Source organism: Monodelphis domestica, chromosome 5 (genome assembly GCF_027887165.1).
Source record: "Monodelphis domestica isolate mMonDom1 chromosome 5, mMonDom1.pri, whole genome shotgun sequence".
Classification (NCBI taxonomy): Eukaryota; Metazoa; Chordata; class Mammalia; order Didelphimorphia; family Didelphidae; genus Monodelphis; species Monodelphis domestica.
This window is the reverse complement of record NC_077231.1, coordinates 100274910-100418445: the sequence shown is the minus strand read 5'-3', so window position 1 is coordinate 100418445 and position 143536 is coordinate 100274910. Positions and strand designations below refer to the sequence as shown.

Sequence of the window (143536 nt, the reverse complement as noted above, 5' to 3'; positions counted from 1 at the left end):
TCAAGCCCCCTGACTGGCAACAAGGTGGGGGGAGGGGGGGAGGCAAGTGAGGAAGTAGGTAGTTCGAGGAACATAGTGACACCCTGTGGAATGAGGTAGGGTTACAGGTTGGTCAGTTTAAACCCTGCTTGCCTACTGTGCCCACGTGACTGGAGGGTTGGTGGTGGTAGTAAGTCCCGCCTCAATTTACCTATCTCTGAAATGGGGAGAATATTTCCTAATGAATGCTCTCGGGCTTTTTTGGGAAAAGAAACCGGGAAAGCCTGCAACTATAGAGGGCCAGGCATCACCAGCCTCTTCTCAGAGCTCTTTGAGGGAAAGTACTTTATTAACTGAGAAGGGCCAGAGAAATGGGTGATATCTTTAGAGACTTTTCTTGAGGGTAATCCCTCTTTGTGTCTCCTTAAAGAGGTGTTAATCCCTTGATGAGATTAGCTCTTGGATAAAAAGTGAATTGGTCTGGCCTCTGGGTATTCCTTTACTCTTTTAATACTCAAAGAAGGGTAATTAGTTGACTCACTGCCAATTCAGGCACCTGGGCTTGGCCTTTTTGTGAAGGGTTGGGAGGAGAGCTGACAGGTGCAAAGGGGAAAGGAGGTACTTACAAATACTTGGACTCTGTTCTCCAGAGGGGCAGTCTGTGTATCTGTCAATCAACACAAATTTATTAAGCAGCTACAGTGTGCCAGGGACTGGGTCAGGCAAAAACTCGACCCTTTTAGTGAACCAGGGAATCCCAGAGAAGACAGTGGTTAAAAGAGACCTGAGGAGTTCCAGACAAATCAGGAGTTACCAAATCTATGAACCAATCAACAAACATTCATTGAATGCTTATCATGTGCTAGGCACTGTGCTAATTGCTGGGGATACAAGAAAAATGAAAGCCTCTGCCCTCAAGGAGCATAGACTATTGAGAGAAACTATAAATATTGATATAGATAAAGATATAGCCTATTAATCTATACCATCTGTCTACCCATTTTTCTGTCCATCTATCTACCAATTTATCTACCTGTCTACCCATTATTTGTCTGTCTACCTATCCATCTGTCTGTCTATTCTATCTATCTATCTATCTATCTATCTATCTATCTATCTATCTATCTATCTATCTATCTGTCTGTCTGTCTGTCTGTCTGTCTGTCTGTCTGTCTGTCTGTCTGTCTGTCTATCTATCTATCTATCTATCTATCTATCTATCTATCTATCTGTCTGTCTGTCTGTCTGTCTGTCTTTCCCCCCTGTTGTTTTATATCAGCCCTGTAATTTCTTTGGTGTTGGGAACTCTTGAATAGAAATCAGCCCTTCTATAAAGACAGGTAGGCACATTATTTGCAGGTTATATTACTAGAGAGCTGCTTGGAGAATTGATTGCTTAAGTGCCCAGGGTCACACAGCCAGAATGTGGCTGAGGCAAGATTGGAATCCAGATCTTTTGGACTCTAATCTCAAATATATAAATGTAGACAATATAAAGACAAGGTCATTTTCAGGAGTGGAGAGATAATAGGGGATTAGTTGAGCAGCTTTTGAACTGTACCAAATAGGTGATGGAGCCACAGGAGCAGTGAAGGTTGGAGGCATGATGTGGAGGAGTCAACTTGGACCTTGCCCTTCTTTCTCTGCTATGTGGGCTATGTAGATTGTGCAATTGAGTAGGTAGATGGAAAAAGGTTAACACAACTTTAGTGAATGCTTTCTCCTAATTGGAAAGTAGGGTGGGTGAATTCCTTTAACTCTAAGATAATTCAGGATAGATTGATAGGTCCTCAGGGATAGACAGGCTCAATGGAATAGAACAGTGATGGCAAACCTATGGCACACATATTAAAGATGGCATACAGAGTGCTCTCTGTGGGTACTCGTGCCATTCCCCTCCCCCTGGAATTTCTTACTAGAAAGGTAAAGGGACTTGGATGGAGTTGTTCCCTTCCCCCTCTCCACCATGCCTGATGATTCCCCCCACCCCACATCATCCGACCTTCTTCCCAGCAGCCCAGTGAGAATGCTTTCTCTCTCCACTGTGTGGGGTAAGGGGGTGGTAGTGTGGCATGACATGTGGTATCTAAAGGGTTCACCATCACTAGAGTCCCAAGTCTTTCTTGAAGTCCCAAGTCTTTTTTCTCTTGTGAGGAGGTTTGGGGAGCTCACTCAAGTTGGTACTATGGGTTTGAAAGACTATATAGATCTCTGGAGAGGTAGAGGCCCATTGGAGAAGGAAGAAGAGTTGTCTTGGGCCGAAGAGTCCTTTACATTACATTGCATTACATTTGTTTCTTAGGCTAAATAATGGTTTGTTAGCATGAGTGCTTGCATAAATGAGGGTCCTTTTCCTTTTGTTGTAGAGACCTACTTACAACAAAATGCTGTTGTTCCCAGGGAAACCCTGGGTGTTGGGGTGCATTCATCAAATGAGTATACTTATGTGAGAAAACTCCAGAGCTGAATTTGATTTTTTAAATCCAGAGCTTTGGCTCTGGGGCAAGGGGACCAAGAGGGGAGAGAGAAAAAAGAGAAAATTTTCTGTTAATTTTCAGATGTCTCTGTCCATCACTCTCCAGCTGCTAGGGAGGAAAGGAAGGAGGGAGAATAAAACCCCCAATGAAAACAACAAAAGCTGTTCCACCCTTCATTCCTTACCACCTCCCTCAGCAGCAAAAGGAAGAAATCACAGGAAAGAAAATTAAGAAGAGCCAAGGCCAGAGAAAGCTGATTCATCCCTTGCCCAGGGCCAGCAGCAGGCTTTGAGAGGAGCTGTAAAATCAACCTGTCACTGTCCTCAGCATGGAGATTGCTACTACAGCTCCCTGCTCTAATCAGCCTCTCCCTAGCCCATGGCCTTGGGCTTTGGAGGGCAGCCTGTGGGGTCTTTGTTGGGGTGGGCAAGAGTGAAGGAAATCCCTCTCTGCCTGGGTTAAGCTGGGCTCTCTGGATCCTACTCCTGCCTTCTTTTCTACTCTCTGGCTAATGTTTCTTGGTGTCCAGAATCTCTCCCATGCTCCCTCTTCACTGCTTGTTTCTTGCTCACCCTTTATTACCAACTCAAATGCCACTTCCTCAGGCAATATCCCTGATCTCCCATGTCAGTAACCTTTCCCTTCCCATCTCCCACAGCAATCTTTGCTTCTTCCTCTGTAGTGTCTATATAATTTGGTATATACCCTAAGGTGCTCTGGGGTCTTTCTATTAGAGGTTTAGTGAAATCTGCTAAATGCGCTATCTTTCCTATTGGATTCTAACCTCTCTGAGGGCAAGAATTAGTGTATTTTTTGAATTTGTATCCCCAATGCCTAATAGATTCTCTCTCCCTCCCTCCCTTCCTCCCTCCTTTCCTTCCTTCCTTTTCATATTTGTTCAGATCCCTTCTCCCATTAATATGGAAGCTCCTTGAAGCCAGGGACAATTAAATTTTTGTCTTGGTATCACCAGAGCTTAGCATAGAACTTGGCATGCAGTAGGTGATTAATAAATGCTTGCTGATTACTTGATCTATATTGTATAATATTTGTATCTGTGCCAGAGCCTCCTGCAGGACAGATCATGTACTGCTTGATGGGGAGTGAAGGTCTTAGTGAAAGTTTTGCACCTCTTCCAGTGCCAGGAGTCTGCCCACAGCAAATGATTAATAAAAATGTGTTGAATTGCCTTCTTAGCTTTTTCTCTTGGACTGTCAATCTCCCCTTTCCAATTCTGCCATTTAATCGGGTGCTTGTGGGGGAGGAGAGCTCCTCTCCACACACCCCTCCCATGGTGAAAGCAGGAGGGAGGAATGCTTGAGAGATGTTAGCTTCAGGCAAGACAGGGTCCATTTCTGTAAGGAGGTGCCAAAACGTCAGGAAAACATCTGTGTGTCCAGCTGGAGTGTGGGTGTGTGGATAAGGTGGGAGGAGGAGGGGGGCATAGATTCTTTTTCTTTGAGCTTTCAGTGAGTCAGTGGGGCATAAGATGTTTCCTGTTTCTTTGGGGAGTGATTTCAGGTGTGAAACTGGGAGGGCAGGACGTTCAAGACCTTCATCAACTCACTTCTGGTGTCGGGGCCTCAGTTTCTTCATCTAGAAAATGAGGATAATAGACTGAGCCTTCCCAGGGGTGAATTCAAGGAATGAGGTGGGGGGTTATCAAATAGTGGGAAAAGTGTTTGGAAAGAGGCAGCTAGGTGGCTCAGTGGATAAAGTGCCAGACCTAGAGATGGGAGGTCCTGGGTTCAAATGTAACCTCAGACACTTTGACACCGAGACACAATGAGCAAGTCATTTATCTCCCATTGCCTAGCCCTTACTGCTCTTCTACCTTGGAACTGACTCTAAAACAGAAGGTAAGGGCTTTAAGAACTGTTTGGAAAGGACAATTCTGAAGACTTAGGCCAAAGAATGCTCTCCACCTTCAGAGAAAGAACTGTTGGAGTAGAAATGCAGATGAAAACATGATTTATCACTTGTTTATTTGGGTATGTGTTTTGGGGTTTTGGTTCTGTAAGATTAAAAAAATGAACACCATGGAAATACATTTTGCGTGATAATACAAGTATAAAACAGATTGAATTGTTGGTCAGCTCTGGGGGGGGGAGGGAGGAAAGGAGGGAGATGACATGGATCATATGACTTTGGAAAATTTATATGGAAATTTGTTATTAAAATAAAAAATCCAAATTAAAAAAAAGTTTGGAAAGCATACTGCTATGCAGTTGAGTGATGACCCCAGGAGTGTACGTTTATCAGAGGGGATAGAGAACCTTTCTCAGAAATCTAGCCTTTGACTCTTACTAGTTATGTGACCATGGGCAAGTCACTTAAACGGTTTATCTCAGTTTCCTTATCTGTAAATGAGGATAATAACAGCTCCTTTTCCTTTCCAAGGCTGCCATGAGAATCAAATGAGATAATATACAAAAGGCACTTTGCCAACTCTAAAGAACTATAGAAATGCTTGTTACTACTAACTAGCTCAAACAATGAGTTATACACAGGTAGGATGGTATTATTGTATTCCTTCATGAGTGTTAGTCTCTGTTTATATATTAGTGTCTTATAGAGCAGTGATCTCTGAGTCAGGAAGACCTGAGTTCAAATTTGACTTCACACATTTACTAGCTTTGTGACCCTGGGAAAGTCACCTAACCTCAGTCTACTTAAGTTTCCTTCTATGTAAAAGGGGGATTATAACAGTATCTACTCCACAGGGTTGGTTGTTGTGAGGGTTAAATAGGAATATTTATAAAGCTCTTTGCAAACCCCAAAGCAATAGCTATTGTTAAGGAGTAGGGATGTTTTAGTCACTTCCCCCCTTCCCAACAACTCCATTTTGTTTTCCAGAAGTGTTGAATCAATTCACAGTTCTACCAACAGTTTATCAATGTGCTGTCTTCCCACAGCCCTGCCAACACTTACCAATTTTGTCTTTCATCATCTCTGTGGATCCACTCCCTTTCCCAGTCTGTTCTCTCTGCCAGGGATGCCTCAGAGACCCTCTGGATGAGCTGATCTTCCACTTCTGAGATTCTAAGAGTGTATGATTAACTTTTTTCCAATAAATCAGATCTTCCCTTTCCCTCAAGACCAGCTCCCATCTTTCCATTTCCAGAAAGTCTTCCTCACTCTTCCAGGACTGAGAAATTGCTATGCTTTCTCCCTCCTCTCTTTCCACCTCTTTTTCTCTTCCTTTTCATTTTCTTCCTTCTTCCTCTCCCTCTTTCATCTTCTTCTCCCCTCTCTTCTCTCCCTCTCTTCCTTTCTTTCCTTTCCCCTTCTCCATCCTTGCTTACCTCTCCCTTCTTTTCTTTCCCTCCCTCTATTTTATCTCTCATTAATCTCCCTAGCTCCCTCTTCTTGTCTCCCTCTTTTCCTCCTTCTCCCTCTCCCCCCTATCATCACCCTTTCTCTATATCACCTTCTCCTTCACTTCCTCCCCTTTCTTTTCATGCCATGCTCTTTTCCTTTGTCATCTTCCTTCTGCCTTCCTCTCCTTTCTCCCTTTTTTCTCTCTTTCTTCCACTTTTTTAAAAACCCTTACCTTCCATCTTAGAATCAATACTGTGCATTGGTTCCAAGGCAAAAGAGTGGTAAGGACTGGGTAATGGGGGTCAAGTGACTTGCCCAATGTCATCCAACTAGGAAGTGTCTGAGGTCACATTTGAACCTAGGACCTCCCATCTCTAGGCCTGGCTCTCAATCCACTGAGCCATCCAACTGCCCCCTCTTCCTCCCACCCCTCCCTCCCTCCCTCTCTCTCTCCCTCCCTCCCTCTCTCTCTCTCTCTCTCTCTCTCTCTCTCTCTCTCTCTCTCTCCCTCTCTCCCTCCTTCCCTCCCTCCCTCCTTTCCATTTTCACTCTTTTGTTTCCTTTTCTCATCAACCCCCCTTTTCTTTTCTCGATTCTGAGTTGTGCCGGTTCTGACTGTCAGTACAACACATCTATGGATTAATCCTGTGTCTCCTTATGATTCTTTCATTCTTCAAGGTCCTGTGATTGGATTGATGCTGTCCCTTCCTCCTTTCACCAAAGCAGGTTATTGTGAAGGTCCAATAAGATAACATTTGTAAAGTGCTTTGTTAACCTTAAAGTGCTATGTAAATATAATTATCATTTATTATAATATTTTGATTAAAGGGGCAATGTACTGGAAGAGATGGATGGGAATGGAATTAAGGACTCAACTGGAAGTTCTGACTTTGCCTTCATTTGTTTGAAACTTGGTTTTATTTCTGTGAATCTTTGATGATAGAATTCTGTTACTGTTAGATTGTATCTTTGGTAGTCACTGTTTCTCAGAGTAGAGAGTTATTCAGAATCTCAGCTCTTACTTCAGGGCTTTGAGGAGAATTAAATTGGTATCAATGATGTCATCAAAGCCAAGCTGCCTTGTGTAGGTTGGGTTGGATTTGGGAGAAGTTGGAGTTAGGAAGGTTGGGGAAGAGGCTCCAGGAATTTCACTGAGTCTGGACTGGGACTGGAGACTGTAGCTATGGGGATGGAGAAAAGGGGAAAAAGGTCAGGGAGGAAGACAGCTGGCTTTTTGCTGGTAGACTGACACTGGATATAGCAAAGAGAAAGCGATCAGAGTTGTTGGCTCCAAGGAAATGAATGCGTTTGGGACCTAGTGGCAGTGGTTTGGGGGGGGGGGGAGGAACAGGAAATGATGAGAAGGGTAATGAGATGAACTTGGAAGATGTTGTTTTTGAGGGTGTAAGACTATGTAAGACTAGAAAGCAGTGTGGGTACAGTGAACAGAATTCTCTAGGCCTCAGATTTCTCTTGTATAAAATGGATAGGATTAATGATTTCTTAGAAGGCAGTGAGGGGGCACTGAAAGGAAAGCATTTTGGAAATCCTTTAAGCAATAAGAAAAATGTGAGCTGAAACTATTATTACTAAAACTAAGGGAATATTTTTTATGTTATTAACTAATACTTTCATAAGCAATGATCATTTATCAATAAACAATTATTTGACAAAGTGGAACACAAGCTTTGGCAGATCCTTTTTGAGTGGATTTAGTAAGATAAGAATACTTTTCTATATTTATACTAATAGTGATAGAACAATAATATATTAATTATATTAGTATTAGTTAATAATATTTGCAATGGTTGCGGGTGAATCAATACTGAGGGAACCAGGGACCATTTGAAGAGCTGAAGCAAGACTTCTCAATTATTAGCATGCTATAGGCAAGTATGATGCCTCAGGTTCTTGTTGACTTAATCACCCCTCTGTTGACTCTGACTTTGGCTTCTAGCCTTCATCTCAACAGGGATGGGAGGCCATTCAAACAAAAGTGCTAGGTGACCTCCACAGTCCCCAGGGAAGGTATGAGTCAAAAAATAGCAAGATGAGAAATTGGGGGGGGGGAAGGAGACAGAGGAGAGGAGAGATGAGGAGAGGAGGAAGAGAAGAGAAAGTGAGACAGAGACACAGAGACAGAGAGAAGAATTGTATCATCTTGTTTAGGAGCCTTGCTGATTCCATGGCTTGAGAAGGAATATGGTTCTCAGCTTGATTCATCTCAGGATGCCCTGTTTTCTAGCCTTCTCCCCCTCTTCCTGGCTCCATAGCATGACCATCTTGAGATCAGTGGTCTTGCAACCCCTTATTTTCTATCTTCTCATAATCCAGCCCACTGACAGTACCCAGTATAGTGCCAAACATCCACCTCTTATTCTGTTCCTCAAACCCAAGCCATTCTGCTTCTTCAGCAAGGATATTTATTTAGCAGGAAAAGGATAACAGTAACTAATGAAGACTATTTACTGTGTTATAAAGGGGTTGTAACCTACATCACTAGAGAGATCAGAACTGTTGAAGACCTGAGGTCTGTTTATTTACAGGGAGAATGATAAATGAATACATTGCAGAGAAGAAATAAGAACTATGGAGAATTAGTTAAACTGTCCTGGATATGATTGAATGAACAAATCAATAAGTATTTCTCACAAGCCTACTATGTGCTAGATGCCATATTAGGCCATGAAGATACAAAGAATGAAACAGTCCTTGCCCTTGAGGAGCTTACAATTCATTTGGAGGATACAACATTTACATATACAGGAAGATACAAAATATATACAAGGCATTAGGGTCATAGCTCTAGAAGGAGCCTTGGAGGCATTCTAAGCTAGTCCTCCCATTTTACAGATGAGGAAACAAGATCCAGAGAATGGAAGTGAATTTCCCCAGGTCACATGGATTGTAAATGGTAGATCCCAGAGCTGAACCTCAGTCCTTTCCTTGCAAATGTTGTGGCACCCTCCACTTGTGCCACATGGCTTGGGCACTTTTGGCAGAGCCACAGTCTCATCCCCAGGGGTTCCCCATTCACTTCTATAGGCCACACCCTTCCATGTCCTTTCATCTCATAGAATTCTTGGTCACTTTTTCCCATAGAACCTTCATAGATTAGTGGTTCCTTATCTTTTATGGTTCTGCGGTACAATAGTCATCAGACTTCTTCAAGTGAAGTTCAGATTCTGTCTCTCCCTTTTACTACTTGCATACCCTTGAGCAAGTTACTAACAAGCAGCTCTGGAACTCAGTTTTCCCTTCGGTACAATAAGGGACTTGAACATGACAAACTCCAAGTTCTAGTCTATGGTCCTTTTTGAATATAAGGACCCCCCTTATTTATAGAAACAACAAAAGTTGTCATGGATGGTCCCCTGATGCCTCTAATATTTGCATCTGCTTATTAAGCAAAGACATGCCTGGAAAAGGACCTGTTTTGGTAGAGGGAGCTTTCTCAGCCAGGAGGTGTCAAGAGTACCAAACCAATGAAATCACAGGTTTAGTCCCTATCACTATCTCTTTGTTTAACCCTCACCTTCCATCTTAGATCAATTCTATGTGTTAGTTTCCAGGCAGAAGAATGGTAAGGGCTGGACAATGGGGGTTAAGTGATTTGCTCAGGGTCACACAGCTAGGAAGTATCTGAGACCACATTTGAACCCAGGACCTTTTGTCTTCAGGCCTGACTCTCTATCCACCAAACTGCTTAGCTTCTCCTTCTCCCTTTGCTTTTTATAGTACATAATTGTCTAAGAGAGGAAGTATGAAGCAGTGCACAAAACTGGAAGAGACTTGAGTTCAAGTTCTGCCTTTATGATTCTTTTTTTTTAACCCTTACCTTCCGTCTTGGAGTCAATACTGTGTATTGGTTCCAAGGGAGAAGAGTGGTAAGGACTAGGCAATGGGGATCAAGTGACTTGCCCAAGGTCACACAGTGAGAAAGTAGCTGAGGCCAGATTTGAACCTAGGACCTCCCGTCTCTAGGTCTAGCTCTCAATCCACTGATCCACCTATCTGCCCCCTGCCTTTATGATTCTGGGCACTGTTATATCTCCCATTGCTATCGACAACTCTCTACAACTCTAAATTGCAGGATTACTGACCTGCATTGGAAGATGGAGTTCTCTCATCTAGGAAATTTTCAACCAGTGAAATGACAGGATCCTGTTCCTATCCCTGTTAATTTCCAAGGCTATCCCTTCACCACCCCCTCCCTTGTAAGAAAAATCACATATGCTTGAAGCATGTGGCCAGCAATATTGGGGCAGCACTTTGTAATCAAATTTTGAAAGAAAAGGGGGGAAACCACTTCAAACCAACCAACACATTGCTAGGTACCAAATGTTCTGCTTTTGTCTTTGTGTCTCTGGGACCTAGCACAGTGCCTGGTTTATAGTGGGCACTTCTGAATTGTTTGCTGATTAATTGATTATATCAGGCAATCTAGGCACTATTCTGTACCCTGGGATGATCCCCTGTTTCCACATGAAAGGAGGTGGTACATTTTAGGAACTTACTTTCTATTGAAAGGAAACAGGTGAGACACAGGTAAATAGATGCAAATATTCAGACACACAAATCTAGAAACAGAATGATGCACAGATAGAGGTACAAATTCATACAAAGTAAATGCAAAACATATATGTATATATATATATATATATATGTATATTTGGTATGGCTTAGGAAAAGGAGCATGAACATCTGGAAGGATCAGGAAAAGCAGGAGAGAGTGGGGCCTGGGCTAAATTTTCAAGAAGTTAGGTATTTCCGGAGATAGAGATCAGGAGGGAGAGCATTCCAGGAATGTCATCTTGGCAAAGGTATTATAGAGGTGGGTACCGAGAAGCCCAAATAAATCAATTTGGTTAGATGCAGAGAAGCTAATCACTAGAAGGATAGCCTCTAGGGATGAATTATTTTAACCATAATAACTGATAAAGACTTGCTTTTATAGCATGGAGTAATTTGTGTTACATGACAGGAAAAACATAGATGGCACCTTTAGTTTTATGCAGTTGGGGACAAAGACACTGGGTAGGACATGGATTATGGATCGAGAGATCCTTGAAGTATATGCCAAAACTAGGCACTGGGGATTACAAAGATACAATGATAATGGTAGTTAGGTAGCACAGTTTATAAAGCTTATCAGCGCTGGAGAAAAGAAGGTGTGGGTTTGGCCTCAACCACTTCCTAGATGTGTGACCCTGGGCAAGTCACTTAACCCTAATTGCCTAAGCCTTGTCACTTTTCTGTCTTAGAAATAATACTATGAAAGAAGGTAAGGGTATTGAAACAAACAAATAAAAAAAGATACGGTATATACACTGCTCTCAAGGCTTCTTATTGTCTAATGAATGGTATATAGATAAATGTAATTAAGGCACAGTTGGATATAAAGGGGGAAAGTACCTCCTTCTGGAAGCCTATCTTGATCTCCTCTTCAAGGATTTTGTTTATAATTTGTGTTTGATTTTCTGTATAAGTTTTTCCTGGTAGAATGTAAGCTCTTTAGGACAAAGGACTTTTTCTTTTTTTGTCTTTGTATTCCCCAAATCCAGAAATTGCTGGACATAAAGGGATAAAGACTGGACCTGTGATTCCCTCAGTTTCCCCATCTATAAAATGGGGATAATAAGGGCACCTATCTCTAAGGGTTATTGTGAGGACCAAACGAGATAATAACCATCATCATCACCATCATTATCATTGTCATCTTCATCTTTAATGGGATATCATGAGAGTGAAATCTCCTAGAGGATTGGAGCTGTCTTTCTGGTTGTTCCCTGTATTTGTATCCTTAGCCCTTAGCACATCGACCCATGCGTTGTTGTTGGGTTGTTTTCAGTCATATTTGACTCTTCATGACCTCATATAGGGTTTTCTTGGCAAAGCTACTGGTGTGGTTTGACATTTCCTTCTTCAGATCATTTAACAGATGAGGAAACTGAGGCAAACAGGGGTAAATTGCTTGTCCAGAGTCACAAAGTCAGGAAGTGTCTGGGGCCAGATTTAAACTCAGGAAGATGGGTTTTCCTGACTCCAAGCTCAGTGCTGTGTGAACTATGGCACCACTTAGCTATCTAATCCTACATAGTGGATGTCTAACAAATACTTGTTTCTTGCCTTCCAGAGAGGAACTTCCTTTACCACTGTAACTCTGGTCCTTGTCTATGACTTCCAGCCTTTGAGAATTGCCCAGAGCCCTGAGAAATTAGAGTGATCCCTTATCTAGGATAGCCAATTTGTGTCAGAGGTGGGACTTGAATTCAGGTCTTTTCTGAGTCCAAATCTGTCTCTTTATCTAGTACCCCATTCTGCCTGGCTCATATGGATGTCCAGTGGATGCTTGTTGTATGGTTGAAGGAAGAAAGGAAAATTGGAGTGAGAGATCAGGACACTTAATGGAATGGAAGGAGGGAGAGTCCTTTCGGTACAGAGCAGGGAAGAGAGCAGGAAATATAGTTTTGGGGCTCTTCCTTGAGCATGAGTTGTCATGGAAAATGGGCTTCAGCCTGCCTCAGTCCACCATACATCTTCCCACTGCCTTGGGGTTATGAATCTCTTAAGATGAGGTGGATAGAGCTGTGAGATTCACAGCAGCATCAGTGGGAGATTATTGGCGTTAAAGAGATGGGTGTTTGCAGCAGGAAGCAGGTTTGGAAGAGGCCTCCAAGGATTCAGATGCTTCCAGGCCATTAGGCACATTCAAACCAGGGACCTGGAATCTGACTCCTGCTCACTCTTTCCCGGGTAGAGCCTCTGTTATTGAAATGAGAGTTCTCCTTTTGAGGACACTTTCCTTCCCTCCCTTCCCTCCCTTCCCTCCCTCCCCTCCCTCCCTCCCTCCCTCCCTCCCTTCTCTCCCTCCCTCTTTCTCTCTCTCTCTCTCTCTCTCTCTCTCTCTCTCTCTCTCTCTCTCTCTTTCTCTTTCTTTCTTTCTTTCTTTCTTTCTTTCTTTCTTTCTTTCTTTCTTTCTTTCTTTCTTTCTTTCTTTCTTTCTTTCTTTCTTTCTTTCTTTCTTTCTTTCTTTCTTTCTTTCTTTCTTTCTTTCTTTCTTTCTTTCTTTCTTTCTTTCTTTCTTTCTTTCTTTCTTTCTTTCTTTCTTTCTTTCTTTCTTTCTTTCTTTCTTTCTTTCTTTCTTTCTTTCTTTCTTTCTTTCTTTCTTTCTTTCTTTCTTTCTTTCTTTCCCTTACCTTTTGTCTTAGAGTCAATACTGTGTATTGGTTCCAAGGCAGGAATTGTAAAAGCTAGGCAATGGAAGTTACACAGCTGGGAAGTGTCTGAGGTCAGATATGAATCCAGGACCTCCCATCTCTGGGCCTGGTCCTGGCTCTCCATCCACTGAGCCACCCAGCTGCCCCCTGCCTAGCCCTTTCTGTTCTTCTGTCTTAGAACTTATACTAAAACAGAAGGTAAAGGTTAACAAATAGAGAGCTGCTATTGGCTTCTCCATCACTTGGGAGGCATCTTGCAGAGAAGCAGCTGGATCTCATTTAGAGCACCCTAAAAGTCTATAGCTCTCACTGACTGAAATTTGACTTTGGCCCAGTGTCTTTTAGGTTGTTCTGCTTGGGCTGGTGCCTCAAAGCAGTTTTAAGAGGTGATGAGATTGGATGGTGACTCTGCTTAGGATGGCACCTTGTTCCAATCTGAGGGGGCAGATGATGACTGAGAATGTTCTCCTTGGGCTGGTGCTTTGTATTCTAGTAATAAGTCCCACCAGACTATTTTTTTTTAATTCCGGCATTTTTATTTATTTAAAAAAGTTTTTTTGATACTGTTGTTTTTGTCATCTTTATTTCCAGATACAAAATACATCTATCCACCCACCCCTATATACCCTTTTCCTCTGCAGGGCCTTCTCTCAGTGGCAATGCAGAGCACTTTTCCAAGATGGCCTCATTCTATTGGCATGACACCTACCTGGGAGGTAGGTGCTTCCATTTTGCTGGAGAAGAAACAGAGGTAGACAGAGGTGACATGGTGGGCTTAGGGTCCCACAGCTAGCAAGTGTCTGAGGCTGGATTTATACTCAGGTTTCCCTGACGTCAGGCCCAGTGCCCCCGACACTGTGCCACCTAGCTGCCTCCATCCCCATGACTTCCTCTGCTGACTGGGACCTCCCTTTGAAGAAGCACCCTTGCCAACCAAGCTCACTTCATGCTTACTGGCTCAGGCCATGGCTCAGAGGACTAATTCTCTATGTTGGTCCATCCCCTTTTCCAGTTTCCTTTATCTGCTGGCTTAGAACGTAAAGTTCTTCCGGGCAGGAACTTCCTTTCTATACTGATGCTTGAAGCACTTAGCCCAGTGCTTGGCACGTAATAGATGCTTAATAAATGTTTCATGTATTTCTCTTTATCTCTTTCTCTCTCCAGGCCAGGGAGCCAATCCTTTGAACAAGGGACAAAAAAAAGAAAGAAAGAAAACAAAACTCAGATCTGTGAAAACCAGCTAGCATACCAGCCAACTCTGCCAGTGTGTGTGTGTGTGTGACATTGCAAAGCCTTCATCCCCTGCCTCAGAGAAGAAGAGCTAGACGGCCATTTTCTCATCGCTATTCAGCACCGAGCTTGGTGACCTTACTTCAAACAGACAGACAGACAGACTGCAAAAATACCACATGAAGCCAATGAGCACTGAAGGAAAAATCCAATCTCTTAAGTACAGAGTGTACTTTATCAAAGTCTCAACACAGGTAAAGCACAATGTGGACTTGTTTATATTCTCCCCAGCTACAGGCTCCCCAGATCATTCTCATGGATGTGCCCCCAAATATTCCAGCATGTTCTGGCTTTTTAATCTTTTTAAAAATCTTTTTTAAACCACTTTCTCTACCTATGAGAAGTCTCCAGGAGTTCTTTTGTGTTTTTCTGAATTTAGGGATCTCTTCTTTTTGGTTTTGTTTTGTTTTTAAACCCTTACTTTTGTTCCTAGAGATGAATACTGAGTATTGATTCCAAGGCAGAAGAATGGTGAGGGATAGGCAGTGGCAGTAAAGTGACTTGCCCAGGGTCACATAGGTAGGGAGTGTTTGAGGCCAAATTTGAACCCAGGACCTCCCATTTCCAGGCCTGGCTCTTTATTCACTGAGCCTCCTAGCTGCCCCTCTTTCCATTATTCAAACAACACCCATTTAAGAGATTTTTCTTTTGTCTCTACCTTCTTCCCACACCCTGCCCTCTTTAAGATGTTAGCTATTCTCTTTTTGAAAAGAGTTTCTGGATTGCCTCAAATAAAATCTTAGAACTGGAAGTGTCTTGAGAAAAAGTCATATAGTCCTAATTTTCTGTGATGTAGAAATTCTGTTTATAATGTTCTCAACAAATGGTTATCCATTTTCTGCTTGAATAACTCTAGGGACAAGAAACTCACTACCTAACAGGAAAACCCATGACTATTGCATTATTAGACATTTTTTTCTTATATAGAGATCAAATTGACCTTCCTGTAACTTCTACTCATTAGCCTGTTTTGCCTTTTGGAATTCTGCAGGGCAAGTCTAACTCCTTTTGCACACAGAGCTCAGAGTGCACTAAAACCTTCAGATAATTTTTAGAGGAACTTGTGTCTCACGCCCAATCTGTATCTGTCATTGTTTTTTTGTACCTAAGAGCAGAACTTTGCATTTCTCCATGCCACATTTTATTTTGTTCTGTCAGGTCCATTATTTTAGCCTATCAAGAACTGATTCTGTCATTTAGTGTTGTTGATGTTTTCCCCTAGCTTCACGTCATCAGTATATTTAATAAATGGGTCACCTATGCCTTTATTCAAGTCACTGCTAGAAATGGGAAACCAGGCCATCTACAGATTCTGGGGCAGTCCTCTTGAAACCACAACCCAGGTTTTTGACATAGAATATTGATGACTGTGGCACTCAATCACTTAATCAATGAGCATTTATTAATCTCTTACTGCACACCAGGTGATGTACTAAGCTAGCACTGGGAAATTGCAGAATCTCCCAGATGGATGGGATCTGAGAGGTAACTAGGATATCAGCAGATGGTCCTCCAGCCAGACCTCTCATGAAGGGGAACCTGCTACTTCCCAAGGTGGTGTCTCATCACACTGTTTGATATCTCCCTTGGGAAGTTTTTTCCCTTATGTCAAAATCAAATTTGCTTCTTTGCTGGAATGTCCATTGCTTATGGCTCTGTCTGATAGGGCTGAGCAAAACAACCCTAATGCCTCCTCCAATTCCAACAATCCAATTCTCCTGAGTCTTTTCTTATCCCTTCTAAATGTGGCCATTCTCTTTCGCTGAAGTCCTGTGGCATGAACTTAAGTAGCAGGTTCCCCTTCATGAGAGGTCTGACTGGAGGACCATCCATTGCTATATCCTGTTAGTCTAACCCTTATTCTTGTTGTTACTAAGACTTTAAAGAAATATGTGGCTTGCAAGGATCCTTAGGTGTGGTTTAGTGACCATCACTTCTATCTAAACTTGGCACCATTATTTTATAACTATTCCCTCCCTCCACCCCCCCCACACTTCTTTAAACCCCTTCCCTCGCATCTTAGAATCAATACTAAGTATTCAAGGCAGAAGAGTGGTAAGGACTAGGCAATGGGGGTCAAGTGACTTGTCCAGGGTCCTACAGCTAAGATTTGAACTCAGGACTTCCTATCTCTAGACCTAGCTCTCAATCCACTGAGCCACCTAGATGTCCCCAACATAATCTCTTATTTTAAAATTATGAATTTAAGAAGTGCCAAATGATTTCTTTGTTGCCCCATAACTTCTTAAAGGATCCAGATACTGATATTACTCTAATTAGGTTGTGATTTCAATGCTATAGAGAGCATCCAGGTGAAGAAACTCCCTCTGAGTGCAAGCAGGCATCTTTGCAACTTACAGAGAGTTGTCTGGATCCCTGGGAGGTTAAGTGATTCACCTTAGGTCACACAATCAGGTAGGACTGGAACTCAGGTCATTTTGGTTTGGATGCCAGTGCTCTATCTACCAGACAGAATTTGCTGCCTTTCAAATGTGAGTACTCTTAACTAATAATTTTTATGTCTGGAGAAAGGACTGTGAAAAATATCCTTCTACACAGCTGGGGAGGAGGCTGCAGGCGGGCTGCCCAGGGAAAAGCTCACCTGAGATGGTATGGTGGCTACATACCATCTGTTAGCTTCCTATTTTAACTAATTATTATTGCTATTTAAATGCTAGGCTCAGTTGTTTCTAGCTGCTAAAGGACCATGAAGGCTGTCAGTGTTCCCTAAATTTCAGTGTCTTAGACTGATGGATTAGAAAAAAATTAAAAACCCTCCTCTTATCTTAGAATCAACATCGTGTATTATTTCCAAGGAAGAAGCATGGTAAGGGTTAGGCAATGAGAGTTAAGTGACTTGACATTTTGACTGCCATGTCCTAGTTATAACTTCATCAAATCCCACAATAGACTAAAAGGAATCTCAGCATAGTTTAAAGAAAGATAAATCACCCAACTCTGCTAAGTTCAATTCATTTGAATTCCATAAACACTTAGTGATTAGTAGCAAGGTGCAGTAGATTTGTGATCAGATGATCTATTGTCTATATAACCTTGGTCAAGTTACTTAGCCTGCTTATTCTTCAGTTTCCTAATCTGTAAAATGAAGGAGCTGGATCAGACTTTTGAGGTCTTTTCAAGCTCGAAACCCTATGATTTTATAATTTATGCTAAATGAAAGTCCTCATACTCACTCAGAATAGACATGGGAGATGCCAAGATGAGGCATCCAGTCTAATTAGGGATAAAACATAGGCACAAATTATTGTGGTGTGTATGAAAAATTTCTTTATGTGGTCATCTTCTTCATCTGACTCATTCAAATTGGAATGCCTTCATGTCAGGGAATAACTCTAATAGAAAGTGAGGAGGGATGGTGGTCCTAGCCCCACCACTTTCAAGTAGTAGCTGTCTAGTACTCCATTTCCTATTCCATAAAATAAAGCATTTTGAGAGGTAATCTCTATGGTCCTTTCTAGCTCTGACATTTCTTGTTCTAATGTCCCTCCTAGTTCTGACATTTTATTATCTTAGGACTATGTGTTGTTAGTATGGATTGAAAGCATCCCATTGACACAGATCAACCAGACTGCTTGGGGAATGGAGTGTTGAGGTCCATTTAATTCAAGAAACTAGCCAATAATATGTGCTGGGTGCCTGTGTGTGTAGCAGAGGAATAAATGCTGGAGAATAAGGGCTGGACTTCACTCAATCACCCAATTAATTATATATTCATGAAGTGCCTCCTATGTGCCAGGCACTGTGCTAAGTGCTGGGGCTACAAAGAAAGTCAAGGATACTGTTCCAGCCCCCAAGGAATTCAGGGGGAAGTCTCATGGGGAAGACAATATGCAAACAACTATGTACAAACAAGTTATAGTGTAGAAGGAAAATAATGCCTGAGAATGCAATAGCAATTGGGACTAGGAAAAGCTTCATACAGAGGGTAAGATTTGAGCTTAGTATTGAAGGTAGCCAAGGAAACTAAGAGGTGGAGGGAGGGAAGGAGGGAGGTAGGACATTCCAGGAATTCGGGATGACCAGTGAAGAGGGATGGAAATAGGATTTGGGAGGGTAATGTTTGAAGAACATCAAGGAAGACATTGTAGCTGGAGTGAATGAAAAGGTAAAAATACTTGAAAGGAAGGAAAGGACCAGATTATGAAGAGCCAGCCAGAAGCATTAAATGCCATTGGAAATTAGTGAGGGGGAGGGGGACACAATCAGATATGTGTTCAGTTGTTTTTCAGACTCCATTTGGGGTTTTCTTGGCAAAGGAATGATTTGACATGCCTTCCTCCAGTTCATTTTATAGATGAGAAAACTGAGGCAATAGGGTAGGAGCCAGTAGAGACTGAAAATTAGAAAATGGGGATGAAAATCGGGACAATCTGCTGGCTTAGATGGGAGGGAATGCCAAATGACTTGCCTAGGGTTACAAAATTAGTGTCTGAGACCAGATTTGAATTCAGGAAGATAAGTAAGCCTTCCTGACTCTAGGTCCAGCATTCTATCCACTAAAACCATCTAGCTGCTTTTGACTCCCTGTTAAAGAATTAAACTCTGGCCTTATGTGTGACAGGCAGAGATGCTGCCTGACACTATAAGGCCAGAAAATATTTTAGAAAAATCACTTTGGTAACTGTGTGGAGGATGGATTGGAGTGAAGAGAGAGATTTGAGTCAGAGAGAACAATCAAGAGATTATTGTAATGGACCCGGTAAGAGGTGATGAGAGGTTGAACTAGAGTCAGGGCATAAGTGGAGAGAAGGGCACATATATGGGAAATGTTGTGAAGGTAGAAATGACAAGATTAGACAATGGACTGAGTATATGTGGTGAGAGTAAGGAGTTTAGGAAGACTGAGGTTTCAAACTTGGGTGACTATAAAGATGGTGATGTCCTCTATAATACTGTGGAAACTGGGAAGAAGGGAGGATTGGGAGGGCAGATATAAATTCTATTTTGGATTTGTTGGGTTTGGATGCCTATGGGGCATTGTAGAAATGTCTGATAGACAATTGGTGTTTTGAGATTGGCACTAAGGAAGGTGCTTGGGGGGGGATACACAAATTTAGGAATCATCTAAATGGAGATGATAATTTAACCTATGGGAACTGGTGAGATAACAAAATGAATTAATTGAGGGGGAAAAGAAAAGAGCACCAGGACAGAAATTTGAGAAATATCTATGGTTAGTAAATATGATCTGGATAAAGATTCAGCAGAGAAGAGGACAGAAAGATAGAAGAACCAGCAGAATAGTGTCACAAACACACACACACACACACACACACACACACACACACACAAGCTAAAGAGGTGGGCAGCTGGGTGGCTCAGTGGATTGAAAGTCAGGCCCAGAGAGGGGAGGTCCTGGGTTCAAAACTGGCCTCAGATACTTCCTAGCTGTGTGACTTTTGGCAAGTCACTTGACCCCCATTGCCTAGCCCTTACCACTCTTCTGCCTGAGATCCAATACCTAGTGTTGATTCTAAAATGGAAGGTAAGGGTTTAAAAAAAACCTAAAGAGATAAGATGGTGAACAACAGTGTCAAAGCTTCAGAGAGGCCAAAAAGAATGTGAGTTGAGAAAAGACCATTAGATTTTGGCAATTGATAACCCAATGGGAACTTTGGAGAGAGCAATTCTAGTTGAAACATGAGGTCAGAAACCAGATTGCAGAGAGTTTAGAAAAAAGTGATGGAAGAGAAAGAGGTAGTATTGATTGTAGGCAGCTCAAGGAGTATAGCTGAGAAGGGAAGTAGAGATAAGAAACAATACGAAGTGAGATGGTCAAATCAAGAGAACATTTATCAAAGATGGGAGAAAACAACATGGGCAGACAAGGTAGGAGCTAGTAGATAGGGCAAGACTGAAGATTAGAAACTGGGGACTATGACTGGAGCAATCTGCTGAAGTAGACAAGAAGAGATGGGGTCAGGGGTCCCTGTAGAAGGTTTGACTTTGGTAAGAATGGCTACATTTCCTTGGAGGGGAAAAATGAGGGAGACATTGGAGTGAGATATGTGAGTGATGTGAAATGAGAGGGAAAGGGAAAGAGGGAGCTCTTGGAATAGTCTCCATTTGGGAGGTGAACTATAAGATGAGGTCCTTGGCTGAGAAAGTCAGGGGAGGCAGGGAAGCTAGAAGAGAGACATGAATGCTTGGAACATTTGTTGAGGAGAGTGGGATAGTCAATCAATTAGGAAGGAATTGAGTTTGAGCCTGGGCTCTGATGGTTACTTAGCCATGGGACTCTAAGCACATTGCTTCCACTGTCAGAGTCCCATTTTCCTCTTAAACTTTACAACTCTGTGCAGGTATGATTATACCTATTTTACAGATGAACAAACTGAGGATAAGAAAAGTTAAATGAGTTTCCTAGAGTCACACAACTAGTAAGTATCTAAGGCAGGATTTGAACCTAGGTCTGTGATTCCATGTCTAGCACTCCATAACTAGCCCAATGTTGGCACTTGAATTACTGGTTGGCTGGACTAGCAAACCCAAACATTTTTATGAGGAACCAAAATTAGGCTGTCAGAGGTTCCCTGACTAGTGAAACCATGAATCTGGAGGAGAAGCACAACCCAGTGTCTTGTCTTTGGTACCAATGCCTAGTTTCTTTGAATCAATTGGTTCTTGGTATGATTTTCATGGGGTTTTGAAGACAGAGGTCTTGGGTCCCAATCCCGTCATTTTCTTTTTGTGACATTAGGTAACCAGTTATCTACTCTTGGCCCCCAGTAAGTAAAATCAGTTTGGACTCAATAACCACCAAGGACTCTTCCAGCTCTTAAGCTATGATTGTGTACAATAAAATAGTCCTCACATTTTTGGGAGACTTTACAACCTTCAGAACACTTTCCTGGGGACAGCCCTGTGACGTAGGGACTCTATTATTGTCTCCATGTTACAGAGAGAGAGGCTCTCTTCACATCTCTTCACTCCATCCCACCCCAATTCAACACATTTGCAAGATACCAGTCTCTCCTCTTGGAGGACCAAAGGATTTAGAACTGGACAGAAACTTTAGGGATAATTTAATACTATCTCCTATTTTTTTTTACAATTGGAAGCAAGTTTAGAGAGATAACTTGCCCAAGATCACCCAGCATGTAAGTGCAGGAGTTAATCTTAGGCATAGAATTTAGACCATATCTTTTGATTCTGTATTCCCTGATCTTTCCACTACAGCACACTTGCCTTTCTGAAGGGGTGGACAGGGAGAGTTTTTCTCTAGCTCTTACAAGTGCACTACCAAAGGTATGTAGGGATGGGGAGGTGTGAAGGAGCTTTTCTTCTTTGGGTCAGAGTGGGTGAATGACAGGGGCCAGGGTTGGAAGGGGGCAGGTGTTTGAAACAGATTGGGAGGCAACAAACAGGTAGAGCTTTCCCCAAAGATGATCTGTCTGAATGTGCATTCCCCAAGCCAACCCTAGACTACTTTTCTGAAGTTTGACTGATAGGAGTAATGCCTACATCTGAGAAACTAGGATGCCACCAATAGCTTATTGTTTTTTGGAATGTAGCTATAAAGAGGAAATTCTCTTTGTTGGGTGTTGTTTGAGGCTGGATTGGAGCATAGTGGCATCTTTGAAAGACTGGACTGGGGATTCACATTCCTGGTCTGGGAGGTGGGAGAAATGGGTCCCTGTCTTGGGTTTATGTGATGACATTAGGCCAGCCACTTCCTTTTTTGAGGTTGGCTGTGTGTGTGTGTGTGTGATCCAGTGATTTGTTTGGATGGAAACAATAATAATTGGGCTCCATGTCTCACAGGGTGTTCCCAAAAAAGTGTTCTAAAGTCCACCTAATGACTCTTTTAGTTTGTTTTTTTCTCTGTTCTATCTATCTATCACATATATAGGCTTTTTAAAGCTCTTTTACATCCACTATTTTAAAGTCCCTCCCAGCTTGGGAATTCTCTGGTCTAAGGGATCGACACTCCATGTTCTGACTTTTTTTGTTCTAACATCTCTTCCAGCTTGAACAGTCTATGCTCTAACATACTATATTCTAATGTTCTGTGTTCTAAGGTCTTTTAGTTCGGATATTCTCTATTTTAAGGCATTGGACTAAATTACCCCTAGGTCTTTTCCAGTTTTGATGTAGCTTGGTAATGAAGCGGATAGAACTCTGAGCCTGAAATGGGGGAGACCTCAGCTCAGATCTGCCCTCAGACAGTCACTATAAGCTGGGTGATGCTGGACAAGTCACTTAACCTGTGTCTGTCTATAAAACTATAAAATAAGAATGATCATAACACATCTTCTAGAGTTATTCTGAGGAACAAATAAAATATTTGTAAAGCAGAGTATGATTCCTGGCACATAGTAGGTGCTAAATAACTGCTCAAATTTCCTTCCTTCCTTCCTTCCTTCCTTCCTTCCTTCCTTCCTTCCTTCCTTCCTTCCTTCCTTCCTTCCTTCCTTCCTTCCTTCCTTCCTTCCCACACTTCTAGTTCTGATATTCTTCAAACTCGGACATTCTATATTTGAGTAGTCCTGGTTTTAGGTATTAACATTCTATATTCTAACATTCTTTGTTCCAAGGTCCCTCTCAGTTCTGACATTCTGCTTTCAGGCCCTTCTTGCTCTAATACCACCTGTTCTGTTATTCTCTGTTCCAAGACCTCTCTTGACAGTTGAGGCTCTGACAGTCTCAGCCAACTCTAACACTGGATGGTGGAAGAGTCTCTGTTCTGAGGTCCTTTCAGCCCTGACATTCCCGGGTTCTGTGATTCTATGAATAGTTCTTCTCTCCATCTGTTGCATCTGTGAGAGACAGCTGCTGCCTCCTCAACAGAGCTGGCTTTTCTCCTTCAGGTGTTGCAGGTACCAGGGGATGGGTGTGTGTGCGTGTGTGTGAGCTTGTGTATGTTGGGGGCTTGGACAGGTGGGTAGGCTCTGGGGAGACCTCTCAGGCATTTGTGCCACTGGGCCCACGATTCTTCACATTCTCCGCCTCTGCTTGGTGCTGGTGGTGGGGCAGGAAGTTCTCTAGATGAGGTGTGGGGGGAATTTCCTAGTGGAGAGGCAGGGAATGGGGGTGGAGGTGGGGGGAAGGTAATTCCCAGCTGTACCTAGATCTGCCTGTGGGTCACGAGGAGAGCCAAGGTGGGTGGGTGGGGGGAACCCAGCTGTTAGGGGCTGGATCCCAGGATCCCGCAGCTGAGGAGCTGTCCAGCTGTAGCGGGGAGGGGGTGGGTAGGTTCTCTCTCTCTCGTGTGGGGCGGGTACGCGCGCGTGGGCGCTCTCGAGCTCGAGCTCGCGCGCGGGGTGGGGGTGGGGGGGAAGGGGGGCGCTGCGCTACCTCGGGCCGGCCGGCGGGGCGCTAAGTTCCCCGCCAGCTGTTGCATGCACCGGCCCCGGGAGCCAGAGCTGTCGCCTGGGCCCTCCCGCATTCCCAGCGGGCCCTGGAGACCACCCCCCCTCCCCATTCCCCAGGTGAGCCAGCATGGGGGAAGGGAGGATTTGGGAGGAGGGGAAGAGATGGGGAAGGAGGAGATGATGACCCGCCTGCCGGGCCCCCATCGGGAGGGCGCTAATTTCCTGCCCGCCTGGCCCCTGGGGCCGGGCCTCGCTCCTGGTGCTGCGGCTGCGGCTGGAGCTTTGGTTCCTCCCCGTTCCCCGTTCCTCACCGCCCCCCCCGGGGGCTGGGGGGAGGAGGGGTAGGTGTGGGCAGTGTGGGTGGGCGCATCCCGATGCTGGGCCCCGGCTCGCCCAGCTGGGAGAGGGGGTTGGGGGGTGGGCGAAAGGATTTGGAGAAGAGAGGGAAGGGCCGACAGCTCAGCACCAAGACAGACAGACAGACACCTAGAGAGCCTGCAGTCGCTGGCCAGACACACACAGACAGATAGACCGCCAGACGGCCGGCCAAGTGGCCGGCCAGCAGCCCCAGCCAGCGCACCGCTCTAGCCCCCGCGGCGGCAGCTACTGGCTACGGGGGGGAGGAGGAGGAGGAGGAGAGGAGGAGGAGAGAGGAGGTAGCGGTGGCGGGGTGGTGTCTGCACGCGCTCTCAGACACACACACATACTGACATATACATACACACTGGTACAGACACACGCTAGCGCACACTCACCCCTGCACACCAGCGTGCACACTTACCCAAACACTGACAGGCACACAGCTCTCTCTCTCTCTCTCTCTCTCTCTCTCTCTCTCTCTCTCTCTCTCTCTCTCTCTCTCTCTCTCTCTCTCTCTCTCTCTCTCTCTCTCTCTCTTCTCTCTTCTCTCGTCTTTCCTTTTTCTCCTCTCTTTTCTCTCGTCTTTCCTTTCTCTTCTCTCTTCCTTGGAGGAGGGCAGGCAGCAGTCCTCTCCCCTCCCCCCCCTTTTCCCTGCCGGAATTCCATCCGGATCAGCAGGTAAGTGGATCCCTCTAGATCCTAGATCGCCTCTGGGATGCTGGCTCTAAGAGCAGACCAAATTGGGCAGGGAAAGAGAGCCCCTGGGAGGCTGTGACTGAACCTGGAGGCTGTTTCCAGGGTCCCCACTTCGGGTGTGTGTGTTGGGGGAGAATTCCTAAGGGGTAAAAATCCTGCCTTCCTTTTATGGCTGGAAATTATCTGAGATGAATGTTGTATGTGAATTTATATATCTTTTTTGGGGGGGGGCAAGCAGACAGAGACATAACATCGTCAAGAGACTGTCCAGAGGATATTAGACAATACCCCACAAATAAGCCTCCTTTCTGTCTCCCCACCAACTCTCACATCTTTGCAAACTTTGGGGGATACTGAGAATTGAGGGGTGAGTGCCTGAGGAGAGGAAAGGAGGTTGATATGACCGTCCTTCCTAGTGGAGTGAGACAAATGAATAGGGGAATGGAACCTCTTGGAGAAATACCCAGGAGTCCTTTGGGACCCCTAGGGGGGTCTTGGTGGGGGTGGTGTCAAGATTGGGGAATGAGATGGAAGACCAGGAAGGGGTTGGCCAGATTGGGGGTGGGGCCTAGGGTTAGAGGAGGATATCAGGATGAAGATTTGCACCCCCCCCCCATTGTGGGAAGTCAAGGGCCAAAGATATATGATCTCTAGACTGTCGCAGCCAGAAGGGCTCTGGGATCCTTTCTTGTGTTCCGGGGACTGGGGGTAGCCAAGTGGCATGTGTGTCTGTTGTGTGTGCTTGTTCATGCGCATGCCTGGGCACATTGGCCCTGCTGGAGGTGTCTCTGGGGTGGCATTCTTTCTCTGTGGGCAAAGTGCAGGGTGCATGCCTGCTGTGTGAAATGTGTGTACAAGGCATGTGGGGCTGCTCCTTCTGGAGAGGGGCAGGGGCCCTGCTTTATGTGTGTGTGGGAGGTGAAAGGATTGATGTGATTGATGCCTTGGGATGTACTATGTCTGTGGTTCAAGGATCGAGTGAGAACAGTCCTGGACAAGGAAGGAGAGCTGCCCCTGGGTGTGGGGATGAATAGACTGCTCTGCAGCAGTGTGCTCTCTGCCATCTTCCCTCTCCCCTTTTCCCCTTTTCTCTGCCAGCAGACACAGCCCTCTCTGCTCTTGCCTGCCTCTCCCTCTCCCCTGACTTCTCTCCTTCCCCTTTACCTTTCTTCACTCCTTCCCCTTCTCTTTCTCTTCTTCCCTCCTATTCTCTAATCTCTTCTCTCCTCTCCTCTTCCTTTTCTCTTCCCTAGGTCTCCCTTTGTATCTTCTCCAGTCTTTTTGCCCTCCTTTCCCTTCTTCCCTCTCTTCTTACCCATTTCTTTACTTTCCCTTTTCATTCTTTCTTTTCCCCACCCCTATCTTTTCTCCCCCTCTCTTATCTTTTCTAAACTTCCCTCCTGGCTCCTTCCTTCCTCTTTCTTCTCCTCTATCCATCATCCCTTCCCTCTTTCTTCTTGTCCCTTTTCTACCCTTCTCCCTGCCTCTCCCCCACCCCATGCCATGCCTCTTCCTTTTTCTCCCTTCCTTGCCCCTTCTCTCCCTATCCCCTCTTCTCCCATCCTCTTTTTCGATCTCTCCTTTCCTCTCATAATTGTCCACCCAGTTTTCTCTAGACTGCTCTCTACTCCATGGAGAGCCAGTCCCCTGTTCCTGACTCCCTCCCCACTTCCATCCACTTCCCTCTCACTAGGATCAGTGGCTTTCAAAGAGACATGGGTATCAGACATGTGTGAGCCAGCTGATAGAGGGTGGGTGGGTGGGTGTGGCTACCTGTCTTTGTAACATGTCCATGTTTTAATAAGCTTAGTTTCCCTTTATAGAGTTTTTTTGTTGTTGTTGCTGGCCTTGTGCCCACAGGGGTGTATATGTGTGTGTATATTAGTATATTCCTTCTTGTGCTCACAAATGTGAGTGTAAGGGGGTAGGGTTGAGGGTGTGCTTATGGGGTGCAGATATGAAGCTCCTTTGTTTTCTGTATGCCCATGGGTCAGACTTGAGGCACTGGATACAAACTCTTGCTGAAAAGAACTTGGATACTTTCAGAATCTTGCCAACCTAAAGGAAAGTTCTAGCATCAGAGAGTCAGAACTGGAAAGAAACTTAGCAGTATCCAGAATAGCCCCCTCGTTTTACAGCTTAGGAAACTGAGTTCCAGAGTTAGGAAGCCAAAGATGATACAGGTGGTCAAGCAGAGCTGAGGTTCAAATCCAGGTCTCCTGACTCCAAATTCTGTATCTTTTCTAGGATATTCACTTCCTAGCCAAGCATATGTAGGCAAATCTGTACACACAAGTATTCATGTCTTCATGTGTGTACATGCATGTACCTGGTAATGTGCATTGAATGAAGCTCTCCTCCTCAACTGGCATGTAAAGATGCCTGCCTTGGTTCCCCTTTGTCTTCAAAATGTCAAGGATGTGTATGTTGGGGGTGGGGAAGGCTGGTCATCAATTACTAGTTCCTGGATCTAGATAGAAGTAGAAGTTACCTCTAAAGCTATCTAGTCTAGCCCTCTCATTTTACAGATGAGGAAACTGAGGCCAAGAAAAAGCAAAGTGACTTATCCAAAGTCATACAGATAGTACGGATCAAGGTCAGGATTTGAACCTAAAATCTTTGATTTTAAATCCAACAGCCCTTCTATTGGACCACATTGGCTGATATCAGCTCTTGTTCAAGTCTTTGTTTTGAGGGATTAGATGGAGAGAGAAGAGTAGGAGGGGCTTGGTCTATGTGTGGTCCTCTCTCTGGCTTCTATAGTCCCAGCAGGGGGCAGAGGTGGGAACCATAGTTCTAGTGCATGAGGAAAGAGAGATATTTTTCCTCCCTTACTGCTGGGCCCTCCCCCTACACACACACCACTGGGTATTTCAATCAATCAATCAAATGATTTTCAATCATTTAAAAAACAACATTGATAACCCTTACTTTCTGTCTTAGAATTGCTACTAAATACTAAGTATTGAATCTAAGGTAGAAGAACAGGAAAGACTAGGCAAGTGAGGTTAAGTGACTTGCTCAGGGACACAGCTAGGAAGTGTCTGAGGCCGTATTTGAATCCAGGTCCTCTTGCCTTCAGGCCTGGCTGTCTATTTTCTGTGCTCCCAGCTGCCCCTCAAGAAGCATTTTTAAAAAAGCTCTTACCATGTGCATGATGAGAGAGACAGGATAAGAATGATTTAGTGGCTAGACAACTGGATTTGAGTTGGACAAACCCGAGTTCAAGTTCTCCAGCTGATAAATATAGGCTGTGTGATCCTAAGGCAAGCCATTTAATCTCTAGTCAAACACCTAAGACTCAAGTTTTAGAACTGCTGCTCACATGCATTGGTAGAAGGAGAGTCCTTGTCATGAGTTCCTTGAACCAAAGAAATCCTTACTCTGGATTCCTCCCTGCCCCCCAAGTTGCCAGGCTTCAGATTGATCACAGATCCTGCGTGTTTGAGGGACACCCTTGAGCTAGACCAAGTCCTGGAGGGGAGGCACAGCTGCAAAGAAAAATCTTATTTTGTGCTTGCTGTCTTGCGGCTGAATCTTCACTGCTAAGCCATGGAGGTGACAGGGTGTCAGCTTGGACTTGGGACCTCCAATGGACCCCTGTGTGCACCTGTGTGTGACTGTCCTAAGTTGAGGCCATCTGGGAGGTGGGGGGTAGGGGGGATTAGCAGCTTGGAAGGGACCTCAGCCACCATCACATCCAGAGAATCTCTACTGCTCACACCTGACTTGTGGACCCAGAGCTTCTGCCTGAATATCCCCCAGACAGGCAGAAGGCAGCCTGTTCCACTTTGGGACAGCTCTCATTGTTGGAAAATTTTCTTCTTCCATCAAGCAAAATTGAAGTCTCTTTGCAACTCCCTTTCCACTCATTCACTCCCACATTAGTCTGCCTTTGGGTCCAGGCAAGAACAAGGATAATTCCTCCTCTACAGGATAGCTTGGGCTCCCCCTTTGCCCTGCTGTGTCTGGGTTTGGTGTGTACCCAGGTGGGGGGATATTTGTTTGACCTCTCCTTCCCTCCCTCCCCACTTCTTTCCCCCAATCCGACCAAGGAAACCATTTCAGGCCTCCCTCACCCTTTGGCTACTGAGTCTAGTGACCCAACTGAGGCCCCAGCTCCCTTGGAATTAGACCAGGGCTCCCACTGAGTCCTAGGGGGTGGGGTTGGGAGTGACCCTAGGTAATCAGAATTTTTGGGGGGTGGAGATGGCCTTGACCCCCTCCAGCCTCAGGAACTATACAAGAGAAGGTTCTCCCACTGCTCTTTGGGAGGAGGTGAGGAAGAGATTATGGGGAAAGAAATAACTGTGTGGGTGGGTCTGCTCAAGAAGTGAGAATTTCTTCCTTTTACTATTTTTTTCTTTTACTGGATAGTAGGCCATAAAGACCATCTAGCCCAAAACTCTTATTTTACCAAGGAGAAGAAATGACTTGCTTAAGGTCCCACAGGCATTGAGCAGAGATCCAGGGTTTAACTTCACATCCTTCTGAGCTTCCAAACAGCATTATTTCTCCTGACCATCTTTGGTCCACAAGGGGGCCCCACAGGTCCCTCCTGGACTGCTAGACTGAGGTCTTGAGACTAGCAGTCATTGCATGGGTATGTTACTTTAGAAAGACCTTTAACTTGCATCGTCTCATTTGCTTCTTTCTTCCTTATACCATATGTCCCATCTCCCATCTGTCCCTCCCAGCTTGAGGCAACATGACAGTAGAGAGAGTGCTGAATTCTCTGAGTGAAGCTCTGAGTTCAAATGTGACCTCAGATACTAGGACTTGGCTGTGGGACCCTGAGGAAGTCTCTTAATTTCTCTCAGTCTTGGTTTCTTCCTCTATAAATTGAACTTGATCTCTAAGGCAGAGTGCAGCCAAAATCAGATGAAAATGTAAGTGGAAATGCTTGACAAAATAAAATTCAACACACCATAGATAATGTTAATTTGTGGTATTCTAAGTCAATATGCAGCCTTCAGAGATCTGTTTATATTTGAGTAAGACACTGCTCTAAAGTCTTTCTTTTAAAAAAAAAATTTCAGTTTTTTAAAGCCCTAACCTTCTGTCTTAGAATCAAGACTGCAAATTGATTCTAAGGCAGAAGGGTGGCAAGGGCTAGGCCATAGAAGTTAAATAACTTGTCCAATATCCCCCAGTTAGAAAGTATCTGAGGCCACTTTTGAATCCAGGACCTCCCATCTCAAGGCCTGGTTCTCAGTCCACTGAGTTACACAGCTGCCCTCAGTGCCTTTCAATTTTGAACAGATTGTCCTATGGTCCTTGTCTTTGAACTTAAAATATCCCCTCTCCTTATAGAATCTTATGTAGTTATTTACTTTTTTTACTATTTTTTACTTTTATTTTACTTTTTATTTATTTAATTTTATTTTAAAAAAAATTTTAAAAATATTTTATTTACTATTTTTACTATTATTTACTATGTACTTTCCTCATTGGAATGGAAGTTTCTTGAAGGGAGGTACTGATAGCACTTGATATGTGGCAATTGATTACCAAATGTTTATTGATTGGATAAGTGATACCTGGAAGTATGCCTGGACAGGGATTATCATCCTCACTGTATAGATGAGGAGCCTGAGGCTTGCAAAGGCATGTGTCTCCTAGCTAAGTCATATAACTTACAGAGGCTTCCGGTTCCTTTTCTGTAAGATGGGGTTAAGAATCTCTCATTTATATAATGACTACTCATTCACTCATCCAATATGATTAAACTTTTTTTTATTTTTTAAACCCTAACCTTCTGCCTTTCCAATTAATATTCTGTATTGGTTCTAAGGCAAAAGAGTGTAAGGGCTAGGCAATGGGGGCTGAGTGACTTGCCCAGGGTCACACAGCCAGGAAGATTTGAGACCAGATTTGAAATGAGGACCTACCATCTTTAGGTCTGGCTTTCAATTCACTGAGATACCCAGCTGTCCCCCTCCACAAGACTTTTCCTGAGCACCTATTATCAATTAGTCTATCAGTAAGCATTTACTCAGTGCTGCTTCTTATGTGTCAGGCAAGGAGTAGTTGTTGAGGGAATTTGGAGATGAAAAGAAGGCTCCCTGCCCTCTTGGGAGCTTATACTCTACTGGGGGGAGGGGAGAGTGATATTAACACCAAAGTATCACATAAGGGATAATGTGATAAGAACCTTAAGAAAGGTCTGAATGGAAAATGATGGGAGCTCTGAGGATGGAGAGATAGCTGACTCTCAGTTGTAGAGATAAAGAAAGACATCCTGGAGAAAGTGTCAAACAAGGAGCAGCTAAGTGGCTCAGGGGATAGAGAGCCAGGCCTCGATTCAAAAGGAGCTGGATTCAAATCTAGCCTCAGACACTTCTTGGCCCTGTGATCCTGGGCAAGTCACTTAATCCCATTGCCATACCCCTACTATTCTGCCTTGGAACCAATACTTAGTATCCATTTTTAAGACTGAAGGTAAGGGTTTGGAAAAAGAAAAGTCAACCTCTCTAGGCCTTGAAGGATGAGTATAATTTCTTTTAAAAAACATGCATTTGTGTCTTAAAAAAAAACTACATTAATTTCCTGTAACACAAAGCAAAAAATGTAGTCAATGAAAGTGAATGTACAACATTCGGCAAATAGGTAGTATTTCAACAAATGGCAATAGGAGGAGGATGTTCCATGTGGAGGGAACAGTGTGACCAATGGTGCAGAGGTAGGAAAATGTTTAATGGAGAAATGACAACTAAGTCCAGTTTGACTAGAATGTAAAGTATGTGAAGGATGAAACCAGATCAGGAGCACCAGGCTGAGAGATTTTTGTTTCATTCTACAGGCATCAAGGAGTGACTGAAGGTCTTTAAGCAAGGGAATAACACAACTTGCATGTGAATTAGATTACCCCAGGTGGATTAGTAAGGGGATGAGGGAGAAAGAGGAGTCAGGATGGCTATATGAGATGCTGCTTCATTGAGCTAGCTTGGATTTATAGGGGGATCCTGGGGATGGAGAGGTTGGGCCAACCTAGATACAAGAAATATTTTGGAGGAAAATGGGATCTTGGGCAGATCCAGCCTTCCATGGGATCCTCTTTCCTCTTCTACATCATATACTCTTCATTCTTTGGGCTGGTCAGCTCCCTCAACTGTTGGGAGGGTCCCCCCTTTTCCATTTCCTTAGCACTGCTGCCAGCCCATGCCTAGCTTTCCCCAACTCTTTCCCTTTGAGCATAGAGATAGGGCTTGGGTGTCTAAAAATGACTTTATAGAGTGTGTAGCACAGTTGAGAGAGCTGACTTCTGATCCAGGAAGGCTTAGGGGTCAAGTTTTGCCTCTGACACCTCATGGCTGGGTGACTGTGGACAAACTCCTGAACTTCTTGGGAGGTGTGTGTGGGGGTGGGGGTGTCCATGGACTTCAGCTTAAAACTCCCTTTTCTGAAGTCTCTTCTGACTTTAACATTTCCTTTGTTCTAAGTTCTCTCCAACCCCCACTCTAAAGCCCATGATTTCCATAATATCCCTAAACCAAGTTATGTCAACAAGCATTTATTTATAAAGGCACCCATTATGTGCTAGCCACTGGGCTTTTTGCCCCTGAAATAGGCCTATCCTATGGATGGATGGGCCCTTCTGAATTGGCCTTGGTTTCAGTTTTATTATTGGGTAGGTGATGGGGAGAATGGGAGCTGTCCACTCCTGAGCATCTTCCCCTCTTGTGTTCCCTTTGCTTCAAGCTGTGCCACTCCCTTTCCTTCTCTGTAAAATGAAGGGGCTGGACTTGATTCTCTAAGTTTGTGCTCCCCTCATTTTATGATCCACCTTTCCTTTCCTGAAGAGGATGGAGGAAGGCTGGCAGTGAAGAGAAATTAGGGCTCAAGGGGATAGCTTTCTAGCCTTTCAGTACCTCCAAGAGGGAAGCCCTCTTGAGTCTCAGTTTCCTTCTATGTAAAACACGACAGGTTGCAGTGAGTACTTCCTACACGAGCAGCCTGTGCATATCTAAGGGGTGGCTGAGCAGTGGGGGAGGTAGGACAGAGAGAGCTGTATTTCCCTGGCACCCACAGAGGTGCGAGGCGACATCCTAGAGCTGCCAGAGACGTGAGCTCTTACTGCCATATGCCACCTGCCCTCCTCCCTCCCTCACTTCATGTTGGGGCTTGGTGAGGGTTGGGAGGACACATTTCCCTTTTGTCATGCCCCACCCTTGGGAAGGTCAGGCCTCTAAGATTCTTCCTTCTTTTCACAGCTCCCCCCCTCCCATCATATTTTATGGAGTAGGGTAGAATGAGTGGTGGTCTTTTCATTGAACAGGAGAGAAAACATACCTCTGAGAGAGGAAGGGATTTATTCAAGGTTAATGCAGATAGTAAGTATTGCCCATCTAACCTGTGTGACCTTGGGAAATTCACTTAAACTCTCTAGACATCAATTTTCTTATCTGTAAAATGGGAGTGAGGGGTGGACTTGATGACTTTAAGATTCCCTCTAGTTCTAGATCTGGTCTCTTATGATTCTCTCATGTCCAGAACTTTGAACCCCTGTCCTTTGAGGGAGTCTCTGACTCTTTCCTTGCCTGCTGCTGGCATAGTTTCTCCAGTGCCTGCCCAGCCATCCCCTCTCTAACCCTTGCTCCATGGCCAAGGCTGGTGACAGTAGGGATGGGACTAGGAATCCATGATTGGAGCCTGATTCTTCTTGATAGGTAGGGGCTCCTTCAAGAGCTGTATTAATAGTCCATAAGGTTAACTTAATCCTGTAGCTCTCCCACTGTCTCTGCCTGAATTCCCGATTAAATTAACATTCTCCATGGCTCAATTAGCCCTTGAGCAGAGGCGGAGTTATTAATGGGGATATTATCCAGGGCAGCAGAAGGAGTTTCCTCCTCTCTTCCCAGGCATGCGCCAAGGGGCAGCTACCTCCCACCCTGTTTCCCTTAAGTTTCCCTTAAGTCCCACCCCAGTTCTGAGGCAGGGTTGTAGAAGGTGAATAGGAAGAGGGCAATGTTTAAGGGTAGCCCTCCTGCCCTGAAACAGGGGACTGGACCAATTGACTCTGGAAGGGGAGTGTCACTAATGCTGAAATTATTGGGGCAAAATGGGGGGTGGGGTGGACACTGGACCCTGTGCTCTAGCTGGACAAAAACTCTCTATTAGATTCTTACCTGGTTGTATGTTATGTGACAACTAAGTTTGTATTTTATTCTGATAGATTGTGAGCTACATGAAGGCAGGGGCCATGCTTTACCTAAACTTTGTATTTTCCTCAGCTTTGAGTGAAAATGCCTAATATGTGATGAATTGAATGAAATTCCTTCCCCTCCATCTGTTAAGGCTTAGCTAGTTCAGCCATTTCCTTTCCCAAGAAACCTTCCCTGATTCCCCTTGGTTAGAATCTCTTTCACTAGCTTAACAAAGCCCCTTTTGGGGAGATAATTCTCTGTTTCTGCCATACCCTTTCCTTTTTGGTAGTCATCAGTTTGGGAAAGCTTCCGGTGTGGAGATTTTCTCCACTCTTGCAGAATAGCAGCACAACTTATGGCCTTAGAGAGGAGTTTCAGTCACTGAGAGGTGGTCACAAAGCTGATACGTCAGAAGTTTTGAACCCTAGGCTTCCTGACTCCCTGCATGGCCTTCTATGAGCTGTGTCAAGTTGCTTCTCTAATGGATATGATAACAGATCTAGAATTTCATTGCTATAGGGGACTCCTGGTAGGAAAACTCTTTGTATAAATAGAAATCCAGCACCTAAGAGAGCACCTGGCAAATAGGCTTCAAATGCTTATCGATTAGTTGATTGAATGATTGTGTAATGCTATATGCTACAGGGACACCTAGGTTGTACTGTAGCTATAGTGCCAGGCCTGGAGTCAGGAATTAGGTTCAAATCTGACTTCAACATTTCCTGACTGTGTGACTCTGAGCAAGCTCTTAACTCTCTTCTGTCTTAGAATTTATACTAAGATGGAAGGGAAAAGGGGGGCAGCTAGGTGGCTCAGTGGATTGAAAGCTAGGTCTAGAGATGGGAGGATCTAGGTTCAAATCTTGCCTCAGATACTTCCTGGTCGTGTGACCCTGGGTAAGTAACTTAATCCCTATTGCCTAACCCTTACCACTCTTCTGCCTTGGAACCAACACACAGTATTGATTCCAAGATGGAAGGTAAGGTTTTTTTTTTAAAAGAATTTGTGCTAAGACAGAAGGGAAGGGTTTAAAAAATATATCACATGCTACAGTTGTCTATGTTGGTAGACTATACATGAAGATGGGGCCACATCTCACTTAAATTTTGAAACACTGTCCTTATTCCCACAGGGGCTGATATAGCCCTTTGAATACAGTAGGGAGTGTAACAAATGTTTTTTGAATTGAAATTTTTGAATTGATTTGGTTCGTTTCAGGAAGATCCATCCCAGCATTTGGAGGTGAGAAAGCCCTCAGCTGGAATCTGCAGGAAAGGGAGGGATGTGTGTGAGGGAGTGTAGAGAATGTGTGGGTAGGAGTGGAGGCTGTGTATGACTGAGGGCTGTTTTAGGTGAAAAGCATGGAAAAGTCAGATGCCTACTTTGGAGGACCCTGAAAGTCAGGCAGAGGAACTTGAACTTTGTTCTATAGCTCCAGATGAAATTTGAGTTCAGGAGTGACAGAACTTCATTTAAGAACAGTGATTCTGGCCATTTGGATGAAGGATGGACTGGAAAGGAGAATGGTATGAATGAATGAAAAGTCATTTAAATGTTTCTTGTGTGCCAGGCACCATGCTAAGCACTGGGATAGAACTATAAAAGTAAGAAGCCCCTATCCTTCAGGAGTTTACATTTGAATGGGGGATATTATCCAGAACAGCAGAGGGAGTTCCCTCCTTCCTCCCCACACAAGTGCCAAGAGATGCTTTGGGATGGAGAGTTGGTTTTGTCTGGAGGGGGGGGGGGAGGGTTCATTTATTTTCCCACCATATGATCATGTCATTTCCCATGGGTTAAATGAACATTTTCAAGCAGAAGTTCCCCATCTCTATATATCCAACCCCAATCTTTCTTCTGAGATTCAGTCCTATGTCAGCAGCTGCCTATTGGACATCTTCAGCTGAATGGCCCATAGGCATCTTAAACTCAACATGACCAAAACAGAACTCATTATCTTTCACTGCTCCCCTCAACCCATCCTTCTTTCCAAGGATGGCTGATGGCATCATCATTCTCCCAATTGCCCAAGTCTCCAATCTCAGGACCAGGACCATTCTCAACTCCTTCCTCTCATTCCTCATATACAACTATTTGTTAACTTTGGTCATTTCCTTCATCAGGGAATCTCTTAAATCTATCCCCTTTCATCTACTTCCTTTTAAAAAAACTCTTACCTTCCATCTTAGAATCAATATCCTGTATTGGTTCCAAGGCCGAAGAGTGTTAAGGGCTAGGCAACGGGGGTTAAGTGACTTGCCCAGGGTCACACAGCTAGGAAGTGTCTGAGACCAGATTTGAACCCAGAACCTCCCATCTCTGGGTCTGACTTACAGTCCTCCAAACTACTTAGCTGCCCCCTCCTTTCATCTACTTCTAGGGCCACCATCCTAGTGCAGGCTCATTATCACATTTTAGGGGGGCAACTAGAAGCAATAGACTTTTCTTCTGCTTCAAATCTTTCCTTCCTCCAAACCATTCTCCCTTCAGGTACCAAAGGAATTTTTCACCTGCCATTCCCCCAACTCAGTAAAGACTAATAGTTTATTATTTCCTTCTACAAATAATATCAAGTCCTTAGTTTGGCATTTACAATTTCACTACCTGATTCATACCTTTCCAGGCACCTTATCCTTTACTCCATTTCATGTAATCTATAATCCAGTTACAATTCCTTCTTTAGTATTTCCTCATACCTGGCACTCTACTACCTCCATGCCTTTGCATTGTCTGCCCCCATGCTTGTAATGCTTTTGTTATGTCTTGGGCAGCTAGGTGGTGCAGTGGGTAGAGTGCCAGACCTAAGTTCAAATCTGACCTGAGACACTTAGTAGCCCAGTAACCCTGGGCAAGTCACTTAACTGTGTTTGCTTCAGATTCCTCACCTGTCAAATGGTTTGGAGAAGAAGATGACAAACCACTCAAGACTTTTGGCTAAGAAAACCCCAAAATGGGGTCATAGAGTTGAACATGACTGAACCCAGCCAGCACCATATTTGACTCTTAGAAGCCCTACCTTTCTTCAAGACTCTGTTCTCCCCACTGCCCATTGGGCTCAAATTCTGTCTTCTGCAGGAGGTCTTTCCCTTTCCCCCAGCTGTTAGCACCTTTCCCCTAAGGCCATCTTTCACCTGCTCAGTGAATAATTTCCAAATACGGCATCTTGTTTTGACATGTCTTCTTCAAAAGAAGGTAAGCTCCTTGAGGGCCAGGATTGTTTTTCCTTTTTCCTTGTATCCCCAGCACTGAGGACACATTCCAGTGTACAGCAGTAAACTCCTAATTCTAATGGGGGTAACTCATATATGTCTGGTGACATGAAGAATTCTCCATTCAGGCCAGTTGGGTTCTCAGTAAGGAGTTCCAAAAGTAAGAGAATGAAGTTCTCCTTGCATGTGGTGTGTTTGAATATGTGTGCCAATCTGCCTGTGTTTCATGAGTGTGTATGTTTATAAGTAAGTGGTTACTGGAGACAGGCCCCTTAGGTGTTCAGTAGGTGTGAAGTCTATGGGGGATACCTGAGGAATATTAAGGCTAAAGCATCTCTCCCACTTTCAGAGCCTATCCAGGAAGGCATCTTGCCTTGTGCATACTTAAAAAAGTTAGAGGAAACTAAAATCCTCAGCTGTGTCCCAGCTGGGGAAGGTTAGATCTGGGAAGGCTTACTAGAGGAGGTGGGACTGAAGCTAGGCCTTGAAGGTCAGGGAGATGTTATGCAGAGAAAAAGAGCTGAGTCTTCCAGGCAGGGGGATGGCCTTGAGGAGATGGTTACAAACTTGGGGAAGCAGCTGGGCTAGAACAGAGGCTTCCTGGTGGGGATCAGGGGGACAGAAGGCTAGAGCAGTCTTTGTATCCCTGACTGGGGGAGGGTACCAGCTGAATGCTACCTCTTCCCCCATACTGAATCCTTCAAAGGTTCGAGGTTGTTCCCGGCTCAGTTCATCTGTCTGTCTGTCTGTCTGGTCCTTCGTGCCTCCCTGCCTCTCCATATTTACATATGTCTATTCCTCTCTTGGATTTGTCTTGGTCTCTTGGGTGGTGCTTGTATATATGTGTTCTTTCTACTCTCTACTTCCATCTTCCTTCTCTTCTCCTGCCTGTCTTCCTCTTACCCTTTTTTGCTCTCCTCTCTTCTCCACTATCCTCCATTCCTAAACATCTTTCCCTTATTTTCCTTTAACATCCTTCTCTCTCAAATTCCTTCCCCCCTTCTTCCTATTTCCATGTCTCTACTTTGATCTTTTCTTTCTTTTTTATCTTCCTTTTTACTTCCTTCATCTTTTCTCCTCCCCTGTCATACTCCCTCCTCTTTTCCCCTCCACCTTCTTTTACCATCCATTCTTCTTATCCTCCAATATTTCCATCTTCTCTTCTTTTCCCCCTCCATCTCCACCTTCATTTTCTCCTCTCCTATCTTTAGTCTCCTTTTCCTTTCTCCCTTCCTTTTTTTATCTCTTTCATTATTTATTATTTCATTATTTACCCTCTGTAATGTAAACAAGATGTTTCTCAGAACCCCAAGTAAGGAGGAAGGTGCCCAGCCTTCCAGTAAAAATAAAATCAATGAAGAACAATTATATGGGGTGGCTGGTGGGGGCGAAGGTGGTGAGGAGTTAGGGAACTGAGCTCCAACCCTCACTTCATTCTTTATTACCCTGAGTCACAGAATGTTAGAGCTAGGAAGGACTTTTCTGTGTCCTTGGAGCCAATTCCTTCCTTAGGCAAGAGAGACTAGGGCCCAGAAAAGGGAGTGACTTGGCTAAGGTCATATAACATTAGTAGCTGAGGGTTGTGGGTTATTTTATTAATTATACAAATAGCAATTGGGTCTCTTGTGTGTCCAGCCCTGTGCTTGGCTCTTTGGAGAGGGGAGAAGGCATTGTCCTGTGCTTCAAAAGTCTCTCTGTCAAGTGTATGTATTTGTGCAAAGGGCGAGTTAATGTGGGCTCACTAGACGAGATAAATGGGCAATTTCATATCAATAGCACCAGGCCTATTAGAATGTAAGTTTCCTTGGGGTAGCTAGGTAGCTTAGTGGATAGAGAGCCAAACCTGGAGATAGGCGACCCTGGGTTCAAATTTGGTCTTGGACACTTCCCAGCTGTGTGACCCTGGGCAAGTCATTTCATCCCAGTTGCCTAGTTCTTCCCACTCTTCTGCCTTGGCACTAATGCTTAATATCAATTCTAAGACAGAAGGGAAGTGTTTAAAAAAGAGAATGTAAGCTTCCTATGGATAGGTATCATTTCATTTTTTGTATTTATGTCCCCAGGGTACAGCACAGTGCCAGACACACAGCAGGTGCTTCACAAATACTTTTGGTTGATTTCTGTCTGGGGCAGAGGGAGGAGATCATGGCCAGCCATCGGGGAGAAAATGGCCTTTGAATTGGGCTTTTGTAAACCTTCAAACTCTATAAGATGGGAACCACTACAACCTGGTAGGATACAAAGGGTTGAGAGGAGTTTCCAGGATGGAACAGTTCTGGGACAAGATATATGGAGTCTACGTGGGATGGAGAGGGTAGTGAATGCAGTGTGTGTGTGTGTGGGGTCCCTAGCAGCACTGAGCACACATGAGGCTCTGTGTCCATGCTTAGGGAGTATGCTGGGATGCACACACACATGAGAAGGCATGTGGGAGGGCATGTGTACAGTGTAGGCATTCATTCAATTCATTCTTCATCTGTTCAACAAGCACTGATTAGACGCCCACTAGGTGCAGGGGATGTGTTTAATTTAAAGGTAGGCAAGGGCTCAAAAATGGCCCAAGCCCTGTCTTGCAAGGGTTCTTAGGGTAATGACCACTTGTGTGATGCCCTAAGGTTCCCAAGGCCTTGGGCTGGAGAACAGGCACAAATGAGCATACCCATTTTACAGAACTGAAGATAAGAAAGGGGAGGTAATGTGCCATTGTCCCCAGGGCTAGTAACCCAGACTTCCTGATTCCTGGTGCAGAGTTCTTCCCCATAATCTTGGATTCTGTGCAGCTGTGGTCTTCTATGCGTGTGAATATGTATATGCATATATATTATATGTGTGTGCATGTATACATATATGTGTATTTGAGTAAGTCTCCTGGGAGAAGTGGGGAATACACAGGGATTTACAAGGTCATATTTAGAGCTAAAAGGGACCTTAGAGGCTGAGACCAACCCTCTTATTTTTTCAGAGGGGAAACTGAGGTTCAGGTAGTAGAAGAGATTGGCTAAGGTCACCTAGCTGGTTGATGCTAGAGCTGAGATTGGAAGCTGGTGTTCCTCTTTCTCCTGCTCCTCCTATTCCTCCTCCTCCTCCTCCTTCCAACCCAGTCAGATTCATGTTTAGAGGTGCCCATGGAGCTGAAGGAGGCCATGTGTCTTGGGCTTGGGTGTGGGGGGTGGGGTTGGGGCTCGGCTCGGCTGGGCTGGGGAACAAGTCAGTTCTCCACGAAGGCCTCCGTGCACTGAGGGCACCACAGGAATGCTGCATTCCTGTTATTACTGTAATCATCATGTTCTCGCAAACAAAGCCCCCCACCCACAGGCCCAGCGACATACCCGCCCCAAGCCTGCACCCAGCCCCTGAGTCACTCTTTCCCAGGCCAGTACTGAGGGCCTGGTGGTCCACCTCCCTCCTACATAGGAGGTACCCGCCTGGATCATGGCGAGTGCCTCTACACACGTGCCCTCTGCCAGTCTCTGCCTGGTCCTCTTATTGCTAACTGGCCCATGTGGGCCTTCCTTTGCCCCTGGAAGGTTGCCCCTCGGATCCCCACGCTTCCCTTGGAGTTCTTAGAATTCTCACCCGGAGCCCGGATTGAGCCTCTTTCCACCCCCTGGAGGGCATGGGTATCCCTTCTTCCCCGCTACCCTACTCCTTTGCTGGGCTTCCAGCTTCCCTGCATCCTCCCCCAGTGTTGCTCTCAGCCAATTTCATGGCACTCTGGCCCACTAAGGGCTCTTCCGTGGTTCCTTTGCATGCACAGCACCTTCCTGTCTTTTGCCCTCAGGGAGGTTGGGGGACTGCAGCGGTGGGGCGGCTCACGGCAGCAGCGGTGGTCGAAAGCAGGATCAGGGTGTTGGCTGGTCGGATCTGGGCTCTGTGTGTGTGTGCGTGCGCGCGCTAGCTTGTGCTGCCTCTGGCCGCTGGGCTGCAGTGTGTGCCTGCGTGGGTGTGCGAGCCTGTGTGTGTGTGTGTGTGTGTGTGTGAGTGTGTGTGTGTGTGCGGGTGTGCGTGCTCGCCTGCCTGTGTTAGGGAGGATAGAGCTGGATGCCATTGGAGGGCCGGAGGCGAGCATGGACCAGGAGCAGACGGATGCTGGCAGCCAGCTGTGCTGGGCTGGGCTGGCGTTGGGAGGCTGGGGCTCCGCGTGCAGGTGGAGAACAATTTCCTTGCAAAGTTCCTGGAGAGAGAGGCTGGAAAGAATGTGCGGGTCCGGGGCAGGTGTGGATGTGATTGGGGCGGGTGTAGGGGAGCTCTGTTTGGCAGTGCTGGTTTGTGCCTGCCCTGCCTGTGCGTGGAGAGGAGCCTGGGCGCCCTTGTTGAGGTGTGTGCACACACTGCTGTGAAGGGGGGAGCACGTGCCTGTGGGAAGGTGTGTGAGGATGTGTGTGTGTGTGTGTGTGTGTGTGTGTGTGTGTGTGTGTGTGCCTGGGGGCTGGGGTACGTGGTGGAGCCGCGTGTGGCTAAACCAAAGTGTACGTATGGGGAGTGCCCATGCCGGGATGCTTACGGCTCTCTGTGGGCGCAGGTATCGGAGCCTTGAGGTGCTCCCCCTCTCTAGTCACGGTGCTGGTCAGTAGGCTAGCGCGGAGGCGGGCTCTGTCTCCAGGGCCAGCTGCTTCCCTAGCTCCCTTCCCAGTTGGGGAGCTCACTTGGTGTGAGGGAGCATTGAGGCTCTGCCAGGGTGATGCTGGGGGTGGGGTACGCATGCTTGTGAATGATGGAGAAGAGCCTGAGGTGTGACAGCTTGTGCCTGGATCCGTTGGATGGGGGTGGGGAGAAAGAATCGAGGGGAAGCTTTGTGGGCTCCATCTGGGACTGTGCTAGAGCCTGGGAACTGGACTGGCAGAGAGGAAAGGCATGTGTGTAAAACACAGGTGGGGGAAGATACAGGCAGGGTACACCTGGGGTGCAGGTATATGGCCTCGGGGTGCTTTTTTCTCATGGCAGTGCTTGTGAAAAGTTTTGGCAGGAGTGAGTAAGAGAGAGCATATCTCTATTTGGGGAGGCTGGACAAGAGGTTTGCCATGGGCAGGTTGCATTGACTGCTGGGTCCACTATGGGGGTGACTGGAGATGAGGGGCAGAGGCTGGTGGTGGTGGTGAGTGTGTGTGTGAGATGCATGGAAGTAAGGTCTCCGTGCATCTAGACAGATGTGTTTATATCTGGCTGTGCTCCTATCTTCCTTCCTCTGTGCCTTCAGCTGGGCATTCCCCAGGTCTCTGGTACTTCTCTCCGACTCAGCAATTAGATGTCAGCTTGGTTTTCTGGCACCCAGAAACTCAGACTGGGGTTGCCTCTTGGCCTTGGTCCTGGGGGACAGTTTACATCTCCTTTAATCTGGAGATCAATTTCCCAAGGTCCATCCTTCTTTTTCTCTTCTATCAGGTCTCCTTGTGAATGTCAGCACCTCCTTTTCCCCAGGGATTTAGCAGCTGGCTGGGGGGGGGGGCTGGGTTATGCTCCTTCCTCTTGCTCCCAAACCCCAGGCATAGCTTTCTCTCTCTGTTTCTCTCTCCCTCAATTCCCCTTTTCTGTCTCTCTGCCTCTAGTTCGTCCCCAGATCTCTCCTTCCTATCTCCTCCTTCCCCCCCATCTTTCCCCTCTCTTCCTTCCCTCTTTTCCTCTCCTCCCTCCTCTCTTCCTTCCATCTTTTCCCAACCTCCACCTCTCTTCCCTTTCTTTCTTATTCTCCCTTTCTCTTTCCCTATCTCTGCCTCTCCTTCTTTCCCTATCTTTCCCATCTCTCATTTTCTTTCCTTCTACCTCTCCTCTTTTTTCCATTTCTTTCCCCTTAGATCTTTTCCCTATCTCTGCCTCTCTTCATTTCTTTTCCACCTCTTTCCTCCCCTCCTCCATCTCTCTTTCCCTCTATCTCCCTCTTGCTCTTTCTTTCCCCATCTCTGCCTCTTCTCTTTCCATCTGTCTCCTGTCTCTGTTTCTTTTTCCTTGCTTCAATCCCTTTATCCCTTTTCCTCCTTTCTTCTCTCCTGATGCCCATTTCTCTGCCTCTCCCTTCTCCTCCTTGCAACCTTCTTCTCTCTTCACTCTCCCTCTCCCCCTCCCTCCATCTCTCCATCTCCTCCCCCCTTGTCAGCCCCCCCACATGGATATTCATTTGTGGTATATTCCGTTGCCATTGGAAACCTAAGAAAGAAGTGAGTGTACCCTTCAAGACTCTAGCATCTCCCTCCCCCCTCCTTTCTCCTCTCCCTATCCCCCACCTCCCCCACCCCTTCCCTCACAGAAGGAGAAGACTTGGGTGAGGGAGCCGTCGCCTCTCTGTTGGAACAAGGCCGGGACACTGGCCAGAGACACTGCTGCCGCCTAGACGTGGAGGCCCAGAGCAGGGACGAGACCCTCCATTCTTCCTTCCTTCCTTCCTTCCTCTCTCCCTCCTTCCCTCCCTCCTTCTGTCCCTTCTGGGCTGTCCTACTCACGCTGAAACCTGGGATTCCTATGCCCTGGGGTAAGGAGCTTGGGGGGAGGGTGGCTGTCCTTCTTCAGTGACTTGTGGGTGACTGTGTGTGTGTGTGTGTGCGCGTGTGTCCGTCCCAGGGCATCTGCTTGTATTTGCTGGCTCTGCATGTGTGCATGTGTGTCCATGTGGCTCTGGTTGCTCATGTGCATAGGTATGTATCTGTTTCTCTCTGCACGTTGTCTGTGCCAGTGTGTGGCTGTCATGTGTGTGTCTCTGCGTGCATCTGTTTTTCAGTGGTGTATTATTTGTGTCTCTGTGTGCCCATGTGCACGTGTCTGTGTCCGGGGCTGGGTGTCTTCATGGGCATGTGTGTGTGCCCATGTACAGCTGGGTGGGTGGGTACATCTCACCTATGCCCTGGACTCTGCTTGCCAGGGTTCTGGGCTTGAACCTAGGGAAGGGAAGGGAAGTCTTCTCGGATCTCCCTTCACTACCATCTTTGTTTTTTTTTGGGGGGGGGAGGTGGTAAACAAAGCAGTGGCCGAGCTCAGCCTTGGGTGATGCCAAGGGAGTCCCAGCTTGCCTCCTTCTGACTTCTACCTTGTGGAAGGGGTTTGCAGGGAGGGGAAGGTTTCCTCAAACCTCCCCAGCGTCTGCCATAGAGTGTTTCTGGGAGGGGAGAGGATGGAAGGAGCTGGGACAGCCAGGGTGAGAGAAGGCTGTGTTTGTGGCTGGTGGTGATTCTGGGGGCCCTGGGTTTCTTGGAGAGAGCAGGGGGAAGGAGAACCTGGGCTGGCCCCTGCAGCCCTCCTACTGGAGCCATGCTTATTTGTATTCCTTGGGCTTTCCAGGGAACAACAGGGGATTCCCCCCTTTCCCTGGCCCCAGGAAGAACTGGAGAAAGGACCAAGGTCACTTAGAATGCTGGGGAAGACCCTGGATGGGAGATACTAAAGCTCTCCTCCCCTTCCCCCTGCCACAGGCAGGGCTATGCCTAGATACTTGCAGGGAGGTGCTTTCTCTCATCCTGGAGTTGTTGCTGGTCCCCACGTGGAGGTGGTTACCATGGGGAGGGACATTGTCACTGAGAGGGAGATGGTGGTACTTGGCCGTCTTGGCAGCGGTTCACTTGAAGAGCAGTCTCTCCTGGTAGAGTTTGTGGTCACTGGCAGAGCAGAATGTGGTCTCCGTGGCACTGTTCCCCGTGGAGAGGGAGATCACAGCCCCTGAGGTGGTTACCAGCAGGAAACAGAGATTGTCCCAGGAAGGGTGTGTGTGTGTGTGTGTGTGTGTGTGTGTGTGTGTGTGTGTGTGTATTTGTGTCAAAATGAGGGCCACAGGGTAGGGGGTTGCTTCTTTTCTCTGTCCAATATCCTTTCAGTCCTGGGGGCATGATGGGTGCTGGACCTCCCTTGCTCTTTGTCCATTCCTTGCTAGAAATCCAGGCTTCTTGATCTCTGCCAGGGCCATCCCCCCCCCAGCATAGTCTCTTCTTTGGGGAGATTCTGGTCACATCAGATTGGTAGGACCTTGGATTTAGGCTGGAAGGGTCCTTAGAGATTATTGAGTCCAGAAACTGGGGCCCAAAAGGATTAAGTAAAACTTGCCTAAGGCACACCTTAGGCAGACCTAGGATTTGAACTCAGGTCCTTTGACTCCAAATTCATCATTTTACCTACTATGCTTAGTTCTTCTCCCCAAGTACCTTCTCTGGGACCATGGCAGGCAGGCAGGCAGGCAGGCAGGCAGGCAGGGAGGGAGGGAGGGATAGGGAAAGAAGGAAGGAAGGAAGGAAGGAAGGAAGGAAGGAAGGAAGGAAGGAAGGAAGGAAGGAAGGAAGGAAGGAAGGAGGCTTCACCTAAGTTCAACAAACTCATCTCTCAATGTTCTTCTGGAGAGAGTCTCCTCCCTGGACCCCTTCCCCTCCCATCTCTGCCCATCGCTTCCTCTCCCCGTCATAACAACAATAATAGCTCCCCCCTGCAATGCTCTCTCTTCACAAACAAGGCACTTCAGAAGTCCTTTTGGGGGGGCTGAGCTGTGTATTATCTCTTACTCTCTTGAGCCTCCCTTGGAGGCAGGTACTGTTAAGGGTCACACAGCTAAGTGTCTGAGGAGGCACACAGCAATGTGCCAGAAAGAGCACTGGTTTTCTGCCACTAAACAGTCGTGTTGCTTGAGGGCAGCTGACTGCCCACTCTGGGCCGGTTCTCTAGTCCATCTCCCATCCTTTGAGTTCTAATACATAACAGATGATGAAGTTTTGTGGACAGACCTTTAAAGTATACCGAAAGCATCATCCATCAGTTAGTCAATCAACCAACCCTTATAGTCATCCACATTTGTGTTTCATCTCCCTGGTAGGAGATAGGGCTGGGAGAAGAATTGAAGCCCTTCGAGGCCAGAGGGCAGTGCTCAGTTTTCATGTGGTTTCTGGCTCTCTAGTGACTGGAACAATACCCTACATACAGTAGGCACTTAATATGTGCATGGTGAGGGATTAAGGGGTTAGGGAGTATGTCTTAACTAAACTTTATATTTCTCCTGGTACCTTACCCAAGGCTCTGAGTTGAATCAGCCACCCAGTGAATAAACACTTATTAGGCACTCTTTCTGGACCAGGTGGAATACAAAGACAAAGCCCCAAATTCTTGCCCTCCCAGAGCTTCTATTTCAGAAACACCACCTCCAGGGAGGCAGTTTACAACTATGGCTGCTCATCCTTTTGAGCAGCCACAACTGTTCTTCTCCACAACTGTTCAATCCCTTCTATGTGCTTTAACGATGAAGGCAGGACAGCATACTGGAGGGCTCTCTGGGTTTGGAGTTATTCTTAGCAATCCATCAACAAGTATATATTAGGCACCTGCTATGTGTTGGTCACTGGGCTAGAAGACGAAGTCCTTGCCTTCAAAGAGCTTCTATTCTATCTCACTGATATTGGGCAAAGGCCCAGAGAGGGAGGTAGGGCAGGGATTACCAGTCCCACTTGAGTGATTGGAAAACTGAGGCTCATTGAAGTTAAAGTAAACTATTTTCTGGGTACTTTGGACCCGGTTTTTGGGGATGGAGCTGGTTTGGACAAGGTGGCCTCTGAAGTTCTTTGTCACAACAGAATTCTGTAAGTTGGCAAAGGCTCTTTGGCCAACTGGGGGCAGAGTTGGGACTGAAACCCAGGGCCTGAATTCTATGCCTGGGATTTGTGACATCTCGTGATTTGTGACCTTGTTTGGCTTATTCTGCAAACAAGAGGCATGTTGTGCAGAGAAAAGGGTGTTGGATTTGAAGATAAAAGATTTGAGTTCAAATGCTGACTACAACTTACTACCCAGGTGGTCTTGGGCAAGTCATTTCCCCTCTCCTTTTCCTCGTCTGTAAAATTAAGGGGTTGGACTAAGGGGCCTGTGAACTTCCTTACAGCTCTAGATCTAGATAGCTAGGACCATCTAATGATCTCATGCCTCTGGGCCTCAGTTTCCTCATCTGTGAAATGAGAGGATTGGCTGGCCATGATGGCCTCTAAGTTCCTTTTGGGATCTCAGACTGATCTTCACCTTCCCTTCCATTCCCCATGGGTTGGTTCTCTTCCAAAGGGGCTCTATGAATACTTGCCAGGTAAATGAAGAAGACCTTGGAGGAATGGCATTTGATTCCACTTGAGGGCTGGCTCTTTGAGGAAACATCTTCTCCCTCAACTGTTCACCCCTTCTATGTGCTTTAAGGATGAAGGCAGGACAGCAGGAAGGAGGGGCCACTGGGTGTGGGGTCAGAAGATCTGGGTTTGAATCTTCCTGGCTCTGCCACTGACTAGCTGTGTGATCTCTGGCAAGTCACTGCCAGTCTTCGGGCCTCTCTGGGCCCTGCCATGGGAGAAGGGGCTCTCCAAAGTCCCAGCTCTGATGGTCTTGGATCTCCATGATGCTAGAGGCAGGTGCAGAGCCCAGTGCCTGGCATGAGGCGTGAATGGGGGCAAAGAGGATACCTATAGTTTGCTCTTCAGACTGAATAGGATGGACAAGCTGGCCTCTTGGGAAATCCATGCCAAAGACTTTTAGAAGTATCGTGAAGGTCCCTTAGTTGGGGAAGAGGGATTAGTGACTGTGGTTGTGGGGATCATGTGGGAAAGCTTCCAGGAGGACATGGGCCTTAACCTCTGATTGAAGGAGAGGCTAGAGCCCAATTTCCTTAGGGTGAAAAAGCAGTTAGCCCTCTTGCTTTTGCCCAGATGGTCTCCCAAGAGAGAAATATGCTACAGAGGAAGATAGACAGATCTTGGTCAGAAGACCTGGGTTCGAATCTCTTCTCTTCCACTTTGTAGCTCTGTGACTCTTAGCTTCATCTCTAGGTACCCCTAGTGCTGGAGATGAAAGGGCAGAGGAAGGCCTGGTGGATGTGAAGAATAGAGAGGAGAGGATCAAATGGGACTGACGAGGAGGACAAGCCAGTTAGTTGGCAAATATTTACTCTGTATCAGGCCATGGAGATGGAAAAAAAGGAAACACTTCTTGTCCCTTTATTGCCTCTTGAAAGTAGGCACCCTGAGTGCAGCTAGGTGGCTCAGTGGATTGAAAGCCAGGCCTGAAGACAGAAGGACCTGGGTTTGAATCTGACCTCAGACTCACCTCTAACTGTGTGACCCTGGGCAGGTCACTTAACTCCCATGGCCTAGCCCTTACTGCCCTTCTGTCTTTGAGCCAATACTTAATATTGATCCTAAGATGGAAGGTAAGGTTATTATTTTTTTTAAGGAAGCATATACCTAATTTAGACCAAATGATTACAAGATCTTTATGGGAGAGAGAGCCTGACCTGTTGGGCTGGGATGGGCTGGGCAAGCAGGAGAGGTTTCATGCCAAAGGTGGTGTTCCAGCTGAACCTTGAAGGAAACCAAACAATCCAAGAGGCAAAGGTACAGAGGCTGGGATTTTCCATCTGTGGATGAGGAGCATCCATGGAAAAGGACTCCAGGTGGGGATGGAGAGGTGTGCAGGCCTCCAGGCCAGAGTGTGTGGAAGGAGACTGGTTGTGATGCCAAACAGGAGAATTTGTATTTGAGCCTCAAAGCAATAGGGAGCTACTGGAGTTTGTTGAGGGGAGGAGGGGAAGTTAGAAGAAAAGGAAAGGAAGGGAGGGAAAGAAAGGGGAAGGGACAGAGAGAGAAAGGTGAATAAAGGAGATGAGTAAGGAAAGATGGGAAGAGCAGAAAGGGGAAGGGTAATAAAGAGAAATAGAGGAGAAGAGGACAAAAGAAAGAGAGCAGGAAAGTTTAGGAAAGGAGAGGGGAAAGATGATGGGAGAGAAAAGAGGAGGCTGACTGTGGCTATTTCCAGATATAAGCTGAAAACTTTCTAGACTCTTTCTCCTCCCCTCTTTACTTCTAGAGACCCTGAAGTCTCCTCCTTAGGGCTGAGGTGGATTCAGCAGGACCACTCCCCATTCCCTCCAGACCACATCCCCTCTTGTTTGGGTACCAGCCTTCCCCAGGCTAGGGAGGGGAGAGCACCTTGAAGGGCTTTAGCCAAGGGGGGCAGTGCAATGCCTGGAGGGGGTGGGGCTGGGGCCATGGGGAATAGATCTTATGTTGTGTTTGGGACCCAAGGCTATTCCTCACTTAAGACCCTATTTATTTGTGGATGAGAAAAGGGGCTCTGTGGCTGAGAACAGAGCAGGGATTCATGGGACTGGGGGTGGAGTGGATGTCTGACTACAGGGCTCAGCCACAGAACTGATGAGGCTTGGGAGCCAAGGAAAGCCTGGTACAGACCAGGCCTGGAGACCAGCCAGGAATCATCCATTCCCTCTGAGCTAGTGGGTGGGAGTGGGTCTCATGGATGCTGTGTGTGTGTGTGTGTGTGTGTGTAGATGGAACAAGCGCTTCAAAAGTAGAGCCTAACTCTGGTATAGGAGGAGGGAATCATAGCTCTAAAATGTTTACGGATGAGGAAATTGAGGCTCAAAGAAGAGACAGCACCAAGGTCTCAGAGAACTTAGAACTAAGCATTGAGAGGCGAACAAAACAATATAGAGAAGGAAAAGAGCCTGCCCAGGGGGTGAAGACTATACACTGGGGTGGTGGAGAGTGGGCTCTTATGGTCCCAAGGTAGGGTAGAGGAAGGGACCAGAGGGAAAATAGTCCTTTAGCTGGAGTTGTGACAATGGGCTTAATCCTTCTGGGCTTCCTGGAGGAGTAGGACCTTCTAACTATGATTTGAAGGAGGGGATCTTGTCTCTCTTCCTTGGGGAGGAAGGAGAAGAGGAGTGGCTCTAATTGCAGTCTTGCCTTCACCAAGCACCCAGTTTGATGGTGGGAAGATAGCCATTTCCCTGAGAGTTCTTGCTTTTAGTGGGATGGCATCATGGGAAGGGGAGACTGGCTTATTTGGGAGGGAGGGAGAGAGGGAGGGGGGAGGAGATTAGAGGAGCTCAGGGTCCTTTCTGGAAGTCAGCTCACTGAATATGAGTGGTAGGATGGGGGAGAAGGAGACCTAGGCTGGTTAATTCCTCATTCCTGCTCTCATGGAGCTAAATTAATCAATATGCATTTATTAAGCACCTTTGATGTGCCAGGCACTGTGCTTAGCCACAAAGACCAAGAATAAACCAATCCCTGCACGTGGGCAGTTTCCACTGTATTGCTTTCTATCTGTAGGGGGGAATGGGCCATCATCAAAGAGAAGGCACAGTGTTCTGGGGATAAGTGAATTGAAGAAGGGTAGTAAGTGTTCCCTGTGGTTGGAGGGGTACCAGGGAAGGTTTACTGGAAGAGGTGACATTAGAATAAGGTTTCAAAAGATGACTACAGAGAGGCTGCATGGACACTCAGGATCCTACTAGCTAGTCTTTTTCTAGTGGAAAATGGGGGTGGGGTTTAAACTAGATGGCTTCGAAGGTCCCTCCCAGCTTGAAATCACGAGCCTTTGGGTTGAGGTGTGTGTGGGTACACAGACTGCTCATTAGAAACCTGCCCAGGATACTTATTAGCTGTGTGACTCTAGGCAAGTCACTTCCCTGAACCTCATTTTCTACATGTGGAAAAAGAGGGGGATGGGACTGGGCTTTCTTCTCGCCTCCTGTGATCTTAGCCCCCAGATTGGCCTGTGTGACCTTGAAAGCCTTTCTAACAGCCTTGAATGTAAATGAATTGTGGCAACTGGATTTCTCAGTGGATAGAGCACCAGCCCTGGAGTCAGAAAGATCTGAGTTCAGATCTGACCTCAGACACTAGCTGTGTGACCCTGGGCAAGTCACTTAACCCTTTTTCCTTTAGAAACTCCAAACCAATCCAAAGTGTAAATGACTGAATTTGGATTAGATAATCTCTCAGGCATCTCTGGACACTAGCATTCTATGGATTACATATGCTCCTTTGACTCTTTTTCCTCTTGACATGTCCCTGCCTCTGCATTCCCCATTCCCTACAGGATTCCACCTGATCTGGGATTGGGATAGAGCCACCTGCCCTGGCGGGCTAAAGTCCTGGTGGGAGTAACTGGTGTTCTTTCCTTCCTCTACCAGGGCCGAGGAGAGAGGCAGCCGGAGCTGAGGTCTGGCCAAGGACTTGGCGCATCTTGGGAGGAGGAGGCAGCAGCACCAGCGACAGCTTCGGGGCATTGGTATTCTGAGGATCTCCTTGGCCAGATGTGAGCAGGTACTGGGGGCAGCTTGCTGCCTATTGGCTGGGTAATGCCAGCGGGACCTTCTTCTGGTTCAGGAAGGAGAAGGGAGCTAGCTCAGTCCTTTACTGAGACATCTGTGGAATCTTCTCTGTTTCTCTCTCTCCATCTCTTTCTGTCCCTTTCTGTTTCTAGTGGCTGTCTGGGGCTGGGCTGGCAGTAGTCTCTGGCTCTCTTCCTTTCCATGGTCCCTCACAGTTGTTTCTGGACAGTGACTTTATTATCCATGATGTGGATGGGTGTAGCTGGCTTATCCTGGGGAAGTGAAGCCCAGACATCTTAGGAGTGGAGGGTCTTGCTTGCTGGGAGGGCCCTTAGAACCCAGAATGTCAGAGTTAGGAGAAATCTTAAAACACATTTTCAGAGCTGGGAGGGACCTTAGAGCATGGAATGTAAGAGCTAGGAGAATTCTTTTTAAAAAAATGAATTTTTACCTTCCATCTTGGAATCAATACAATGTATTGGTTCCAAGACAGAAGAGTGATAAGGGCCAGGCAATGGGGGTTAAGTGACTTACCCAGGGTCACACCATTAGGAAGTGTCTTAGATCAAATTTGAACTCAAGACTTCCCAACCTCTGGGCCTTGTTCTCAATCCACTGAACCACCCAGATACCCCTGCTAGGAGAAATCCTAAAACAGACTTTCAGAGCTGGGTCTTTGGGAAGGTAGCCATGGGGTGGTAGCTGATCAGAAAGATTTGTCTTGCTGGGAGGCCACTTCAGGGATTCCCTAGGGTGATTAGGAGAACATAGTGGATACTGAGCCACGGAGCCTCTTTCTCTCGGCAGATATGGTAAAGGACTGGCAAGGTCTGGGCTAGGAGTCACAGCATTTGTCTTGGACTAAATTGGCCTCTCACGAAGGCCCAAGGGGCAGCTGGGGTCACTGGAGCAGAGCCGACCCTTCCCTTCCTTGACTGGCTTCCCCACCAGCCTGTCAGGTCTCCTGATTGCCTGCGCACCCAAGAGCCTCTTCTGAAATCTGGACACAGTTGGGGGTGGGGGGAGTTGGGGCAGTTGTTTCATGCATTAGCCTGTACTGCAGAAATGTTGGTGAGAAATGGAACCTTGAAGAAGAGGAGGAAGAAACTGAGTCATGGAGAGATGAATGATTTAGGACTTTAGAACTGAAGGGGGAAGGACCTATGTCGAGTCCAATCTCTTCATTTGATATAAGGGGAAACTGAGGCCCCAGGAGCTTAAGGCACAGCATGTTTGGCAGATGGTCTTTGAGAGATGCTGCCTGGAAAGCCCTTTACTGAACTTAATGCATTCTGGAAATTTCAGTTATGATGATAATCCTTAAAGTACTATGGAAATATGAGTAATAGTTGTCATTCAGTCAGAGAGAACTTACCGAGCTCCTGCTGGGTACCCAGCTTTGTCCCAAGGCGAGGGGGGGGGGGTTGGGGAGGGGGGGAGATGGGGAGGGAGAGAGCGAGAGGAGAGGAGACCTAGGCTAGCCTAGCCTAGTTGGGGAGGCAAGACACACATGCATGAAACAATTAGAGAGCAAAACCGCCTATAATAAGGTGTTAAATTGTGCGGTACAGAGAATAATTAGAGAATAAGGCAGTATGTAATAAGGTGTTAATTGTGCGCTGCCGACTGAATGCCATGGCAGTTCAGAGAGGGGAGGGACCAGCGCAACGCCTGGTCCAAATCATGGTAGGCTTCATGGAGGAGGCTGGACTTGAGCTAGGTCTGAAGCCTTGGTGAGACCAATACAGATTTGATTGATCTGAGAAGGGGTCAGCGTGAGCTGAGCTCCTGGAGAGGGGTCTGAGTGTCAGCACACATATGGATGTTTCCCTCGCCCCAACTCTGGACATCCTAACGTGCATTTTCCATATCCCCCTAGGTTATGGGGGCCAGCAGAGACACAGCAGGGGTGGGGAGGCGGATGTTGAATGGGTGGTTGGGGAGTCTGGGCTGACTTTCTGGGGAAGATAACAAGGAGAGAAAGCTGTCCCATGAGTCCTTGGGACAAGAAGTATTGGCCTTAGGTGGGGGTAGGGAACCTCTCTCCGTCCTAGCAAGGTGCCCACCTGCCTTGGGGCAGGGGGCTGGACCTCCTCGAGGCCCCTTTGCCCCTGCAGAATCCCCTGCCTTTGAGAGAAGAGTGGCCGAGGCTGCCTGAATTTCTCTGGGCTCAGCCCCTGCTCTTTGCCTAGGGCCCTTTCTCCCTCCACGGGTCCCCAGGGATAGTGTGCCCATCGCCAGTCTGTGTGTTGTGACACTTCAAGGCATCCCAGAGACGGCGATGCCTTTGACCAGCAGGGGAGAGAGGCCAGGGTGGGGGGGGGGGGGTCTGTGAGTGGGCAGTGCACACGCCTGTAGGTCACTTTCGGGTATTTGCCTAGGATTCCGTGTTTATGTGTGTGGGTGGCTTTGGTCTCTGCCAGAGTGTGGGGGGTCTTCGTGTGGTTTGTGTGTGTGCATTTGTGACCGTGTACGTGAGTGGGAGTGGGAGTGGGAGTGGACACCTTCGTGCTAGCTTGTGGTTTTCATGTGTGCTTGTGGCATCTTTGGGAGTGCCAGTGTGGAGTTTGTGCCCCTAGTGTGTTACTGTTTATATTTGTGTATCTACTTTGTATAGGACATGGTGTTACTCTTTATATTTGTGTATCTAGTTCGTGCAGCTCGTGTGTTACTGTATTTGTGTATCTATGCTGTTACTGTTTATATTTGTGTATCGAGTGTGTCTGAGTGTACATTGGTCTTTAATCAGGGGGTGGATGATGTGTGTGTGCATGCATGTGCGCCGCGCGTGCCCCTCTGGCCCAGGCCTTGGAGTGGGGGCTATGTTGCGTTGTGTTGCCCACATCGAGCAGAGCTGGCAGTGGGAGGCTGGATGGCTAGAGGGGGGAGGCCAAGCCCTCTGCTCTCTGGATAGGGCTGCTCCCCTGTCCTTGGAAGCCCCGTCCAGCTGCCTTGGGTTGGCGCTTGGTGAGAGTGGGGAGGGACAGAAGCCCTGGGAATTCTGGGCTTCCAGGTTTGAGGCCTGGCCTAAAGAGAGTTCCAGGGTCCAAAGAAGAAGAAAGAATAGGAAATTTTGTTGACTCCTGCTTGACTATGATTCCAGACACATGGATGGAGTCATAAGACTTCAATCTGGGGGGAACCTCAAAAGCCATCTAATCTCATCTCTTGGTTTACAGATGAAGAAACTGAGGTCCAGAGAGGACAAGTTTTCTTTCCATCATCCTATTTTTACCTTCAAAATTCCAGCCCAGAACTCCATCATGCCTCTGAGGGGCTTCCCTTCATCTCCCTTCTGAGCCATGCTGGAGAGAGGATTGGAGGGGAGTGAGCTGAGGTCAAACCAAGCAGGCTGAGATCTGAGGGTTCCAACACCTTGTCCTCTGGGGTGCTTGTGGGAGCAAGGCCCTCATTATTCTGGGATTATTTTATTTGCCCCAAACCTCCCCCCCCTCCAGGAGCAGTGCGCTCTTTTGTGCGCTCTCTCTCTCTCTCTCTCTCTCTCTCTCTCTCTCTCTGTCTCTCCTCTCTCTCTCTCTCTCTCTCTCTCTCTCTCCCTCTCTCCCTCTCTCCCTCTCTCCCTCTCTCCCTCTCTCCCTCTCTCCCTCTCTCCCTCTCTCTCTCCCTCTCTCCCTCTTTCCTTCTCTGTCTCTGTCTCTGTCTCTGTCTCTCTCTCTCTCTCTCTCTCTCTCTGTCTTTCTCTGTCTGTCTGTCTGTCTGTCTGTCTCAACTTTTTCTCTCTCCCTTCTCTCTTCCCTCTGCCTGCTTCTCCCACCCCCCCCCTCACTCCACTGTGTCATCCCCAGTCTAATGCCTCCTTGGGGATTCCCTCTCTCCCCGGTGCTGTGTCTCCAGTGAGGGAGCATTCAGGAGCTCTTTCTGCTTGGAGGAATGGAGCTGAGCCTCACGTCACTAGGCCTGGGATCCCCCACTGTCTGGGCTGATTCATGGAGCCCAGTGAAGGCGAGGCTGGGAAGCCAAGGTCACAGAATCTTGTAATCACAGGATTTAGAGCTGGAAGGGTCATTAGGGGAGAGAATCAGAGGACCTGGGTTCCAATTCTACCTCTCTACTATGCACAACATGAGTGCCCCTATCTATCATGCTCAGTTTCATCTCTTAATATGAGGGAGAACCATTGGCCTTGCTGCCTTCTGAGTGTTCTGAATGTCTTATTCTAATTATAGTTTTCATTTCTAAGGAGATTTTTCATCTCCTCTGATCCTCACAACCATCTAAACAGGCAGGTGCTTTTTGACTCTTTCTAGGGCTGAGAGAGCCTGTATCCTACCTAGAGTCATAGAACTAGTATGTGTCAGAGGCCGGATTTGAACCCATGACTTCCTGACTCTGAGCCTAGCTCTTGGACCACTACGCTGACTTGCCCTCTACTCATCAGGTTTCTTTTTTTTATAAGGAATCTGAGAACCAGCAAGGGACCGGCACAGAGCCCAGGTTGGTCAGACAGGATTCACACCCCAGCTCCAAAGAACCTCAGAGGCCATCTAATCCAGCTCTGTTATTTTATAGATGGAGAAACTGAGGTCCAAAACAGAGAAGTGATTTAGGATCATAGATCTGGAAAGGACCTCAAGGGACCATTTGGTCCAGCTCCCTCATTTACAGGTGGGGTAACTGAGACCCATGAAGTAAACTTAAGACCATACAGGTAATAAACATGAGTCAGAATTTGAACTGAAGTCCTTGAATTCTAGAGTCAATGCTCTTTTCTACATATCATACACCTCCTTGGGTGCTCCTTCCATTAGAGTCCATTGGAGACATTAATATCTCCATTAGAGACATTAGAGAGTTGGGAGATGGACCCCCAAATGTCTTGACTTCCCCCATCCAGGTCTTCCCTGGACAAATTCCAAGTGAGAGGACTTGGAGGGGACAGTGAGTGGGGTTGAATACTAGTGCAAAGCCTTTCTAACTGTGTGACTGTGGGCAAGTCATTTCCTCTCCCAGAGACTCTGGTTCCATAGCTACACAATGAGGCTGTTTATGCTTGTGCTATCTCCTTTGGAGGCTTGTAAACCTCAAGGTATTTGGGAGATGGAGGCTGAGGTATTTGAGGCTGGGATTTCTGGGTCCTGAACTCCTACCCCTCTTGACTCAGCATCTCTTCCTGCTGCCCATTCTCTTATCCCGTGAGCAACCCTCACACAGCTGGCCCTTAGCAACTATGGGAAACCAGGCCAGAGTGTCTGATGCCAATGGGCAGTACAAGGGCTCTTCTGCCCCGAGGGACAGCTTTCAACCACAAACACTTATGAGTGTTCAACTCTGATGCTCTTTAGCTGCATGGCCCAGTCATTTCACCTCCCTGAATCTCAGACAGCTCATCTGTAAAATGGGTACAAAAATACTTGAACTGCATTGCTTATGGGGGTGTTGTGAGTAAAGTACTTTGTGAACCCTCAAGGGCTACTATATTCACAGGGTTTTACAGAAAAGACTTCAGAGGTCATCTAGTACAACCTACTTTACACAGGAGGAAATCGAGTCTGAAAGAGGTCAAATGACTTCTCCAAGGCGACACAATCATAGATTGCATGCCTACAGCTGGAGACCTCAGAGGTCATCTTGACCAACCCCTCATTTTACACAAAAGGAAACAGAAGCCCCAGGAGCTTGTCTCTTGCCTGAACTCACCTAGGTAATGGGCCTCAGAAAGGCTTTTGACTGTCCTAGGCAGGGCAGAAGTATGAATCCTGGCTCTGACTCCTACTACTGCCGGCCGTGACCTGGGCCATTCCCTTCCCTGCCCTTTCACAGCTTTTTCATCTGTAAAACGAGGGAGGTAGTTTATAATTCATTGCTTTAAAACGGAAACAAAACCAGATCCCTTCTGGTGGCATATTGACTTAGAAGAGCACAAATTCACATTATCCATGTCAGTTGTATTTGTTTTGTTCCATGTTTCCCAGTGACGTTTGGATGGGATTCCGGCTGCACCCAAGTGGTTCGGAGGTCCACTTTAGGCCCCCAGCCTTGAGTTTGCCCTCTCTGGCCTCTCTAAGGCCTAAATCTTACTCTCAGTGGTCTGGCTGGTTCCTCTTCAGTCCCAGGGGAGAGAATTCCAGACCCTCTGAGCTCTGAGAAGACAGCCTGCCTGAATCAACTGGCCAGGAAACTGGCTTTGTGGACAGGGGCTCAAACTGGGAGCCTGGGAGCAAGCTCTGCAGCGTTGGGGATATAGGAGGCCTCTAATCCCTTCAGGATTAAACATCTCTGGTCCTGAGCCAGAATGGATTTGCCTCGGAGGGATTAAGAGGGGGAGGGATCTGATTGGCCTGTGGGGAAGCCTAGTTGTGTGCTTCTTAGGACCCCAAGCTTGACTGAGGGATCCTTGAGACAGCCTCAGCCCCAGCTGGCATCTCAGCACTGAATGCTGGGAAAGGGGAGTGGGCAGCTTTAGACTTGGGTGTACACACAGGTCAGAAAGCCTTGTTTTACAGGTGAAGAAACGGAGCTTCAGGAAGGTGAAGGGACTTAGGGTGACAGCTCTGGAGTAGAAAAGGTCTCACAGGCCATCTTGCTACTACTGGTGTGACCTTGGCCAATTACTTCTCTTCTCTGAAACAGCTTCTTCATTTGTAAGACGAGGGGAATAGTGTATAATTCATTGGTTTAAAACGGAAATAAAAACTGATTCCTTCTGGTACTATCTTGACTTAGAAGACCACAAATGCACATCAACTCCTTTAAAATGTTTTTTTTGGGGGGCAGCTGGGTAGCTCAATGGATGGAGAGCCAGGCCTAGAGACGGGAGGTCTTAGGTTCAAATCTGACCTCAGACACTTCCTAGATGTACGACCCTGGGCAAGTCACTTGGCCCCCATGGCCTAGCCCTTACTGCTCTTCTGCCTTGGAGCCAATACACAGTATTGACTCCAAGACAGAAGGTAAGGGTTTAAAATAAATAAAATGTTTTTTTTTTTTGTTAAACTCTCACCTTCTGTCTTAGAATCAATACTATGTATTGGTTCCAAGACAGATGAGTGGCAAGGGCTAGGCAAATGGGGGTGAAGTGACTTGCCCAAGGTCACACAGCTAGGAAGTATCTGAGGCAGATTTGAACCCAGGACCTCCCATCTCTAGGTCTGGCTCTCAATCCACTGAGCTACCCAGCTGTCTCTTCTTTTTCTTATTTCTAAAACTCTTACCTTCTATCTTACTATCAGTTCTATTTGATACAAGAGGAATGACAAGGAACAGAGACTCAGAGAGATGGAGTTGTGTGCTCAGGGTCACACAGACACAGGGACAATCATCAGGATTCGAACTTGGGCTCCAGAGCCAGTTTTCATGGCACAGCCAAAATCTGATCTAGACATCTCATGTGCAGCTGATTGGGATTGTAGCTGGGATTTAAACCTGGGTCACTTTACCCAAAGGAGTCAGTCCCAAATGGTGGCATTTCAGGCAGGGTGGTACAGAAGATGAATGACCAAGAAGATAGCTCTGGCCCTTGAGAGGTTCCAAATGACTGAGGGAGAGAAGACAGAGACATCGATTTTGTGTAGCATGATAGGGACCATAAAGGAGGTATCTGGGGGAGTCACACCCTGGACATCAACTCTGCTTCTAGGGCTTGTCCTAGAAAGGGGCTGTTCCCCCAGCATCTGCCCCCTCCACTTCTCCTCTCCAGGAAGCCAGGCTTCTTCTGAGCCCAGGAGGATGGCAATTAGGCAGAGGAGGGCTGATTAGATTAGAAATTAAGTGTTTGTGTCTCCTCTCTCCCCTTTTCCCTAAATGAACAGATGGAGAGTCGGGAAGGGAAGCAGAGTAGCCAAGGTCCCCTGAGTTAGGCAGGGGGACAAGGGATGCTCACCTCTCCTGCTTACAGAACCTCCTGAGCCCAGAAGACAAGGCAGGCAGGTGGTTGGAGGAGGGTGTCAGTAGAGTCAAAGGGTGGACCTGTGGCCTGGGGTCTTCCTGACAGCCCTGGGGAAGTTATCTCACCCTGAGACATTTGGTGGAGTCTTAGGGTTAGGGTCAAGCCCTCTGGGTCAGGAGGCAGCAGAGCTAACTTCTGGTCTTGACTGTCTCTGACACTGGGGAGCCAGGTAGGAATCCCATCATTTCTCTCTGGGCCTCAATACCCACATCTGTAAAATGAGGAGATGGACTGGCTGGCTTCTTGAGAGCCCTTTGAATGCTAGCGTTCAATTTTCTAGCTTTCTCTATTCTAATTCCATGTTCTAAGGAAATCTGTGTTTGAAAGCCCTTCTCAACTTTGACATTCCTTGTTCTAAGGTCTTTCTCATCAACTCCGAATTCCCTGTTCTAAGCTCCCTCCCAGCTCTGCCATTCCCTGTTCTAAGCTCCCTCCCTGCCCGAGCCGAGAGTCTCTTTTCTAAGCTGTCTCGCACCTCTGATGTTCGCTCTGCTCTGCTCTGTCCCAGCTCTGACATTCCAAAGTTCTTTCCATAGCCTTCTAACTCTGGCACAGCCCCTGATAAACAGGATGTTTCCTTCCCTCTTGGCAGCATCCTTGCTTCCCTCTCCTCCTTGGCCTCATTCCTTTAGCTATTTTCCCCTTCCATCCAGGAGGGAAGGTTAGGCCATAGGAGGGCAAGGGGAGAGGGGGCTCTGCCCACCGCCATGCCCTTCCCTTTTCCCTCACCACAGCATGAAAAAATCCGTCTTTGTACTGATTTCCTGCTTCTCATCCCTACAGAGGGAATGGCTCCTTTGTGCTCCCGAGTCCCCTTTGGAGGCTATTATGCTGAAGTCGTGATTATTTCTGCTTTTAGTTGGTGTCTTCAGTTCCATTTCTTTCTGTTCACTTAACTGGCATTTATTAAACATCTCTTCTCTTTGCCAGGGTTGGGAGTACAGACACAAAGTACCTCTCCCCTAGGAGGTTCCGTTCTATTGGGAGAAAGTGGAGATTTCCAACCAGGAGGAGGGAGCCCCGGCACTGATCCTTGATGGGGAACCAGGATTCTGAGAGGCAAGAATTGAGCAAGGAGTGTTTACCAGACTCTCAACATGGCCAAATTCAAGGAGGTGGCAAATGGAGCCCAGTTTGGCCAAATGATAGATTTCATGGCATCCTAGGCTTAGGCCATCTAGCTCCTCATCTTACAGTGGGGGAAACTGAGGTCCAGAGAAGTCTAAGAGAGGGAGTGACAGGGCAGGATTTGAAACCAGGTCTTCTACCTGTCAAACTACTATTCTTGACTCTTTACCAAGCTGGGATTCAGGTCATGAAGGGAAACTGAGCACCTTTTTTAGGATTGAGGCCTCTGCCAATCAACCTGAAAGTTTTTCTTAGCATCAGCTGAACTCCTTGAGCACCTGAGGAGTCCATCCTAATTGGGACCAGCAGATGGTTGGCCGCCCATCTCCTGGGGAGAGCATGCTCATACCCCAGTGTACTGGCTCCTAAATCAGGCTTCTCCTAAGCCCTCCCTCCGGGCCAGAGGCCCTGCTTTTCCCTGCATCCTCCTCCTGGCCTTTCATCCTTCCCAGGCCTATATTCCTCTTGTAGTCCCTTCCACGGTGTCCTTTGCTCTTTTATGAACAAATTCTCCATCCCTGAACTTTGGGTGAACTGTTCATTCTAATTTCAGGCATGAAGTGAAATCTGTCTCCCTCCTAGGGAGCTGCAGCAGGAGGGGGAGGAGGGATCCCAGAAATCCAAAAGCTAATATATAAAGGCAGCAGCTCACTTTGTATTCACATCTGGATTCCCCCAAACTCTTGGGTTCAATGTGGGGTGTGTTGGAGGATTCGTCCACTATAAGAATGGTGGAGCAGACAATCCTGACTGAAGGGACCTCTGAGGCCAACTTGTCCAGCCCTCTTCCCCCAAACTTAAAACGGGGACCCCCGGGGCCCAGAGAAGGGTATGAATCTGCTAAAGGTCAAACAGGTCCTAATGATCACAGCCAGAATCGGAACCCAAATCGAATTGACTCCAAATCCTGCCCCCTTTAGCAAACTGCCTCCTCATCTATTTAGGAGATGTCCTTGCTGCTGAGAAGTCCCACGGTGGGGAAGCTAGGCGATTCAGTGAACAGAGGGCCAGGCGTGGAGATGGGAGGTCCTGGATTCTCAGACACTTCTTAGCTGTATGACCCTTGGCAAGTCACTTAACCATAATTGCCTCGCCCTTTCTGATCATCTGCCTTGGAAATGATACTTAATGTGGATACTAAGATAGAAGGGAGAGGGCAGCTGGGTGGCTCAGTAGATAGAGAGCCAGGCCCAGAGACATGAAGTCCTGGTTTCAAATCTGTCCTTAGACACTTCCCAGCTGTGTGACCCTGGGCAAGTCACTTAACCCCCATTTCCTAGCTCTTACTGCTCTCCTACCCTGGAACCAATACACAGTATATTGATTCCAAGATGGAAGGTAAATGTTTAAAAACAAACAAAAAACTTAAAAAAGACAGAAGGAATGAGTTAAAAGAAAAACAAAGAAGCTCCATGATGCCATAACAGAGTGGGAAGCACCCAGGACCCCCAAGAATTTCAGGTGGACACCACATGGCCATTTGGACAGTCATTAAGACCCTTTGCTCTTTCTCACTCAGATGGCTGTCTCACCATGCCTCCATCAGTTTCTTGGGAAATTAATCTTTTTGAACCCGAGGACCAGGCTTTCGTTACATTCTCCTGAAGTTTCATTATACAGGACTGACTTCAATATCTAGACCTTCTGAGTCCCATTTCCACCATCCAGAATGCAACTCTGTTTTTCCTGACCAGTTTCGTGTTACCTGGAACATCTGACACCTAAAAATGAAAGCTGGCACAGAGTGGAGCAGGCGGTCTTGGGAGGTGGCAAATTTCTCATCACTTGGGGTCTATAGGCAGAAACTGGGCATCAATCGACCAAGATGCGATTCCCTTTGTTTCAGTTCAACGTTTATGAAACCACCAGGAAGAGTCTGAAGGGACATTAGGGTCAAGTGGGGGGTGTGAATGTCAGAACATTGGAGCTAGAAGAGTCCACAGAGAGGAGGGTGTGGTCCCTGAGGATCTCTTCCAGATGTCAAGTTGTATTAGATCACCTGACCCAACCCCCCATTTACAGGTGAGGAAACTGAGGTCAACCAAGGGGAAACAACGTCTCCAGGGCCACACAAGCGTGTCAGGTTTGAACTAAACTTCTGTATTCCCACACTCCACATTAGACCACACCACTTTCCTGGAAAATCATCATTGGGAATTCCAAGGGAGAGGTCCCTGGGGGCAGGGAAAGAATCTGGGACAGCTTCATAGACAAGGGAGAATTTTGAGGGGGGCCTAAAAAGAGAGGAAATATTTGGAAAAGCAGAGAGGAGATGGGGAGGGCACTCTAGGCAAGGGGAGTGGTGTGAGTCAAGGTCAGGGCAGAAAGGTCTCAGAGGCAGGGAGCTAGAATGGATGGCAGAGATAATCTTGTTTAACCCTCTCAATTTTAGAGGCAGAGACTGAGGCCTCAGCGTGGCAAGTGAATTATCCAAGGTGGAAAGGGGCAGAGCCAGGAATTTCAAACTCCCCACCAGTGCTCCTTCGAGACAATAATTATTGTTGCTGTTCAGTCATTTCAGTTCTGTCCACTCTTCTGTCATTTATATAATGCCTAATAGGTGCCAGGCACTTCACACAGCTTATCCTATTTGTTGCTCACAGCAACCTTGGGAGGTAGGACATGTAGTTGGTGTTATTAAATGACAGTGAGGAGACAGATTTGACAGGACTTGTGATTCAGATGATAGATTCTAGAGGTCACCCAGTGTAACCTCTCCTCTTACAGAAGGGTAAACTGAGGTCTAGGGAGGGTGAGCCACTTGCCTAAAGTCACACAATTCATAAGTAGTATCTATCAATAGCAAGAGTACACCCCTAGGATATCTGACTTGGCTACTTAGTGCTTGCATGTTCTTAAATAATTTCTCTTCCCTCAGTTTTCCTTATCTGTAAAATGGGAAGCCAGGACAAGATGACCTCTGAGGTTCCTTTCAGCTCTAGGTTTAGGAGCCTGAATGACTTTTGAATCGTGCTCAGAAAGCACAAAGTCCTTAAATACCTTTTTATTACTCCTTCCCTCCCTCCTTTTCTCCTTCCCTCCCTCCCTCCCTCCCTCCCTCCCTCTCTCCCCTCCTCCCTTCCTTCCTTCCTTCCTTCCTTCCTTCCCTCCTTCTTTCCTTCCTTCCTTCCTTCCTTCCTTCCTTCCTTCCTTCCTTCCTTCCTTCCTTCCTTCCTTCCTTCCTTCCTTCCTTCCTTCCTTCCTTCCTTCCTTCCTTCCCTCCCTCCCTCCCTCCCTCCCTCCCTCCCTCCCTCCCTCCCTCCCTCCCTCCCTCCCTCCCTCCCTCCCTCCCTTCCTTCCTTCCTTCCTTCCTTCCTTCCTTCCTTCCTTCCTTCCTTCCTTCCTCTTTCCTTCTTTCCCTCCCTCCCTCTTTCCCTCCCTCCCTCCCTTCCTTCCTTCCTTCCTTCCTCCCTCCCTCCCTCCCTCCCTCCCTCCCTTCCTTCCTTCCTTCCTTCCTTCCTTCCTTCCTTCCTTCCTTCCTTCCTTCCTTCCTTCCTTCCTTCCTTCCTTCCTTCCTTCCTTCCTTCCTCTTTCCTTCTTTCCCTCCCTCCCTCTTTCCCTCCCTCCCTCCCTTCCTTCCTTCCTTCCTTCCTCCCTCCCTCCCTCCCTCCCTCCCTCCCTCCCTTCCTTCCTTCCTTCCTTCCTTCCTTCCTTCCTTCCTTCCTTCCTTCCTTCCTTCCTTCCTTCCTTCCTTCCTTCCTTCCTTCCTTCCTTCCTTCCTCCCTCTTTCCTTCTTTCCCTCCCTCCCTCTTTCCCTCCCTCCCTCCCTCCCTTCCTTTCTTCCTTCCGACCTGTTTGCTTTTGAATACCCAGGTATATATGGAAGATATGCTTGAGCTAGTCTCCTTCCCGCCCGTTCCCTTCCCTTCCAAACAAACAAGCGAGAACCCACACTTCTCTCTTAGGGTTAAATAAGCAGTCCGTATTCACGTAGCCCTAGCAACAGAAAGCCAACACCAGAAACAGATTTCCCTGTCTTCCCTTCTTCCTCCCTTCCCTTCTAACAACATGGCCTCATGGAAAAATGTCTGAAGATGTGGGTTCAAATCCTGATTCTACTGCTACTTCCCATTTCTGTGTTATTTTAGCCAGATCCCTTCCCCCCCTTCCTCAGTTTCAGTTTCCCCATCTGTCCAAGAAGAGGATGAGACTAGATGAGCAATGTCAGACAGTGGTAAGAGCTCTGGATTAATTCTCATGTTAGAGGCTCTGGGTTCAAATCTTACCTCTTTTATTTACTAACTATGGGACTTTGGACAAATCACTTCATTTGGACCATGATACCCCAGTTCTCTCCTTTGTAAAATGGGAAGATTGGACTAGATGACCTCTGAGGGCCTTCCCAGCTCCCCAAGTATTGCTATTGTCTCTTCTGGCTAAATCCTCCTCTGTGCTTCTCTTCTTCCTTCCCTTTCTGGTCTGGAGAACCTCCATATAGACTTTCCCTAAGTGGTCCTTAGAGGAATATGCCTGGCATGACCACGTTTCCTCTCCTCAGGACTGATCCATTCCCTGCTTTTTTCTCCTCCTTAGTTCTATCTACCCTCCTCCCTCCCTTGCTGTGACTAGAGGGGGCTGTGAGCATGGCGGTCTCTTTCCTTGCATCCAAGTTAAGTTTATTTCAGTTTATTTGTTATTGGGTTGTGGGCTTCGAGGGTTGAGAGGACAGACACAAGCTTGGTCTTCTCATTGCTTACTGCAGACTTGGATACAGCAAAAATGCATAGAATCCTGGAACTTTCGACTTCAAGGGGGCCTTTATCACATCCAAGATAGTAAGAAGCGGCCAGAGTATGAAGGGCTTTTGAAAGTCAAGCAGAAGATTTTAGATTTGTTCCTGGAAGTAATAGGGAGCCACTGCAGTTGGCTGAATGGAAAGGCAGTGGATGGAGAGAGTGATTTGGTCAAGGTCATACAGCAAGCTGGTGTTAGAACCAGGTCTAGCTCTCTTGGTTCTTGGCTCAGGGCTCTGCCCAGTACAACAGCTAAAGCTCCCAATCTGGCACTAAAGTCTTGGGAGTCTTTGGTAGACCCATCTATGCCAGTTCTCTATCCATGGCCAGAGAACTTTTAGCCTAAGCTGTGTTGGAGAACCAATGCCAGAGGGGGCTGTTCTCCTCCCCCTTTCCACCACTCCTCAGGTCGTTTCTCACATGCCCTGCCTCTCTGCCCTTCCCTGTCTGGGGTAAGGGGGCAGCTCACATGTGACATGGAGGTGAAATTGGGCACTTGGTCTCTAAAAGATTTGCCACCATGGGCCTATGGCCTGCCTTCCATATCCAGACAGTTAGAAGCTCCATCTTAATGCAGTTCAACAAGTCTTTCTTAAGAGATCACTCAGTGTTTAATAAGCAAAGGCAGGCCTTGTGCTTGGCCACAGAGAGATAAAGATTAAAAAAGAGAAAAGAAAAGAGAAATAAAGCTATTCCTGCCCTCGAGGAGCTTCCATAATCTGGGAGAAAAAAATCAACACTTAAAATATATACCTAGTAATTTCAGGGGCTTGAGGGAGAAGAAATCAATCAGGGAAGGCTTCCTGTGGGAGGTGTTGCTTGAGCTGAGCATTGAAGGGAGGAGGGAAAGAGACAAGAATTTATTAAGCACCTACTATGTGCCACTTACTAGGCTAAATGCTTTATAGACCTCTGATGTTCCTAATCTTCACAACTCTGTGGGAACCTCTGATGTTTACCTGATCTTCACAACTCTGTGCATGTGTTACTATCTCCATTTAAAGGATGAGGAACCTCAGGCAGATGGAGGCTAAGTGACTTTGCCAAGGTTACCCAACTGTTAAGTGTTTGAGGCAGGATTTGAATTCAGATCTTCCTGACTTCAGGTTCAGGTGAGGCAGGAGAGCATTCCAGATATCAATCAATCAATTTATTAATGCTCATTAAGTGGAGAGAGAGAGACCAAAATGTCAGTGGCAGTATGATCCAGTGGAAGAAGGCTGGATTTGGAGTCCCAGGACTTGAGTTTGAATTTTATCTCTGCTACTGACTGCCTATATGACAGAAGGTAAGTTATTTTATTTCTTTGGACCTCACTTTCCCCATCTGTGAAAGAAAAGAATAAGTCCTAGGGGACCTCTGATGTTCCTTCCAGCTTTAATTCTGGGATCCTTTGAAAGAGCTCCTACCTACACTCTAGAAGAAGGCAAGGGGTGCCCATAGAGACTGAACAAAGGTGGGAGGAAGATGGATTTCTGGGTAAGGAAAACAGCAAGTAGGGTAATTAGTCTGGAATTTAGAGTATGGGAGAGAAGGGAATGAGCTCTCAGCCCAGCCTGTTCCATAGCCTCTGTTTCTTATGTCTCCTGGGGAAACATAGTGTCGTACAGTAGAAGGCAATTTGGCCATTGTCAATTACCCTTCTCAGGACTCAGTTTTCTCATCTGTAAAATGAGGGAGAGGGGGCAGGTAAGTGGCTCAGACACCTAGCTGTGTGACCCTGGGCAAGTCACTTAACCCCCATTGCCTAGAAACAGTAAAAAATAAAATGAAATAAAATGAGGGAAAATATTCTAAGTAAACTTTCAAGTCCTTTCCAGTTCTCTAATTTGCACTTCCTAGCTGGGTGACCCTGGGTAAGTCACTTAACCCCAATTAGCTAGCCTTGCCACTCTTCTGGCTCAGAATTAATATTGAGACAGAAGGTAAGAGTTATTTTAAAAAATCTATGATTCAGTGATTCTTCCCTGTCCATTCCCAGCTTTCTTCACCTCTTGCTGCCTCAGCTCCTAGCCTGGGCGAGGGATGGGTCACAGGCCTGGGAGCTGGTTTTTCATTGCCGTTGGGTCCTGTGGGCATCCAGGATGGAGAGGGCAGATTGTGCTCCGTAAGCTCTTTAGTGATGGTAATAATAGAGCTCTAAGGTTGACAACCCAATTTCTCTAACACACCTGTGGGGAAAGGTAATGCAAGCTCGGTTGTCCCCAATTTGCAGGTGGGGCAATGAAGGCTTGGGGAATCAAGGCAAGTCAGGACCCATTTATTAAGTGTCTGTTCTGCCCCAGGTACTGTGCTGAGTACCGAGAACTGAGCTGAGTACAGAGGCCAAAACAATCCCTGACCTCAAGGAGCTCCCATTCCAGCGGGGGAGACAACATCCAAGAACAAGGACGACACATGGGAGGGAGGTTTAGGCTCTGGGTCCTCCCAGATATGAGCTAGTCAAGCTAGGACACTCATCTTAGACCTCTTCAGATTGAGGGCTTGGAGGACCTCAGAGGTCATCTGGTTCAATGGTCCATTAAAAAACCCCAACAGCCCTTTCCTTCTTTCTTAGAATTGATACCAAGGATTGGTGCTAAGTCAGAGGACTGGGAAAGGCTGAGCAATTGGGGTTATATGACTTGGCAGCTAGGAAGCGTCTGAGGCCAGATTTGAACCCAGGTCCTCCTGACTTCAGGTCTGGTGCTCTACCCATTGCGCTCCCTAGACACCCCTTCAATGGTCCATTTTACAGACAATGAAATTGAGTCTTGGGATAATGGTGTGATTTGCCCAAGATCACAGAAGTTAGTCAGGAGTTAAATCTAGAGTAGATCTGCTGCTGATTCCCGATTCTTTCCTCCCCTTCTCCAATGTTCTTTTAGCTGCTTCTCACAGTAAGCCCATGTGGTAGAGAGTAGGCAGAAACTGAATAATTTAATAAACTGTGGACTCTGGGGTCTTGACACTATGGACACAGCCTCCAGCCATGTGGATTGCTTATATCCTTATTTATTTTTTGAGCAGAGACCTTGGGGTCTGAGGAGAGTGACTTGCTCAGAGTCACACAGATTCTAATCTTGAGCCCAGATTTTAAACTCATTACTCCTTCCTCACCACTGGGAGAGAGTCAGAGGAAAATCAGACCTAGAAAGCTCTGGGGACTCAAAAATTCTTGATACCGTTTTTTCACTTTTGTTTTTGTTTTTTCTTTCAGCCTTTCCCCAGTTTCCAGTCCCCTGTGGGGACTTAGAAAAGGCCAAAGAGAAAAAAAAACTCATCCCATTCCCCCAATGTGATCTGCAGCCCAAAGGGGCCTGTCCCACAAGGGGCTCTGGCTCTGAAACTCCCGTGGCCCTGGATTCCTCTTTGAGGGGGAGGCCGATCCCCCAAAGAGAGAGGCTTAGGTTCCTCTTGGTCCATCACCTCCATTCTGGAGCACATGGAAGATTTCTGGAGAACTCTCGAAAGCGAAACTTGTGTTAGAGCTCATGTCTGGAGTCTCTCCCAAGTGTGCCAGCCCAGAGACATCCATCCCCTCCAGAGCTGCTTCAGGTCAGACTAGCTGGCCTTTGAAGATCAGGCCCCCATGGGTCATCTTCTTACTTGACCCTATACTCCCAGTGTCCCTAGCGCCAAGATCTCAGAGCCCTCCAGGGTCTTCTTGTCCAACAGCTCTGAGTGCAGGTTCTAGGAATAAGGATTTCGTCAGTTTGTGGAATAAGTGAGTGCATGAATGAAAGCTAAAGAAAGCCAGAACCAATATAGCATGTTGAGGTTTGCAAAATGCTTTACATGTTCCCTCCTCGGATTCTCACAAGAACCCTCTAGGGGATATGCTCTGATTATCTCCACTTTGCAGATGATCAAACTAAGGTTGAGGGAAGTTAAATGATGGATCCAGAGTCACTCAGCTGGCCAGTGACTGACAATTCAAACTAGGGGCCTCTTTGGCGACTCCAAGCCTGAGGAGCTGCCAAGGGCCCTGCCTGGCACCAAGGGCAGAAGGTTTGTCTCTGGACACTGGGAAAAGTGGCGAGGGCTTCCTCGGGCATCCACTCCCCAGAAACACCACAATACAATAAAAATAACTGCTGAGCAGGATCGGAAGGTGCTAATTAATATCAGCACAGGCAGAAGAAGCTTTTTTCTCTTTTCTCTTTTCTTTCCTCTTTTTTTTAACAGAAAGGTTTCACAGTAACTGCGCACCAACGGGGAGGGAGAGAAACCCTTTAATGTATGCAAATGAATGGCATAAATTGGGGCTTACTTAACTTCACAAATGTTAACAAGCTCATAAAAATAAGTTATTCTTTCTTGGCTGTTCAGTGTCTGTTTGTTTAATTTTTTTCCTCTTTGAGAAAAGAGATGTGTATTTCAGTGTTTCTCTGCAAAATGGGTTTTCTCTTTTCCCTTAAGAAGCCAAAGATTTGAGAATGTCAGTTAGAAGGGGCCTTAGAACAGGGAATGTCAGAGCTGGGAGGGGCCTTAGAACAGGGAATGTCAGAGCTGGGAGGGACCTTAGAACAGGGAATGTCAGAGCTGGGAGGGGCCTTAGAACAGGGAATGTCAGAGCTGGGAGGGGCCTTAGAACAGGGAATGTCAGAGCTGGGAGGGGCCTTAGAACAGGGAATGTCAGAGCTGGGAGGGACCTTAGAACAGGGAATGTCAGAGCTGGGAGGGACCTTAGAACAGGGAATGTCAGAGCTGGAAGGGAGCTTAGAACAGGGAATATCAGAGCTGGGAGGAACCTTAGAACAGGGAATGTCAGAGCTGGGAGGAACCTTAGAACAGGGAATGTCATAGCTGGGAGGAACCTTAGAACAGGGAATGTCAGCTGGGAGGGGGCTTAGAACAGGGAATGTCAGAGCTGGGAGGGACCTTAGAACAGGGCATGTCAGAGCTGGGAGGACCTTAGAACAGGGAATGTCAGAGCTGGGAGGGACCTTAGAACAGGGAATGTCAGAGCTGGGAGGGACCTTAGAACAGGGAATGTCAGAGCTGGGAGGGACCTTAGAACAGGGAATGTCAGAGCTGGGAGGGACCTTAGAACAGGGAATGTCAGAGCTGGGAGGGACCTTAGAACAGGGAATATCAGAGCTGGGAGGGACCTTAGAACAGGGAATGTCAGAGCTGGGAGGGACCTTAGAACAGGGAATATCAGAGCTGGGAGGGACCTTAGAACAGGGAATGTCAGAGCTGGGAGGGACCTTAGAACAGGGAATGTCAGCTGGGAGGGGTCTTTGAAATGCTGTCTCAAGGACTTTAAGCCCATGTATGCAACCCACCACCTCCCTCTCCATCTCAAGTGTTATCATTCCATTCTTTTTTCAGCGAAATATGCCACCAGATTAGTCCTTTGAGAAGCAAAGATTTAGATTTCAACGAGTACTGTAAGCTTAAAACAAGCATGAAATTTGAGATCACTCTACTCATTTAAGAGATGGGGAAATTGAGGTCTAGGGAGAGGAAGGGATTTCAGGAAAAGGTCACATGGCAAGTACATTTCAGAGGCACAAGCAGAAGCCACTTTGCCCTCCTTCCAGCCTTTTTGCCCACAGGGCAATGATGCTTTTTCATCTCTCTCCTTGCCACTGCTGAATTCCTTATCCTCCTCCTTCCTTCCTTCCTTTGGGCCTACTCCCTTCTGGGTAAGTCATAGTAATCCCTTACCTTTGCAGGCCACAGTTCATATTAACAAAGGCCTTTTTAGGAAGAGCTGAGTTTGAATCTTACCTCAGACAGTAGCTCTGTGATGATGGGCAAATGATTTAACTCTCAGCCTCAGTGTCTTCATCTATAAAATAGGGATAATACTAGTCTCTACCTAAGCTCTGCTATTCTGTTCATGAGGTAATTGTTAAGATCAGCCTGTCAGTTAATCAACAAATGCTGTATACCAGGCACTGGGGGATACCAAGAAAAAACTTTAGAGCATTCCTGCCTTCAAGGAGCTTCAAAAGAAATTAGGTGTGCACCGTACGTACTTGGTAGACTTGAAGGCATTATAGAAAGTGAGCTTTAGTTACCATGTGAGAGAGATGGAGCTCTAGCGGCTCCTTGGAGCCAGGGAAAGTCAGGCATGTTCTGTTTAGGTGCCTGCAAAGTCCCAGATGTGACTCTCACTCCTAAAAAGAATAGCAGTTCCCTTAGGGTAGGCACTACCTTAATGCCAAAGGACCAGTGATGTTGGACTGGAAGGGATCTTAGAAGTCTCTGAATTCAACCTCCTGTTTTTACAGATGAGGAAATGGATGAGGCATGAGATGAGAAATCACTTGTACAAAGTCACCCAGGTAATGAGCATCCAAGGCAGGATTTAAACCCAGGTCCTCAGATGGGAGAACCACGGCTCTTTCCCCTACACCATGCTGCCCCCCCCCAGGTTTGTGGGGGGAAAGGGAGAGCTGTATATCACCTGCCCCCTAACATAGGTCCTGGCACAAAGTACATACTTAATAAATTAGTTATTATTATTAAGTGCTTATTAGTACCTTGATTATTGCTTGATTGGCAATCTCTTCATCAATTAATAAGCATTAAGTACCTACCTCTGTGCACCAAGCCCTTTCCTAAGGACTGGAGATATAAAAACAAAATGCAAAAATAGCTTCTGCCCTCAGGGAGGTTCCATTCTAATATAATGATAGTCTAATACTGGAAGTTGCTAATGAGCTGTTTTGCTTCAGAGGGGGAATATACCTCTCTGAGTTGTGTTTGGTGCCCTCTTACTCTCCTGTTAGCAAGACTGCTTTCCTTCCCAATGGGCCACCTCCAGGTGCCCACCCTGGCTACCTCTGTTCATCAATTCATGCTGATATTGTGGTTCTAAACCAAAAGGAAATGAATGCTATTAACAACAGCTACTATTTCTAAAGGATTTTTTCAATGTACTAGATATATATATCATCTCAGGGGATCCTCATAAGAGTCCTGGGATATAAATGTTATCATTATCTCCATTTTACAGATGAGAAAACTGAGTCTCAGAGACTAGGTGATTTTCCCAGGGTCATATCATAAGTATCTGAAACAAGATTTGAACTGAGGTCTTTCCTGGCTCTGGACCCAGTGTTTGATCACCTAGACCAGTGATGGCAAACCTTTTAGAGAATGAGTGCTCAAATTGTAACCCTCGTGCTACATATGAGCCCCATGCCTTACCCAGTTAGGGGAGGGTGAAAGTATTCCCATTGGGCTGATGGGCAGAGGGGCAGGTGATAAGAGAAATAGCATAGTAATCCAATCTCCTAATTCCCAGGCTTTCTCATTCCTTCTCTGGTCCTTATCTCGCCCTGAGATCCCAGCCGTGCCAACGTGCTAATGGATCTTCTTGGCCTGAGTTCCATGGGCAGGGAGAGTAAGTGGCCAATTAGACTGGGCAGTTGGAGAGAAGCTGGCCCTCAGTCACTGGGGCTCAGCGTGTTCCTGGACAGGGAAGAAAAACTGAAAATGAACCCGATTGCAGCCAGGGACCTCCCCAGGGCCTGCTGGATGTGCCAAGCCTGGGGTGGATATTTCCATCAGCAGCAGCTCCTAACTGTCCTTCTGATGGACCTGCCAGAAAGATTTGCTCAGAAACATCTGGTACAGTTAGGAAGAGCAGTGTGATTTAAAGTAGGGTTGGGGGGGGGGGTCTGTGTTCAAACCTGGTCTCTGTTCTTTTTTTAACTTCTTTGATCTTGGACTAGTCACTTCTAGTCCTTAAGCCTCAGTTTACTTCTTTGTAAAATTAGAAAGTTGGATGTCTAAGGTCCTTGCGTCTTTAAACCCCACATAGCCTCTGAAACTTGCTGCTTGTGTGATCTGGGCCAGTCACTTTCAGATTTTGAGCCTCAGTTTCCTTCTCTGTAAAATAAGGAGGTTGGACTAGATTGTGTTTAAGTCTTTTATCTCTAAATTCTATGTAGCCTCTGAAATGTGCTGCTTGTGTGATCTTAAACTAGTCATTTCCAATCCTTGGGTCTCATTTTTCTTATCTGTAAGCTTAAGAATATCGACTAGCACACTTCTGAAGTCCCTTTCAGAGTGAAGTCCTACAGAGTCCTCAGGCCTCTTCATCTGTCTTTCTGCCACCAGGGCGGACAGCAGGCAGGTGGGAACCACTGTAAGGAAGCTCTCTTGGATTTACTTGTTGGAGGTCTTCATGGGGTCAGTTCTGACCATGGCAATCTGTGTCACCGGGCTGGCAGACACCTTCAGAGGAAAGTTGAGTGGCTCATTTTTCCTTTTCCTGGAATCTGTTTTCCAGTTGCAAAGGATTCTGGGAAGAATCATCTATTAAGCTTCTATTGATAGCAAGCACCTCATTCCTGATTCCCCCTTCCATTCCAAATTTCCTTGTATTTAATAACGTTATATTTAATCACCTTATGATATAGATGTATATATTTGTCTCTACCATTGGGATGTAATCTTCTTGTGGGGAGGGATCATTTCACCCTTTGCGCTTGTGACCCTAGCACCTTGGACAGTGTAGGGCATATAGAAGGTGCATAATAAATGCTTGTTGAGTAATTCATTAAGGCCTGCTATGTGCCAGGCTTTGTGTTGGGTGTTGGGGATAAACAAGACCAATAAAACCCCCATAGCCTAAACAAGATCACTTCAAAGTGCTTGTGTTCTTTGGAGAAGGCAAGAATTATATAAATTACTAAATGCAAACTAGGTATAAGGTAATGGATAATAGAGAAAGCATTGAATTTGGCATTAGAGCATCTGAGTTTGAATCCTTATTTAAATTGGCTGCAAGGGACAGCTAGACTGGGCATCTGGAGGTGCTGGGGTGGCACCTTGGGAAAGGGGGTAGCCTTCCTAACAGTCGAGTGGGAAGGGCACTGAGCACAGCTCTGGCCACTCAACCGATGGGCTCAGAGACCAAAGGATTTTTTGCTGAGGAAGAGGAGGATGCTGAAGAGGACTGTACAACTCCTCTGAATTATTTTCTGGCGCCCCGTATTACCTTCTGAGAAATGGACATCTTCTTTAGGACCTTCCTGGTCTGGCCTCAACCTCTCTCACTCCTCTCTTCACGTGATCTGCTACAAACATGCCTGGAGTTTTGTAAAGAAATGCCATTTGTGGGAAGGGGCATTGTAGATGAGAACCTTGTGCCCCACAACCCAAGCTGTTTTCCAATGGCTCCATAGGGAGGTGTGGTTGGACACAAGAAGAGTCTTAGTCAGCCTCTTCCTGTCCTTTCTCCTTAGTCAGATGAAGGATCAGCCAGAGTGGTATGGTATGGTGATGTCATCAACCAGCCAACCAATCAATCTGACATACTCCCTATGTGCCACCTAAGTGGGGTTCAAAGACAAAGACCAAACAGTCTTTTCCCTTGAGGAGATCATATTGTTGTTGCCTCCAGTAGATTGCAAACTCCTTGAGGGCAAGGATTGTCTTTTGCTTCTTTTTGTGTCACCACTGCTAAGCACAGTGCCTGGCACATAGTAGGCACTTAATAAATGTTTATTGACTAACTGATTGACTGGGAAGAAGACAATAGTTACACAGAGACTAAATGAATACAATATGATGGGGGAATGTGGAGGAGCACCAAATATGATGCCATAGCATCTGGGTTAGAATTCTGGATCTGCTACTTATGACCTGTGTGACCTTTACCAAGTCTTTCCCTCTCTGGGATTAGTTTCCTTATCTGTAAATGAAGGGGTTGCATTCATTTTCCTCTTTATTGTCTCCATACCTTGGCTGGTCCCTCAACTGAAAGCCCTCTCCTATTTCTTCCTGCTGAAGTTCTTCTAATCCATCAAATTCAAGCTTCAATGCTACTTCCTCCAGGAAGCCTTCTTGATTACCCCTCTTTGTCTACTTCTCTCATTGTCTTTCTATTAGAATCATTGCATTATAACCTTTCCTGTAGTTTCTTATCTCTTTCTCTAGACTCTTAAGTGCAGGAATAGTCTTGAATCCAACCCTGGCCCTTAACTCACCTATTAAGGAAAGCACTCAATAAATATTTGTTAAATGGATGAATGAATGAGTGAAGAATGAATGAATAAACCAAAGAGAGCACTTGGGGCCATTTTAAAGCAATGGCACACAGGTTGCTGCTGTGTGAACAAGGGCAAATTGCTTTCTTTGGGCTTTAATTTCATTTGTCAAATGAGCAAATGGGTCCTGGGAAGGAGGGGAGAGGTCCTAAAAAGATATGATTCTATGTAGGAAAGATCCTAGTCCCTACAAGGGAAACCAAGTTTACATGTTAGACAGATGGATTACCCATTACATCTGATACATCTGGGGTGTGGGTCTCTTAGGTTGTAAGGGGCACCTCACAAGATGTCTGGGGAACAGTAGTTTTGGGAGCAGTTATAGGCTCAGTAGATTGAGAACTAGGCCTAGAGATGGGAGGTCCTGAGTTCAAATCTAGACTCAGATACTTCCTAGTTGAGTGACTCTGGGCAAGTCACTTAACCCCCATTTCCTAGCCCTTACCACTCTTTGCTTTGGAACCAATACCCAGTATTGATTCTAAGATGGAAGGGATGGGTTTAAAAAAGTCTGGGGATTTAGCACTCTTAGTAGAGTGCTAACCTTTTTCTTGCCCAGATTTAGGATGGGGGTGGTTTGTGACTTACTCCCTTACATTCTAAGAATGCAATTCCAAGTTTCTAATATTTTAAGCTTTTGTTTATCTTAAGATTCTAGCATATGATGACTTTGGAGTTTTAAGATTATACATAGTTTAGGATTTTATAATTTCTAGGATTTAGCATTATAAGATCTGAATATTCTAAGTCACTAGAATCCTAAATTTTCAAGTAATCTGAGTTTCCAGGATTTTTTCAGGCTTCTGACTTCCAAGATTTTTGTATTTGAAATTTCTGGGAATTTTCGATTCTATGTATTCTAAGACTCAAAGATTCTAGGGCCATGTATATTCTGAGATTCCAGGACTCAAAGGTTCTAGCTTTTCTAAGATTCTACTATTCTAAGAACATTAAAAATTCAAAGACTCAGATTCTAGGATCTTATGAAACTCGAATTCTGGGATTTTAAGGTTTTCCTCTTATATTCTGGGCAACCATGGTTCTGCATTGCTCTGATTTCAAGATACTATGACACTATGTTTGTCTGATTTACTAGGCTCCCGGAGGGCACCAGCTGGGCACCGAGTGCCAGGATAAAAAGCTCCCTATTGTATAGGTGTTCTGGAATCTCCCTTTTTGCCGGAGGCTGGAGGCCTCCTCCTGTGGTGTCTATGTAAATGAATGTGTTTGTCAGTGTTCATTTGTAACGCTTGAGCCATCTGGGCCGGAAGCTAAGCAGTGTATGAAAGACAAGCTTGAACCCAGGTGTCTGGGGGATGGGAGCTGGTGAATAGGAGAACAGGGGGAGAAGATGGAGAAAGCAGAGGAGAGAAGGCACATGGGATGGGGCATGGAACAAAGTGCTAGCAGGAGAGGATTGTCAGGTGGCAATGAGGGGCAGCCTGGGGAAGCTGACTTGGAAGACCTGGTCAGTTTAGGAGAAAGAACTCTGGACTTGAAGTTCTCAGTTTGCCCCTTTAGGTAAATTACATGATCTCCATGAGCCTTAGTTTTACAACCTGTCTAATGGAGACACGAATCTTATATTACCTGAATCCTGAGGTTGTGGTAAAAAGCAACTGAGAAGAGCAGTTAAGTGGCTCAGTGGACTGAGAGCCAGGCCTAGAGACTGGGGGGGGGGGAAGTGGGGGTCCTGGGTTCAAATCTGGCCTCAGAAACTTCATGGCTGTGCATCCTCAGTAAGTCACTTACTTCCTATTGCCTAGCCCTTACCATTCTTCTGTCTTGGAACCAATGCACAATATTAATTCTAAAATGGGAGGTAAGGGATTAAACAAAAATAAATGAAAAATTATATGAAAATAGCTTCAAGGTACCATGGACATTTCAGCTACAGATATTTCTTAGAGACCAGGAAACTCAGAGACTAAGAGCCAGTCTAGGGGTAGGGGATGGCAGGGATGGATTAAAAATAACAATCAGGCTTCTCAGAGATCTAGACAGAGGATATGGGCTAAGAGGGGGCTAGATTGTGGATCCAGAGCCCCAAAGGTCCCCTAGTCCTCACTTTATATATGGGGAAACTGAGACTCAGAGCAGTCTTGAGAATCATAAAGTCAGAGACAAATAGACTGTTTAGTCATGCACCCTTCATGTTCAGATCAGGAATTGAATCCCAGAGAGGTAGAAGTGACAGGAATGGCTAGAATAAATGGGATTTATTATTTAAGTATTTCTTGTGTTTAGGCAAGTCTATGCTTAGTACGTGGGAGACACTGAGGCCTTACTATCTTTAAGGAAATTACAATCTAGTGAGGGAGACAAAATGGCTGAGCTGGAACTAGGACAGGATTATCAGACCCTTGCTCAAAGGACTGGAAATTTAAAGGGAACTGGGAGAATTTATGTTGTATCAGCAGGTAGAAATGACTGAGTTTGGCATCTAGTGAAAAGGAGTTAACATCAGAGGCTATGAGATGGAGTGCTTCCTTCATCCATGAGGACTTGAGTGTGGAGATCCAAAGTGTCTACCATTAACTTTCTTTTCCTGAACTCAGTTTGTCTTGTCCTGAATGCATTTTGTGGGTATTCTCTCCAGTTGGCAGAAATGTTAGCTATGGTTCTGTCAAATGATAGTAGGCAGAGTAATGCATGGCCAGGATGATGACATGGAACAATTGAAGGAACTGGCAATGTTTTAATGACCTGGAGAGGAGAAGATTTAGGGAAGACATGAGAGTCATTGCCAAGTAACTGAGGGACTGATACATGGAATGGAAATTGGACTTGTTTTGCTTGGTGCCATTGACTTAGGACTTGAAGGGATCAATATCAAAGATTTAGTGGTCATTGAGTTCAACCCTCTACTTTTACAGATGAGGAAATGGAGAGACCAGAATAAAACTTGATTGAAATTTAGAAATGAAGAAAATCAGAAAAAGTAGATGACTTGGCCAGGGTCACACAGGGAGTGAATATTTGAGGTGAGATTACTGACTCTAAGTGTAGTGCCATAACCACTCTGTTTTTTAACCTGGATATGATCCAGTCCTCCAGCTGCACATCTCCCTCCACTCCAGTTGAATAGATGAAAAAACTAGGGTATAGTGACATTGAGTGTTTTGCCCATTATCACTCAGGAAGTAAGTAGGATACCAGAGAGAGATTCATGGGATCAGAGATCTAGAGCTGAAAGTGATCTAAGAAGTCATGAAATAGAAGAAACTCATTTTACAGAAGAGGAACTGGAGCTCATAGAGACAAAGTGATTTTTCCAAGATTATACAGGTAGCATGTTTCAGAGCTTTAATTTGAACTCAGTTCCTCAGACTTCAAATCCATTGCATTCCCCATAGCACCATGAGGAAGTTGAAGCACATTATTGGCAAAAGCTGTCCAAATACTCCCAATCAGCATGACACTGCACCAGGCTGTCACATGAGGTAGTGAGCTCCTTGTCTTTGGTACTGTTCAAGGAAAGGCTAGTTGCTTCCCAGTTAGGAATGCTGTGGAGAATATTCCTCCATGAGTGGGATTTGGGGCTAAGTAATCTCTGAGATCTTTTGTATTTCATGACCACATGTAATTAGGTTATAAATTGTGTGATATGGAAGTGTTAATGGAAGTCCCAAGAGATGTTCTCTCATAGACAGAGTAGAAAATAGGATGTCAAATGGGTCTTGAAGGCAGTGAAGGATTTGGATGAGTGGAGTAGAAAAGAAGGGTTGCTTCTGGTCTAGGGAAACAATTCAACAATTGACAAGCATTTATTTAGGGCCCATAGGTGTGCCAGGTGCTGGGAATCCATATACAAAATCAAGATCATTCCTGTCCTCAAGGAACTTAAATTCCACTGGGAAGAGGTGGAAATCAGTAAATGTGGACTGGCTATGGAACATTGAAGAGAGCAACTTTGTTGAAGAAGAAGGTGTGGTGGGCAGCAGGGGACCCTCAGAATGGGACAGAAGGATGGAGTCAGTAATGGTCAGAGGAGCTGAATCATAGGATTTAGACTTGCCAGGAGAGGGAAATTGGGAGCTTTTAAAGGTCTTTGAGTAGGGGAGTTACTAGATGAAAATGGTATTCTTGTACTGTGGGGGAGGAATAAAGGAGCTATTGATAATCCCGGTAATATCATATATAATACAACCCATTATATAAGTCAGCATGGATATTGTATGTGCAGTCAGAGGACCTCGATTCAAATCTGAGTTCTGCCTCTTCTTCACTGTGTGACCAAAATGCATATACGCCTAGACCAGAAATGTCCTCCTCCTTTTTAACCTTTCTTGACTCTCAGTTATTCATTTCTAAAATGAAGAGATTGAATTGGGTCCATGAGCTTTTATGTTCTGGTTTCCAATGGTTCTCCCAGATTTGATATTGTCTTCTAAGTTCTCTTTTATATTCTATGTTTTAAGGGTACTCCCAGTTATGACATTTTATGATCTTATGACCTCTGGAGTTATGTTCCACTCTGGGAGCCTGTGATTCATTCTGAACACCTGGCTCAAGTGTGACTCTGATGATGACTCACTTTTTGTGAGAGAGACCAGGGTTGTTGGCTAAAGTCTATATATCCCAGGAAGAGATTCATGCCACCATCTTCCTGCCCTTTCTCCACTCATCCTCGTTGGCCCTGGGGAATGGAGGTGGTAGAAGCAGCAGAATCAATTGCCATCAATGACTCTGGCATCTTCTGTCTCCAGAGCCAAGGCTTCTTGGTGTTGCCTGGAGATTATTGTTATTATTGTTTGCCATTCATTTCTTTTTTTCCCCTTAAACATGTTTTTAATCCCTACCTTCTATCTTAGAATTGATACTTAGTAAGGTGGAAGAGTAGTAAGAATTAGGCAGTTGGTGTTAAGTGACTTGCCTAAGGTCACATAGGCAGGAAGTTGTCCTTCATTTTTGAAGAGGACCATTGTGATCTTAGGGTAGTAATGTGTATGTAAATTAGATTTAAGTGTGTCAGAGCTGGGCAAACTCAAACCTCACTCTCTCTTCCAGAGTCCTCAAAGTCCACTGGAGATAGCATGACATGGTGGAAAGAACACTGAAAGTCAGAGACCCTGGGGAAATTAGAAGCATCTGTGCCATTTAGTGCTCATTGACCTTTTTCAAATCCATTTCCTTTTGTGGACTTCAGCTTCTTTATCAGGATGAGGAGAGGATTGGATTGGACATGGCTATAGGATCTTCAATTTAGAACTGGAAGGGTCCTTAGAGGCCATCTAATTCAAATTTTACAGATGAAATGAAGGAAATGACTTGCTCAGGGACATACAGCTAGTAAATATCTAGGGTAGGTTTTAGATCTCTTTTTTTTTTTGTAAAAAGTCCAGTGCTCTCTCCATGATTCTATGCTACCTCTCAAAGGGGACTTCTAAGGTCCCTCTTAACTCTCTGATCCTATAACCTGGAGCATTAGTAGCGAACATGGCATTTCTCTGGGAGTTGAATAGAAATGAAGGAATGAAGGAAACACACATTTATTACATACTTACTAGGTGCCAGGCATTCTCATGAGGACTAGGGATCAAACAGAAACAAAAATAAGGAGAGTGCTTGCCCTTGGGGAACTTATGTTCTTCTAAAAGGGGAAGATGATACATAAAAGAGAGCTGAAGAGTACAGGATGGAGATGAAGGTACCTGGTATGGGGTCAAAGTCTAGAGGAAGTCAGGAGCAGGCAGAAGGGATTAATGATAGACCAACCTCAACCTCCTCCACAAAATGGAAGCTTGAGGAGGAACTTGGAACTTATCAATGGGAGTAGGGGTGCCTTGGGGGGGGGGATATTTCATAGTGAGTGGACTAATGAACTGTTACAGGAAACAACAGCAAGCTCTAGGAGGAATGAGGCAGAAGTGGATGGGGCATAGTTTTGAAGTTTGAGGAAGGTTCAGGGTACCGTAAGAGAATGAGGGAGGAAGGAATTAAGAACAGCAGGAAGGACTTCTTTGGCTCCTCAGAAATAGCCAGAAAACAGGGATCTTATTAAGGCTTGCCAACTAATCTGGGCCAAGCTGGATTATGTATTTCTTCTGGGTACTTGGAATTGTTGATCTGAATCTACTTCATAGCAAATAGCCTTCATGGTGATCAAGATGGATGGCCTCAGAATAGGTTGCTATTATTGACTTACCAATGAAGAAAAAAATTAATAACAGTAGCTCACTGGTATGTGGTGCTTTCCAGTGTACATAAGTCATTTCCTCACAACAACACAGCAAAGTAACTATTTGACATATGAGAAGATGGAGGTTCAGGGAGAAGTGATGGACCTGGGGTCACATAGCTATTAAGTGGTTGAACCTAGTCCTGAGACCCAGGTTTCTTGATGCTAAGACCAGTATTCTTTTCACTGTCCTAACCTTATCTTCTCTCCCATCCCCTCCCTAAAAAAAAAAAAAAAAAAACAAGCTGGAGGAAAGATCATAACCATGGCATTTGGATTTTAGAAATTCAACAAAAATGTATTAAACACATACCCTGTTCATGGTTTCTAGTGGGAAAAGGTAGATAAGGACATGGTTCCTTCTGTCAGGGAGCTTACAGTATCCAAGTTCCTGGACATTATTAATAATCACTAGCATTTATAGCAAAGCTAGCTCTCATTTTGCCTTCACAGCTACCATGGGAGGTAAGTGCTATTATTATCTTTGTTTTACAAATGAGAAAATGGAGGCAGGCTGTAGTTAAGTGACTTGCCCCAGATCAAATAGCTGGTAGTGTCTGAGTTGGGATTTGAATTTAAGTCTGTGGGTCCTGTGCGCTATCCACAGTACCTCTTAGCTATATCCGGGGTTACGTAGTGAATTAATGACAGAAATAGGATGAGAACACAAACTGGCCCATTTGCTCTTTTAGAAAATCCCCTTATTTTTACTTTCATTGACATATTTTCTTTTAAAATCATCTTGATTTCAAAAATATCCTTCCCTCTTCCCCTACCCAGTGATCCAGCCCTTGTAACAGAGATTTAAGAAAGAGAAGGAGAGGGAAAAGCAGTTTGGCAAAACCAATCAACACATAAATCAAGTCTGATAATCTGTGTGATATTACATACACTATCTGCAAAGAGAAGAGGAAGGTGTATTTTCTTAGTTCTCTTAGTCACCATAATTACAATGCATTAAGTTTTGTCTCATTATCCCTTCCATTTGCACTGTGGTAGTCAATGCATATTTTATTTTCTTGGTTCTCCTTACTTTCTTTTGCATCAGTTCATACAAGTCTTCTCCTGTTATTCTGAATTCTTATGATTCATCACTTCTTATTGCACAGTAATATTTCATTATGTTCATGTATCACAACTTATTTAGTGATTCCTGAATTGATGGACAGCTCCGCTCCCTTGTTTTCAATTCTTTTCTGCAACAAAAGGGGCTATTCTGAAGATTTTAGTATAGATGGCACTTTTCTTTCATCTCTGAATGCTGTGACACATGCCTAATAGTGGGATCTCCAAGTCACAAGATACTTTACTTTAATCATGTTGTTATTTTTAGCCCAATTCTTAATTGCTTTCCTGAATAGTTGGTCCACTGGAGCTTCCCATTTGTAAAGATATGCTTGACTGGCCCCAGTCATAGAGTTCCTTTCCCTCCTGACACTATTCACTGGCAACAACCAGTCCCACCATTGTCCACAGTAAAAGCCTCAATCACAATTCAGGATAATGAGGGGAAGGTGTGGACTAACTCCTAGTAAGGCAGCATTAAGAGAAGTGTGGCTTTTAGGATCAGGGAGATGGTAGTCTTGCTGTCCTCTGCTCAGGTCAGAGAGTACATCTGGAGGAATATATTCACTTTTAGGTGACATTTTCAGGAAGGACATTGACCACCTGCAAACTATCCAAAAGAAGGTGACCAAGTGAGGGGAATGGTGCACCATCCCACATGAGGATCTGTTGAAGGAACTTGGATTGTTTGTCCAGAAGATATGGAGTCTTGATATGGGGGTAGTAGACTTAAAGTTGTAGCTCTAGAACTAGAAGAGATTTTGGATGCCATCTAGACCAACCTTCTTATTTTACATATAAGAAAACTAGGCCCAGATAGGTTAGGTGATTTGCTTAAGGTCACCAGGTGGTAGAACTGTAATTTGAACCCAGGACCTTCTTGTAATTCCAAGATAAGTGCTCTTTCTAGAATATATTACTTGCTTCATGATTTGAAAGACTGATGTAGAAATGATCAACAAGCATTGAGGCAGCTAGATGACTCAGTGGATAGAGTACCAGGCCTAGAGATGGAAGGTTCTAGGTCCAAATTGGTCCTCAGACATCATCAGCTGTGTGACCTTAGGCAAATCACTTAATTCCCAGTACCTAACTCTGACTGTTTTTTCTACCTTGGAACCAATACTTACTGTTGATTTTAAGGTAAGGGTTGAAGAAAAATCAATAACCATCTATGAAGTGCCTACTATGTGTCAGATACCGTCCTAGATGCAGAGACAAAAATGAAACTGTTTTCAACCTCAAGGAACTTACATTCTATCAAAGGAGGCACAATAAGTATAAGAAACTAAATTCAAGGGAATTCATTTTCTGTGTGTATGTGTGTGTGTGTGTGTGGTACTAGCACCTGGAGGATCAAGAAAGACCTCAACTCTAGGAAAGCCCTGGAGCTCAGTCTTGAAGACACTGCTGTCACCTACCACCTAGGGATTCCAAGAGGTGGAGGTGAGGAAAGAGTATATTTCCAGGAAGGAATAATGTCCTTTTATGAATGGGCTTGGCCAGATGACTGAATGGGGTGAGATTCCAGTCAAATTTCAAATGATTCTGTTGACATCCTCTGCAAAAACACAGGAATATCATGAATGAGAAAGGACAGGGGGAAATCAGATTTATTCTCTTTAACCCTATAGGACTGATATTTGAGTGATGGGGAAAAGTAGGAAAGAGAGACTTTGGGCTTGATCCAAGAAAGGATTTTCTTTCAATGAGAGAAGCCTCCAAATTAGAAAGGGTGTTTTAGGAGGTAGTGAAGTTCCTCTTCCAGGAAGTCTTCAAAAAAAGGCCAGGGGACTCTTTATTTAGGGTGCTGTCAAGTGGATCCCAGTTGCGTTCTAGGTTGGACGAAATGACCTGAAAAGCCCCTTCTGATGCTGAGTTTTGGTGACTCACTGCTGCCTAAGGCCAGCCTGGAGAATGAGCATGAATCTGAGAGTGGTAGTTATGGGAACAGTTAGCATAACCATAATGGTTGTGGTAGTTGTTAGGGCATTGAGAAATGATATTATTGTTGTTATTAATAATAATTATAAGCTCACCCAGACAGAGAGTGGGCAGAAGTAGCCCAGGTGCATATTTGGGAGTTGGGGGAAGGCCAAGCCTGGAAGCAAACTTGTGGGAGGCAGAATGGGGGTGATGGAAAGAACCTTGGATAGGGAGGCAGGAAGCTGTTTGAATCCTCACTGTAGCCTTTATTTCCTCTGTGGCCTTGTACTCCTTACATCCCATCTCAGTACATTAGTTTTCTTAGAGAGGGGTAGGATTAGATGACTAATAATAATAATAATGGTGGGGTTAGCTGGGTGACTCAGTAGCCTGAGAGCCAGGACTAGAAATGGGAGGTCCTGGGTTCAGATCTGGCCTCAGACACATCCTATCTATGTGATGCTGGACAAGTCACTTAACATCCATTGCCTAGCTCTTACTGCCCTTCTGCCTTGGAACCAATACATAGAATTGATTCTAAGATGGAAGATAAGGGTTAAAAAATAATAATAGTGGTTACAACAAATACATATAGATAATTTAGGATCTGTAAAGTGCTTTACATATATTCTCTCATTTGATCTCCAATAATCCTGTGATGCTGCTGCTGTTATTACATCTATTTGACAAATGAAGAAATGGTGGCTCAAAGGAGATGAAATGACTTACCCAGTCATTTAGTAAGTCATTTACAGAGTTTCTTTTCAAACTTTCCCTAGAATTGTCACATTAATTCTTATCCACATTTACAGCACATTTTGGGGTCTTTGACCTTCCCATGGGAATATCTTCCTTACTTCTTCCTCCCCATCCCACAACCTTCAATAGCATCAGGGATGATCTACCCGTTGGCCATTGCCATCTGCAGTCTAGAAACGCAGTCTTCCAGGCTGCTTCTGGGAGTTTTCATTCCCTCTCTGTCTGACCTTGCAACTCTTAGTTATTCCTTAATTTGTCTTCTTGAGCCATGTTTACCAGCTGTCGGCTGGGGAAACAGGACTGTCCACAGCAAATATTTATCCACCATCTGCAAAACTTTTACTACCAATGGGACCTGTCTTCTGAAAGCCCCCAAATTTAAAGACGATTCTGCCTTCTCTTTATTCTCCTTGTGTTCTCTTCTTGTTCCTGTCTCTAACCTGGGATCTGTCCAGGTTACCAGTGCTGAAAGCTGATTGAATCACCACAGTGGATTTTCACATGTTTTTTTTTTTTTTTAAATCTTTACCTTCAGTCTTAGAATCAATACTAAGTTCCAAGGCATAAGAGTGATACTGACTAGGCAATTGGCATTAAGGGACTTGCTTAGGGTCACACAGCTACGAAGTGTTTGAGACCAGATTTGAACCTAGGAGCTTAATCTAGAGGCTGTCTTTCTATCCACTGAGTCACCTACCTGCCTCGTTCATATGCAAGAGGGGGTTCAAACTATGAAACATTGCTCTGGTGTGTTGTATATAAACCGTTTGCTTCTCCTGTTGCTTCTTATTTAACTCATTTACCCTTTCATCATGTCACCATAGATGGATAAGATAGGTAAAGATGGCTCTGCCCCAACTCTAAACCACTGTGGTCCTCATGCACTGTCCTGCCATGGATTCTATTCATGTACAATCCAATCATCTTTCTCTCTCTCTCTCTCTCTCTCTCTCTCTCTCTCTCTCTCTCTCTCTCTCTCTCTCTCTCTCTCTCTCTCTCTCTCTCTCTCTCTCTCTCTCTCTCTCTCTCTCTCTCTCTCTCTCCTCTCTCCCTCCCTTACCCCCTCTCCTTTTCTTTCCTCTCCCTCTGCTCTCCTCTCCTCTCCCCTTCTGTCTCCCTCAACATTTGACTACTGCACATTTCTTTAGTGCCTTAAGCTTTACAAAGAAAACACTTTATCCCCAACAGGACAGAGATTGTTGTCAGCAGAGCATAGGGAGATGAGTTGTGATTTGGGGCCTGAAAGGACCTGAGTATGAATCCCAGCTTGGCTATTTGTGACCTTGGGCAAATTATTTCCATTGGGCCTTACTTTACAGGATGCTAGAGCTAGAAAGAATTTTACAAGTCCATCCACCTCATTTTACATATGAGAAAACTGAGGTGCAGAGAGAATTTAGGGTCTTCTCTAAGGTCATACAGGTAGTAAGCTTCAGAGGCAAGATCCCAATCCATATTCTTTGATTCCAGAGCCTGTGTCCTTTCACTGTTTCCTACCTGTGAATTGAGGGGGTTGGATTAGATAAATTCTAAGGTCACTTTCAGCTCAGAAGTCCAGAATTCGGTTTGCTACAGAAGAACCTAATGCCCCAAGAGAGTAAGTAGCTTGCTTTAGATCATATGTATGACTGGTTCATTTCTTAGCCAGAAAACTCACTGGGGTCTTCTGGCTCTCAATTTCTCTTTCACCCCTACAATATTGCCTTTCAAGGAAGTGTCATATTGGGAGCCTCTGACAAGAGTTGTATCTGTATTCCCCACCACAGTGCCTAGGATAGGTCTGGGGCCCTGGCTTAATGGAAGGTCTGTTCTCCCAATTTCTCCTAGCTATTCACAGAATCTGAGAATAAAATCAGAGGAGCCCTAGAAAACACCTAGATCAATTCTCCCATTTTACAGATGAGAAAACTGCAGTCCAAAGAAGTAAAATGAAAAGAATCATGAAGTCCCAAGTTCCGTGAGTCTAAGTCACACAGCCCTGCCACTAATTTGCCAGCCTTGTGACCAAAGGCAAGCCACTTACCTCTCTGAACCTCAGTATCTTTATTTATAAAATGGAAATGTATAAGATCTAACCCTGGAAGAGACCATATCCAGTCCTTTCTTGACACCAAGAAGGGAGTTGAAGTTCAATGATAATGAAGAGGCTTTGTGGTATAGTGGACATAGAACAGGATAGAGTGAAGAAAATCTGATTTCAATTACTTCTAGCCTCTAATTTACTTACTGAGGGATTATGAGTAACTTCTTCATCTTTAAATGGAGATAATTTTCTAGTAGTAGCTCTCTCTCTCCTAGTTGTGTCTATTTATCTTCTAGTAATGTCTATATATCTATGTATCTGTCTATCTATCTTCTATTAATCTATCTAATCTACCTTCTATCAATCAATCAACTTGTCTATCTTCTGGAAGTATCTATCTGTCCATCTATCTGTTTGTCTGTCTTTGTCTCTGTCTGTCTGTCTCTACCTACCTACCTACTAGCATTTTTATCTTTCTGTCTGTCTGTCTATCTATCTTTCCACTATCATCTGAAAAAATAGATTATGGCTATAAAGAGCTGGGCAAATTTTCAAGTGCTCCATAAAAGTCATCTATGAGAGCAATGATTGAGAGCCAGAAAGACACTTAGAGTCCATCTAGTCAAGCCCTCTCATTTTCCATATGAGGAACTGAGGACCAGAGAATTTGGGACCTGTCCTGAATCACACAGGTAAGTAAGTTGGGATTTGAATTTGGGTCTTTGGACCTGAGTCCAAGGCTCTTTCTACCACACTAGACAGTGGCCTCAGGAACATCCTAAGAGAGTAGGCAGAGGTGACTTGGGTTCATTTTGGGAAATGACTATTGGCAATTTATCTGGGCTTAAGTTTTTCAATATATAAAATGGAGATCATAACATCTTGTAGGACTATCTCCCTGGGGCTATTGTAATACATTATTTCCTCATCTGTGCTTCTCAGAATCCCTGGTTTCCTTCAAATTTCAGCTCAAGAACTACTTTGTAGGGACAGCTGGGTGGCTCAGTGGATTGAGAGCCAGACTCAGAAATGGAAGGTCCTGGGTTCAAATCTGGCCTCAAACACTTTCTAGTTGTGTGACCCTGGACAAGTCACTTAACCCCAATTGCCTGACCCTCAAATCCAATCTAAGACACTTCTGAACTATGGGATCCTAGGTACTTAACCCCAATTTCCTAGCCCTTGATACTCTTCTGTCTTAGAACTGATGCTAAGAATTAAAAAAAAAAAACAATAATTAGGAAGCAGTTGGGTAGCTCAATGGATTGAGAGTCTGGCCTAGAGGGGGGAGATCCTGAGTTCAAATCTGACTTTAGATACTTCCTGGCTGTGTGACCCTGGGCAAGTCACTTAACTCCCATTGCCTAGTCCTTACCACTCTTCTGCCTTGGAACCAATACACAGAATTGATTCTAAAACAGGAAGTAAAGGTTTGTAAAACAAAACAAAACAAAACAAAACAAAACAACGACTTTGTATATGAAACCTTTTGTGCTCCCCCCCCCAGATGATACTGTTATCTCTAATAGAATATGAATTCTCTGAGAGCAGACACTTTCTTTTTTGTCTCTATATCTGTAATACCTAGCTCCGTGATGGCCATATAGATTCCTTTTTTCTTTTCTTAACCTTTACCTTCTGTCTTAGTATTAGTTCTAAGACCGAAGAGCAATTAGGCAATTGGGGTTAAGTGACTTTCCCAGAGACACACAGCTAGGAAGTGTCTGAGGTTAGAACAGAGGCCTTCCTGACTCTAGGTCTAAGTGCTCAATCCATTCTGCTATCTAGCTGTCCCCACAGAGCAGATTCTTTTTTTTTTTAACACCCTTAACTTTCATTTTAGAATCAATATTGTTCCAAGGCAGAAGAGTGGTAAAGACTAGGCAATGGGGGTTAAGTGACTTGCCCAGGGTCACCCAGCTAGAAAGAGTCTGAGACAATATTTGAACCCAGGACCTCCCATCCCTAGGCCTGGCTCTCTATCCACTGAGCAACTTCACTGCCCCTGAGGATTCTTAATAAATTCGCAAGTAATTGACCCATATGAGAAGTCTCATCTCTTGCACCCCCCCACTAGCTCCTCTTCTCTGCCACCTTTTTACTTCCATGGACTATGTTTTCTTTTTTCCCTGCTTTCCCCCCTCCCCAATACCCATGGCCCCAAAGCCTTTCCTCTGCCTCCATCCCCTTTTCGATAGTGGGGCAGAGATGTGTAGCTGGTAGGGAGAGGGGAAAACATTCTAGAGGCAGAGAACAACTCCATCCTGTTGATTTTGAGGATTTGGGCTACTGCAGGGAGGAGAATGGATGTGGGAAGGACAGAAATGCCTCTGAGAGGTCACTGACCAAGACTTTGTGGAATCAAGGAAGCAACAATGAGAGGGGAGCATTTGACAGGGCTGGAGCATGGATCCCCAGTCAGGGAAGAACAGAAGAGGCTGCTGGGAATGATTGATGCAGGTTCAGCTGGTTATGCTGCTGAGCTGAGGAATAGGAATATTGTGGGAGGGGTCACAGTGGGTGGGGTTCCACATGTAATCAGAATCCAATAGGGGTACTTAAGGCTCAGGACTGGGTGTAATGAAGATGGAGCAGGGGGTTGGCCAGGAAGGAGACAGAATCAATAGCTGGTTTTTATGGAGCTCCTATTAAATAGAACATGGTATATAAAGGAATCGATTAGGGATGGGTTCTGCCACAAGAGTCTCAAGGCAGGGGGAGGGAGCTGAACTCCTCAGTGGAACTCAGGGCTGGGCCTCCAGGTACTCTTCTTGTTGACTGGATGAGCTTAAGCTTGCAGATAGCAGAGAGAACCCTGGACAGAGTTGAAATTCTGACTCCATTGTTTGCTGTGTGACCTTGGCCAACTCATTTCCTTCCACTCTCAATTGACTCCAGTGTAAAAGAAAGGGTTTGGACTTAATGACCCCAAATTTGATGATTTAGGGATGTGGGAGCTAAGCTGTTAGTGAAGCCAGTCATTCTTTTAAAAACTGTTTAATGTGATGCCTTGGCACTGTGAGAAGTGCTGGCCATACAAAGGGAGCCAAAACCCATGATCCCTGTCCATGTGGAGCTCTCATTGTGATGGGAGAGACAATACAGGCACACACCGATGTGTTTATGGGTGTGGATATACATATAGGCATTCACTCACTCTCAGGTGATATACTATATAGAGAGTAGACATATAGATACATCTAGATAGTAGATGTAGATAGTATATATACTATATGCTCAGAATGTTGAGTAAATGGACTATTTGCTGGAATAGGAGTCAGAAAGACCCAAGGACAAATTCTGCCCCAACACTTAGTAATATGGCCTTGGGCATGCCACTGTCCTCTTAGTGTCCAAGGGAGCTCTTCAAGACTCCAAGTTTGTTCTTCTTTCATCCATCCATCCACCATCCATCTATCCCTCACTGTTTAACCCTGGGCAAATCACAGCCTTCCCGTGTTTCATTCCTCATCTGCAAAATGGGTAGTGGTGGGGTAATTAATAGTACCTATTTCCAAGAGTTGTTTTGAGTCTCCAAAGAGAGAATGCATATCAAATGCTTTGTAAATAGCAAAGCATTTATTATTAACTCTTCCACTAAGACCTGCAAGATTATGGGCAAGTCCCCCAGTCCCCCTGGGCCTCAGTGACCCCCTCTGTTAGATGGAATTAATAACACTTGCCCTTGGAGAACTATGGTATGAGATTATATATGTGAAGTACCAGGAAAGACCTGGAGAAGGTTTAGCTGCTATCATGTGAGAGTGTTAGACACAAATATATTCATTTATTTCTCTGATAAAGCAATACTTCAAAAAGATCTGGTTTCATCAGCCTGAGCTCTACCTCCACTGATGGCCATCACATCTCAGTGGCTGCTTTTAGACAGTTTTCATAACTAAAACCTGCATCTTCCTATAGTTAACCTAGAGATGAGCCTGTGGGAGTGGGGTTGGGCTGGCCCTAGGATGATGGGGGAAAGTCAGCTGGCTCTTTTTCAAACATTTTCTAGTATGTAAGAAGCTTCAAGAGCCTAGCATTGTCTTTAAGATTCCAGGATGATCTGCCCCTTTGTCTCCTCCCCTATTCCCATTTCCAGCCTAGCTGAGCTCCTTATCCCCTCTTGCCTGGACTATTGTAATAGAATCCTATTTGGTGAGCAGCTAGATGGCTCAATAGATATAGATAGAGAGCCAGGCCTAGAGGTAAGAGATTATAGGTTTGGGGGGCAATCAGGGGGCTTAGTAGATTGAGAGCCAGGTCTAGAGATGGGAGGTCCTGAGTTTAAATCTGACCTCAGACACTTCCTAGTTGTGTGACCCTGGGCAAGTCACTTAACCCCAAATAGCCTAGTAGCATAGCCCTTATCACTCTTCTGCCTTGGAACCAATGCACAGTATAGATTATAAAATGGAATGTAAAGGTTTAAAAAATAACCTGTTTGGCCTCCCTGCCTCCAAGCTCCCTCTCTGTTGTAATCCCCAACACTGTCTTCATAATCACCTTGCTAATGCACAAATCTGGCCATGCTACTCCCCTGCTGAAAGACCTTCAAAAATCCCTGTTGCCTCTACGATAAATTGTAACCTGCTCAAGTTGGCATTTAAGGCCCTCGATAGCCAGGCTCTGGTTTATTTTTCTAAGTTTATTTCTCACTATTCTTTTTGATACTTGCTATTTTCATCAAACTGCCTGGAATTTGATTTTGCAACTTTGTCTTCATGCCTTTGCACAGCCATGTCCATTAAGTGCTACCTGTCCCCTCACCTGCATCTCTCAGAAACTCTAGCTTCCTTCAAGGTTTAGTTAAGATGCCACCTCCTTTAGGAATCCATGCAAGATTCTCTTTTAAAAACCCTTATGGTCAGCAGGGTAGCTCAGTGGATTGAGAGCCAAGCCTAGAGTCAGGAGGTCCTAGGTTCAAATCTGGCCTCAGACACTTCCCCCAGCTGTGTGACCCTGGGCAAGTCATTTAACCCCCATTGCCTAGCCCTTACCACTCTTCTGCCTTGGAGCCAATACACAGTACTGATTCCAAGATGGAAGGTAAGGGTTTTTATAAAACAAACAAACAAAAAAACCGTTACTTTTTCTAAGACAGAAGAGAAAGGGCTAGGCAGACAGGGTTAAATGACTTGCCCAAATAGCTAGTGTCTGAGGCTAGATTTGAACTTAGATCCTCCCAACTGTAGACCTGGCTCTCTATCCATCGTACCACCTAGTTACCCCTCTAAAGTCCTCCCCCATGAAATGATCATGTAGCTCCTCACAGAACTGTAGAGCAATTCCCTTGTTCTATTCTGATCTGGAATGTCAGCTCCCAGAGGGCAAGGACTTTTGTGTTTTGTCTGTGCTCAGTACCTCGGACAGTGCCAGGCTCAGGTAGCAGGCTGATGTAATATTACTTGGTGAATAGGAAGGAAATATGAAGGAGGAGAAGCCCTAGTTTCTGGTTCCAGCTCTGCAGTAGGGGATGTTGGTTAACAGTATTCCGATAGTACATTTCCATGCGGCTTTAAGGTTTATGAAGTGAGATGATGCTGTGAGAGGAAGGCAAGAATCATTTTTTCTAGCATGGATCTCAGGGAGACAGAGCTGGCCTTTTAAAACCAGACATGACTGGCCTTTTCCCTGACTCCTGAGCCAGCTTGTCCTGGCTTGTCCCACTTCTTTCACCTGCTGGCTGTGGGACTCTCAGCAAATAACTTAGCTTCTCAGTGGTTCAGGCAGCTGGCTAGGATGGAATTTGTGAGAAAGAGATTACTACACGAGAGAGCTATTGGCAAACAAATACAAGAGATGAAATTTTGAAGGAGCTGTCAATCAACCATTACAAATTGCAGAGAAGGTGCTGACGTCCATTAGTAGAAGGAGTTTATTCATCTAGGACTTCCCGATAATGATGAAACCCCATTTTCTTTCTCTATCTCATCTCTATTTTACAGATGATGAGACTATTTTTTCAGAGGTACAATTCCTTGCCCATCATTATTCAGCCAGGCTCCAAGGGTCATCCAAGATGGTTATCTAATTCAGCCCAACCATTTTTCATATCAGTGAAACTGAGGACATAAGGGAAGTGATTTGCCCAACATCACACAACCATGACAGAACTGTTATTTAAACTTTAACTCCCTAACCAATACTTTTCCCACTCAATGACAGGGAGTCTCATCCCATCGTTTTTAGAGAAGGAAACTGAGGCTCATGGAAGACAAGTGACTTAGGACCATATGATCTTAGATTCCTTGCTGGGGGGGAGGAAACTCAGAATCCAACTTGCTCATTTTACAGGTGAGGAAACTGAGGTCTAAGGAGTTTCAATGACTTTCCAAAGGTCACACAGGTAGTATGCAGAAGGGCTGGGATTTGAGTCTAAGGCCTTTGGCCTCCAAGTTCAGTGCTCTTTCCAAATTTCCAGGTTGCCACATAAAGATTTAGTCAGGTCGTTGTACTCAGCAATGCTGAGAAGGGAAGAGAGGTGATAGAGGCTATACTGGGCCTAGTGAGACCTCTGCCCCAGCATCTCCAAGGAGCAGAAAGTAATCTCTGCCTCTGGCACCAGGTAGCCAGCCAAGAGGCCCACCGAGGGGAAGTGGGTAGGCGGAGGTCATGTAGCTATTTGGGATGGTGGCAGGCAGGCCAGAGGACTCAGGCCTGCTAGCTGCCTCCCCATCCCAATCCCTGAAGCAGAGATCTGCTCATCTGTCAGGGGAGTTCAATAATGAATGAAGTCCAAGTGTTGAGAATCTAGGCAGCAGCCCTGGTGTAATAACAGGGCCTGTATTAATAAAGCAGATAATGAATATGCAGGTGTGTCTAAATGATTAATGAGACTTCTGATGGCCATGGGAAGGGCTATGTGAGTCACTGATTATGGAAATCGGATCCTGCATCTATCAAGGGAAGGGGGAGAAACCATGGAGCAGGTGGGGATGAATGAATGGGAAGAGACAGAGAGGCAGGAGAAATGAGGCAGAGGGATGTGGCCCTGAGGCTGAGGGGAGCACCAGGACATGGACAGAGGAGGAGCCTGATTCCACTTGCCTTGGGAACAGTCTTGGTCCTAAGGTCCCTCCCAGCTGTGATGGTCTCTGTTGGAAGGCTCTTCCTAGATCCAACATTCGTTCTTCCCGGGCCTCTCCTCGCCCTAACATTCTGTGTTCAGAAGTCTCTCTCCTTTGATCACAGTCCCCATCACCGACACTTACCAGCCTTCTTTTCAGCCTCATCCGGCCCTCAGGGATACACTGGGTTTCTGGGAGAAAGTTACTTAGACCTAATTAAACCCACTCAGCACTCCTGCTCCTCCCCTTCCCTTTTATTTTCTCCTCCATTTTCCATCCTTATCTGTCAGGGGCAGCCAAAGGTTTAGCCCTGCCCAGGAAAAACTGGGACAGGGAATGAGCTAGATGAGGCCTTGACTAATCAATCTGAGAGCTGAGCTGCAAGAAGCTGGAGACCAAAGTTCTGAATGAGCTCTCCCGTCTCCCTCCTGCTTGCCCTCTTCATGCTCCAAGCTTGGACAGCTCCAATTCTGTATAGACAGCTCCACTTTGGCTCAGTGACTCCTACTCCATTCTGGGTGTTCTCATTGGAGGCCAAATGCCATCTTCTCTAGGAAACATTTACTGAGCCCCCTCTTTTTCTCTTAGGACCTTCCCTCTCCTTCATCACCATCCTCATCAAGAATGACAAGCCCAGGGGCAGCTAGGTGGCTCAGTGGTGATAAGAGGTCCTTGGTGCAAATGTGACCTCAGACAATTCCTAGCTTTTCGACTCTAGGTGAGGCATCCAATCCCCATTGACCAGCCCTTACTGCTCTTCTGCTTTGGCACTGGTAATTAGTATCAGAAAGTAAGGGTTTAAAAACAAATACATTAAACATTTGCATAACCCAGTGGACATGCTTATTGGATCTGGGAAGGGGGAGGGAAGAGGGGAGGGAAAGAAAATGAATCATGGAAACATGGAAAAACATTTTGAAAAAAGTATGTAAGTTCAATTTGAAAAACAAACAAATAAATAAATAAAAACAAAGAACAAGAACAAAATGACAAGAGCAGACTTCTCAGCTCAGCTCGTCACTTTGTTTCTTAATTTTGTAGAGGCAGATGGTTACATGATTTCTTATATATATATATATATACACACACACACACATATATATATATGTATCTATATCTATATCCCTCCATAGGTACATGGAGCTTCCTCAATAGACTAGAAACTCCTTGAGGGCAGGCCTATATAACTTAAGTCTTGACAAGTCCACCACCTGGCACTGTGCCAGACTCCTGGTCAATAAATGCTGGTTGATTGGGAAAGTTACTTCCCTGAGGAGGCTCAGCTAACTCCCCTGTCAAATGAGGAGGCAGAGTAGGAGGCATCATACTGTTGTGGCGAGAGTGCTGGGTACAGGGTCAGGAAAGCCTGAATTCAAATCCTGCTTTAGATGCTTAGCAGCTATATGACCCTGGGCAAGTCACTTAACTTCCATTTGCCTCAGTTTCCTTAGGCATGAGGAAATTTCCAGACAGTCAACAAACATTTATTAAGCTCCTACTTTTTTCTGGTCTGGGCAAATGAGCCTATAATGGAATAAACTTTGCTTTCAAAAAGCTTACATTCTATCAAAGGAAATACTCTTGGTAAAACACTTAGCACAGTGCTTGACATATACTAGGTGCTTAATAAATGCTTGTTCCTTCTCCCTCCAGTCCTTCACTCCCCCCCCCATCAGTAAGAGGTAGAAAGCAAGAAGGGGGGGGGTGCAGATGGCCTGGGCAGTGGGCTACATGGGATATGAAATGTGGTCTGACCTAGAGAGAGTAGGTAAGAAAAGTTTTCACTTGATTGAGGAGGTCAGAGAAGTTGGGTCCTACAGGCTCTAGAGGGAATCTCCTCAATGGGGCCTTTTCCCAGAGCACCTCATATTGTTTACTGCTTTAGGTGTTTGTCCTTTCTTCTTAGCTAGGCAGGAAGCTCTCTAGTAATATGCTGTCTCTGACCTCCTATACAAGACTCAAAGACTTGGGAACCCAGAAGACCCTTGAATGGTGAATTAATCCTCCTTTAGTGATATAGCAGCAAGAGCTCTTATACACTTTCTCTGACATCACTTATGTGATCTTAAGCAAGTCATTTATTTTCCCTGGGCCTTTGTTTCCTCTTCTGTCAAATGGAGACAACATGACCTTTAGCTCTCAATCTGCCCTTCTCTTTTTCTCCTATTCTGTTGCCAATGCTCCAGTGACCTCTAGCCTCCAACTTCCCAGAACCCCATTTCCTGGAAGAGTTCCCAGAATGTTCCCCCGCCTTCTCAGAGCTATGTTTTAAGGTACTTATTTTAAGGGGCTTTTCAGCTGTAATATTATAGGGGCTAAGCTGCTCTTCATTCAGTTCAGTTAAACAAGCATTCATAAGCCCTCTCTTGAGCAAGGCCTTCTGGTGGACAAGGTGGTTACCCTGCTCTCAAGGACCTTACATTCTATTGACTAGTTTCAGCATCTGACAATTGGTATGGAAGTGCCTTAGAGCTCTTCAAATTCTGGGGTTGGATGTTTTATGTGTACAGGTAGAGCTGGGAGGGGTGGGTCTCTAAAGCCTGCTTTAAGAACCCTCCCAGCTCTGAACTCTATGTTCTAAGAGCCCTCCCAGCTCTGAACTCTATGTTCTAAGAGCCCTCCCAGCTCTGAACTCTATGTTCTAAGAGCCCTCCCAGCTCTGAACTCTCTTCTAAGAGCCCTCCCAGCTCTGAACTCTCTTCTAAGAGCCCTCCCAGCTCTGAACTCTATGTTCTAAGAGCCCTCCCAGCTCTGAACTCTATGTTCTAAGAGCCCTCCCAGCTCTGAACTCTCTTCTAAGAGCCCTCCCAGCTCTGAACTCTATGTTCTAAGAGCCCTCCCAGCTCTGAACTCTATGTTCTAAGAGCCCTCCCAGCTCTGAACTCTATGTTCTAAGAGCCCTCCCAGCTCTGAATTCTGTTCTAAGAGCCCTCCCAGCTCTGAACTCTATGTTCTAAGAGCCCTCCCAGCTCTGAACTCTCTTCTAAGAGCCCTCCCAGCTCTGAACTCTATGTTCTAAGAGCCCTCCCAGCTCTGAACTCTATGTTCTAAGAGCCCTCCCAGCTCTGAACTCTCTTCTAAGAGCCCTCCCAGCTCTGAACTCTATGTTCTAAGAGCCCTCCCAGCTCTGAACTCTATGTTCTAAGAGCCCTCCCAGCTCTGAACTCTCTTCTAAGAGCCCTCCCAGCTCTGAACTCTATGTTCTAAGAGCCCTCCCAGCTCTGAACTCTATGTTCTAAGAGCCCTCCCAGCTCTGAACTCTATGTTCTAAGAGCCCTCCCAGCTCTGAACTCTATGTTCTAAGAGCCCTCCCAGCTCTGAACTCTATGTTCTAAGAGCCCTCCCAGCTCTGACATCTCCTATTTTAAGAACCCTCCCAGCTCTGAACTCTATGTTCTAAGAGCCCTCCCAGTTCTTACATCTCCTACTTTAAGAGCCCTCCCAGGGGGCAACTGGGTAGCTCAGTGGATGGAAAGCCAGGCCTAGAGATGGGAGATCCTGGGTTCAAATCTGACCTCAGACAGTTCCCAGCTGTGTGGCCCTGGACAAGTCACTTAACCCCTATTGCCTAGCCCTTACCACTCTTCTGCCTTGATTCCAAAGTGGAAGGTAAGGGTTTTAATTTTTTAAAAAGGTGGGGTCCTCCCAGCTCTGACATCCTCCATTCTAAAGATCTTGCCAGCCTTGGAATTCTCCAGCATCAATTCCTTCTCCCCTCACTTTCCTGAGTTAGCCTTTGTAGTTGTGAGGTTCCAGCCTAGACACCTGTCATCTTGTCTCACTCCCAGGAAACACACTGAAGGAGGGAGACTTAAGGAGAGAGGGGAAAGGGGAGGAAAAAAAATCTCCCAACAACCCACATGCATAACAAGGCTGAAGAGAAAGAGAAATATTCTAGAGATGAAAAGAAATTACCATACACCAGAATCTTGTTATTCAACCTAATTTTCAAAGGACCACAGCTGTCGCACTGAGATAATCTGTTAATTATAACAGTCATTGTGTTTTAGTGAAGGGAGAGAAACCCAGGCACTTGAGCATTTGGGGAGAAGGTGAGGGGGGGGAGATTTGAGAGAAAGGAGGTATGAGTCAAATGAGGGTGGGTAAAGACTGACTGCTCCCTTCTACCTGAGTTCTAGGTGAGATGCTTTTTGATAGGTGCCTCCTAGTAGGTACTGGATAGGTAGTGAACTCTCCATCACTAAGGGTATCCAAGCCAGGCTGGATCATTGTCTTGGATATTGTATAAAGGATTTCTGATTCAGGTAAGGGTTGAACCAAATGATTTCTGAGGTCCCTTTCAATTCTTGAATTATGTGATTAGATCATAACAGCTCTCATTCCTTTAAAATGTTTTTAATTAAAAAGTTTTATTGATACCTTTTATTTTAACATCACAGTAATTTCTGATATACATGGCTCATCCTCAACCCCAATGATATTAATCTTTATAATACAGAAAAACCATTTAGTAAAAGCAGCTTCTACCGAAACCAACTTGGACAGGGTATGTAACCACGTGCACCCATAGCCCCCACCTCCCCAAGGAAAGGAGAGTGATACAGTTGCCTAGTTCTTTTCTAATGTTTAAGGCACTTTGCTGAGTATCAGGTACTTCCCTACCTGCCAGGACTACTGGGAGAAAGCACACACATTATTGACTCCATTTTACAGGTCAAGAAACATGGGCCAGTAACCAATAGCACCTCTTAAGTGGCTCCAGAGGGCAGTCAACAGAAGTCAGCCCCTGCCCTCAAGGAGCTTCCTGTCCATTTGGGGAGATGGGGCATGTGCCTTCCCAGCAGTCTATATGGAGGACTCCAGGCTCTTGGAGTCCAGAGGGGGCCCCTTCCCTTTCCCCAAGGGTAGGTGGGAATGTTTTAATTGAGGGGCTCCGTTGAGTCCAATATGGGTTCAGTCGATGAAGAACTAACTGTCCCTAGGTGGTCACTGGCAATTCTTTCTACTCATCAAAAACAAGTGCTTGAATTATAGTCATAGCTTAAACCTGGGACCTGAGAGGCCATCTAAACCAGCACTTTTTCATTTTACAGATAGGGAAACAGAGGTCCATAAAGGAGAAGTGACTTGCCTCAGGTCCTGCAGTTGACTTGTCTGAGCCAAGATTTGAATTCAGGGCTTCTGGACTTCAAGCCTTGTAGGTGACTGTCCACATTATCTCCAAGCTGCCCAAGTTGATTGGGAAGGTAAACTCCCCACTTGGAGCACTGGTTGTTGACCCACCTTGTGACATTCAATCAGTCATCAACCACTTCTTAATTTCTCTTTGCCAGGCAACCTACATACATGATTTAATAGAGCAGAAGGAAGATAATCTCAGAGGAGAAGGCAGGCAGAAGTTAGACTGGGAGGCAGAGGGGGCTATCCTGGACAGAACCATGGATCTGGAGTCACAGACTGAGACTGGGTCTCATATCTCAGCTGCTGTTTGGAGACCTTGGCCAGATTATTTGCCTTCCCTTGACCTTTCCTTCCCAATCTTTATAATAAGGGGACTGAATTAGATGATCCTTTAGGTCATTTTCAGATCTAAATTCTATGAAGCCATCTAGATACCCCAGTTATCCAACTGCCTCTCTCCCATGGCTCAAAGTACCAGGATTGGAGTCAAGAGTACCCAAATTCAAATGTTACCTAGACATGTCCTGGCTGTGTGATCCTACGCAAGTCACTTCACCTGTTAACCTCAGCTTCCTCATCTGTAAAATAGGGATAATAATTGTACCCACCTCCCAGGGCTGTTATGAAGATCAAATGAGGTAATATTTGCAAAGTGCTTAGCCTAGTTCTCAACACATAGTAGGTGCTCTATAAATACTAACTTTTATTGTTATTATTCAACATGCCACTGTGGCAGGGCTTGGGGCAGACCTGGCCCCTGGAGGTGGCCTCCTGCTACCAGGACCAGAAACCTTTACCTGCCCCCCCTTCCAAATCCTCATCTCTCTGGGCCTGGCCTGAATTTTGTCACCTCCTCCGAGAAGCCTTCATCCTAATTATAATAATGGATAGTGATAAAGATAATAATAACAGCACATTTAGAGATTACTTGATGGCTATGAGGTACTTTATAAACCTTATTATCTCATTTGCTGCTTCCAGCACCCTAGGAGGTAGACAGGTAAGGCTAGGATTCAATTCAATTTAATTTAGCAAATGTTTATTAAATGACAATTCATTTCAGTTCAAGGGAAACATGTATTAAAGGCATAATATGAAGAGGTGATAGAGAGTAATGGCTAAGGTCCAAGTCTATGATCCTAATCTAAGCCATTTCTATACTTTTGAACTTGAGCTTCTTCATCTGTAAAAGGACCCCTCAGGTCCCTGAGGAAATGATGCTTTGATCCTGGGCCTGATACTTACTAGCTTAATCACTTTACTTTCCTCATCCATAAAGTGGGAAGGGTTCTGTCTCAACTCTAGTTATATACTGGGACATGGCCTCTGCTAATTACTAGCTTTGTAGTCCTGGGTAAGTCACTTGACTTATATGAGGCTCAGTCTCCTCATTTGTAAAATGGCAAAAATAATAGTCTCTGCCTCACAGCATTGTTGGGGTTCAAATGAGATGCGGGTATGTAAAGTACTTTAAAAACCTCTTACCTTCTGTCTTAGAATCAATACTGAGTATTGGTTCCAGAGCAGAAATGCAAAAAGGGATAGACATTTGAGGTCAAGTGACTTGCCCAGGGTCACACAGCTAGGAAGTATCTGAGGCCAGATTTGAACCCAGGGCTTCTCTTGTCTCTCCATCCACTGAACCAGCTAGCTACCACCACCTCTCCCAAAGCTTCTTGAGCAGGGGACTGACAAGATTGTGCCTGTACCTCAGGAAGATTATTTTGTCAGCTGTGTGGAGTATGTTTTGGAGAGGGAAGAGACTGGGATCTAGAAGAAGAAATAGGAGGCCATTGAAATGAATCAGAAGGAGATGTGGAAAGGGTCTGAACTTGAGAAAAGGCTATGGGGGTTTAGAGGAGGGACTGGATATGAGAACTGTTGAAGGGACAAGCTTGACAGGAAATCTTAGCAAATGATTAGCTGTGAGGAACAGAGAGGGAAGAGGCCAAAGTGATTCTGAGATACTAAAGTGATGATGAGAAACACTATCCCAAGACCCTCTTGGTTTCTGTCTCCACTGGGATCCTCTCCAGCTTATCCAGTCCTCCCTAGGCTGTGGTGCCCAACATAACCCTCCAGCTGGGCTCTGACCAAGACAGAGACTTGTATCTCCTACGGCCCCTCTTTCCTGGATACTTTTTGTCTCAAAACCCACTTTCCCCTTTTAATGGACATGAGATCTGACCAAGAGAGTGTGGAGGCATGATTCTCTCTGTCTTCTGGCCTAGAACACCCCTGGAGCTCTCTGTTGTACTTTGAGGCTCCCCAGGTAACAGAGGATGTTGAAAAGCTGCAGTGTGGCTAGAGGAGGGTCTTGGGACAATGCCATCTGAGGCACCATGGAGGGAACTTATAATGCTCCACCCTTGAAAAGAGCAGCACCTTCTGGAAGAGCTGTCTTCTGCTATTGGAAGGGCTGTCAAGGGAAAGAAGGATTAGCCTTGTTCTGCTTGCCCCAGGGAGCAAAACTAGTGGGAGGAGAGCAGGAAGTTCCAAAGAGGCAGATTATGGTTCAATAAAAGAAATGACTTTCTAATAATTAGAGCTGTCCCCAAACACAATGGCCTGTCTTGGGAGGTAGGTGAGTTCATGCCTTCTGGAAGTCTTTAGCAGTGTGGCACAGTTGAAAGGATGCTGGATTTAGAATCATAGGACCTGGGTTTCAACCCTGATTCTTCACCTTGTTTCCTAAGTGACCCTGGGCAAGTCACCTTACTGGGTCTTAATTTCCTTCTGTATAGTGAGAAGGCTGGACTTAGGATCCTTCCAGTTAAGAATCTAAGTTTAAATAAACTCCTTACCTTCTGACTTAGTATTGATTCTAAGTCAGAAGAACAGCAAGGGCTAGACAATTGGGGTTATGTGACTTGTCTAGGGTCACATTTGAACCCAGACCTGACTTTAAGCTTGGTGCTACCTAGCTGCTACTGAATCTCTGATCCTTTAAGGAGGTATTGGATGTTTGAAAGGGAATTCTATCTTTAACAAGTTTTATTTATTCCCTTTGTTTTATATATATATGTCTAACTCTTCCGCCCTTCTTGCCACTGTCAACTGACCCCTAGAAATGAATTCTTTATAACAAAGAAAAAGCTAAACAAAAATAATCATTAGACTTGACAATATGTATTGTGTTCTGCTGATAGTTGGGAGGTATATTTTATCCATTCTCTGGAACTGCTTTCTCATGTACTCAACATTGGGCTGAAGCTTTGTGGCTTCCATTTTAGTAAGTCCTTGTAGACATTCTTTCTGGCTCTGCCCATTCAGTTTGCCTCAGTTCATATATTCTGAAGAATGGATTCTTGGTCATGGGCAGTCTAGATAGGATGGCCTCTGAGGACCCTTTCCAGAGTGGGGGTTTGGGGACCTCCTGACATGGCCCATTGCACTGGAGGAGGAGCACAAAAGGGCACTGTTGGTGGGGTCCTTAATCCAGCTGGGTGATGAGATTACCTGACGGGCTACTGCCCTTGTGATTTGGGTAGGCATAGGAGACAGCTGTGGAATGATGGAATAATAGAGTTAGGGCAGGGTATTTCAATTGGAATCTCGGTTCTGACATTTTCTAGACTTTGGGCAAATTGTTTAATTTCTGTGGGCCTCAATTTCCCTTTCTGTAAGATGAAGGAGTTAGTCTAGATGGCTTTTAAATTTCTCTCTTTCCAAGACTCTTTTAGAGCCACTACTAAGTATTGATTCCCAGGCAGAAGAACAGTTAAGGGATAGGTAATTGAGGTTAAGTGACTTACCCAGGGTCACATAGCTAGGATGTGTCTGAGGCCAGAGTTGAGCCCAGAACCTCCTATCTTTAGGTCTAGCTTTCTATCTACTAAGCCACCTTGCTGCCTGTGTAGGGTTCTTTCCACTTCAAGATCTGTGGACTTCAATTTCTTCACCTGAAAATGATGGCATTAGAATAGATCATCTCTGAGATCTCTTTTACCTCTAAATCTATGATCCCATAACCATTGCTTCTTCTAGAGATAAGGTATGTGGGTTAGGAGCCAGGCTGGACTGAAGGGATGGCCAGTGTGGTCATGGATATGAGATAAAGTACATTAGTGGAGGAGAGGGTAGGTATCAACTCTCTCCAGAGATGGACAGTATGAGATAGTAGAAAGGGCTGGTCTTGGAGTCTGGCCACATGGCTTTTACTACATCTGCCACTTACTAGCCATGTGACCTTAGGCAAGTCACTGATGTTCTCTGAGTCAGGTCAGCACTTATTGAGTACCTACTGTATGTATGTCAAGCAGCCTAGTAGGAGGGTGTTGAATAATGACATCCCACAAATAGGGATTGGAAGAGTACTTTCCTCTCTCCTTAGAGCAAGCAGTTTGACGATTTCCAATCATCTAGGTTTTTAACCTTGGAGTCATCCCGGACTCTCCTCTCTTCCTCATTCCACATAGTCAATCATTTCTCTAATTTTGTCCATCTGCTTCCACAATATCTCTCATTCCTCACGTCCTCCCCTTTCTTCTCATCACCCTAGACAGGCCTGAATCACCTCTCCCCAGGACTACTCCAACAGCCTCCTCCTTTGTCTCTCTGCCTCCAGTCTCAGCCCTCTAATACAGTCACCACTCTGCTGCCAAAGGGATATTCCTTAAGCATAGATCTGCTTCTATCATTCCCCTAATTCAATTAACTCCTGTGCTTCCCTATTACATCTAGGATCAAATACAAACTTCTCTGCCATTTCAAGACCTTCCTAAACTGGCTCCAACTGCCTTTCCAGTGAGTGACCGAAACAACTCTGTCTGGATGCCTCTTCTGGATCATTCTATGGTCCAGCCCAACTGTCCTTCTTGGTGTTTTTTGCCCACAAAATCCCATCTCTCATCTCCATGATTGTGCAGAGACATTCACTGTCCTCTGCCTGAAATGTACTGCTCTCTACCTCTCCTTTTTAGAATCCTAGCTGTCATCAAAACTGAGTTCAAATCCTACCTCCCCCCGGGCCCTTTGCTGAGGTCCCCAAGACAAAGACCCTAGTGACTCCCAGAGCTTCTGTGCCATCCCACAGACATCCCTCCTTTTTTTCCACATTGCTTTGCATTAATTTTGTTTATATTTTCTATATGTCTTTGTCCCTGCATTAAAGGCAGTATTTTTCTCCATTGTGTCTTTGTATCTTTGATACCTGATACAAAGACTGGTACACAGTAGATTTTTTTAATAAATCTATGGTTATAGGGGCAGCTAGGAAGCACAGTATATAGCACAGTTGGGGAAACCTGGGTTCAAATCTGCCCTCAGACAGTTGCCAGCTATGTGACCCTGGGCAAATCACTGTACCCGGGTTGCCTAGCCCTTGCCACTCTTCTATTTCAGAGTTGTTACTAAGATAGAAGGCAAAGGTTTAAAAAAATAAATGCATGGTGATTGATGATGAGGATACTGAGACTGTGAGAAGGGAAGGAGGAAGCCCAGGCAGGATTACACAGGGTCAGGTGGTCACCAAATGCCAGTCTTTGCACTTGAACTCTGATCATCTGACTAAGCCAGCTGCTGTTTGCATTCCACCAGGCATCAGGCTACTGCTTTCACGGGGTTGTTTTGAGGATCAAATGAGATAATGGATGTAAAATGCTTTGTAACAGTAAAACCCGATATAAATGTCAGCTATTATTATTATTCAGCTGGGGCCCTTTCAAATATGTATTAGAATTTATTCTCATTTACTCCACAGAAAGCATTTTTAAATGGTCCTAGCTCCTGGGAAGCCAACTGCCAAGAGAAGAGGGGAGGGATGTGTGTGTGTGTGTGTGTGTGTGTGTGTGTGTGTGTGTGTCTGTGTCTGTGTCTGTGTCTGTGTCTGTGTCTGTGTCTGTGTGTCTGTGTGATGGGGGCCGGGAGCAGGGACTCACAGGACAGATTGGTCAATAAGAGCTCAATCCTCCCCCAGGCACAGTTGGTCACCATTGATCACAAGAATGGAGATTTAGAGTTGGAAGGAAACTTGGATGGCACCAAGTCCAATCTTCTCATTTTACATATATGGAAAATGAGGCCAGACAGGTAAAAAATTTGCTTGAGGTCACACAGGTGGTTGAACTGAGATTAGAACTCATGGCTTCTGATTCCAGAACCTGGATTAAATCCAATGCACTTTAGTTGTTTAGGGGTTATCATGCGACCAACAGGAGTAGGGTGGAGGTAGGGAAGGGAATAAACATTTAATTACTGTTATGTTATTACTAGTTAAGGGAATAAACATCTACTGTTACCAGGCATCATGGTAATGGCTAGATCGGAGCCTTGACTCTCAAATGCTTTACCACTTCCTATTTGTGAGACTTTGGGCAAGTCACTTAACCACCCTGGGTCTCAGTTTCCTCACCTATAAAATGAGGGGTTGGGAGTAGGTGGCCTTCATGAATATCTTTTGCTCTAAATCTAGGATTCTATGTCTTGATTGAATCAAGGCATCATTCTGTGATGTCACTGGTCCTCTTTGGAAATGAAGGATGAGGGGCAGCTAGGTGGCTCATTAGACAGAGAGCCAAGTCTGGAGTAGGGAGGACCTGGGTTCAAATTTGGATTCAGACATTTCCTAGCTGTGTAACCTCACAATTGCTTAGCCCCCATCCCTCTTCTGCCTTGGAACTGACAGTTCTAAGACAGAAGGTAAGAGTTAAAAAAAAAAGAAAGAAAATGAAGGATGAACAACAACAAGGATTTATGATTCCCTATTTGATGAATAGAAAGGGGGGCCAAAAAAGAATAAATTACTATTCCAAGGTCACAGAGAGAGTCTAGCTAGAGCTAGAGCCTAGGTCTCATGACTCCCATTTTCAGTTCTTTGCCCTGGACCATTCTAAGGCACTGAGCTGGTTGTATCTCTTGAAACTGTCTAGTCTGGCAAAGGAGGAGTCTGGTGGATTGGAAGCCCAGACTGGTTCTGGGGAAGGACCCTTGTCTCTTGCCTTCTCTTTGTGTATCCACCTCTTCCTCTCTCATCTCCAACCCCTCCTCCCCCAGGACTCTAGCTGGAGCACTGTTGTTACAAATCCTTCTTAATCCTGAATAATGATATTAACACAGACCATAACAATGGCACATCTGAGAAGCAGGGGGGCTTCCAACAGCCCAGCAGGCTAGGGAAAAGGCTCCTAGTGCCAGGGTTTATCAGTCACTGCAAATAAGATTTTCCCAGCTCAGCCTGAAGCTAGTGATTCACACAGCCCTTCTTCCTGAAGGTAGTGCCAGATGGGGACCCTTTTCTCCTCCTCCTCCTACCAGGAGTAAATGCTTGTCAGTTCTCACCTTCTGTTTGGTTTCCTTGCCTGGTGACCCTAGACTTGCCTCCTCAACTAACTTCCTTCCTTCCTTCCTTCCTTCCTTCCTTCCTTCCTTCCTTCCTTCCTTCCTTCCTTCCTTCCTTCCTTCCTTCCTTCCTTCCTTCCTTCCTTCCTTCCTTCCTTCCTTCCTTCCTTCCTTCCTCAGTTCCTTCCTTCCTTCCTTCCTTCCTTCCTTCCTTCCTTCCTTCCTTCCTTCCTTCCTTCCTTCCTTCCTTCCTTCCTTCCTTCCTTCCTTCCTTCCTTCCTTCCTTCCTTCCTTCCTTCCTTCCTTCCTTCCTTTCTTCCTTTCTTCCTTTCTTCCTTTCTTCCTTTCTTCTCCTTCTCCTCCTCCTCCTCCTCCTCCTCCTCCTCCCTTCTCCCTCCTTCTTCATCTTCTTCATTGTTGTCTTCTTCTTCTTCATATATTTTATTTTGAGCCTTTCCCTTTGAGCAAGGTATGATTATGCAAAATAAACCAAAACATTGGCCATGCCTGACAACATATACCTCATTTTGTATCTAGAATCCACCAACTCTGTCAGGGATGAGGAGTGGTGGTGGGGGGGCAAATGTTTCATGATCCATTGTTATGCTTCCTGGAAAGTAGTATATTTCAATGAAAAGAGATTTTTTTGGATTTTGCAAATCCAAGGACCTGGGTTTGAATCTTGTCCTTGCCACTTTCTATCTTTGTGACCTTGAACAAGAGATGAGCTCATTGAGTCTCAGTTTTCTCACTGATAAAGCATCTTATGCCATAGTCTGCACCTATAGCCTCTCCTGATCTCAACTTCTCCCAAAAGGAGGGAGATACTTTCATCCTCTATTCTGTGGAACCAAAACTGGGCACTTTACTTCAGTCCAGAAAGAAATGTTGAAGCTCATTTCCTCTATTTCCTCTTATGATGCCTTGCAATTTGGTGTCTGATCCCACTACTTTAGGGTACAGATTTCTCCAAGGTAACTAACTCTCTTAACTGGCCAATTCTCAGTCTTCATTCTCTTTGATCCTCATGCTCATTTGATACTGTTAAAGAGCCCCTTCTTCTGAATGCCCTTATCACCTTGGGTCTCTTATGACAGACATCATTCTCTCTCAGTCCTCCTTCTACCTGTCTGGCCACTTGCCCTTTCTCAGCCTCATTTGTGGGATCTCCAGCCATGTTCCACCAGCTGGTTGATAGATAAACTAACCTAAGCTCCTTGAGAGAAAGGACTTTGTTGGCATTTCTTTACACCCTTAGCACTTATCACAGTGCCTAGCATAGAGTGGGTGCTTAAGAAATGCTTGTTTGGGGGCAGATAGGTACCACAGTGGATAGAGCACAAGGACTGGAATTGGGAGGATTTGGGTTCTAATATAGCCTCAGATACTTCCTAGTTGTGTGATCCTGGGTAAGTAAGTCCCTTATCCCTGATTGCCTAGCCCTTGTTGTTTTTCTGTCTTAGAATTCACTAAGACAGAAAGTAAGGGTTAAAAAAAAGAAATGGTTGTTGACTTAACTCTATTCAGGTCCTCTCAATGATGTCACCAGCTCCAGTGGTTTCAACAATCATCTCTTTACAGATAATTCCCAAGTCTACATATTGAATCTCCATCTTTTTTTTTTAGTTTAGTGCCATATAACCATAGGCATCTCAAATTCAACATGGCTATAATGGAGTTACATTACCTTTTACCTCTGCCTCACACCCTTCCCTCTTTTTATAAACCTTTATCTTCTATCTTAGAATCAATACTATGTGTTGTTTCCAAATTAGAAGAACATAAAGGGCTAGACATTTGAGGTTAAGTGATTTGCCCAGGGTCACACAGCTAGGAAGTGTCTGTGGTTATATTTGAACTCAGGATTTCCTATCTTGGACCAGGCTGTCAATCCACTGAGCCACCTAGTTGCCCCCAATTTTTTAACCCTTAACCATCCATCTTTTGAACTTCCCTATTTCTGTGAAGGATATCAAGCTTCTTTTTATTCACTAGAGTTCACAGCCTCACAGTACTACTTCACCTTCTATTTTCCTCATCTTTGATATTCAATCAGTTTCCTAGTCTTGTGACTTCTACCTTCATAGCATTTTCCTAATCTGTCTCTCATAGAGTCATAGAGCCACCATTGTCGAGGCTTTCATCATCTCTCCCCTAGACTATTGAACTCTGGCCTTAGAACAGAGAATGTCAGAGTCTCCTAATAATGTCTCCTAATTTATCACTTTGCTTCCAGAATCTCCCCTCTGCAATCCATCTTTCACAGAACCGACAAAGTGATGTTCTTTTTTTTTTTTAAACCCCTACCTTCTGTCTTGGAGTCAATACTGTGTATTGGTTCCAAGGCAGAAGAGTGGTAAGGGCTGGGCAATGGGGGTCAAGTGACTTGCCCAGGGTCACACAGCTGGGAAGTGTCTGAGGCCTGATTTGAACCTAGGACCTCCTGTCTCTAGGCCTGACTCTCAATCCACTGAGCTATCCAGCAGCCCCCAAAGTGATATTCTTAAAGCAAATGGCTAATTATGTCACTCCCATACTCAAGAAACTGCAATAGCTCTTTATGGATTAGATATAAGGAGAGAATGGAAGTTTCTCAGATATTTAATGTTCTTAATATTCCAGATCCAGCCTATCTTCTAGACTTATTTCATATCGCTCCTCTTTCACACACTCCATGGTATTCTTGCTGTATTTTTTTCACTCCCATGACATTTATTTCCCACTTGTGTCTTTATTCCCCTACCAGGGATGCTTTCCCTCTTGCTTCTTCAGGGCTCAGTTCAAGGACTGCCTCCCAAACTAATCCTCTCCTGATCTCCTCTAGGTGTTAGTACCCTTCCTCCATTCTGAATATGTATTGGATAATTTCCTTATATAATTACACATAACTTTTTTTCTCCACTACTTGCCTCCCCTGGATTTTAAGCTTCTCGTGGGCAGGGGCATTTTTAATTTTTATCTTTGTCTAGCAGCATCTAGCACATTGCCTGCATACCATAGGTGCAATAAATGACTATTGATGTGAATGGAATTTTCAAGAGGCAAGATGGCAAAGTAGGAGGAACCTTGGACTTAAAACACCTAATCTGAGTCCTGGCTCTGCCCACTCTCTTACTGTGTGGCGTTGGGCAAATCATTTCTTTTCTCTAAACCTCATTTAAAAATGCAGACTCGTAGTCCCTGCTTCACAGGCTGCTGTGCTGAAAGGACAGAATTTAAGCTATCATCTGATCAAAGGTTTGGACTGTTTGGGGAAGGAACGTCAGGTCCTGAGCTTCCCAGGGCTGGCAAAACAAACAAACAAAAAACCACACAAGTGGTTGTGCCACTACAAGTAATTGTTCAGACCCTAGGGAGGCTGAGATCCCCAGAAGCCCTGGACAAAGTTAAACATGTCAGGATCAGGACATTGGAGAGCTCTGGGGGGAAGCAAGAACTGAGACACCAAAAATTCCTAAAAACCAGCTAGACAGCTGCTTAGAATAGGGAATGTCAGAGCTGGGAGGGAGCTTAGAACAGGGAGTGTCAGGGCTAAGAGAAGCCTCGGCAATTGTCTAGTCTGACCCATTCATTTTAAAGATAATAAAACAGACCCAGAGAGGGTAAGTGACCTGCCCTAGACCACACAGACACCTAATAACAAAGCTGGGATTTGAACCCATATCTTTTGGACCTGGATTCAAATTCCACTGCAGACATTTACTAGGTGCGTGATCCTTGGCAAAGTCATCAGACTTCAAACTCTCAGTTTCCTCATTAACACCTTGAGAGTGGGGGGTAGGGAGTGGGTGAGGATTAGACTAGATAGTTTGTAAAGTTCCACATCTGGAGGGGAAAACTAGAATTTTGGTTTCTCAACTAGGGATTTTTGTGCCCTCCTGTCACCTCCCATTTTGGCCTCCCATAGACCCAGGGACATGTGCCCTTTCTACCTTGATACTCTCTCCCTGTCATGCCAACCAAAGGGCACCTTCCTTAGTAGTGATATATTAGATAATGAGCCTCTTGAGGCCACAGGGACTGTCTTTTGCCCTTTTGGTGTCCTAGGTACTTACTTAACACCGTGCCTAGTACACAGCAGAGGCTTAATAAATGCTTGTTACCTTGGAGACTCAAACTGGAACAGTAGGAAAAGTCCAAAATGGAGAGTCTGACCACCCAAGTTGGCATTGGGCAAGTCACTTCCTTTCTCTAGGACTCAGTTTCCTCATCTATAAAATGAAGGGACTGGAAATGACTAAGTCTCCTTTCAGTTCTAGATGCTATCAAACTAGGGTTCTAAAATTCTTCCATGGAATGAGCCAGACCTGGCTCTCACCATGCCCAGTACAAAGATAGAGCTGAGCAAGAGCCTTGCCCAGAGCCTGGAGTCTGTGTCTCTGGTTCCCCCAGAAGTGCTCCCATGGGACTGCGCAGATGACTTGGTAAAGGGGCAGCTCTCCACTCCATTTAGGCTGTGGTAGAATAAATCTCTGATTCCAAAGAGCCTCTGTCCCTCTTCCCCACTGGGACAGACAGGACCTGCATCTGCATCCTAATGAGGTAGCTGATGGAGCTCTGACCACTTTGTACAGACCTTTCTTCCAGCTTCCTTCCACAACTGATGCTCTGCAGAGCGCAGCCACTTGGTAACTATTGGCTGAGTGAGTGAGAGACTGAATGAATGAATGATTGAATGAATGAACGAATCATAATATATAGAGTAAAAAAGAGAGAGAGGTCATTGAGCACAACTCTCTCTCCCCCCAACCTATCTACCATTTTTTAGGCTGGAGAACAAACCAAGAAATTGGCTTGCCCATGATCACACAGAATTAGGATGTTGTTTGGTTTTCTGACCTAAACAAATTCAAAACCTTTTCCACTCTGTTGAGGTAGGGAGGACTGGCCTGGAATAGCCCTTGGCAGGTCTTGGCTTTGGCCACCTTCGCTGGATATCGTAGCATAGCAGGGCTGCTCTTGGTTCCCCCTCCATGGCTACGTCTCTATTCTTTCTTTCCATGTAGCCTCACCCAGGTGAGCTCTCTGTGAGGAAGAACCAGGCAGAGGGCCAGCTGCTGGTGTCAGCACAAGCATGGCCATTTCTTCTCCTCTCCTTGGCTGGTTCTCAATGCGTCAGCTAGTGACGGCAGCTCCAGGGACAAGGGACGCTGACGCATACCTACCTACTTGGAGTGGGGAGGCCTCCTGGCTCCTTTTTCCTGACTCTGACTCATAGTGGCCCTGGGCTTTGGAGACCCTAAGGAGGGAGAGGGTGATAGAGGGTCACCTTGAGGTCTCAGGCTGAGAGGACAGGAAGAGGGAACATGAACTATTGTAAAGGTAGTGTTTCCTGTCTGTTTTCCACTCTAGCATGCTCACACAAAGAACCAGGCAGTCAAGATTTGAACTCAGGACATAGGATCATAGATCTGGAGCTGGAAGGCACCTGAGAGATCCTCTAGTCCATTTCACTCGTTTTACAGATGAAGAAACTGAGACCCATAGAGACAAAGTGACTTGCCTAGGGTCACACAGCTAGGAAGTGTCTTAGCCAGTTTCATTGCACAAAGCTACCAAGCCCATTGCTTCTACGGGTGCACATCTCTCCCCCACCCCCATTCCAACATGCAGCTCCTTCCATTTATAAACAAACACATAAACAGATTAGTTCAACACGCCCTCTTTAGCAAATTGCAAACTCATGTAAATCCCCAAAACACACCTGCCCACAAATCTGTTTTTTCTAAAATGTTCCATGATGAAAGTAAGAAGAACAAACATTGGGAATAGGGGAGAGAGGATTGTCCAATGTGCTTAGGACAGGACAGTAGGCATCTGGACTCCAGGCCAGGCTCCCTGTGAGAAGCTGTGGGGTTTCCTTGACTGGATTGCCCTCCCCACAGTATAACCTGACAAGGCAAAACTGCAAGTGACTCCTCTTTTTAAAGTTGGAGGACCTGAGGCCCAAAGAGGGGAAATGACTTGCTCAAGGCCACCCAAATTCTTCTAGAGATCTGTATGCTCTGCTGACATTCCAGTGGAACTCATCTACCTGCCATCTCTCACCCACTCCCCTTGACTGATCTGTCTCCTTTTTCAATCCAGCATTTCCCTGCTGACATTCGTGCATTACTCAGGTTGTCCTTCAAACCCACCCCCACTCTTTGTGGGCTCTCTGTTAATACAAATAGCAGAGATGGGGTGCACATTCAGATCCTAGGGCCAGGGATTTTGAGCTGGAAGAAATCATTGACTCTAAGTCCTTCATTTTACAGATGAGGAAACTGAAGCAATCAGGGTTAAGGGACTTGCCCAGGGATCACCCAGCTAAGAAATATCTGAGGTAGGATCCAAACTCAGGTCTTCCCCAACTCCAAATCCATGACTCTATCCTTTGCTTCTCACAACTACTAGTAGACCACAAAGTCTTCAAGCCAAAGCAAGGTGAATAGTTATTGGGGTTCTATAAGGGGGATTCTGCCCTCTAGGGATTTGACTGTGACCTTAAGAGATTATATCATCTAGGTCTTCACCCCAGCCTCACCTCAACTCCATTTCAGAGATTGGGAAACAGGCCAAGAGGCCCAAGGTCACATATATAGTAAGTGGTCAAGCCAAGATTTGAACCCATCGTCTAATTCCAAAATCTTTCCATTACCTCTTCTCTGTTGTCCCTTCCAACTCTGAACATATGAGAAATATTATCCCTATTTTATACATGAGAAAAACTGGAGGATGTGTGTGTGGAGTTGACCCAACGAGAGTCTGTGTCCATCCAGGTAGTTAAGTGACAAGGTCATACAATATAGTGTTCTTTTCTACCATCGGACAGGATATTCCTATCCCTTCTTCCCCCAACCTCCTCTTCCTGACCTGGGTCTGGCAAGTGGGGCCCTCTCAGATTTGGCCTGGATTATAGAAAATATAGAAACCCTGAGGATATTACCTTAGAGCCCAGGCCTCAGTTTCTTACCTCTTTAAGTCCTCCTCCTGCCCCTTCCAGGGTACCTGAATGCCAAGTCTCTATCTCTGACCTAGGTCTAAGACTTTTATCCATTTGCCCTGATCATTTGCAAACCCCAGATCTGCTCCCTTCTCTTCTTGGACCAAGCTGTCATCTTCCAAGCCTTCCAAATCTCCTGAGCCTCTCTTTGCCTCCCTTCCCTCTCACTTCTTTCTGTTTCTGCCCTTTGGGGCACAATGTTGAAAATTGGTTTTCCTTTAACTGTGAAGGCTTTGTTGTTGTTGTTTTAGATTTATGCAAGTTCTCTTTCTGGAGTTTCCCCAAGGAATTATGAAGGGAGGGGCTCTCCGGAAAAAGGTCTGCTGAGTCTCATGCTGGATTTTTAGTTTTTGAGGTTTCAGTTGGCCTTCAGGTCTAAGAGCATCAGGCCATTTCCAGAGTCAGGAGCATTCCTGCAGCATCCAGAGAGCCCTGGGGTGGCTCTTGGATTTTGTGAATTTGAGCCCATGGTTCTGCCATTTACTGGCCACTTATTAGCTGTGAGATACTTCCTTTATCTAGACCTCAGTATCTTCATCTGAGAAAAGGGTAGACTGAGATGGATGATTGCTAAGTGCTCTTCTAGAACCAAGAATCTCTGGCTGATGACATAACATCATCCCAGCATTACTGGAACCCAAAATTGGAGGAGGCATTTCTCAGAGCATTGACAAAGGGTTGATTCCTTCCTTCATGGGAGTGAGAGTTGCAAGGGACCTTAGGGTTCATCTTTTCTAACCTCCTTGTTTGGAAGATAAGGCTGAATAAAGGGATTTACCTAAACTAATATAGCCACTAAGTGACAGAACTCTGACTGCAGGAATAGATCCAGAGTTGGAATGGACCTCAGAGGTCATCTGGTCTAGTCCCCTCATTTTACAGATGAGGAAACTGAGGCCAAGAGAGATTTGATTTGCCTGAGATTACATGGATAGTAAGCCTCAGAGGGAGGATTCCAACCTAGTTCCTCTTACTCTAGGGGTAGCATGCTTACCATGGTGCCATATTTACTTCCTCCTGTTACTTGAACTATTACTACTTTAAGACCCTTTCATTATACATTATGTTTCTAAAACAACCTTGGCAGGTAGTGAGAACTAAAATGGTCCCCTTTGCCTGTCATCTGGAGGTTAAATGATATCCTGGAATCCCAGTGGGCTGAGCATTAGGAGTCATTTAGCTCAACTCCTACCTGAAGATTCAATCTCTTCTACAGTATCCCCAGTTACATCCAGCTTCTACTAGGATAATCCAGGCATGGGGAACTCACTAACTCAAGAAGCAGCCCATTTGTTTCTAGGCAGCTCTTATCACCAGAACTAGAACCCAGATCTATTGCCTGGTAAATCATTAGCATTTACAATGCTTTGGAGAGCAGAAAGAAGGGGGATTCCAGATATCACTTCTTTCTTCTTCTGCTTAGGCCTTATGATGATGGGGGCCATGGACAGGAATCACCGTGGCTCAGTGGAAAGATTGTTGAGTCAAACCCTGGTGGTGTCTCTAAAGTGACCTTGAGCATTCAATCAACATGTATTTATTAAGTGCTTGATGTAAGCCAAGACACTGTGCTAAGCTGTGTGGATAGAAAGAGGTAGCAAAACCCAGGCCCTTTCCTCAAGGGGCTTAGTGTGAGAGAGGACATGCATATCACTAGGTTCATATGGGATGGGAAGTATTCTTGGAGAGTATGGCACTGGGGGGGGGGGGCCCAGCTAAGTTAGGGCTTAAACTGAGCATTAGGGAACTCCAGGGACTCTTGACAGGCACGGGGGAAAGGGAGAGCATTCCAGGCAGCCAGGGAAGTGGCCCTGTATGAACAAGCATGCCTGGATTGGACAGTGATGGAAGGGAGTCATGTTGAAAAGGCTAGAAGGATGGGAAGGGCACAGGTTGGGAAGCACTTTAATTGCCAAACTAAGTTGATTTGATCTTGGAGGAATAGGGAGCCAGTGGAGTTTACTGAGTCAAGGAAGTTCTGGGTAGATTAGATTTATGCTTTAGGAAAAAGACTTTAGCAGCTGAGTAGAGGCAGGTTTGGAACGGTGAGAGTCCGGGAGCAGGAACTGGAAGGATATTGCAAAAGTCCAGGGGCAAGATGGCGAGGCTTTGAATCCTGGGTCCTTGGGTTCCAATGCCCTCTCTGCCACTTTGTACCTGGGCGACCTTGGACAAAGCACCTCATTCTCCAAGCCTCAGGATGGCAGCCATACAAGTAGAGAGAAGGGGACAGATAGGAGAGAGGTTGAGGAAGAAATGTCAGTATTTGGCGACCCGAACTGATACGTGGGGTGCCTGCGAGCAGGGATTGAAGGTGCTGCCGAGTTTGTGAGCCTGGATGGCCAGGAGCATAGTGATGCCCTTAATGGTAACTGGAAACTTTGGAAGAGGGGTTGGTTTGGGAGGAAAGATAATGACTTCTATTTTGGATCTCTTGAGTTTGAGACGCCTATAGGTCTTCCAGATGGAAATATCCAATAAGCAGTTTATAATTCAAGAGTGGAGAGAGACTGACTAGATATATAGCCCTGGGAGTCATCTGCATAGAAATGATAATTGAACCCACGGGAACTAATGACATCATCAAGTGAGAGAGTATGGAGGAAGAAGGGACTGGAGCCAGGACAAAGCCGCCTCCCAATGCCTCTGACTTCTCAGGCCAACATGTTCCTTCTGGGCCACTTCTCTCTAGGTGAAAAGAGGCCTAGGAGAGGAGCTAGTGGCTGTGACGTAGTTGAAGATTCAGCAAGGGAGACAGAGAAGGAGGGCTCGCAGAAGTGGGAGGACAACCAAGAGAGAGCAGCCATGAAAACCCAGAGTGGAGAGAGTATTCAGGGGGCCGAGGCAGTTAACTAATATGGGCCTCGGTTCCTTAATCTACAAAATGAAGAGCTTGTAATAAATAGCATCTAAGCTGCCTTCTAACTCAATCTGTGATCCTGTGATTCCCCTGCCAGGCTCCAGCTTTCCTTTCCACTATTGTCTGTTACTGCCCTGGTCAGGACCTCCTTCCTTGGGGTCATCGTCTGGACCCAGACAGAGCTCTCCCTACCTCATTCTTCTGCAGGAGACCCCAACCTCTGCCCCCTCCCCAACCATGAGCTCAGGACTGGGTGGCCCTATTCCCCCTTCCCCCACTGGAGCTGAGACAAGGGAATTATTTTTGGAACAAGAGCAGTTACACAACAAATGAATTATTTATCGTTTGGCTTGGAGAGGAGATGGCGTTTTGTTCTTAGGGCCTCTCATCTGTTTTTCTTGAGTGGTGTATGTTCTCACAGGCAAATCCCTGCATACCTGTGGATGTATGCCACCTGTGTGACCTTAGACAAATCTCTAAGACTTTCTGGGCCTCAGTTCCCTCATCTATAAAGCGAGGGGGGTGAACTAGATGACCTCTGAAGTCCCTTCCTCCATAAACCTGTCCGGCCTCTTGATCTTATGCATGTCTGCCTGTGTTTGCATACATCCCTGATGACACGGGAACTTATATGTACATAGAGATAGGTGTACTGGGGCCAAGAGCCGAACCTGTGGTGAAGGGTGGGTTGGCTGATATTGGGAACTTAGACACATAGGACCTGGCTTCAAATTCTGACCCTGCTCCTTTCTACCTGTATGTCCTTAGGCAGATCCCTTAAACACTCTGGCTTCAGAGTCTTCATCTGTAAAACGAGGGGGCTGGACTAGGTGGCATTATAGGGAAGAATGCTCACTTTAGAATCAGAGGACCTGGGTTCCAATTCTATCTGTACCAACTTGTACCTGGGTGATCTTGGACAAACCACCTCATTCTCTATGCCTCAGTTCCCCGCTTATAACATAAAGGAGTTGCATAAGATGGCTCTCCTCGTCCCTTCTAGCTCTAAATGGTGGGTTCTCTAAGATCCTGGGTGATGTCTAAGGTTCCTTTGAGTTTGGATTCCTCCTGCAAGGTCTGCTGAGTTTCTGAAGTCTTTTTCTCCACTGTTTTGAGCACCCCCAACCTTTGTTAATCCCCCCAGGATTTCTCCTTTCTCTCTCCTGCCACTCCTTCCCCTCCTACTGTCTCCCCTTCCACCCACCAGGATGTCCTTCCTTTATGTAACAGGCACCCAGAGTCCTTGATGAAGCAGGAAGCCCCCTCTTGGTGGCTGGGGTGGAGGTGGGGGAACTTGCCTTGGAGCTGAGTTGCCAAGGGCTCTTTTTCCCATTGGGTGTCCCTCTATCCTCCTGCTTCATCCCAAAGTTTGTCTCTCCAGTCCTTTGGGGGTTCCTCATGGATCCATCTCTGTCTCCTATGCTTTTCTTCCAGGTTCTGGGTGACAGATGGATCTCCAACTCCGTCCGTCTCTCACCATGGCTCTGTCTAGCTGCCTGTCTGCATCTTCTCTCCTTGCCTGTGCTCTGAAGCTCTGAGACGCCTGAACAAGGAAGAGGAAGAAGAGGACAGAGGCTCCTGACTGCCCAGGACCCTCTCTTCTTGGGCAGAGATTGAGGAGAAGAGGGCAGAGCTGGGGGTACCGGCCGAGGGACTGAGGAAGAGACTCCTGAGAGCCCCGTCCACAGCCGGGTCTCCTTTCTGCTGGTATCCTTGGGACTGGACGGCAGGCAAAGTGGACCAGAGCTCAAGAGCCCCAGCAGCACTGGGGGGGCATCCCTCAAAATGCTGGCGGCCCCGGCGAGAACTGGGATGATGGGCCAGGCTTTTGGCCGCTAGGCCTTCCCAGTCCCCTGCTCTCCCTGAGCCCTGCCTTGCCCGTGGCCTGCCTGGATCCAGCCCTCCTGCCCGGCGGGCCTCCCCCTGCCATGCTGCGCCTGGGTCTATGGGCAGCAGCCCTGCTCTGCGCCTGCCAGCCAGACCTGGTGCAGGCCGACTGCTGGCTCATAGAGGGTGACAAGGGCTACGTGTGGCTGGCCATCTGCAGCCAGAACCAGCCTCCCTATGAGACCATCCCTCAGCACATCAACAGCACGGTGCACGACCTCCGCCTCAATGAGAACAAGCTCAAGGTGGTTCTCTACTCTTCCCTCAACCGCTTCGGCAACCTGACCGACCTCAACCTGACCAAGAACGAGATCTCCTACATTGAGGATGGCGCCTTCCTGGGCCAGGCCAACCTCCAGGTGCTGCAGCTGGGCTACAACAAGCTGAGCAATCTGACCGAGGGCATGCTCCGGGGCATGAGCCGCCTGCAATTCCTCTTTGTCCAGCACAATCTCATTGAGGTGGTGACGCCCACCGCCTTCTCCGAGTGCCCGGCGCTCATCAGCATCGACCTGTCCTCCAATCGCCTCAGCCGCCTGGAGAGCACCACCTTCGTGGGGCTGAGCAGCCTGATGGTGTGCGAGCTGGCCGGCAACCCCTTCAACTGCGACTGCGGCCTCTATGGCTTCCTCAACTGGCTCGTGGTCTTCAACAATGTGACCAAGAACTATGACCGGCTGCAGTGTGAATCCCCCCGGGAGTTCGCCGGCTACCCGCTGCTGGTGCCGCGGCCCCATCACAGCCGCAACGCCATCACCGTCTTCCAATCTATGTGCCGCGATGGCACCTTGCCGTCCAGACCCGTCAGCCATCCCACTCCGTATACCACGGACTCCCAGAAGGACCTGGATGAGAACTCTGGCTTCAACCCTGTGGATTTCCTCTCCGTGGAGCCCCCAGCCTCTTCCACCACAGATTCCTCCATCAGCCCCACCATCAAACTCCACTATGTGACTTTCACTTCGGCCACCCTGGTGGTGACCATCCCCTCCCCTTTCAGCAAGCTCTATGTTCTGGTCCAATATAACAATAGTTATGTTTCTGACGTCATGACCTTAAAGAACAAAAAGGAGATCGTCACCCTCAATAAGCTCAAAGTCCACACTGACTACACGTTCTGTGTGGCCTCCATCCGCAACTCCCGACGTTTCAACCACACCTGCCTGACCTTTGCCACACGGGAGCCCATCCAGGGGGACATGGCCCCCAGCACATCCACAACCACACACTATATCATGACCATCCTTGGCTGCCTCTTTGGCATGGTGATAGTCCTGGGGGCTGTCTACTATTGCCTGCGTAAGCGGCGCATGCAGGAGGAAAAACAGAAGTCGATCAGTGTGAAGAAGACCATCCTGGAGATGCGCTACGGCTCAGATGTGGACACCAGCTCCATTGTCCATTCTGCCCAAAAGCTGGGGGAGCCACCAGTCCTTCCTGTCTCCCGCATGTCCTCCATCCCCTCCATGATTGGGGAGAAGCTACCACAACCCAAGGGGCTGGAGACTGGGATAGATACACCCAAGGTGGCCACCAAGGGAAACTACATGGAGGTGCGGACAGGGGGTGGTGGTGGCGGCGGGGATGGCCTGACCCGGGGTGAGGATGACCTGCCAGACTTGGATAATGGCCAGGGTTCAGCAGCAGAGATCTCTACCATTGCCAAGGAGGTTGATAAAGTCAACCAAATTATTAATAATTGCATTGATGCCCTCAAGCTAGACACAGCCTCCTTCCTGGGAGGTAGTGGAGCAGACCCAGAGTTGGCTTTTGAGTGCCAGTCCATCCCAACCAGCTCCACAGGTGGGCTGGAGCGTCCCAGCTTCCTCTCACCTCCCTACAAAGAAAGCTCTCACCACCCCCTGCAGCGCCAGCTGAGTGCTGATGCTGCTGTGGCCCGGAAGACCTGCAGTGTCTCATCTAGTGGGTCCATCAAGAGTGCCAAGGTCTTCAGCCTGGATGTCCCTGATCACCCACCACCCCCAGGGCTGGGCAAGGGTGACTCAAAGTACATCGAGAAGGGCAGTCCACTCAACAGCCCTCTGGACCGTCTTCCTTTGGTGTCTCCGGGTGCCATCCATCACCTGGAGGTGAAGCCTTCCTACCATTGCAGTGAGCACCGACACTCTTTCCCAGCCTTGTACTACGAGGAGAGCGCAGATACCTTGAGCCAGAGGGTGTCCTTCCTCAAGCCCCTCTCCCGCTCCAAGCGGGACTCCACATACTCTCAGCTTTCCCCCAGACACTACTTCTCAGGCTACTCCTCCAGCCCTGAGTATTCGTCTGAGAGCACCCACAAGATCTGGGAGCGCTTCCGGCCCTACAAGAAGCATCACCGGGAGGAAGTGTACATGGCAGCTGGCCATGCCCTGCGCAAGAAGGTCCAGTTCGCTAAGGATGAGGACCTGCACGACATCCTGGATTACTGGAAGGGGGTCTCAGCTCAGCAGAAGCTGTGACCCTCTCCTCCCTCCCCGCCCCCGGTGAGGTGGGGGTGGAGAGAGGGACCAGACTGGGGAAGGGGCAGGCTGGGGAGGGAGACCGAGACTGGGGGGGCCCGGGAGGCCTGGGGGGGGATGGGGTAGGAGGAGGCCAAGGAATGGACACACACACACACCCGCACGCACGCACCCAATGCACACACCTGACCACCACCTGACTGTGAAAAAAAACAAAACAAAAACAAAACCTGACGTAAATGGACAGACAAACACAATTTTTAAAGTTTACAAACGGATACCGTAACCAGTTCTCTACTGTGCTGCCCAGGGGGGCGGGGGGACCCATTCCTCCTAGAAGTTTCTGCCAAGATTGGAGAGGTTCAAGGCTGGGGAGGGAGAGGTTGAAGGAAGAAGGGAAATTCAGAGAGGCTGCCCCATTTAGACTGGGGCTTGGGAGAACTCCAAAGGGGAGGCTGAGAAATGAGAGGATCGGGGCCATACATGGGAATGCTAAGCTATTGAGTCTTCTTTGGTCCTTGACTTTGGAGACTAAAGGTTGGGAATCCAGGGATAGGGTACCACTATGGTCTCAGGAGGAGGGGAGGCTAATTCCCTCCTCTCAACCTCCACCTCCCTCCTCTAAAAGATCTTGGGGATATAAGGACTTAGATTTGGAGTAGCTTCTCCTTGATCTCTCCATCCGATAGGATCTCTCTGGTCCAAGTCCTCTTCCCCAAAGCCCTGTTGCTTTGGTTCATTTGGTTTCTGGGAGACTTTCCTGAAAGGGAGTTCCCTGATATCATCCTCTCCAATCACCAATTTCAGGGCTAGTATCCAAGGAGGGTATGATGACCCTGGTAGTTAGGGGTCTTCTCTTTCCCCATCCTCCTGAGTTCTGTTCATTTCAGTGAAGCCAGCAGGGATGGCTTTCACTTCTTGGGAGCATGTGGGAATAGGGAGTGATGAATCTGTCAGAAAATTCTAAGTGTCTTCCAGGTAATGAGCAGGGAATGGGGGTGGGGTAGGGTGGGGAGAGAATGATCCTGGAACTGAAAGAATAGGAGATTACAGACAGCAGGGTGGTGGGAGTGGATGAGGGGCTCCCAGTGTATCTCAGGTGCATCAGCCCTCCCCCCCCAGGTTTTGGGAGATGGGGGTGACCCTTCCTTCCTCCACCCCACTGTGCCAGCCTCCTGAAAGCTTCTGTGCCTCTCCCTAGCCTGGCTTCCTGCCATTACCCCCACCCTGAGAGAAGATGCTATAGAGATGTGTGTATGTATGTGTGTATGAGTGAATGACTGGCTGACTGCTGGAGAACCACAAGGATGGTGAGCTATGTGGATGTCCCACCCTCTTTGTCACCCCCCCCTCCAATATGTCCTTAGACGCTATCCTGCCTCCCCCACCTCTTCCATTCTTCAATAAGGATATGGGGTGCCAAGGAACTGGGACAGAAGGAAGCAAATCAAAGACCCAGTATTTGATCCTGGCCTCTGAATGGAAAAGAGGTTTTTATTTTTTCCTCTGTATCTACTCATCTTCCTTAACCCAAGCAAGCTACATTCATTGCTTCTACCCTGTAGGGATGGGGGTGGGGTGGGGTTAGGTTTCCACGAGAACTACAAGTCTCTCCCCCCCCCCTTTTTTCCTTTTCCCCTCCAAAGGACACCCAGACAAAGCACAAACAGCTCCCAGGGTGTGCTTGGGGGAAACAAACAGTTTCTGTGACTAGCCCCCATCTCCTGGACTTTATCCCCATTCTCTGGCCAGCTGTGGTCACCATGACAACCCCCTTTCAGGCAGCCAGCAGAGGAGAGACCAATGGGCCCTGGGGAGTAGGTTGGAGGAGGTAGTTAGGGAACTACTTTTTGGGAGTAACAAGAGAAGGAAGAGTGGGGGCAGGTGGGAGAGAGAAGTTAGGATGGGGGAGTAGTGCCAGGAAGAAAGGAAAAGCAAGGAGGGTCTCTGGTGGGCTTCCTGGGAGATTCTGGCCAAGTTCTTGACTTAGCCCTTAGTTTTTAGGACCTCAGTTGAATTTGGAGTCACCTGGCTTCTTCCTACCTGTTCCTTGTCTCTTAGGTGTGTTTGGGACAGGGGAGGGGTTGTAAGACTGGAGACTTAGACTGTATGGACTTCAACTCTTCCCATCCTGTCTCAGGACAAGAGATAGAGAGATTAGACCCCTCCTTTGCCCAGCCTTGGCCCAAGGCCATTATGGTCTCCCTGGGCATCTTAAGCTACTTTCAGCTCTGAGTGTGTGATCCTAAGATCTTTCAGTCTTACAACCTGGATCCTTTAGGGTTGGATGGGACCTGGGGAAGTTGAGGGCATTAGGGCCTATGGATTGTTAATGTCCCAGAAACCAAGGGTCTGAGAAGGTGCTAGGCCTTAGAAAGCAGTCCCTTTCTAAGGTGAACCCTTGGGGTTCACCTGCTCTCCTTGTTGGGGGGGGGCTCATACTAGGATGGAGAGGGCACAAGAAGTCACTGTCTCCCCCTTATCCCCCAATCCTTGAGGACTTTTTGGGGGGAGGGTGACTTGCACAGAAAGGACTTTCAGAGTGGGAGATGGGAAGAGAAAAGGGAATAGATGGGGAAGGGTAAAGAGGGAGCAACTGGCCTGCCCTCTCTCTTCCCCTCCCCAACCTCCTTCCTCTCATCTTTCCATTCCCTCCCTGGGCCTGGTTTGAGAACCTGAGAAAACCGAGTCGGGGAGAAGCCACTGATGTCAGAAACAGAATTCCTGTTCTATTTGTGCATGACGCTCTTTACTGTATTTTTCTGAGCAAACATCTGTTGTGAATGTGCCCGTTTGTCGAGATTCCCCCCTGCTTCCTCTTCTCTCCTCTCCCTGCCTGTCCCCTACCTCCCTCCTCAGATGCCCTCCATTGTGAACTGATGAGCGACTTTTAAAACCTGGGAAGGAACTATCTCTGCAGAGGACCTAAACCTGGTGCTGCCACTAGGCCAGCCCTCCCTTTCCCCCTTTCCCCACCTCAGCAATGGCAGCAGTGGTAGTGAGTCCCTCAGCCCACAAGTGGTCCTGTTGTCCCTTCTATCCTCTTCACCTCTCAGTTCCCAGTTTGTGTTGGAGCTGTCCAGGCAGAGGTGCTGAAGGGGCTGTGCCATGTGGGGCTTCCTAGGAGGGACTCCTACACTGGCACCATTCCTGGGGTGATTACAGCTTGTTTCAAGGAATGGAGAGGTTTTGATTCAGTTCAAGTCCATTCAACAAGCATTTATTAAGCACCTACACTGTGCCAGGCACTGTGCTAAGATTCCAGGGATTTAGCACCAAAAGAGACCCTTAGAGAACATCTGGGCTAACATTAGTTTAAATAGAAGATAAACTGAGGCCCAGAGAAAAAAAGGGACTTATTCTGGAGTCACAAATAGAAGAAACATGGGATTCAAACCCAGGTCTTCTGGGTCTTCTAAATCTAAACTATTATCAGGGGTTCACTATGGAAGCACCTGTTGAATGAAGCTTTGTGGGGGAAGGAGGAAGGCAGTCTTCCCCTTGTGGTTGGCACCTTCCACTGTCACCCTGGTAAATATATTCTTTTGGCAAATGGAATGCCTGAGACCAGGAGTTTTCCCTGTTGAAGAGAGTCTCCCAGGAGCTGACTATTTCTAGAACAAGAGCACGTGGGAATGGTTGATTTGGAGTCAAAAGACACAAGTTTAAATTTTGCCTCTGCTACTTGGCTTCCAGGGACAGATCCTTCCCTCTTTAGCCTGTTTGTCCAGGCAAAGGGCAACAATGTAAGAAGTTCCACATTTGGAATTAGGGGATCTGAGTTTAAATCCTGGCCCTGCCATTTAGTACCTTTATGACCTTAGGGAAGTTGCTTGGCATCTCTGGCCCTCTTTAAAATGAGGGGATTGGACTAGCTGGCCTTGAGAGGTCCCTTCTGGCTCTGTCTATGAGTGTAACAGTCATAAAATGAAGGGTTGTACTTGACTTCTCTGGTCCATTTCAGTTCAACATTCCCTACTCCTAAGACCAGCTTCAGCACTGAGATGGTAGATGGGAAGAGCAAGAGCTCATTCTCCAAGTCCCCAGGATGAGCTCTAGGTCTCTGCCCCTCTTGGCACCAACACTTCCCTGGGTTCCCAGGGAGCATGGGTGGGGTGGGGCCCAGATTATGGGAGCTGCACTGCAGTCCCTTTCTACCTCCATCAGTGCCAGTCTTGGTCGGTCCTGGATAATTCCTCCTGAGGCAGGGAGTGAAATATTCATGAATGACAAATGGAAATTTATGTCAAGGAATCTTGGCTGGGCCCCACCAGTCCTTGTGTTTGCAATGCTAATCAGCTCCGGAGCCTTCTTCCCAGCTGGAACTCCAGCCCAGGCCAGTGCAAGAGGAGGAAGCTTATAAACCTGGGAGAGAATCCTGGATCTGGATTTGGATCTGGATTCACAGCTGGAAATCAACTAGTCCAAACCTCCCATTTTAGAGGTGGGAAAAACCTAAGGCTTAAGTGATTTAACCAAGGTCACAGGGCTGAGATTTATACCCAGATCCTCAGACTCCTAAATTCAGGGCTCTTTCCTTGGACTAAATTATATGTAGGGCTCATTCTGGCCCTATATCTGTAGTTTTAGAAAATGATTTCCAGCCTCTGGGAAAAGGAAAGGGAAAGGGAAAGAGAAGGTTAGTTTGGAATTATGGAGAGAAGAGGTAAAAGGATAAGGAGGCTATGGGGGTCAGAGTCTGCCCTTTGTTAAAAGGAACTCATTCCCTTGACTTTTTCAATCAGGTATGTTTGGAGAGGGACCTGATGAGTTCAGTCTCTGGGTGTCTAGAGCTCAGAGAGGTGGAGACCAAGGGGCTTCTGGAGACATAACCAGTACAGGTGTGAGGATAAATAGGGAAATACCATGGTGCAGTGGGAAAACTCCTGACTCCAGATTCTGAAGACCTCCGATGATTACCGCCTGGGAGATTATTGGCACATCTTTTAATGTCCCTGGATGCAGGACGTTTCAAAAAGGAGATTTGGACAACATGGCCTCTGAAGTCTCTCACTTCTAGATATAAGATTCTTTAGCCTTCCTGGGAGAGGCCAAGAATGGAAGCAGTATGGATCAAGCTACAGAGTGTTTGATCTGGAGTCAGAGGTCCTGGGTTGGAATTCTGGCTCTGCTTATTACCTGTGTGACCTTGGCAAGTCATTTTCCCTCTTTCTGTAAGATCCTTTCAAGTTCTAAATTCTCTGATACCCCATTGATTTTCTCCTGCCTGGGGAGGGTCTTGTCTTTGCTTAGAGATGTCCTGTGAAAGACACTCCCTGTTCCCCTGCCCCTCTGTCTATTCTCCTCACTATTCAACTTCCTTTCTGGGCCTTCGTCTTCCCATCAGTAAAAGGAGAGGGCTAGATCATCTCTGAAGCCCCTTTCTAGTTCTAATTGCCCATAAGCCTCCTCACTACCAGCTCTCCCGGTGCCTTATCTAGGCTGCCATGGGTGGGGCTCAATAAGATGAGGGAGCCCCTCTCTCATGTGGAGAGGTGGAGTGATGAGGCTTTGTGGTGAAGGTTTGGGGTCCATTTCTTTTGGACAAATGTGCATTGCTTTGGGCTTAGGAGGGGTCTTATCTTATTTGAGGGTAGGGTGAGCTTTCTTGGGACCTCTATGGGACCCAGCTGCATTCTTTATCCCAGGTTTGGAGTTTCCTCTAGCACATCTCTTGGAGGAGGTAGCTTTTCTGGAGAGGGCAAAAGGAAACCTGAGGCCCGAGGAAAATCATTTTCCCAAACTCCAGATATTTAGGGATAGAAGTGGGCTTAGAATCAGCCAGTCTAATGCTCTCACTTTTAGAGCTGAAGAGTCTGGGGCCTGGGAGAGAAGGGATTCTGCCCTCCCTAAACTCTCAGGTCAAGCTTCCCACTCTAGCTCTGACTCCTCCTCTTCCTTAGCTATCTCCCTTCCTGAAGCCATCAACCAAGACTCCTTCCCAGTGTTTCTTGCCTTGGCTCCCATTTTCCAACTCTGCCCCCTTTTCTCAGCACCTAGACAAGGCTTCCACTTTCTTTCCTGATTTAGGAGAGGATGATTTCTACACCACCAACCCTCTCCCACCCCCTAAATATCCAGACAGAAAGCTGCACATCCCACTCTCATTTAGCCCTCGATCATGTCTTTTCCCCAAGCTCCAATCTTCAGCCCAGGTTCTCAGCCTGATCCCTGGTGGGAGGAATGGAGAAGGGAAGCAATTGGGTAGAAAGGGATGAGGGCTGTCCTCCTCTTCCCTCACCTCTCCCCCCAACAAACACAGGGTTGGGGCAGAGGAGAGGAGTCATAATGTAAGGCCAGGGTAGTCCTGCCCACTTCCATCCCCAGAATGTAGATACCTAGGGGGTGAGGGCCAGGGAGGCAGTGGCCTGGATGGATGCCTCAGTTTGGGTCCTCTGGGGTTGGTGGGCCCCCTCCTCAGTGATGATCCTGTGACTCTTGGTCCTGTTATGGACCTTCCCTCTCCTTTGGGGGGGGAGGGACTTGTTCTTGTTTTCTTTCTTCTGGGTTTGTCCATTTGTTGATTTGTTTTCTCTCACCCCCCCTTTTTTTTCCTTTTCCTATTTTAAACTGAATGGCACGAAATAGTTTTCCTCAAATCCAAGATTCCTGTATGGAGAAAATCAATTTCTATATTTGCAATAAATTTCTTATTTAAAAACAAACCAGGATGGCTCCTAGTCTCTGTGTGTACCCTCCTCTATTGCTTTCCCCCCATCCATTTTCCTCTCCAGGATTCTTTAGTTCTTCCAGTCCTTTCCATTCCTTCCTTCCCATCTTCCTGGAATGGCTGAAGCCTTCAGATGGAATCTATGGGGTTGCTTGGTATCCCTGAGGAAAAAGTCAGGTAATAGAGTAGATATTAGGGATTAGGAGGAGAGAAGGAATGGAGCTATAAGGATAGAGAACACAGCAGAAATATTAACTGAAGGGGAGGAGAATGAGGAAGAAGATTGGAGGGAGGCAAGTGAGAGGAAGGGTGGGCTGCCTTTGGAGATGAAGGTGACTACTAATATGGTAAAAGAGACACAACAAAAGGGAGGAGAGTGACACCTCCTTTTATAGTCCTTAGAGGTTGAGGAGGGAGGAGGGAAGGTATCTGTGATATGTTGAGAGAGTGGGATTCAGAAATGGGATCTTTACAGGGAGGATCTTGAGAGAGAATGATTAAATCTTCCAATTGGATGGAATCCATCTGAAAACCTTCAGGGATGGGGAGCTCACTTCTGTCAGAAGCTGCCCTAGTATATCCCTAATGGTTAGAAAGTTTCTCCTACTCTAAGCTGTAATATATTTCAGCACTATCCACTCCTTGTTCCTAGTTCTACCTTCTAGGGACAAGCAGAACAAATTTGATTTCTTCTCACCTTACTTTATCTAGAAATTAATAAACAAACTAACCTTTAAGGGCAGCTAGGTGGTTCAGTGGATGGAGAGCCAGGCTTGGAGATAGGAGGTCCTGGGTTCACAGCTGGATTCAGACACTTCTTAGCTGTGTGACCTTGGACAAGTAACTTAACCCCAATTGCTTAATCCTTACTGTTCTTCTACCTTGGAACTGATATTTAGTTATCAATTCTAAGAGGGTAAGGGTTTTTTGTCGAGGTGGGAGGAGGATAGTTTAAACTTCAAATGAGGAACTTGGTTTCCTCGTACAGATGGGTATCAGGTCTGCAATTTGTAGTCATAGATCAGGACCTTTTTTTTAAATGATTTTTTAAGTGGCAGCTGGGTAGTTTAGTGGATTGAGAGCCTGGCCTAGAGATGGGAGGTTCTGGGTTCAAATTTGAACCTCAGATACCGCCTAACTATTGTAGAAAGTATTTTTTTTTAAAATGCAAGAAGATGCAAGACTAACATTCCATTTGTCCACCCAAGGAATACCAAAACAGCTACCCTCTCAGTATCTTGAGAGCAAGCAAGCAAGACACAGCTTCTGTCTCCTAAGGAGTCCAGCACCAACTGTTAACTGCTTTTTCAGTTAGTCTCTTCCTGTCCAATCCCAGGTAAATGGAATGTTACTCTTGCATCTTCTTCTTACATATTTTCAAACTCCTTTCTATACTATGTGACCCTGAGCAAGTCCTTTAACCCCCATGGCCTAGCCCTTACCACTCCTCTGCCTTGGAACCAATACACAGTATTGATTCTGAGACAGAAGATAAGGGTTTAATTTTTTTTTTAATGTATTCCCCCTTTAAAAAAAAAAAAGAGTGATCCTCTCCCTCCTCCAAGAAAAGCATACCACATAACAATATTTTTAAAAGATCTCCCCCCACCAAAGAAGAAAAAGTGGTAAAAAAAATCAGCATAACAGAGACATGTAAGGAAAGTCTGAAAGCATGTGTAATTGATGAGACCCTTGGAATTCTAAACTCTGCAAAGGAGTTGTTTTGAGGGACAGAATCGGGAGGGGGAAGGCAATGTCTTCTCATCTCTCTTCCTTGGAGCCAGGTATGTTCTTTGTCATTGTACAACACTGTTTTTGATTTTTGGAAGGAGGATCCTTCTGTTTACATTGTTATAGTTATTGTGTCTGTTGTTTTTCTTGGTTCTGCTGACTTCACTTTGTATCATTTCATACAGATCTTCCCATACTTTTCTATCCTCATCACACCCATCATTTTTTATAGTGTAGTAATACTGTATTACATTCATGTCATTGAGGCAGCTGGTAGTGTAGTGGGTAGAGCTCTGAGCCTAGTATCAGGAAGACTGAAGTTCAAGTCTGGCTGTCTGGTTAGGTTAAATTTCCTGAACAGATTCACACAGTGGCTTCATTTCAAAGGTGGATTTGAATGAGGGCCTTCTTTTCTTGAAGGCCAGTTTCCTATTCACTAGATCAGTTGCCTCTTTCTGATCCTTATATCCCTCACAAACACTGAATTTCTGTGTTCTCATTCTTTCTCCTGTCTCAGGTCTCTAAGTCTTCTGGTCAATTTTATTTTTCTGTCTGTCTCCCTCCCTCTTTCTACATGCGTATATCTACATATGCACATACATATATAAGTATATGTATAGCACAATGTATACAACATGTAGCACATTATGCATAATATAAATGGGACAGACACTGCTAATGGGCAGTGATACAATTGAACAGGAGGACAGTGGGCTGGGGGGCTCTTGGGAAGCTGCCTGGTTCTTTTCCTGGCCCTCAAACTTCTCCTTGAGACAAAGGCCCACCTTCCTCATTCCAATATTCATTCTGGATCTGTTGCATGGCAACACTTGCAACACTACTGTCTCTGAAGAACTGAAAACGAGCATCTCCCAGGGATGCAAATGGTGGTCAAGGGCAGTCTGCTCCCCATCCATTACAAATGGGGAATTGTGGGGGAAAGACAGGAAAGTCCAGGATGTCATCACAGAAATAGGTGGTTGCAAAAGGGTGTGGGGTGGTCGTGGGGTGAGAGCAAAGGTAGCTCATGAGAATTACTGGTAAACTGTTCATGCTATGAAAATTGAGGCAGTCCCTCAGCACATAGGGTGACCCTTTCTGGCCAGCCTAAGGGAGAAGGACACCACATTTTGCTGAACTCTTTTATTTTACAAATGGAAATGTGGAGGTCCAGGAAAGGGGATAGCCCGAGGGAACAAGCATCAAGTAACAGAGTTAGAATTGGAATCCAATCTAATAAATGTTTCTTAATTTCCTCTATGTGCCAGGCTCTGTGCTAAATGCTGGGGATATAGTTAATAAAAAGAAAGACAGTCTTTGCCCTGAAAGAGTGTAAATCTAAAGGGCATACAAAGGACATCAGAAACGGGGTGGGAGGGACACTAGGGGCTACCCAGGGCACAGGGATATTGTTCAATGGAGTTGAAACCAGGAAAAAGCAGCAGATAGGATGTGGGGTGAGCCGAGTTGTTACCCAGACCCTGTGGTATTCCATCCAGGGCTCTTACAGAACCTCACATAGTCAGACATCATTCTTCAGAAAGAGTTCCTGCCCCCTCCAGCTGGGAGGATATCATAGGCCCAGCATGAGGAATTCCCCCGAGTGTCCCTCAGTTCCCTTAGTCTGGGCATGAATCCCAATGCTATTGGGTTCTCATAGAATTCCAGGGTTCATTAGAGCTGGAAGGGGCCTTAGAGACCATCTAATCCAACCCTCTCATTTTGCAGAAGAGGAAAATGACACCCAAAGCAGGGCTGCTGTGCCTTACTCAAGACCACACTGTGAACAAGTGGCAGAATTAGGGCAGGCATTTGGACCCAGGGCACCTTACTCCCAGGCCGGAGTTCTTTCTACTCTAGTAGGCTTGTCCTTGGCCAGATTTTACTCAATAAGACCCCAAGTCAAATCCAACAATCATCCATTATCCCAGAATTTCTTATAGCAAATATTAACAAAGTAGAGGAATTTATTTGGACAGGGCCAAAGAGCATTGCTGATAGCCTCTGAAATTGTCTGCATCATACAACTGATGCTGATTAAGCACCTACTGTGGGCAGAGCTCCATGTGCTGGACATTATAGGCATCAGGAGACAATGAAGTTTGTCCAAGAGAGGGTCCCTGTCCTAATGGAACTCTGAGATTAATAGAGGGACAGGACATAAATACCAATCAACTGGGATATACAATATTACATTATCATTCACTCCAAAAATATAAAAAAAATAAATAAAACCAAAGTGCTCCATAAGGTTTGAGGAAGGAGATTTGGGAAAACCATGGAGAAAGAGCCAGTGGAGGTGGACTTTGAAGAAGGAAGGCAGGAATTCAATAGGGGAATTTAGGGAAAGAATATTCCAGGTACTTTAATAGCACAGACAACCACATAGAGAAATACATATGAAATTTATAAAATATGGCTTGGGGGAGTAATAACCTTCCCCAGGTCTCAGTTTCTTTTTATGTAAAATGACACTTTAGGTTAATTGGCCTCCTTCTAGCTCTAAATCCTAATTCATTTCAATGTAGGAGGCTCCAAGGAAGCATTAAGAATTGGGGAGATTAGGAAAGGCCTTGTAGAGGAGGTGGGAACCCAAACTGAGCCCTGAATGGAGCTAGGGATTATAAGAATCACAGGAAATCAGGAAGACTCTTCCAGGCATAGTGACAGGCTTTGCAAGCAAATGAGAGAGAGAGAAGATAGGCAGAAAGAAAGAGAGAGACAGAGAAGAGAGGGGGGGGGGAGAGAGAGAGAGAGAGAAAGAAATGTATTATTTAGTTTGTCTGGAACAGGGAGTAAGTGAAGGAGAACAATGAGAGTTTAAGCTGGAAAGGGATTGGAGTAAGAGAGTGAAGGGATTTAAATGGCAAATGGAGGAGTTTGTATTTTATCCTAGAGGCAAAAGGGAAACATCAGAGCTTCTTGACTGTGGGAGTGATATGGGCTTTAAGACTATCCCTTTGGCAGTTTCGAGGAGAATGGGCTAAAGAGGGGCAAAACTAGAAGCAGTGAGACAAAGCTGTCAATAAACATTTAATAATCAATTGCCTTCTCCATGTTAGACATTATACTTAGCACTGAAGAATAGTAGAAAACATCCCCTGCCCTCAAGAAACTTGTATTCCAGCACTAATTAGAACATTATTGCAAGAAGTAGAAAGGGTCTGAACCATCTTGTGAGTAGAGAGAAGGGATCAAAGGATTACAGGCTTGGAGTTGGAAGGGGCCTTTGAAGTTGAGTCTAACCCCCTTATTTTGCAGATGAGGAAATAGAGGCACCAAAAACTAAAGTGACTTGGCCAGGGTCATATAATATATATCTGAGCTGGGACTTGAATCCAGTCTTCCTAACTCCAGGACACTAAGAGCCAGGCTCTGATTGCCAGACTAGGATCCTAGAGGAGATGAGGGGAAATTGGGAAGAGCAAAGTAGATAGTGAGTAATAGTGACTCCAGAGAGGGAAGCAGAGGAAAGGAAAGAGAGAGAGAGAGAGAGAGTGATGTCATTCAGGGAAATCTTGAGAAATGAAGAGGCCTGAGAAAGCCAATGGACATGATCTTCTGTCCTCTTGGTACCTTAGGACCTGAGACCATCTGCTGCCAGGGTGGGACTTAGAGGCAGGAGAAGAGGAAGAGAGGTTTGGCATGGAGTGAAGCCAACAGGGGGAGAATGGCAGAACTGCTGAGCAGCCCAGTCAGAGACCTGGGGGAGGAAATGCACCATGAATCAGGAGTGGGTGGTTACAATAAAGAGCTTTGCTCCTCCCTTCCCCTGATTTTTGGCATCTAATCCTCTTAACTCCTCACTGAGCAGCAGGCTTGATGGATGATGGGAACTCCCTGCTTTCAGCACTTTCCCTAATTTTTTTAAACTATAGATTCTCCACACCTGAGGAAACTTCTCAGAAAGAAGCCAGGATGCCCACAGTCAATTGAGTTATTGCCATGAGTCCCATTTAAAAATGCTTTAAAATTATCTTGAGGGGGCATCTAAGTGGCTCAGTGGATAAAAAGTCAGATCAAGAGACAGGAGGGCCAGGTTCAAATCTGAATTTACATACTACCTAGCTGTGTGACCTTGGGCAAGTCATTTAATTTGAATTGCCTAGCCTTTATCTCTTTTCTGCCTTGGAACCAAAACACAGTATTGATTCTTAGATGGAAGTCAAGTTTGGTTTTTTTGGTTAGTTTTTTTAAGAACTGATACTAAGACAGAAGGTAAGGGTTAAAAAAACTCCTAACAATCTATACCAAGAAGTTCCTTGTGTGTAAGGATTGTTTTATTCCCTGGTTTTGTGTTCCTAGCCCCTAGCACTATGCCTGGTACAGAATTAATAAATCAATTACAATTAATTAAACATAATAAATAAAAAATTAATAACTTAGATATCAATTGATTAATAAATGTTTGCTGATTGATCAAGGAAATACTGCATAGTGGGACCAGGGCTGGACATGGAAGCAGGACTAACTTGTTTCTCATCTTGTCTCTGAAACCAGCTGTCTGATCATTAGTGAGTCATTTTCACTTCCTGAACCTCAATTTCCTCATCTGTAAAATGGGGGGGGGGAGGGTAATAATAGCATCAATTTGACAGCATTTTTGTTATGATCAAACATCAGGCAGTGGATAGAGCATTGGGCCCAGAATCAGGAACACATGTTTTTATAACCCTGGTTCAGACTCATAGGACAAATCATTTAATCTCTTTCAGCCTTCATTTCCCCATCTATAAAATGGGGGCAATAATAGCACTTATCTCATTGGGTTGGTATATCAAGTGAGATAATAAAGGTGAGGCATTAGCTATTATGGTTGTTATTATCATTATTAGTATTTGAACCCTGGGTCACCAATGTCTGGCACATACTAGGTGAGAAATGCATGCTAGCAGGATTCCATCAATAGGCAAGTTAGCATTCATTAAATGCCAACCCAGCAGCTGGGTGGCACAGCAATTAGAGCCCCAGGCCTAGAGTTGGGAAGATTCCTCTTCCTGAGTTTGAATCTGGCTTTAGACATTTCCAAGTTGTATGACCTTGGACAAGTCACTTTACCTTGTTTGCCTCAGTTTCCTCATCTATAAAGTGAGCTACAGAAGGAAATGACAAGCTACTCCAGTGTCTTTGCCCAGAAAATCCCCAATGGGATCACAAAGAGTCAGATGTGCCTGAAACTACTGAATAATTGCAACAGAAGTGCCAATGAAGCTCCAGGCACTTTGACTGGAGCTAGGGACAAAGACCTTACCTTCAAAGCCTTTTCTTACATTCTAGAGAGGAGGAACACAGGCTGTTCAATCATTTTCAGTCATGTCTGCCTCTCTATGATTCCATTTAGAGTTTTCTTCGCAAAGATACTGGAGAGGGGGGCAGCTAGGTGGCTCAGTAGATTGAGAGCCAGGCCTGGGGTTAAATGTAGCCTTGGATACTTCCTAACTCTTTGACCCTGGGTAATTCTCTCAATCCCCACTGCTGAGCCATACTTCTGCCTTGGAACCAATACATAGTATTGATCCTAAGAGGTAAGGGAGGGTTTAAAAAAAAGATACTATAGTGGTTTGCCATTTCCTTCCCCAGCCCATTTTTACAGATGGGGAAACTGAGGCAAATAGTGAAGTGACTTGACTTAGGGTCATATAATGTCAGAGGCTGAATTTGAATTCAGGTCTTTCTGACTCCAGGCCCAGAGCTCTATCCACTAGGAAACCTTGCTACTCCCTATTATTATTGTTATTAGCTTTTGAGTGTTACAGAAGCCTTGGGGTTAGGACAATACCTGCTAATCCTGCTTCTGAAAGATATCATGTAATGTGGGATAAGTAATTTATGCTCTTCATATCCCAGAAAACGTTTTGGAACCAGAAGTTGCTGAGCAGATGCTGACCTCCATTAGTGGACAGTTTTTCTTACTTGGAGTTCCCTACAACAATGGAATCATAGGTCAAGATGAAAAAAAAAATAGGTACAAAACATTTTCTCCATCCATCATTTGGCAGGGTTCTTTCACCAGTCCCATAATGGAAGTGGGGTAAGACAAAGATGGCTCTCTTCACTTTTATAGATGAAGGAAATGAAGATACTAAAAGATTAAAATGGCACCCTGGCTTCCAGTCTCTTCATTCCCTGACTAGTACTTGTTCACTAAGCTTTAATCTGAGCACACCGACAATAACTGGGGGTTAATCTGCTGCTACCAGCCCTTGGCTCTCAGACAGAGAAACATTCCCCATGACACTGATCCTAAGTGGTGGTGATAGGGGGGCAGATGAGACAGAAGAAGAGAGTTTAAATGAAGGTGAGTTTTCCCATTCTGGGCACTGATACAGGGGCCCTGCTGGTAGGAGGAGAACCATTGGAGTCTAAGCAATGAACAGTGATTCTGGGACCCTGGGATCCAAGTTCAAGTGTGGCTCTGCTATTACTTCGATGGCTTTGGAAAAGTCACTAAAACACTCTGGGTCTGTTTCTTTATGTGAAAAATGGGGGTGGAAGGTGGGGAGTGCACTAGATAATCTCTATGGATCCTTTCTAAACCTGACATTCTAAAGCCCTTCCCAGCGCTGCCATTCCCTGCTCTAAGGCCATTCTTAGTTCAGATAAGACTTACTCTAAGGCTCCTCCTACCTTTGTCATTCTCAATTCTAAGGCTCTTTCTAGTTTGGAATCCCTTGTTCTTTATAGCTCTCAAGCCTGTGATTCCAGGGAAAGCTGTTGTTTGTGGGTTAAACCCAAACCCAGAGTGGGACAGAGTGCATTAAGAATTCATGGCAGCGCCTGCCACCCAATTTTCCAGCTGACTGGTCCATCCTGCTCTCCACACTCCTATCTGGCCAGAGCTGGGTCTAATTGACATCAGGAGAAAGGCAGCAATGAGGGGGACAGAAGCTGACCTCTGCTGGGGCCAGTGCTGGGGAAAGCTGGTTGGTGGAGGGGAAGCAGATGAGTGATTCCCCATGTCCTGTTACCAAGAAACATATGGGAGCCCCCAGGGAGTAGAGAGCTTGGTGAGGGGAAGGGGCCATCTGTGGTAGCCCAATAGAACCATAACAATAGATCACTTTCTATAGGCTTGCAAAACCCTGTCACAGCCGTGCTTTTATTCTGTCCTTAAATGTTCAAGAGAGAGGAGTCAAGTTAAAACCATGGAACTAGAGATGGAAGAAACATATATGATTATTGATCTAAAGAAGGGGCCTCAGAGGGAATCAAGTCCCTTATTTTACAGATGTGGAAACTGAGGCCAGAAAGAAAGTGGCTAGTTTTTCCCAGGTCCTCTGAATCCAGAGTCCCTATATCATGCTGCCTCCTAAGAGACATTAGAAATCATGAATTTCCCCTGTTCCATCCTCCTTTTCCCAAGTTTTAGGCAGGGAAGTGTGGTATAATAAAAGAGCAGTTATACTTAGGTCCAGAAAGACTTGACTTGGAACCTGGCTGTTATTAGAGTCAGTGGGGTATAGGGAAAAGAATATTGTTTCTGGAATCAGAAGAGGTGGATTCAAATCCTACCCTTGATGCTTCCTTTTTGTTGAAGTTAGGCAAATATCTTTTCTCTGGACCTGTTTTCTCTGCAAAGTGGCAATGAATGAAGAGCTGAAGACTAGATGATCCTTAAGATCCCCCTCCAGCTCTAACTCTATTGAGATGACCAACCATGGGACTATGAACAAGTCATTTAATTTATCTTGACTTCAGTTTTCTCATGTATACAATGGGGGACAAGCATACCTATACATTTTTTATAAGGTTGTTGGTGGGGAACAAATAAAATAATTATACAAAATGTGTGGCAGACCCTGAAGCAAGGCCAGTTACTATTATTAGTGATAGATTGGAATTAGTGCAAGACTAGAATTCAGGTCTCCTGATGGCTAATTTAGCATCATTCCCACCAGACTTCATATTCTCTCGATTGATAGATGAGGAAACTGAAGCTCAGAGATAAGGGATGGGATAGGTCACTGGATTGGGAGTCAGAACATCTGAGTTTCCATCTTGACTTTACGATATCAGTTTGATATTCAGGTAAGTCACATTACTCCCTTTGAGATTCATTTTCCTCCTCTATAATACAGACAGTAATTCTTTCAATGAAGATCTCAATGAGTTATTGTGAAAAATGAACTTTGTAAATCTTTCTAAGTAAAAGCTCATAATCCAGACCCAACGTGGTGAGAGGTATCTGTGAAACAGCTGTGAGTCCCAGGGGCTAGGAGGGATACAGTACTTAGGTGGGGAGCAACCAGCATCGAGGCAGTGTGGGCAAATGATGGCTTTCAGGGCCACAGCCTTGAGGCAGCTGGCCCTGGACTGGGATTCAGATGGCTAGAACTCAACCTCCTACTCTTGCCATAAACTGATAATATGACCTCAGGCAAGTTACCTTTCTTCTTGAGTCTTAAATTCTTTTTCTTAAAAATAGAAACTGGATCACATACGTCTCCAAATTCTGACATTCCATGCTCTTAATGTCCTTCCTAGCTCTGACATTTTCTGTTCCAAAGTCCCTTCCAGTTGTGACATTCCCTGCTCCCAGGTGTCTTCCAGCTTTGAGTTTCTATTTAATTCCATCTGTGTTTATGTCAGCAATTTTTATATAAACTAAGTGTCAGACTCTGCCCTCAAACAATATAGCCCCTGCCCACAAGGAGCTTATAGTCTAGTGAGGTCACACTATTCATTAGTAGATATAACACCCAACATAGGGCATGATGGGAAGGAAGGATTCCAAGAAAATTTGAGGAGAGAGGTGAAGACAAATTTAATGTAGAGATCAGGGATGGGTTTCTGGAGGAAGTGGCAGGAGGATGGTACCTGAGGAGAGAGGGCTTTGGGCAGGCAGTCTTGGGGAAGCCTTCTGGAATTCCTAAGGTAGGAGAGGGAACATGCCCAGTTACCATAGGGGTCTACCCAGATTTTATACTCTGTGATTCTTAGTAGCTAGCCTAATAGATCTAGAGCTGGAGAAATACTCAATAGCCATCTAGTCTTTCTTTCCCCCTCATTCAGGCCCCACCCCGTTTAATATTCAAAGAAAATGACGTACCCATGGTGGGAAGTGAAGAAGCAGGACTTGAGCCAAGATCCTCTGATTTCCAAGCCAGTGTTCTACTATACCTTAAAGCTTCCCTTCCTTATAGCAGTTCCCTTCCCCTTCAGTGGGGCTGTGAAGGATGAGAAGAGAGGCCTGGCTCTAGCCTTTGGCCCCTGGCTCCCTCAACCCTGGCCTTCTGCCTCTGAGCCTTGGCCATCTCTCTGTGGTTCTCTCTATGTAGTGTTATTGAGTAGAGATAATTGGTATTTTTGACACTATCTGTTGCAAGGGAATCGGCTACCACTGGGAGGTGATTGAAGCAATCAGGGCTAATTACAGGATTAGGGGGCTCTGTTGCCACACAGCCTCAGTGAGGATAATACCCCCTTTCCAGATCTCTGCAGGAGAGAAGGTGCTCTAGCTGAGAGAGGAGGCCCCACTGGCTGCTCCTGTCCTCTCCTGTGGCTGGGAAAAGGGCAGGGGCAGGGGCTGAGAGTAGTGGAGAGGCCTTCCTTCTCCCTCTCTTTTTTAAAACTCTTACCTTCTTAGTATCATTTCTAAGATAGAAGAGTGGCAAGGGCTAGGCCATCAGGGTTAAGTGACTTGCCCAGGGTCACACAGCTAGGAAGAGTCTGAGGCCAAAACCCAGGTCCTTCTTTTTGACTCCAGGCATAGGGCTCTATCCACTATGCTACCTAGCTTTTCTCCCTTCTTTTTTCTTCCAGGAGCCAGGTAGGAGAAGAGCTTTAGGGAGCTAAAAAGAGGGAAGGTTCAGGGTAGTTGAGTAGCTCAATGGATTGAGAACCAGACTTAGATACGGAGGTCCTAGGTTCAAATCTGGCCACAGATACTTCCCAGCTGTGTGACTTTGGGCAAGTAATTTAATCCCCATTGCCTAGCTCTCACTGCTCTTCTGCCCTAAGACTGAAGGCAAGGGGTTTTAAAAAAAGAGGGAAGGCTGAGAGGTAGAGATGGACAGTCTCTCTCAGGTTGTACCCTGTCCTTCCCCCTGACCATAACCATTGATGTTTATCTCATGTATAATTATATGAGATTTCAGGTTTGCCAAGCACTCCACCAAACTCATTGCCCAACTCTTACAGCTTTGCAAAGTAGGCACCTTGGGACTATTATTCTTATTTTACATATTCTAGAATCATGGAGCTAGAAACAGAATAGGCTTCAGAGGTTATCTAGTCCAAATTCCTCATTTTGCAGGTTAAAAAAATTGAGGTCCAAGAAAGTTAAGTGATTTGTTCAGGTCATGGAGCTAGACACCAACAAAAGTAGGTCTCCACAAAAGCCAGCGTGGTCCTAAGATACATGGAATTGGGCATAGGGTTAGGGTTGGGAAGAGAAGAGCTGGAAGACCCTTGACAGTTAATTCAGAAGAAGGAGGAGCATGACCTTGTCCTATTCTTTAACGTTGTATATATATGATTCCTTTTCCCCAAATGAGACTGTAAACTCCTCAAGGGGATGGATTATGTCTTTCTCAGAGGCAGGCCTGAACTTGGAGTCAGGAGACCTGAATGTATTCATTATAGCTATTTGACTGTCTTATTCCCTCTCTCTGGGCCTCGGGCTGCCCCTCTATGGTAAAGATGATAATCTCTGTCCTACCCATCTTTTAGGGCTGTTGGGAGACACATTGGAAGAAAAAACCTGGAAAAAGTTCTCCTGGACGTATACTTCCTTAGATTAGCACCTTGGAGAGCGCCATTGGTATAATGTAGGGTAATAGAGAGCCCTGGATTGGGTGGGAATCAAAAGTCTTGAATTCCCTCATAGATTCAGAATTTGAAGGAAGCTTAGAGGCTTTTTTTTTTTAAGCCCTTTCATCTTACATATGAAGAAACTGATACTCAATGGATGAAGTGATTTGCCCAAGGTCACATGAGCAGAACCAAAATTTGAACCTGGTGCTGTGGTTCCAAACCCTTTCCATTATACTAAATTCTTTCCCTAAATCATGTTTCCTGGGATCTGGCTTCTTCTTTCTGGGCTTCAGTCTTCTTTTCACTAAAAATGAAAATATTTTACTAGAAAATCTCTTACAGCTCTGACATTCTATGATTCCAATAGACACTGGATAAGGATTTGGGTGAATTTTTGGACCACCCACACAGTGCCTAGTTAGTATTCAGTAGAGGGTGTATGTGTGTGTGATAGAAATGGGGATAGAGCCAGGGATGGGATCATGGGCTGGGGAAGGGGGAATGACAGGACAGGGCAAGTCATCTTGCAAAATCTGCTCTGGACACCCCAAAGGGGTATTGGACAGAAATAGGCCAAGAGCTGTCCCCAGTCCCAGCCAATGGAGCGTTTCCTAAACTGGGACAGTCCTGGCAGATCTGGGACATGAGGTCATTCATTCCCCAGTGGCCAAGTAATGTACGAAGACCAGCTCACCAGTGATGGAGATCAGCTTGTACTCCTTGGAATGAAAAGGGTTTTTTGGTGGGGGAGGGTGATATTCTCCCCAAAGGTTATCAAGACATGACACTGTTCTCATTACAGAGAGGAATTGCATATCTAAGACTCTGATGTCTCTTGCTCTTATCCTCTGTGATTGGGAATGGGGTTGGGGAGGGGGAACCTGCAGGAGAGGGGGGAAAATTAATGTTTTACTTCAAAGAGTATTTAGCTTAGAGTCAGGAATTCAAAGCTTAGTTCTTATGCTCACACTTGTGTGATCTTGGGCAAGTCTTCTAAATTCTCTGAACCGTAGTTTCCACTGTAAAATGTAAATAATAATCTCCAATATCTAGAGGGTGCAGTGAATTGAATGCCAGCCCTGGAGTCAGCAAGACCTAGTCTTGAATCCTGCCTCAGATACTCATTCACTGTGTGATCCTTGGTTAAGCACTAAACCTCTTTTGGCCTCAGTTTCCTCATATACAAAGTGGGGGCAATAACAGCACCTACATCCCAGAGCTGTTGTGAGGATCAAATGAGATATATCCAAAATCTTTAAACTGCTTTTTGAGTGCCAGTTGTTATTGTTATTATTATTATTATTATTAGATTATCTTCTTCAGAAAGACATTATATAACATCCCCTATAATGAAAAGCTATTATTCTCCCACTCTTTTGCTAGATAAACTCCACATGACCAGACCAGAAGGCAATGGGAGGAGAAGGTAGGGGCCAGACATCCCTCCAAGGATGGTGTGTCTGAGGTAGGAAGAAGAGTGGAAATGGCCTTTCAGCAGAGCTCAGGTGGCTTGGCAATTGTAGACAATTTCAAGGCTTACTGGCTTAGTGGAAAGAACATTAGATTTGCAACCCCATGGCCTGGGTTGGAATCCAATTTGGCTACATACTAGCTGGGTGACCTTGGAGAAGTAGCTTTACTGTTTTGGTCCTGACTTACCTGATCTGCAAAATGAGAGGCTTGTACTGAGTAATCTCCAGCTCCAGAATCTACAATTCATCCAATGATTCCTGTTGGGCATCACACCTAGTTCTATTCAATATATATTCTTTGAGTTCTTACCATGCACAGGGCTTATGTGGTTACATGAAGTAGACATGAATAAGTAAAATGTAGTCACTTCTCTCATGGAGCTTACACTCTAAACAGAAAAATCAGACTTGGACACTCAGAGCTACAACTAGGGCAGGGCAACTGGAGCTCTGCTCCAATCTTCTGAATTTAGAGGATGCTGAATTTAGAGGGTGCTAATGTCAGCTATAATCCTTTAGCAGGACAAACAACAGAGATCAGAACCTAGTTAGCAAAAACAATTAGTTCAGTTTGAAAACTACCAGATGGCAGGCTAGGGTGAGATCCTCTGCCCTGCCCTGCTGTCCCTGCCCCCAGGGTTTTCCATCTCCTTCCTCTGCCCAAACTAGGCATGCTTCATGTCATTTTCCTCACATGCAAAAATTCCTAGTTACAACTCTGTAGACACAGATAATTATAATTCAAGGCAGAAGACATTAGAAGAAGAATACAGAGGGCTATGGGATTTAAGAGGAAGGAGAGATATTTATAGTTGTAGGAGTTTATGGAATGATTCATGGAGTGGGGACGGCATTTAACTTGGGCCTTGAATGATGGATAGATTTCCATAGATAGAGATGATGAATCTGAGGAAAAGGTAATCCAGGCTGGAGGTGGTAGAGTTCAGGATGTACTCGGTGGTGCAGTAGGAAGAGTTCTATTTTGAGTCAGAAGATTCCAGCTTTGAAACTAGTTTTGCCATTAACTTGTGGCATGACTTTAGGTAAGCTGCTTCTCCCCTGGAGGTCTCATTTTTTTTTTAATTTGTAAAATAAAGGGATTGAACTAGATGATCAACAAAATTTCTTTTGGGTCCAGGTCTAGGATTCCCATGCTGTCATGTATGAGTCTGCCAATTAAATTGGAGGGTAGGGTGACCATGAAGATGTAGAGAGAGAAATAGTCATGCACTGGTACAAGGAGTGGGGAATATTCATCTCAGCTTCTTAATTCTCCAAAATTGTGGCTCAGTTTATCCTCTGGGGTAGCATGATCCTGTTAAGAAGAGACTAGATTAGAGGAATTGAAAGCTCCAAATTCCTGTAAAACTTAACAGCTGCAGTATTTTTATTTTTAGTTGGCAGAGAATAGCTCCCCTCACCTTCCACTTCCACTCCCTTTGAACTCAGAGCTCTAATAAGTAAAGTATATAAGAACAAGGAACACCAGAAATGAGAAGGGATTTAGAACATGTAGCATCAGAGTTGGGAGGAGCCTTAGAATATAGACTGTCAGAGTTGAGAGGGATCTTAGAACATGGAATGTCACAGCTGGGAGTGACCTTAAACCCATAGAGTGGGTAAATTTTTGAGTATCTCTTACCACTCCCATATGCCAAGTGCCTCCATGATGGTAAGGACAAAGGCTCTGAACCACAGAGGGCAGGACTTTGATTCATTTTCCTACTCCTACTGGTGGTGACATCATTTGGAAGGCCTGAGACCATTAACTGTCCCCCAAAGTCTCACAGAAGAATGGTACCCATTGGTCAAATTGAGGACCAGAGTATTAAGAGTTAAATGTCAGGAGTTAAAAGCCTGCCTCTTCAGATATGGGCACCAGATAGATGGTCTCAACACCAGTTTTCCTTGGTTCTGTATGAACCATTCTTCTCAATGAATAGTTCCATTGGTTTCTGTTTGAGAGAATCTCTTATGTTAGGAGTCAGTAAAGATAAAACTTGTTCTTCTCTGATGCTTGCTTCATAACAAGCCTATGAGACATAGAGCATGCAAGAATTATAATGTTCATTTCATAGGTGGTAAAATCAAGACTTAGAGAGATTAAGTGACTTGCCCATAATAATTTAGCTATTAAGTGTTGTAATTTGGATTCCAAGTCAAGTCTCCTGGTTCTAAGTTTAATATTCTTTCAGATGTACCATATAGTCTGAAACCTTAGATTCACCATCATTTCTTCCTTATCATCATTCCCAATGGCCCCTACCCTGAAGGGGTTTAGAATCTAACTGGGGAAACAGGACATGGATAGGTCAGGATGGGGATAACAAGCCCAGAAGAATATGGTAGACACTGGAGACTGCACCATATGAGGACTGGTTGAAGAAACTGGGGACATTTAGCTTAAAGA

At 45.8% G+C, this 143536-nt stretch overlaps 1 protein-coding gene across 4 annotated transcripts; it reads left to right on the top strand.

The window, feature by feature from the left end:
- The first annotated feature begins 22857 nt into the window (after nucleotides 1-22857).
- On the top strand, nucleotides 22858-127163 carry ELFN2 (extracellular leucine rich repeat and fibronectin type III domain containing 2). 4 transcript variants are annotated; one of them, XM_056798897.1, is made up of 3 exons: nucleotides 22858-23127; nucleotides 50964-51096; nucleotides 117587-127163. In XM_056798897.1, the coding sequence occupies exon 3, from the start codon at nucleotides 118081-118083 to the stop codon at nucleotides 120496-120498; it is 2418 nt and encodes an 805-aa protein (XP_056654875.1). In that variant the 5' UTR covers nucleotides 22858-23127; nucleotides 50964-51096; nucleotides 117587-118080; the 3' UTR covers nucleotides 120499-127163. The 4 variants fall into 4 exon arrangements, with proteins under 4 accessions (XP_056654875.1, XP_056654876.1, XP_056654877.1 ...); XM_056798898.1 differs by lacking the exon at nucleotides 22858-23127 and adding an exon at nucleotides 23583-23739; XM_056798899.1 differs by lacking the exon at nucleotides 22858-23127 and adding an exon at nucleotides 41013-41180.
- Nucleotides 127164-143536: the final 16373 nt, after the last annotated feature.

What these genes read in the sequence shown, in the direction of transcription:
- ELFN2 (XM_056798897.1), top strand. Translation starts at nt 118,081, where the DNA reads ATGCTGCGCCTGGGTCTATGGGCAGCAGCCCTGCTCTGCGCCTGCCAG.